The sequence below is a fragment of the Melospiza georgiana genome, chromosome 4 (assembly GCF_028018845.1).
Source record: "Melospiza georgiana isolate bMelGeo1 chromosome 4, bMelGeo1.pri, whole genome shotgun sequence".
In the NCBI taxonomy this organism is placed as follows: domain Eukaryota; kingdom Metazoa; phylum Chordata; class Aves; order Passeriformes; family Passerellidae; genus Melospiza; species Melospiza georgiana.
Genome location: NC_080433.1, coordinates 27,678,941 through 27,801,269, shown reverse-complemented (window position 1 = coordinate 27,801,269; position 122,329 = coordinate 27,678,941). Strand labels below are relative to the sequence as shown.

At 38.8% G+C, this 122,329-nt stretch overlaps 4 protein-coding genes across 5 annotated transcripts; 2 read left to right on the top strand and 2 right to left on the bottom strand.

Annotated features, from left to right (window-relative positions):
• The first annotated feature begins 5,655 nt into the window (after positions 1–5,655).
• Positions 5,656–39,171, top strand: APPL2 (adaptor protein, phosphotyrosine interacting with PH domain and leucine zipper 2). The gene is made up of 21 exons (XM_058021895.1): positions 5,656–5,799; positions 10,450–10,548; positions 20,819–20,878; positions 21,381–21,452; positions 23,280–23,367; positions 25,415–25,456; positions 25,575–25,633; positions 26,600–26,746; positions 28,765–28,847; positions 31,431–31,589; positions 32,598–32,786; positions 33,102–33,144; positions 33,221–33,277; positions 33,389–33,477; positions 33,918–34,070; positions 34,190–34,242; positions 35,024–35,198; positions 35,907–35,943; positions 36,053–36,193; positions 36,855–36,902; positions 37,698–39,171. The coding sequence occupies exons 1-21, from the start codon at positions 5,746–5,748 to the stop codon at positions 37,824–37,826; spliced, it is 1,977 nt and encodes a 658-aa protein (XP_057877878.1). The 5' UTR covers positions 5,656–5,745; the 3' UTR covers positions 37,827–39,171.
• WASHC4 (WASH complex subunit 4) lies at positions 39,172–78,656 on the bottom strand. Of its 2 annotated transcripts, XM_058021894.1 has the most exons (34): positions 78,531–78,656; positions 74,518–74,657; positions 73,407–73,460; positions 73,230–73,295; positions 73,013–73,058; positions 70,711–70,778; positions 68,377–68,459; positions 67,359–67,401; positions 66,746–66,849; positions 65,889–66,009; positions 64,292–64,415; positions 64,063–64,190; positions 63,299–63,459; positions 61,018–61,144; positions 59,573–59,698; positions 58,170–58,277; positions 56,763–56,909; positions 56,578–56,657; positions 55,061–55,166; positions 54,228–54,344; positions 53,029–53,197; positions 52,740–52,894; positions 51,135–51,209; positions 50,223–50,327; positions 48,741–48,875; positions 47,922–48,030; positions 47,158–47,224; positions 46,356–46,442; positions 45,709–45,856; positions 45,453–45,549; positions 44,785–44,981; positions 43,699–43,798; positions 42,133–42,208; positions 39,172–40,368 (listed from the first exon to the last, which is right to left on the bottom strand). In XM_058021894.1, exons 1-33 carry the CDS (start codon positions 78,589–78,591, stop codon positions 42,141–42,143), a joined length of 3,522 nt encoding a protein of 1,173 aa, XP_057877877.1. In that variant the 5' UTR covers positions 78,592–78,656; the 3' UTR covers positions 39,172–40,368; positions 42,133–42,140. The 2 variants fall into 2 exon arrangements, with proteins under 2 accessions (XP_057877877.1, XP_057877876.1); XM_058021893.1 differs by lacking the exon at positions 39,172–40,368 and having other exon boundaries at positions 41,592–42,208.
• Positions 78,657–87,189: 8,533 nt separating this feature from the next.
• Positions 87,190–117,039, top strand: ALDH1L2 (aldehyde dehydrogenase 1 family member L2). The gene is made up of 23 exons (XM_058022057.1): positions 87,190–87,355; positions 92,821–92,962; positions 94,785–95,019; positions 98,606–98,771; positions 99,583–99,684; positions 100,244–100,333; positions 101,065–101,199; positions 101,600–101,725; positions 103,110–103,201; positions 104,016–104,163; positions 104,447–104,566; positions 106,166–106,293; positions 108,747–108,897; positions 109,622–109,692; positions 109,797–109,902; positions 110,260–110,347; positions 110,787–110,880; positions 111,130–111,226; positions 111,713–111,811; positions 112,539–112,704; positions 113,267–113,372; positions 114,343–114,542; positions 115,453–117,039. The coding sequence occupies exons 1-23, from the start codon at positions 87,305–87,307 to the stop codon at positions 115,506–115,508; spliced, it is 2,769 nt and encodes a 922-aa protein (XP_057878040.1). The 5' UTR covers positions 87,190–87,304; the 3' UTR covers positions 115,509–117,039.
• NOPCHAP1 (NOP protein chaperone 1) lies at positions 116,689–121,402 on the bottom strand. Its single transcript, XM_058022058.1, has 4 exons — positions 121,331–121,402; positions 120,597–120,683; positions 119,035–119,171; positions 116,689–117,963 (listed from the first exon to the last, which is right to left on the bottom strand). Exons 1-4 carry the CDS (start codon positions 121,398–121,400, stop codon positions 117,778–117,780), a joined length of 480 nt encoding a protein of 159 aa, XP_057878041.1. The 5' UTR covers positions 121,401–121,402; the 3' UTR covers positions 116,689–117,777.
• Positions 121,403–122,329: the final 927 nt, after the last annotated feature.

Genomic DNA, 122,329 nt, shown 5'->3' with positions numbered 1-122,329 from the left:
GCCTCAGTTATGTACCCAGACCCTGTTGTGCTACATGGTGTATGGAGAACAAAAAGAGTCCAAACAGAAAACAGGAAGACCAAAAAGGATATAATTACACTGGCAAACTTATGTAGACTTCTAATAGGCCTTAAGGTATGTTCTGCTACATATAAATGTTAAGACATTATCAGTCAGCTTTTTTTAGCCTAACCAGCCATAGAAAAATTAACAAAAGTGAATCAAAGGGAGTAATCAGAATTAAGACCACGTGAATTTTTCAGTTGTGTTCAGAAAGAAACACAAAACTACAGGGCGTGATTGTTTCATGTGATCTCATGATAAAAAAATTAGACCAAGAGCTGGCTTTAGACACAGTAAGGGCATTTGCTTCTGATAATTGTATTGATGTTGCAAAGACTAAAAAACCAGGTTCCCTCTGACACTGAACTGACAGTCTTTTCTGCAGATCCAGCCTGCACTTGAATGTGGTTTTCTGACTTTTGGTAACCTTTATGTCTAACATGTTATTTATTGGCACTTTATAATCATATGTCAGGCATTAGAGGTCTCATATTAATGTACAGAATCATATCGGACATGCATTTCTTTGATGAAGTACCTTTATTATTCTTTCTGTCACTTCTTGTATTTCATCCAAAGATTTTTCACCACTTCTCACACAGCCCTGAACTCTATTGGACCATCACCTGAAGCAGGTTAGGGAGCAACATATACCACAAAAAGCACAGCTAGGAGGAGGAAGGAGCCTGTGCATTGAATTTGCGCTGCAAAACCATAAAACTTTTAGCTTAAAATATTCCACTAATTCTCCAACGAACTACCCGCTATCTCATGCTCCTATTTCTTGCAATGCAAATGCAAACTATTAAATCAGATGCCCTCCATCAGACAGGCCCCCAAACAAAAAGTCACGGCAACACTATCCGAGCCCACACAGCTCAGGGCAGGGCAGGCATGGAGGAAGTCGTGGCAACACCTCTGACTGGTATTGCCATCGGTGACTTCAGCATTTGAAACCATATTTTTATTCTGGATCTAGGTGGAGACTGCTGCTGTGCTTGGTTACAGGAGGGCACTTAATTGTCCTTAAATTACATGAAATTAAAGATGGTAGTTATACCCTTCACCTTCAATGAGGTTTTAATTAGATTCATCCCACCAGCCAGTCCATCTCTGCATGTCCATTTTGGCATATTACTAACATGTTTAATGGAAATAAACAAAGCCATGTGTTTTATGTTAAAACAAAGAACACAACCTCTTGGTCACAAAGCAATTCATAATTTCAGTGGAATTTTATTTCAGTTCAGTATTATGGGTCATACACAAAATCACAAGATACTCGTTTCCTGTGTGTCCAAGAGATGTCCAGTACATCAGATGTCCTAGTATTAATGTAACCAGTTATTTATTCAGATACTATTAAAAAATTGTTTTGGGATGCTTCTGACAGTGAAAGTACTAAGAGTCCTTTTCACATCTTTCACTTGTATTCATTTGAAGCAATTTATTGCTACTATCATATAACATATCCTCTGTATTTATATATACATTTATATAAAGTTGCACAACTTATGGTAAATTATTACATGTCTAAAAGTCATCTGTAGTTCAAAGATTTGTTACTGAGCACAAAGAAGAATATGAGACATTTTGTTAAAAGCATAAATATACTCAGCTGACTTAGCAAATATGTGACTACCACACCACTGCTCAGAAATTTCTTGTAAAGTATAAGGTATGAAGCCAAAAAGGAAGCATAATGCAATAAGTTCTTTAAAGATATAATGGAACATATGAGAAAGAGAGCACAATGCACTATGACTTACTCTGCAACCAGTCTAACCAGAAAAAAATAATTACAGTCAGCTCTCCATTAATACTGGGTGGACTATCAAATTTGGAAATAAATTAGGCTAAGGATGCACAACAGCTGCCTTTCTTCCAAACAGTCCAATTAAAGCTGGCAGGGCTTATTAACTCAGGGACAGCACCATCCAGGCTTGGCACTGCTGCTTCCAGCCCTGAGCTGGTGCTGGGCAGTTAGGGGGAAAGCACTTGGGCAGACTGGAAGCATGGCACTGACACCTTCCGTCCTGCAGAAGGCACAGTCCCAGCTGCCACCTCACACTGTGGTCCCTCCTGTCCTGGAACATGGCCAGACTTGACTGGCTGGTTACCAAGGGATTTTCCTGACCATCCTCAAACAGGAACAAGACTGTCCTGTGTAAAACCCCAATTTCAGGTTTGAAGATTCACCAGTTTCTGTGGGCCTACAGTAATACTGGAAGATTTTATATCATTTTGCGAAGAGATTTGTTAAGAAGACAAATCTTGAAATTCCAGATGGATTCAAACTTTCTTCTTTCCTTTAAAATTGATCATTCTCCCAACTATGAGATTTTTTGGCTACTGTCAGGCTTTTGCTGGAAGGAAGCATCATCTTTTCTTAGAAGTAGGATAATTAGTTTATGTAATAAATTACTTCATACTCAACTCTCAATTATTTATTGATTTTACTTGATACTATGATCTCTTGCTAGTTTTGTAAGCAGTATGGATCACTTTAATTGTAGTTTTTCTGAGGTTTTTCCCTAAAGTTTTCCCACTCTAGGAGCCATTTTCCTTAACATGATTGAGTCATCTGTAGGTTATGGAATACACACATACAAATTAATTGAGCTGCTTCCTGAAGTGATCTCAAGCTCACTTCACACTTCCGCGGCAGGTCTTTTGAGCAGTCAGGTGACTGATTCTGTACTGTGCCTACTGTTTGCCTGTTCTCTTTCCTTATGTTCAATGTTCCCAGAATGGCTGTAAGAGTGCTTTTCAGTCAGCGTGACTTTTTGTAGTAGTTGAGTATACTGCATTCAGTACCTGGATATAGAACATGGAAACTCAGGAAACCCAGAAACTGTGTTTTCTTGTGTCAAAGAATCACCTCTACCCAAAGGACTGCCCGTGGACAAGGCACTTAAATTCTTTTTATAATACTGCTAATGCTGCATAAATAAATTGTTGAAATGTTTGGTGGTGGTACTGTGGGTTATTTTAATTCTTTTAGAAACATTATTTGGAGTTACCAAAACTGAAGAATAATTCTTAAGACCCAATAAAACCAAGTGACTGGGAAATTAAAATTAATTTCAATTCCTAATAGGCAACTTTTGAAATTCAAAACCAGCTGGACTGAATTGGTAAAGTTCAATAAAAACATTTTTTCACCATAAATAAGCAATCTGCCAAGTTTACAGCTGTGTAGGAAATGATACAACAAAGAATGACAACTAGTAAAAAACATCACCCTTCAGTAAGTTAATGAAGGGTTTTTTGTTTTATTTAAATAAAACCAGTAGAACCTGTTCTGGAAATAACTATTCTGAACTTTGGAATGACAACAGGTTTCCACTCGTGAACCTCAGACTAAACAAAGACATCAAAAAGAAGAACACAAAACCTTCCAGGTTATTGCAGTGATGTGAAATAAAACCACAAACCACCTCAATGCTTTCATGGTGAAGGAAATACTTCAACTCAATGGGAAAGAGCTGTTGCTGAACTATTTCAAGACAAGAGGGGGAAAGGAAGAGGCAAGAGTTATAACTAAAACTAAGTATTTGGGAAATATTAAAAAAATGCCCTGAAGGTACTTTAACAGATACAGAAAATCTGATGCAGCATGGTTTTCTTGTTCTCCATTAATGTCAAGTAATGCTTTCAAAATCTCTAGTGAAAGAAAAATAAGGCTTAACACAGACTGACAAAATTGGCTCAAATGTGATCGCAGATTCTTTAGCCTAATGCCTAACTGGTGTCCTATTTCATATTCTGTAGAAAAAAAAATCTCTGGCCTCTTTTCACCACTCTAAAGTTCTCTGAAACATTATTATGATAAATATGTATCTATTTTTATTTTCTCTTTGTGTAAATACATACTGTCATCCATGGTATTTTTGGTATTAGCTAGAGATTTTTATTATGGTTCAGTGTCTTTATTCAGTCAGGAAAAAGAACTGAATGTGAGACCTCTCTTCTTACTCAAAGGCCTGGAACAGGGAGTCCAGCTTCAGGACTGGTGGAGCAGTCCCACTGTTATGGCTTGGCACATTGGGTTAAAGGTCCCGTCACAAGCTTCAGAAGCAATACCAATCAATGTCAGACACACAGAAATACTGTAGCCGAAATTGCAGGGTTCACTGGTCTTTCTCATACATAATTAAGCAAATGATCATCTAGCCAATCTGCAAAAAGTCTTTTAATTAGGGAAAAACACCCTCAATCTTTATTAGCAATCACCTTTTCATATAAAATGTTTCCTATTGCTTAAGAACAACAGAAGTGGAAAAATCCACTGGGATTTAGATGCAAAAAGCTGGTCAATATTAATGTCTGGAGTTCTTTTACCACACAAGCTGCATTTTTTACAATTTTCTTCTTTTAATAGAGGCCAGCAATATGAGTTATCTGAAGATTGTGAAATTTCTTCAAAGATGGTATTATCTTACAGCCAGTATGGTTGTTTGCATATTGTTTAATTGGCAGGATTCTTCCTGAAGTCTTCAGAAGTGGGTTTTTGTTGTTTGGGTTTTGTTTTGTTTGTTGGTTTTGATGTTGTTGTTGTTATTTTGGGGGTTTTGTATGTTGTTGGTTTGTTGGTTTTTGGGTTTTGTTGTTTTTTTTTTTTTCCTTAAATGAGATTCTGGATTTAAGTATCTCCATTTTTATCTAAAGCCACACTGGAGCAACAAAAGCTACAGCTGACAAGAACGGAGCAACTTCCCTGCAAGATCCGTAACCCTGGACTTTTGGAGAATCTAAGGCACCTAAAAGCTATGGACACCCTTCAAAGGCATGTACATAATCAAATAAATATCAAGCTGTGGTTACTTTGCAAATATTAATTTTGTTTAACTAAGCATCCAAATTAATGTCTAAATGCTGAAGTTATCCAACACAATTAAGACAGCATCAAGACTCATAAAAACATAGCTCAGTACGTGAAGGACTAGTAACTCAAAATGCATCCCTTCCAACCCCCCCAAGTGTTATGGGGTTATGGTGATATGGGCTATGGCTGTGCTGGGATTTGCCTGTCTCGAGCACAAGGTCCCACAGTTTCACTTGCAGAATTGTCCATGGACAAGAACAAACGCAGATGCCACAAAGGAGGGTCACTGATAAGCAAGCGGCTGTGTGATGCCAGAAGTGTCCCTGCCGCGCACCTGAGGAGAGCACAGCCAAGGGCTCACCAACAACTGGGAGTCCCTAAGCCCCACGAGCTCAGCCTGGAGGAGCTGATCTTCCCCTGGTTTTTATCAGACCCACGCGCCCTCACAGCCTCTCTCAGCTGAGGGGGCATCCGGGGCCGCTGCTGCGTCCCTCCTCTCGCCACGGATCTGCGGGAGGCCGCTCCGAGCCGCCCTCCACCGGCGCCCTCCGTGCCGCGGCCCGCAGAGCTGAGGGCGGCAGGACGCCTCCCCCCACCGGCCCTCCCCGTGACTCGCTTCCTTCGCCGGACGGGAACTGGGCGGAGTGAGCGGCCCTGGCCCCGCCAGCGGAGTCGTCCGGGCGTGCTCAGTGCCTGCAGAGTGCCGCGGCTGCCTCCGCGGGGACGGGACGGAGGGGGAGAGGGAGGGACGGACGGACAGACGGACGGACGCACGCAGCCGAGCCCCGCCGCCGGGGCGTGCCTGCGCTGCGCACCCCGCTCCTGCCAGGGCTCCGCCGCGCTGCAGCGCCAACATGCCCGCCGTCGACAAGCTCCTCCTGGAAGAGGCTCTGCAGGACAGCCCGCAGGTAGCGGCCGCTGCCGGGACAGCCCGTCCGTCCGTCGGTGTGACGCACCTGAGTGCTCGGTGCCGGCGGGTCTGGCTGGACCGGGGTGGGCTGAGAGCAGGCGAGAGCCGGGGAGAGGGGTGCCGAGGGCGGTGCGGGGGGGTGGCGCGGCCGGCCAGGAATTGGTCGGGGCGAGCTCGGCGGTCGGAGCCGTCGGGGAGCGGGGATGCGCTGAGAGGCGCGGGCGGCAGCCGTGCGGCCGCGGGGAAAGTCTGGTGTCCTGCGGGGCGTTCGTCGGGGGAAAAGCAGGCAGAATCTGCTCCTCGGCGTCCCCCAGCGCGAGGGACACTGCGCCCGTTCTCCTCACCGCCCTTAGTGAAACTGCTGTGGCTTTTTCCTCGTACCGTCCTGTCTGGGTGGTGCGCTTGATGGCTCTAAAGGTTGCCTGGAACAGCCGAGATGTGTCGGGGAAGGACAGGTGGGCTCGGTGCGCTGGCTTCCCCCGAAGGGAAAACGACACCTGTGCGCAGTGAGTCACCTTGCCCCGGTGGCAAAATAGGCTGGAGGAGTGTCACCACCAGCGTGCCTGATCCTCAAGGGCCGCAGTTCCCATATAGGAGCTTCCTTGAGGATAAGTGAGGCGGATACCACCGAAGATGACCTCCTTTGAAGGGGTGTGAGGAACGAAGAGAGGCGGTCGCTGCCCTTCCCTTTCCTTCCCGAGTGCGGGCAGGGGAGGATATTCCTCCTTTGGCCCCAGCGTCCCGTGCCCCGCCGCCGGGAGCCGCGATGTGCCGCAGCTGCACAGGGCACCCCTGGCACTGTGGAAGCCCCCCCGAGAGAACATGCCGTGTCTTGATGTGTTCAGGGGCTGGTTGAGTGGAAGAGAGAAGTAACAGGAAGGGGAAAGAATGGAAATTTCGCTGGGGGATGTGGAATGTGTTTTGGGGACAAAGCATGGTGTGGAACGAGATACAAAAGTAGTTGGTGAAGCAGGGAATAAACAAATGAGGGCAGGGTGGATCAGTATGGGTGCAGCTCCCAGGTAACACTGTGTTGTAATCCTAAGTCGTGTGCTGATGGATCAGGAGGAGGAATGATAAGGTAAGCTGTAGAGCAGATTGCTGCAAGGTGTTATAGAGTCTGTCATGAGACATTTTGGAGTAAAGATTGGAAATGCACTTGTCAGGACTTAGTGAGCTTTGGGTCTTAATTGACTCATTTTATCCTGGTTTTTTGGTAATTTCATGAAATCTCATTCTGGTAGGAAGAATTTCATCATCTGTTTGATGTGGCGTATTTGTAATCATCCTTAGGAATTTTAAACTCTGGGCTGGAAGAAGTGTTGAGTAATGTGATGTTACACCAAAGTCAGCCCTGCTTGGAGCAGAGGTTTGGACAAGGTGACCTACAGAGTTCCTTACCAGCCTGAGCTTTTCCATGTTCCACAGTTTACCAGAATGTACCAGATTCATTATGGGTAGTTAGTAACATTTTTAGGGTTAAACTACCCACTGTGTCCTAAAGCTGAAGAAATTGACATGCAGGAGAAATGAACTAATTTACCTCTTCAGTCAACACTTCCCTCAATGATAAAAAATATAACGCTGACTGAAAGCAACTGAACAATGCAATGAACGGAATTTGGAGGTCATCATTTTTCCTGTGTCCTGAAATGAAGGCTGTCAACGTCTCCTTTGCAATCACTGGAATACCAGGCAATGCATAAACCTGGGTATTGCCAGGATGTTTTATCCTGATTTGGTCATTGGTTTTTCTTCAAGATCTACAGCTTTTAGAGGGCGTGATGTTTAATTTTTATAATGTCCCAGTGTTGCTAAAATATATTATTGTCCTGCAAGGAAGAAGAAGCGGGTTTTTTCAATCTTTTATATTTTTATTACTTTTTTTCACTGGGGAGAGCTTTAGATTCACAAAATCAAGGCAAAAAGTTAATCTCTGTTCCACAGAAATAAGCAGCATAGCATTTTATAGGATCAGTTACTTCCGCAAGAAGGAGCCCGATTCTCTCCTCCTCTCTGCAGTTACAGTAGTGCAAAGGGATGGCGAAATGAGGATATAACCTCACTTCGCATAATCTGTGCGAAGTATGTGATTTACATGCAAGACCGAGGAGAATTAGGCAAAGTTATTTCTTCATCAGATTTCTGGAACTTGATTTATCTCTCCCCATCAGTACAGTACTTTTGTCTTGATTTGTCTCCAGACACTGGCTGAAACAAGCCATAAGAAGTGTCTTAATTTTGACATGTTTGGCTACAAAATACAGAAAAATTTATGTCAGCAGTCATGCTGAAATCAAGGGAAGTACTTACATGAAACTAGAAATTTTTTTTCCTGTCCTTGCAGAAGTTGAGACAATGTTGTGAATAATGGAGCCTCCTAAATGTTAACTTAATATTTGGATTACTGGTTTATTTCAGCAGAATTAGCTTCTATTCCAATATTTGTCAATACAGCAAGAAAGAAAATACGTACATGCTGGTATTTTGTTACAGTGATTTCATGTGATATTCTTAAATGTAAAAGTTTCCAAGAATAACTTCCAGACTGTCTGAATAATTTGTCATTTTATTATTTTTGAACAATGTGGTAATAACAGAGGCCAAGACTTTCAGAAGTTGGTTCCTGGAGCTGTTTTACCTCAAACCGTATTTAGACAAATGAAAAATCTGAATCTGCAAAAATTCAGTAAAATTCCTGGTTTTGGGAACCTTTTCCAGCAGGCAGAAGTGCGTGATTTGTAGCCTACTTCAGGCAATTTCTTTACAACCTTTGAATTTTGGCTTCAGATTTGGCTTGATAAACATTGTGTCAAGTTTTATAATTTTTGCTTTTCCCAGTTTTATTTTTTAACCATCTTTGTACCCTGTACTTTTTATGTGACATTGTAACACAAACCAGGTACCATTGTAACACAAATTGAGTACTGCATAGATACAAAATAGTTTGTTGACATTATTTTGCTTTACATCATTGAAGATAAAACATTTGAAACCAGATATTTTTAAAAATCAATATGTTTGCAGTTACTGAAATAATATGTTAATGTGGAAGACACTCAAAATCATGCCTCTGTCCTTACAGGGAAGTTCTGTACAAAGGTGCTTTAAACATTTGGGTTCGTGGTATAAATTTCATTGACTTGGACTTCTCTCCATTCTTTGGTTTTTATGTTCATTTAATTTGAGAACAATACTTTGTAATGCATATTCCCTTACATGCTAGGATCTCAAACTAGCTTCCCAAACTGCCAGCATCTCTCAGGTAGGGGTTGTTGTAGCAGCTCAGCACATCAGCCAAGTGAACTGTTGAGAGCTTTTAAAGCTGCTCATAGGAAGAAGGTTCTGAAAAGAACCCAAAGACTGACTCCCAGGTCATGTATTTTAACCACTGATCAGCACTAGTTTCTGACTTGGATACTTCTCAGCAGAGATGAAATCATAGTTAATCATAGGCCAGAATTCTTGAAGGATGCTGGTGTTGAGTTTTCCAGGATGAAGAAAGTCTGGGTAGAGAGTTTTGCAGAGAAGAAAAAATGCCTTGAAAAATGCACGTGCCTTCTGTCAAAGCAGTGGATTATCTTAAAACTTTGAAAACAAATTTCCCAAATTTGAATCAGGTACATTAGAGATTCCTGTAAGAGGGGGATAAATAAAGGCCTTGCTCTTTTACAGGACTGACATGTTTATGAAAGTATTGGAGTTTATGTGTGCCCCTCATGTAAGCAGATGAAGCTCATTAATATCATAGGGCTTAGCTGTACAGATGGAGAGACATTTCCAGTTAGCCTCTAGTAGATTTGATTTATCAAAGCTAAGACTGAGTATGGATCATGAGTTTGTTAAAGAGACAATCTTTCCTCTTTAATTACTGTAAAGATCTAGCAAATTTTAGAGCCCAGCATTATTCTGAAATATCTTTTTTATCCTATCTTGGGAGCTGTGTCAGCAACATAATTATTTATTCCTGACAATTCTGCCTGAACAAACCAAGGGAATTTCTGTCTTTTAAGATAACAAGTTCTTCCTTCCCCTTCCTGCTTGCTGGCTAGGATGAATTAGTAGAGTGAAGAAAGTACAGGGTATCTCTGAGTGGGTGTATCCTTGTGTGCCTCTTGGAGATGAACACTCAGTTGTTTGGTTCAGTGACATCAGCTTGCTTTGGCCAGGGCCCCTTAAGAGTTGCTCAGGACAGTGGGGAGTGAATAACAGAGTGTAAATTATCTCAGTGGAAAGGGGTGCTTTCAATGCAGTCTGACACTGGAGAAGTAAAATGAGCAAGCAGTGGTGTTTGACCCCCAGTCCTTAACAGGGTTTGAATTACTGTCATCAGGAAGATATCCAGGATTTTTTACATCCCTGATTATGGACTATTGGAAGGACTGTTAGTAGGAGCAAGAGCCTGGGAGTTGTGATGTGGCTCTAGCATTTTATTAGTTTGCATCCTTGTGCCTCAGTTTAACATCCCTAATAAAAGAACCTATTTCCACATGTTTAGAGATTCTGAATAAACAGAATCATGCAAGTCAAGGGCATATTATTTCTGATTGTTTTTTACTTTTTACTACCATCTCTTTGTAGTTGTTTGATTCTTTTTAATATTTCTGCTTAGGACTGAAAGCTTTGCTTTTTTTTTTTTTTATTGAAGACTCGTTCTTTGCTCAGTGTCTTTGAAGAAGATGCAGGAACCCTTACAGAATACACAAACCAGTTGCTTCAGGCAATGCAACGAGTCTATGGTGCCCAGGTAATTTTTCATTTGTATTTCTTTTGTTCTATCTGGAGTAGAAGATAAATTGCTACTATGATGCTGTTATTTACATTAGAGTTGCTAAGTGCATGTTTCTTATGTGGTTTAAGAGGAGTTGTGGGTGTTTATCATCTGATAGCTCAACCTCTTCCTGCCTTGATGCTCAGAAAAGTAGTATTCATTAAAAAAAAAAAAACGTTCTTTATTTTGTCTGCAAACAATTAATCAGAGTGAAACTGTGCTGTGTCCTTACCTTATGGTACATTGGGAGGCCAGCCTTGGCAAAATTGCTTGCCAAAATGCAGACACAATTCCCAGGTCTGCACACTGACTTTAGGCACCTAACTTTGATGCTGTGACTCACCTCATGGAGGGAACTGCCCATGTCCATTGATTATAGAGCAGATGTGCACTTTGGGTCATACTAAAGCCAAGTGCCTAGAGTAGTTGTGAAAGAAATGAGCAGGAGCAGAAAAAATAACATTTTCTAGAGTGTTTACATGATCTAGATGACTAAGTCCCTTTGAAAGTAAAACCTGTAAGAGAAATTGCATGCAGTGCTTTGGAAAATGTAAATCTGAGTGATTTTCAGTGAAGCTGATTCCCATGTGCATAAAATTAGGTGTTTCAAAATTCCATATCTGGGTCTTTAAAGACATACACAGTGTCTCATGGAAGTTTTGCAAGTATTTACGTAGGTTAAATTCCTGAGTTCACTAGAAACAACTTTTTTGTTCTTAAACCAGTAAATCAGAGCCCACTGAGAGATTAAGAGCTATGGGGTATTTTGAATTTACCTGAGGAGTGCCTGATCTCTACATTATTAGAAATCAGCTCAGCTGTAAGTCTTGCTATAAGCAAGATTTATGTCCATTTGATGGGATTGCTCTTTGGATGATGGATAGTTTGACCTGGAAGAACAATTTGCCCAGGATCTGGCTGCCTGCACCTGGAGGATCAAGCTTTGGAGAGCTTCACAGTCTCCACATCCTGGATGTTGTGCAAATGCAGAGCAGCCATAGATTTGTAGCACAGCTTAGGAAATTATGCAGGGCATGGCCAAGGGCTTGTGAGGTGGCATGAAATCAGCACTAAAAGTCAGGGATAGGCATTTTGGTGGAGTCACTGTGCTTTAAGAGTAACAAAGAGTGTGGGCATGTTGTGTGGTAGGAATCTGACAGCAAAGACTGGGTAGGATTGAAATGGATGAAGAAGGGAATCAGGAGATAAATCTGATTCCTAATGTCCCCCCTGAGGGCTTCATGTCCCTTTCCACCGCTGATGACATTTTAGGCTGGCATTTTAGGAAGTGGTTGCTCTATGTGATTCAAGAAAAAAAAGCGCTTTTTCTGCTTTTCTTTGCCTCTTCCTTTTCATCTTGGTTTTTAGCCTTCTCCATTTCTGTTTCACCACAATTACATTTCCTTTTTCTTCTCATTGTCTCAGTACATTTATCCATCACTATTTTGCAGTACTACTGAGTCTACTTCATTTTTCCAGCACTTTTTCACCACTTCTTTCCTGAACAGATGTAAGATGTACTTTAGTATGATGTAACTATTCAGTCACTTGTGACTATTTGATATAAAATCTGATTCTTTAAAATAGGTCTTTGGAGTTTGATGCAGTTTTGAGATGTAGAAATAGAAGGGTAATGCTGAATTGCCTACTAAACATAAAGTTAGTTATTGACAGTTAAGAAAAATGTATGTGGTATTTCTTGTCTGCCTAATCACGACTTGAGAGAAAAAGCACTTTTGTTGATATGTTATCTGGGCCTCAATAGCAATATTAAGAGATGTTACCAACCCTGTAAAAGCTGAGTATTGAGAAGCCACTTTCTGAATTTGCCTTTTTATTTTCATGACTTAAATTTTGACTCTGCAAAGTCAAATTTTCTCTTTGCAAAGTCATTGTCATCTCCTGCTCTGATTTCCATGTCTGTAAGGTAGGAATTACAGTTACTGATCTACTTTAAAGCAATGGCCATAAAATGACTGGAATCACAGTCAAGGCAGTCAGACAAAGCATCAGTGGATTGTACTAGTATCCAGTACTGAAAATTCTGGGTTTATGCCCCCTCAAAACACTTATGACAGTTTAAAAAAAATGTTAATTTTGTTTTCTTCCATAGTTTTTTTCTGAACTTTAACATTTCCCAGATGTTTTAACCATGTTTTCAACATTTTTTGGACTAGCTTACTAGAAATTTGGCGTTTCTTCTGATGAAAACTCTGATTTTCATGTTATTCAAGCCACTGTAGCTTGTGATCAAATAACAATAATTAATGGCTCTCAGGAGATTCAGTGCAGAGTCTCAGGGGAGTAGCAATTAGTACCAACTGCATGCTGTCTCTAGTTGTGTCAAAACACTGCTCTGTGTGGAGAGCCACACTAAATTTGTAAAGTGACAGCTCAAACTGCTTCAAGCACTTTGATCAGTGCATTTGAAAGGAGTGTGAAAAAGAAATTGTAAAAAAAAAACATTTAGGGAAATAGGAATCCTTTTAAACATCTTTTCAGACTTACGTGTGTTCAAGCAGGACTTTAAAAAGAGTGTGAGGAGGGATGTGCAACATCCTGTGTAGCAGTGGCTCTGCTGCCTGGGCCGCAGCTGGGTGATGCATGGATAGCAGATTGCCTTGGCTGCAAGGCCCTCAGTGCTTTACAAGCCTCTGGTTGCCCTGCAGGATGAGGACAGTGCTCTCACCTCCTGGGCACCCACACCACATGGGATCAGGTGCAAAAGAAGCTGTGATGCTACAAGGTAGATGCAGTGTGCGATGCCCTGATTAAGAAGTCACAGGACCCAAAAGTGGCACTAAGGGAGTGAGGTTGCCCTGATGCCCTGATTAAGGAGAAGTCACAGAACCCAAAATTAGCACTGGAGCAGTAGGGCTTGTTGATCTGGCAAACCAATGTGATTAAATACAGTGAAGCATTTTTATATTCGTCAAATAAACCACACCTGTGTGAGTACATACTTCCTTCTGTACATCTCCCAGCTGTGCTGTAGTACTCTGGAATAGTTACCACAGTAGTTGTCTTATACAGGAGATCTTCCTTACAGAGTTTATTCTTGTAGTGCTTCCTTCTTTTGTGCAAGCCCTGATGTTGCATCTGGCATTCTGCTGATTTCTGTGAATATTGTGTTTGTCAGTCTGGATATTTTATTACCTGAGCAATATTATAATGCAGCAGCAAGCAAGGACTGTTAGAAAATTTAATTTGCTGAATTTACAATGCTGAGGTTCTTGTAATAGTGTATGAGCAAAGTGTGCCCAGTTTACCTTCCTGACCACTGTCATAGTAAATTGTTTTCAGAGCTTTGCTGTCATTTCCAGTTCTCCATCATGCTCTAGAAATGGCTGAGCAGGGAATCTTCACTTGAAGCAAAATGCCTTTAGGAAACTTAGGAGACTCTCGCATGTCTGCTGACTATTAGAAGAGATAAATAGTTGGGCAGGCGAGAGGAGAGTAAGATGCATTCTTTTGTCATTGTTAAGATATTTCATCTCACGAGTCCTGACTAGACCTGTCTAGATACAGGGGCAATGATGTCAGGAGTACAAAGAAACAAATGTATTTATCAATATATCTGGAGAGGGAACAGCATGGGAATTGTGAAGCATGATCTTGTTCAGCATCTCTGTGAGCAGTTGTCTTGTGATTCCAGAGGCACACAGGCAAAGCAGCAACAACTGCTGTAGCTCACTGCCTTTTTACATCCAGACTCTTACAGAAACTTTTGACAATTATGGAACAGTCTTGTTTTATAGGTACTATGTTATGGGTGTCAGGACAGCTTGAATCTGTCAAGCTATTTTTAAAGTAGTGCTTTATAAATGTTACTTCTCTCTGTAAATTCATGATTCTTCATGTCTGCATTTTTCAACAGTGCTGCTTGTTTGCTTTTCCTGTGTATTGCCTTCAGGAGGCTGTAACTCAGTAGTTGGGTGTCAGGCTCTTTAGACTTTGCGTGGACTTCCGTATTGATTATGTTGCATAGCTAACCCCAAGTGCTGAGAGTTCTTGCTTATTTAGCAAGTAAGCACTGATACAGCTTTTCTTTTAATGGTTTTCTTTTCATGTCTAAGGGAACATTTGTGTTGGCTTTTCAAATTATAAGACCTTTTTTTTTCCTAAAACGTTTTGATGGAATAAAAATTAAGTTAGCATTTTATAAACTTCTATTTTGACATAGAGAGGCTTCAACAGAGTGTTAGAATGGGACAAACATTTGCAATAAACGACAGTGGTCATCACTGACTTCTGTGAAATACTGTGTGTGTTATTATTCCATACTTGCAAGTTTGCATCATACCTCTTTACCTTCCTGAGGCTTATTCACCATATATTGCTGACAGAGATAAGCAGAAGATTACTACATGAGAACTAACGTATTTAATAATATTACAATTATTTGTAATGCCATTACAAAGGCATGGGAGTTGGGTTTAGTGCTGCCTATAAAGTCAGAGTTGTCACCATGCCTGGAAGCAGGTTAACATTGTGCCAAGGAGGATCTGGGGATCTGAGGCAGCATGAATGTATAGATATTCTGCTGATAGTAATTGTTTTGACAGAAGAAGTTCTTTTTGTACTGAACTAACCATCCTGTAGCTGCTTTTGGTGTTTTTCAGCAGAGCTTTGACTGGTTGCTTCTGTTCCTTGGAGCTACTGGATGATTCTTTGCTGAACTGTTCCCATTTGTTAGGATAGGATGCCATGCTGTGAATCACCACAAGGGCAAGCCATATGTTAGCCTGATCTTGTAAAATGCTGCACAGCCTGAGCCCCCTGGTGATGCTTAGCTTCTGCAGCCCTGGGTTCATGTTTCCAAGCCATTTAATATGCAAACCTAAGCCTGTGGGTCTGTGCCATTTGCTAGATTGCTGGCTAATTCTGTTTTTTAGGAAGGTAAGCATATGTAAAGGGAGCTGTGTAAAACTGTTGTATCAAGACCCAGTTCTTTCTGTGCGGTGCCTGATTTTGAAGGTAAATGTGTTGCCTGGTTCTGAAGGGGTGGACAGGCTGGAACTACCTCCTGGGTCTTCCACTTAAATCACATACCTGGATCTTCTTTCTCTTTGATGAGGCATTAAGTTTTTCCACATGTAAGCCAAAATTTATTATGTGTTATTCTGGACATACAGAGTCCATGGATAAATATGCTTGTTTATATGAAGCAGCCTTTGGCAGTTCTGTGTTACATTACTTGTAGTTTTAAAAATGCCAACTGTAGCTGTAATAGGAAAGTTGCTTTGCAGAAAGCTTCTTGGAACTGGATGTGCTGGAATAGTTCTGTGTCTTTGGAAGTTAATTTATAGGTTGACTTTATCTTTTACATGCCCTCAGATCTGTTGTCTGTTAGACAACTGTCTAGAGAAATATCTTTGGATTTCAGCAGATTAGTCCTCAGAGTTTATTTTGGAAAAATACAGAGATCCTAAAAATGGATGGACTGCCTCACTGGAAAATTGTAAATGGCATGGATATTTTATTACAGAAGTTAGAGAAAAATCAGTGTCTTCTGATGATACGAACAGCTTAGTGAATACAAGTGATAATGAAGAAGGTGGAATCAACCTGATGTCTTTACTCTGGGCACTAGCTTAGAAAGTAAGACAGACTTTGTTTTTTCCCACTGACTTATTTGAAGGCTGGGTCAGGTATTGAAGTAACTTGAAAATTAAACAATATTTTTTATACTAGCTGTTTTTCGTTTCTGGTAGATTAATGCTAGAATCAAGACCTGCTTTTGTTACCTTATCCATTTGAACTGGACTTAGAGAAATTTATTCGTAGGGCTATCATGCAAGCCAGGTTTAGAGAAAAGTGGAAAAAAAAGTCAGCACATCTGTAATCACTACTGATTTAATTATACTTATTTATGTATGTTTTTTTATTCCTTCTGCTATGTTTTTTTTACATTAATGCTGCAGAGATGTCTTACCTGTTAAGCAAAACGATCTAGTGCAAATGGATTTATTTGCAAGGCCCAGTACTAGTTATGTTTCCCTTCCTTTTAGAAGGCTTCAATTTCTGTTCAGGACTTTTTTTTTTTTTGAGTTTTTGCATGATATATCATCTCATTGATAGCTGTCCTACTCCATAAATGTGGGGTGAATTCTGAAATGTCAAGATAATATGGAGGAGACGTGGAATCAGGAAGGTATTGTAGTTTTTCTTTTGCAGTGATGTATTGCATTGCAGCCACTTCAGGACAAAGGAAATCAATGTTGCTGTATCCATGGGAAAATGCCTTTGAAATAGATTAAAACCTGTTAAAATAATTTGCCTGGATTTAGTGGATCTATCAACTGAAGCAATGCAAATAACTTCTAAGTCTTGAAACTGAATGGCAGCAGGGTAAGGGGAGGGGAAAAGGCTGATTAGGAAGAAATGGGAGGAGGATTAAACTAAACTTTCCCAGATTAGTGTGCTTAGCAATGCAGTATTACCACTAGGTCAGCAGAGCATTTTGCTTGCTTCTTGTTCCTTGTGCAGTGGAGTGTGTTTCAGCTTGCTAGCTTAATTTGATTTGTTTACAGTTTTTGGGCATGTGCCTGTTTTGTTTTGGTTTTTGTTTGGGATTTTTCCCCAAAATGATACAATGAATGATTTTATACCTCTAATGGGAACTAAGTCTGGCAGGTGTTAGGAGGGAGGATGAAGGACCCAGGATTAATTTTTCCACATGGGTAGGGATTGAGTAACAAGTCTGTGGTGCTCTGACACAAAGAACTGAGCCAATAAATGAAAAATGTGACCAGCTGGCAGCAGTGGGTTGTGAGCAGTGGATTGTGAACTGTTGTTCCCAGATCAGCCTAAAATCCCAGAGTAAGTTTTGTGTCAGGCACACCTCTCAGTTTGTTCTGTATCTGGAATAGTAGGCTACGAATGTCTGCTTGGGGTCTGTAATTAACTGTTGTCACCTGGTTGTGTACTTGGTAAGGTGTTGTTCATTTACACCCCTTTGAGATCCTCAGAGTTGCTGTGTTCTCCCATTATCCTGTCACATACTGGAGATCACTCCTGGGGAGTGGTGATCCCTGGAAGATGCTTATTCCACACACCTCTTTGCACTGCCCATCTTCAAACTGCCCCACACAGATGAGTAGTGATGCCCTTTGAATATTAAGTGAGGTAATTGAGGATTGAGTCTAAAAACCAAACTGGTAGGCTTTGTGGATGGTGAACACAAAAGAACAGGATGTCTTTGGCCAGGGTTTTTTGGGGTTGGGGATTTTGTTTGTTTGTATTAGCCCATTATTCTGAAGCTTCTTTTAGTGTTAGCAAATTTAGGCCAGAAGCATGTCTTTTCCAGATTCAGAGCAGATCACAAAACTGCAGACTTCGCAGGAATAAGTAAATTGAAACAAATGGCAAAAAGAGGCATGTTTCTGATACTTGGTTTATTTCAAAAGATTTCTCTCACCCTGATCCAGCTGTACAACTTACAGGTGGCATCACAGTTGCTGTATGAGGACTTAGAGCTGGGTAGGAACTGCAAGAAGACTGTCTTTGAGATTGTGTTTATGAAAAAGATGCCAGGTCTGCGAACTTCTGATTTTTTTTTTGTAATGTCAATTTCCTCCCACATGCACACAAACAAACCCTTTTAATGTCTTCTGTATACTTGCAGGGAGTCCTGTCCTCCCTGACATAAGTTCATTGCTTGCTAGCTCCCACTTGGAAGGTGGCAAAGTCTCTCTGGTATTCTTACTGCTTGGGGACAGATAATTAAGGCTCATTCCTATCCATGTCTGAGCCCTTAACAGGGTTTATTTTTTATTATAAGGCAGAACATCCTTTTCTGTCCTGTAGCTTGGGAAATACTTGAATGCCAAGTGTTTGTGTAAAGCTTTTTCATTGTCAAAACTACGTAATCTATAAAAACTCCTGCAAATCTTAAAGGAACCATTGGCATTATTGTTGTCTGAAAGTGTGCTTATTACTAATTGGGCTGAAACAAGAAATAAGACTAATCTGTCACTGTGAAGTGAGAATAGTCATGGGATGTGCATGACCTGAGCATGGGCCCACATTATCTCAGCTTTGAACTCCTGTTGATGTAGGGGTATAGAATATAAAGATAGTGAAGAAAGTAATCTTACCGCTAAGGAGTTGCAGCTGGGCCAATTATCAAAGATTAGGAACAGGCCTGACTTTAACAGGCCACAGCTGTAACCAGTGAGAAGAAGATGCTATAAAAGAGCGAGATGGGCCCTTGAGAGGGGAGCTGGAGTCAGTTGGCTGCTTTGTGAAGAAGAGTCAGTGCTCTGAGGAGCTGTCCATGAGAACTACCAAGAAGGCACGAAACTTTTGCGATATGGAGACAGCAGTATGGAACCCCTACAATAAGATGACAACATGTTAATACCTTTTAAGTCTCTGCTGTGCCATCTCCTCCTGCCTGGGAGTGTTATCATCATGCTGTTTTAAGATGGTCAAAATTAACTCATTCAGCTTTTCCTGTCCTGTGTTCATATGCAGCTGCTGGTACATAGGCTGTGGCTGGTTTGGTTTTGCTTTTTTTATTTTTCCCCTGAGCACTTGAGCACACTTTAAGGCTGACTCAATGTTGGGCCCTGCTGCCCTATAGACCCCTGTTCCTGGTGTGTCGAGGGGGAGCAGAAGTACTAGGCTGTAATGCAATATGTGATAGGTGGCAGCAGGCCAAAGCAAAGGGTGTTTCTGGGTCTCTGGCCCAGATAATTCACTGTGCTGGGCTCTGCTTGCTCAGGATGATAAGGGACAATAAGAGAGCATGCAAGTTCTGTCCCAGTTTTAATGGTTTGCTGTATCAGCCCTAGTAAAAAGGGTTCTATTAAAGCAGTTCAGAGATCTGTTCCTAGTTTTACAAACTCTCTATGGCCTTATATATTTGGAGACAGGAATAGTTTGTTAAGGTTTAAAATTAAGTTTAAAGTTACTAGTTCTCTGCCTTTCTGAGGATGAGAAGGATCTGATAGGGATTAAGATGGGTGTCAGTTACCCCCTTCTCTTTTTTCTTTTATTCTTGTTGTAAGTCCTTGTTAACAAATCAGGGACAGAGCACTTGATACGCTAGTGTTAGGAATACATTGATTAAAGATTGACATATCCAAGTGCTTGTCTGGTTTTTCCAGCTGTCAAGTAAAATTATACAACTTCCCTACAAATCTTACCTGACATAAGCACATCTTAAGTGTGTGTGTATTTTCAGGAAAAGACAGATGTGCTGGTTTGTGCTCTTGTAGCCACTTAAAGTGCTGTAATTACATTGGTACATTCCCTGAGTGTGAATGCAGTGTGAGGCACACCTTCTGTTTCTCTTTATTGATGTAGGTTTTGGGGAGAGATGATTAACCAGTATGAAACATTCATTTGCTGGTATGGCAGCCTATGTCTTTGATGTTGTTCTAGTTTTGTTATATTCTTGTGATGGGGGAAACCCAAGCCTGAAACCAAATCCCCAAACATTAGCTCTATTCAAAGTAGTTAAACTGTAGATCTGAAGCATGTCCCTCTTACTGCGGCTTCTCTGTCGTCATGGTTTAAGCCCAGCTGGAAATTCTACCAGCCCCATTTGTGGGGCTTGCCCAACCCCATTTCTGTTTGCCTCACTCCAGTGGAATGTGGAGGACAATCAAAGTAAAACTTGTATTTTGAGATAAAGGAAGTTTAATAATGGAAAATAAAGTAAAATACAATAATAATGGTAACTTATGATAACAATAATAAAAAGGGGAAAAATTGTGATGTGCATTGCAGCTGTTCACCTCCCACTAACTGATGCCAGAGCTCTCTTCCTGAACCCCGACTGGCCTCCCTTTAGGGTACTTGCCCCAGTTTATTTACTGGGCCTGATGTTCTGTGGTGTGGAGTATCCCTTTGGTCCTTTTGGGTTGTCTGGCCCAGCTGTACTTCCTCCCAGTTTCTTTGCATGCCTTCTCACTGACCAAGTGTGGGACAAGGAAAAAAAATCCTTTACTTAGGATGAACACAACTTCACAAAAATCCAAAACATAAGTGTGTTTTCTGCACTATTATTAATCTGAATCCAAAACACAGCACTGTAACAGCTGCTGAGAAGAAATTAACTCTGTCTTAACTGAAAGCAGGACATCTGTGCAGGTATTTTGGGACTAGCTGTTTGCACCTAGCTGAATGATGGTGTAAGTAGTTTCAGATTCAGTCAAGAAGTTCCTAACAAAGTAGTGGTAACAGCGGCACTGAGCACCTTTCATTATTTCTATTAACATGTCATTTTTGTTTGTAGAATGAAATGTGTCTTGCCACACAACAGCTTTCAAAGCAGCTCCTTGCCTATGAAAAGCAGGTATGTTCAGCACATGACTTTGATTTTTTTTTTCTGCCTCAGCACTTGTGAAGAAATCTGTAAACTGTAAACCAGCACTTTTCTGGAAGTGCTCAGGGCATTTGCTTTACTTGGTATCATGTGAAGGCAGTTGTGAATTTCCCCAGGATGTTCAAGGAGTTGGGTCATTTCTGAGAATCTTAAGAAAAGAACCGGATTAGAAAAAACCCAAAAGGGTACAAAATCCAAGTTAATAAATTTATGAAGATACAAGTCATTTTGTTCCAGTTCTATGAGTTTAAAATGAGTATAATAAGAATTAAGTGTTGTCCAAAATTAATTCATTTAACACAAGAAGAGCAGAGTAAAATTATGTATATTAATGAGCTTCTGTTTTTACATTTATTTTTAGTATTTGTTGCATTTTGTAGAAATATTCATTAGATTTGCAGTAAAACAAGCATTGTATTTTATATTCGTCTTTAAATAAAGTTATCAACCAAATGTGTTTTTCTATTTCCAGCATTTTGCCTTAGGTAAAGGAGATGAAGAAGTGATATCCACCCTCCATTATTTTTCAAAAGTTGTGGATGAGGTAATTTGAATTGCTAATATTCTCTTTTTACAATACAGAATATTAGTGGTTTTTCTTTGGGTCTCTCCTTTTGATTCAGAGCCTTCCCACTGAAGGCTAGATTTAGAGAGTTTAATTTTGGGTAAAGATATTTGAAACCACCCTTCCATAATGGTTAGAGCTGTTTCTGTGGCTTCCTCCCATATTCTGTCCTCAGAACAAGGCTGAATTTCCGAGGGGAACCTAGAGAATAAAACAGGATGTTCCATCTAGGCTAGGGCTATCTTTTCTATAATTCCATATTAAAATGACACATTTCTAAGTTTTAAACACTGCAGTTTGAACCAAAACTTGCTAGATGTGGATGCAGGGCAGCTGTGAATTGGTAAAGTTGCAATTTAGTTGCTATGAGATCATGCAGAATCCAGAGAAGTTTAGGGAAGGCTGCAGTACTGTGAGATGAAGACAGTGAATCTGTGTGCACTGAATACTCCCATGCCCTGGAGGTTTTTGCTAAGTACTGGAAGTGTTTGTAAATGCTTTTGTTAGACCTGCCCATGTAACATTTCAGTATGGCCTTGGTATCTAGGTCCTTCTTGCTTAGGTTTTGTCAAATCACTCTCTCTGCTTTGAGCAGTGCTGTGCCATCAGAAATGTCTGTTCTTGTTGGTCTACTTCCAACTTTGATTAAGAAGGCAAAAGGCTGTACTGAGGTCTGCTGTTTGGGAGAGGAGAGAAGGTTGTGGGAAAAAAGTAAGTTAAAAATTTTAGAGCCCATGAATAACTCTGAGGATGTATTGAGAGAAATGCCAAAGGTTTACTTTTTTCTTAGGCTTTTCTTTTTGCATGTGTGTTCTCAGGATGCTTAAAAGTAGCATTTGTTATCACAAGTCTTGCAATTGCTTATGTGCCTCCAAATAGATCAAAACAAGAAGTTTATCCTTCCCAGGTTCAAGAGAACGGTGCCATTTGAGGGCAGAAAGCTGAAAGTTGCTGCTCAGTTCTGTCAGTCACATTTTCCCTCATGAGAACATGCTCCATTCCTTGGCCTCCTTTTCTGTGTGTTAGCTTCCCCTTGTGCCTGTTTTAGTTGTCTGTTCTATCAGCATTGAATTGTATTGCCTCATGGGAGATCCTCAGTTCACCCTTACCTGCAAGAGGCTGCCTGGAGGTATCCAGGACACTGAGCAAACAGGCAGGATATCACCGCAAGGTGTTGCACCCTCCTGGTGCTCCAGCAGTGTGACTGATAGCTGTCCTACCTGCTCCCATCTCATATTCCTACCAGGCCAGTGTTGACATGAGAACCTTGCCTGCCTTCATCCTAAATGGTGCCACGTGGGTGCTTTAAAACAGCTGTTTGCTGAAGTTTAGAAACACAAAACCAACAATGGGCAACTGCTGTCAAGGTAAAATACTTGAATGGGATCTTGCGTTGCAGTTGCCACCTGTTGTGATTGCGTCCTGGTTAGTCCTTGTTCATGGAAAGACGCTGTAGTTGTGGTGGTGGGACTGTAACTCCATGGCATTGAGACTTAACTAAAACAGGTCAATAAAGGATAATTACAGTTTAAATCATGTTGTGGTTAAGCATTAGAATTAATGGTCAAGTGAATTGCCCTAATCCTTCATGCGGGAACTGAGAAGTTCTTGGATCCTTGAGAAATACCAGGCAGGAATGAAACATTTAGGGAGAGCATCCCCATCTGACTTAGATACCATGAGAAGTGTATTTCAAGTATTGAAGTACATTATATCCACTGGACACAAATGGCAGGTGTGTTTTGATGTTCTCTGTGGTTTGGGTTTTTTATGTACATTGTGTCTCAGAACAATTCTCTGTTTCAGCTCAATATTCTTCATTCTGAACTGGCAAAACAGCTTGCAGATACAATGGTTCTCCCAATAATACAATTTCGAGAAAAAGATCTCACAGGTAAATTTTATTCTAAGTTTCAATTTTCCTTATATGCTCCTTCTTGTTTATTTCATCACAAACTGAGACATAATGTTTTACTCAGACAAAAGCAGTTCAAGTTCAAGTTTTATGCGCCATATGGTGCAAGTTTAAAAATACACAGCTTTATTCTTTGTTGGGTCACTGTGTTTTTATACTAATGTAATTTCACTGAAGTCACTGATGTTGTAATTGCCATAAGGGAAATTTAGCAGTAAATTGGGCTTGCAAACAGTATTTATTCCACTTCAGAAGTTTGGGGCTGTTTGACAAGCACAAGCAAGAATGTTGTTTTAACTTCAGAGAATAGTATATTCCCTCCTTTTTAAGGAATCAGTCCTCTTTAAATTTTTGCCATGCAAGGGTAATTCCATGCAAGTTACCTGATTTCACAAATTTGGGATTTCATTACTTAAACAGCAAGGCAGTAACACAAACATTTTATGTAATTACAGAAGAAAAAAAACTCATATGCAAGGTCAAGGGCAGTCTTACTTATGCAACAGAAATCTGACTTTTTGCAGCAGCATTTCTTTTCTTCTCTTTTTTTCTTTCTTCTCTTCTTTTCTTTCTTCCCCCCTCTTCTTCCTTCCCACTACTTATTTCACTTTTTGCAGTCCCACTTATGTCCTTCTTGTAGACATCATTTTGTTGTGAGACAAAATGACTACAGCAAAACATTGGCTGGTTTAAGTTCGTTATAGGCTCTGATTGGAAATTGTGAGGACATCTAGGTGTCTATGTTAACAATATGTTGTTTATCATATACTGTCAAATATAAAGAAGAATTTGGATGGTAAGATGTTGATGGGATAAACATTTCCTCACCTCTTTCATGTGGCCTCAGAGATAGTAATTCTTTTTCCATATTTATTGTTTCTTCCCTCTTGTTCATTAAAAAAAATATGAAAACACATATGAAGCCTGCAACCACAGCTTCAGCTGCTGCATGACAAAAACAAAAAGTTTCTTCAGCTTCCTTGGATGTCTATTTTTTTTTTTAAATTCTATCCACTTTTTCTGATGCAGTTTGTAGAACAGCATTTTTGTTAGAGACCTGGCTGCATTGGAATTTCATAGAGGGATTAAACAAGGAAGCCAGAAAGAATAACTGTGTTATTGTTTTTACTTTTCATCTTGTTAAATCTATATTGAATATTGTAGAAACCTCTAAATACAAGTTAGTTACAAATGGAAAAATCTTCTGTCTTTTCTTCATCTGAGTCATAATGAAGCATTCTGGGAAAAAAAAAAAGGTGGAGTGAAACGGATTAATGAGTAGGATGTTAAAAATAATCAGAGACCATGATGACATCCTACAGTTTCCCCTTGGTATTTTCACAGTTGCATAATGTCTGTTCTTGTAAATGTGCTTTCTTTGTAGCTTTTTGAGAGAGTTTTTGCCAGTTGCAGAATATGTTGGTGAGGATAGTAAGAGTAGCTTGTGCCTGACACTTGTGAAGTTACATTGTCTGTTCAGTCTGTCTTCTCTCTACCTGTATCAGAATCTCATGGTCAGTATTTGTAATGCAAGCATCATTACACCAGCAGTCAGGTGTGTTGTATACAGATTTATTTTCACAGAGCAGCTTAGCAAAAATGTTCCACACTGAGGGAGATTCATGTACAGGAAAAAGGCTTTACTTCATACATCCGTGTGTCTTAAATTTCCAGTATCACATAAGCACTGTCAGGTTGTTCAGAACTGCTGATCTTGCATGATAGTGGTGGGCCTTTAGTCAGAATAAACATACTGAAATGGTGCTTTTTTGGACAAATGACACTGGCAGATAAGGCATCTTTCTTGGAGTGACAACTTGCTCAATAAAATAAACTCACTCCACCCTTAATTATTCATTCCTCTAGCAGCTGATCTGGTTTAGCATTTTCAAGACAGGCACAATGTATACGTCTCTGCTGTGGAAGGGCTGGAGTGACTTGGACAGTAAATATGGCATAAATGGTCTAAGTTGTACAAAGCGTTCACAGCTGGTTTTACTTTGAATATTTGATTTCTCTTTTCCAGAAGTAAGCACACTGAAGGATCTCTTTGGCCTTGCTAGCAATGGTATGTGTCGCTGTTTTGTTTCTATTCATGTGCAGCTGCTAGAGCAAAGAAGACATGTTGAATCCGTGCACATACACATATCACATTTCTAAAAAAAAATTATATTCCTTGTCTACAGAACATGACGTGTCCATGGCAAAATATAGCAGGTTACCGAAAAGGAAAGAAAATGAAAAGGTAACAAATGTGAAAGGGAAAATAGAATGTTTTCATCAGCCATTCTGTCTGCATCCTTGTTCATTGTGAACTTCGGATAGTTCATTGCTTAAATTCACAGTAGCTCAAGAATACTTGTGATTTTGTTTCCAAGCAGACACAAAGCTTTTAAACATCAACTCAGCACTCATACCTGTTTTCGCCAAGTTAGGCAAGTGGTGAAATATTGTGCTCAACTAGAGCCTTTCAGATCCATGGGAGCTTTTCAGATAGAAGCAATCCAAGTGACTATAAATAGCTTTGTATAGGCCTAGAGTTGTACAGCTGAGGTGGTGATGCAGTACCACTGAGCACAATTCATTGTGAACTGCCATGAAGCCTTGTGTCTGCTGTTCCTAAAGCATTGCATTTCTTTGCATGTACCTTCCTGTTTAATTACTCTGTATGGCCTGTCATTCCACTCAACAGTGCACATAACTCTCTTGGTAGGACTGTTCTACATTCCTCCTTCTTTGCCCCCTGGACTGCTATTCTAAAGTACATCCCTTCGTCAAAAAGTGTATGGCTGGCCCTGTCCTGAGAGTGAATCTGTTCTACAGGATGGTTCTTGAAAGAAAATGCCTTACAGAGCACAGTGTGATATAGCATACTGTTAATTACTCACCTCTGAATTCTGCACTTGCAGACTTATGTTGTGATCTCAGCTGCAAATAAATTTCTTGCACAGAGATCAGATCCAGATTTTTAGTGGCAGTAGTTACATAGTTTGTAGTCACTGGGGCTCCCCAAATGCTTTAGTTTCATGACAGATAAAGGTTTGAAGTACTTGCTTTGAGTTCTTGATTTGCTTTCTTTGTTTCTCATACTTCATTTTAACCTGGTGAAGTTCTGTAAAGACAGTGATTTAAAAATAACTTGAAGATGATCAGTAAATGCATCCATATACACAGTAACACTTTGTCAACCTCTTTATAATTTTTTGTTCAGCTTAAGGCAGAAGTTGCAAAAGAAGTGGCAAATGCAAGAAGAAAGCAGCACCTTTCATCCTTGCAATATTACTGTGCCCTGAATGCTCTGCAGTACAGGAAGAGGGTGGCTATGATGGAACCTATGCTAGGATATACACGAGGACAGGTATTGACAGCAAAGTGTCTGTATCACTTAGACATGTTCCTGGGAAAGGTGAAGCATTGTTGTTCTGGATTTATTTTGAGACCTGACAAATTATAGCAAGGGTGGTGGAGAAACAATTTGCATTCAGCTTGCCTAGATTCTATCAGCAGATTTTGTTTGTGGCAGATAGTTGAATGTTTAGATATTCAGGAAAGACACTAATGAAAAGAAAATCCAATACACTTCTATGCAAAATCAGCCTAGGGTTAGTCTTTTCACAGCTGAGCTAAATGCAGTAGCATTTACTTCCACTGTTTACCCAGTCTGCACAAACTCTCCTATGTAGCAGTTCCCTTCCTGGCACATAATGTTCAGCATACTAATGAGGAGTGTGCATGGTGAGGAACAGAGCATGCTCTCGAGAGCTGGAAGGACAGAATAGTAGAGAGGATTGAGCATAAGGCTGGCAAATCCTTTTTCTAGTTTTTATTCTAACAGCAATTTGATAGAGCATTTCTCAACTCTGACAGTCTGACCCTCCAGAATATCAGGGGGATCAACAAACCAGTATTATCACAGCACTTGATTCTCACTATCACCCATTTTAAGGGTCTTTGATTTTGATGAAAGAAAGTGTTTGGAAAATGAGAACTGGGCTATGAAAAGAGGAAAAATGGATGTGGTGCTCTGTTTGAGATTGTAGTGTGGATCATCATCATCTACATCATCCTGTCTTTTGCAGCCCATGTGCCTCATTTAAAATAGGTAGTGAATGAGGATTCAGTCACATTCCCCACCACAGGAGATCAGACTGCTTCTCTGCTGTAGCTATCCTAAGTGAAAGAACTGCATTGATTTCCTTTACTGGAAACCAAACAGAACTTTCCCCATACTTCATCTGGCAAAACTGCTTTATCTCAGTGCTTTATATGGGGAAGTCTCAGGTTGTCATGGGAATGACTGAATAACCAGCAGCCAGTTGATGCTTAAATTTTGTGAACTGCCTTTCAGTACAAATATGTATTTTCTTAATTAATTTTTCAAACATGTGTCTCCAGTTTCACATTTCCAACAAATGAGTAGGTCAAATGGAAATTTTGGAAGAAGCAGTGGCTAATAGAGGGTTCATTTTGACTGAAAACTGGCCATCCAGCATTTATCATCAGTGGATTTTAGAGCTCTTTCCTCTTGAAGCAGGCTTCAGAAATAGAATAGGTAAATCATTCTTTAGGAGGCCATTCTTCCTCTCCTTTGTAAAGGGAGGCTGTGGTCTATAACATTTGCTTTTACATCTCTTCCCAGAGTAGATCACTGATTTTTATGTGTTTATCCTGATTAATTGCACACGCATGCTATCTGTATCCATGTTTCCTGCAGTTGCCAGTAGGCTCTAATGATGACTGATAGTACAAGGTCAAGTCTACACCAAGTGCTTTGCTTTATTGTGTGCCTGCTGATCAAAACCAGCTAAGAGAATTAATCTTCTGTCACATCATGTGCACTTTGGCCCTAGTAGCTTATTTTTTTAGCTCTTTCAGTAGAAGAAAACCAATAGTAAAACTGTAGTTGATACAACCAATTGCTCTGGAGGCTTCTGCAAGCGCAGCTACACTTTCCTGACTGACTTTATTACAGCACTTTGAATACTTTCATCGTGAAGTTGGTAGTTCAAGTTGGACTGCAAAATCTAATGGATGATTTCCCTTCGATAGGGTGGCATTGCACACAGCAGTTCCTAACAGTTCCTAGCCCTGCCCAGTGCTAGTGTGGGAGAAGCTACCTGTTCCCTTATTTGAGTCATTTAGCAAGTTCTTTGGAAACGTACTTGTCAGCAGTCAGCAGCTTATCTGTGTGTGAAAGGTTGTAGAGTTGCAAAAGTGGGAAGTAGCAAGAAAGGCAATGCAGCTGTTTTGCCCATGTGTTTGATCACCCGCCAGAAGTTCAGTCATAATGGGAGCACTGTTAACACTCCCACAATCTGCTCCTTGTCTGCCAAAGCCAAGAGAACCTTCAGTGCCCTTTTTCTTGGTATTTTTCAGATCAACTTCTTTAAGAAAGGAGCAGAGATGTTTTCCAAAAGGATGGACAGCTTTTTGTCATCTGTTTCAGACATGGTTCAGAGGTAACCTAGTGCTTTTGTTTGCTTTGGTCATTCCTTGGAGTCCGAGCTGTAGCGCTCTAACCTTCGGCACATACGAGAGAGTGCCTCTTTTTCTTTCTAATGAGATTCCTTGTATGCTTACGTGGCATTGTTGGGCATATTTTGTTGAAGTAACAGGTAGAAAGGAAATGTTTGTACATGGAAAAGAAAATGCTGTCTGTACACTGAAGAGAGTATTTTTACAGTATAGTCAGAAACTATATACTGTAAAGTGTTCACATGCTTCCTTACATCCCTGTGTCTTGTCATGAACAGAAAAGCATGGAATTTGGGCTAGAAATGGGTTAACAGTATTAATAAAATAACTTAAGGTGTTCTCTGAATTATAGGTATTTATATTTACTGGGTATTCTGTAATAATACAGCAACAATAACTCATTAACCTGTCAAATTTAGGACCTAAAGTGTTTGATGGTGTAGCTACACAAGGCAAACAAAACTCCTCACCGTAGGGAACATATTCATTGCATCCAGTGTAGGCTGTATTAGTCCAGTGAGTTCAACCTACTTTGACTAAGATGTAAATTTCAGTAAACTGCTTTTGTACTCCTGATTTTGTGATCGTTTTTCTTACACCTCCCTCCACATCTTCTACTTGTAGTGAAGCGTTTAATTATAATTAAGTCCCTGTAAATGCAGGGACTTTACACTTGAACTGTAAAAAAAAACTTTACACTTGAACTGTAATTGTAATAGCGAGAATATTCTTCATGGAATGATAAAATGTTAAGGGGTTGGAATGGACCATAAAGATAATATAGTCCCAACTGAGTCCTTGACTTAATCCTTCATTCCTTTCATACCGAGCCGTAGCCAAATCATTATTTATTCTCACTCTGGTGGCACTTTAAATAATGCATATTTGTTAATTTGAGAACCATGCTACAAACAAATGCTCTGTACAGTGGATTATTTCACTAAATGATTCTTTACTTTTTGTACTTATATAATTATATAATCTTGGCACACTCACTTGTGAAATAAATCCCTCTACACAACATTTGTACTGACTGGAGGACAGATTTTAAATGCCATTGAAATTGTGAGTTTTGTTTAAAAAGTGTAGGGCATCTTACTTCTGTCTTACGGGCACAGGGAGGATCTTGCTCTTGGATACTCACCGTAGAATAAGCCCTTGTTTTCCACAGTCAGATGAGTTTGAGTTCTGGACAATGTACAGTAGTAAATGGAAACAAAAATAGGCTGCTCAGTTATTTTCCTGAGTCTGGTTTTTGTGTTTAGAGTCTGTCACACAGTAAAGCTTGAAAGTACAGCTCAAATTTAACTAGTAAAAGAGTGTGATGTCTGTGGAAAAACCAAAAGAGAAGCTTGTAAAATTCTGAATGGCACTGTGCTGCACAGAATTACTGACAGAGGATGGAGTTTCATGACTTCAGTTTGCACAGCCACAGAAAACTGTGCTGCCCACTGCTCTCCTTCCTTAGTGCTGGGGATCACAAGGCCTCAGTGAGTCAGATCTGCTTGCTAGTTAAGCTAAAAGCTTTTCACTTGTCATATTTGTTCTTTTGGAACAACAAGCTGATGTGACCCATTGTACAGCTACAGAACTTCAGTGGTATTTAAAAAGCATTTTCATTTATACAGTGAATATTGTTAATGGTGTAAAAACACAGGAGAAATCTATGCTAAGACATTCTCAGTGACCACTTGGCCTAATTGCCACAAATGCATATAACTTCAGAATTGTCAGCACTTTTCTTCCTGCCTTGGAGATGGGAGAAGCACATCTTAGAAAGAGGAATATAGCCTCAGAAACCAGGAAGGTGTCAGGGACATTTTGTCAAAAGCATTTTGTGGTGCAACAAAAATGACAGATCAAAAGATTGATTGAAATAACACTGAGGTAAAAACTGACAGCATAGTTCCATTGTATTTAAAAATGGAATTTAAATAATTCTTATTCTGACATTCAGTGATGGAGTGAAAAGGCATTAGTTTGCAAAATATGGTCTAACTTAATTCAGATCTGATGTTTTCTGCATCACACCAAAGCAGAACGCAGTATTATAAACAAAGAATTAAAACTAAAGGGAGACTTGAGCTCTAGGTCTTTTTACTGTATTGTTCTGAATTAATGAAAATCCATTACCAGTTAATAGGTGGTGTCAAGGCAGGAATTCCTGTTTGTTACAGCCTTGGAGGCATTAGACAGTTCTAAGAAAGCCAAGAGATCCTCTAGTACAGCCTGCTTTGAACTATGCTGTTATAGTAGGGCAATGTCTGTATGTGTTCAGCAGTGTAAATTCATAGAAGCATTACTTTTAGAAGCTGTCTCTCAAAAAATAAACTTTACTCTTTTTTCTCAACATGTCTCAACAGTTCTCACATGCTTATTTCAGTATCACAGAACAGTATTTCCTATAAAGTCTATTTGAAAAATAAATTTCATCTTTGCACTACCCTCCAAGGTAATCTCAGATGGTATTTTTGTTCATTTTGGCTTACAGATGTTACCTTTATCCTGGTATAAATGGCTAATGATGGTTTGCGTTTCTTTTTGTGTTGTTGTTGGTTTTTTCCCAGCATACAAGGAGAGCTGGATGCCGAAGCTGAAAAAATGAGAACATCCCAGCAGGACTTAATTGCAGTTAATGAATCTGTTTACACCCCAGATTCTGATGTAATTTCACCTGCTATCAATAGAAATCTCATCCAGAAGGCTGGCTACCTTAATCTTAGAACGTAAGAAGATTGTTGTTATCTGTTGATTTGTTTAGTGGCTACATTTTTTGGGGGAGGGTCATAAGGACTTGTCAGGTATTGATGTTTGAGGGTCCTAAATCAGTTTGGTAGCTCTACTTTTTATCCTCTGAGTACACCTGTCATCTTTGGAAATGTATTTTTGAAGCTTTAACCTAATTAGAGACATTTGAGACTGTTTTTCTGAAAACAGAAACATTGATTCTGATTGAATATACGTACAGGAAAAATTTCCTGCATTCAAGTGGCTAAAAATTAGAAGCTAATGAGACTGGGTTCACATTGTTTCCAGATCTTAAAGGAGACGTGGTGTTTACAAAAGCAGCTATATTTTGTAGTTAACATGTGTTTTCATGAATGACCTTTTTTACATAAATAAAAGCTTTATGGACAGTGCAAGTTTGTAACTTTGAATGTGTATCATATGTAGAATTACCTCTGCAGATTTTACATATAAAATTTTCCATAAACTTCCACAGAAGTTAGGTATACCGGTGGCATGTAATAACCCTATTTCTGTGATTGATTAAATATCAGTTTATTATTTTGTTTATCTAGTAATTTTTTTTCTTTGTGAGTATACATCTGATAATTTCTCTTAGTAGTCCAAAAGCTGGATTACACTATAATAGGACTCTACAGCTAAGCAAGAGATGGACTCTGAGATAGTACTGCAGCAGATACTTTTTTATATTATGATTTTGTGCTGAAACTGCTCATAGTATTTCATGTCAGTTACTCAATACTCTTTTATTCCTTAGCTAGAAGATAAGAATTTTAACTTGGATGTTTGGAATTAACTTAGTTTTTCAGCTTTCATTACAGATTAGTTTCTGCTAGAAACAGGTGCTGTTTTTTCTTCTTAAAAGAGACCATTAAAAAAATGCCCGGGTGAACAAGAAGTTCTGATTAGTATCAGGATGTGTTTGCCGTTTCATACCTGTTACTCACAAACAGTAATGAGTCTTTATCACTGTATCTTCTCATCAGTAAAACAGGTCTGGTGACTACAACTTGGGAAAGACTCTATTTCTTCACTCAAGGTGGCAACTTGATGTGTCAGCCAAGGGGAGCAGTAGCTGGAGGATTGATTCAGGACCTGGATAACTGCTCTGTTATGGCTGTGGACTGTGAAGACAGAAGATACTGCTTTCAGATCACTACTCCTACAGGCAAAGTGTATGAGAAAGGTTTTGTTTGAGGACAGCTAGTCACACCTACCCCTTCAGATGCTCTTTCCTGTAAAACTTGCTTGGTGTAGTAGTAAGCTTTTCTGGGTTTCCAGAAGGATGTTTCCAAATTAAAATTATTCCTTCCAATCCTCCCCCACAAATGCCTGAATGGAACATGTGGTGTCTTTTAGCTGCAGCTTTTTCATGATTCTTGTTCCTTTGGCAGTTAATAGATATAAAGCTTGGTATATTACTGTAAGCACTGCAGTCAGACAGTCCTGGTGTCCACTGTTAGCACTTATACACTGTGTTTGTATTTTAGGGGTATAACCCTTCAAGCAGAAAGCAAGAAAGAATATGAGGAGGTAAAAATATTTTCTTAATGTTATTATTCTTGCATATAAGTGAGCTTGAAGACTTCAATTTCATTTTCCCTTCCAGTGGATATGTGCCATCAACAATATCTCCAGACAGATCTATCTCACTGACAATCCAGAGGTGGGAGCTTCTTTTGATCTTTCAATCCATTCCTTCAACTTGTTCTCCCATTACTCAACATGGTAAGGTAAGCTGCATGTCTAAAAAAACTGTTCTGTCCTGTTTTCATAGGCAGCTGCAATAAAATTAAATCAGACAGCCCTGCAAGCAGTGACTCCCATTACCAGCTTGGGAAAAAAACATGAAGTTCAGCACCTCAGGTAATGTTCTCCCTTGTGTGGAGCAGGGGCCATGTGCAGTTGTATTGATCCTGGGGCTGAGGGATCTTAAGATGTTGGGATTGTCACTGAGAAGTGTAGACACAAGTCCAGGTCTCTGCTGGTAATACAGCTGTGAATATGGACAGGGCAGGGAGACACATGGTCACCTATTACTGAAAGTCAGCCCACGCTCAGAGTTGATCTGTATTCAGGTTTAATATACCAATGTTTATTTTTGTCCTAAATAATGCTAGATTAAAAAAAGGATTTTATTGGAGTCCTCAGTAATAGGTAAATAGGAAAATACCTTAGATATCTGCAGAGCGGTTCAGTCCCTCTTTGGACTGTTGAATATTCTTATCTCTCTTCCAGAGCAAAGGTAGGATGTCACTGATGGATAGAAACATAATTTTTTTTTTTTTTTTACATTTGCACTTCAGCCAGACTGTAAAGAATATGGAAAATTATGAAGTAATTCCCAGTGGATCAGCTGGCATTCAAGATTCCACACAACTCATTGCTCCTGGAACACCAATTCAATTTGATATCGTACTGCCTGCTGTGGAATTTCTGGACCAGAACAGAGGTGGCAGGTATGGCCAGAGACAGTGATCCATCACTGTAACAGTATGATTTCAGGCGAGATGAAGTATTGCAGCATCTGTTAGTAGTGATGACCTGAATCTGTAATTCAAGTTTTCTTATTTCACAGGCAGGCAAACCCATTTGGGGAATCTGAAGACAGCAGCAAAGATGAGGAGGAAGGTCAGTGCTTCTTCATCCAGATAAAGTCAAGTCATGATTTTAGCTACCCAGTGTCTCTTAAGAAAAGCACCTGACATCATGGAGCAGAAGTAACAGATCCATAGTAAAGTGACCTTCCTGTACTAGCTTGTGTAGGGCTTGGCCCTGGCTGTTCTCCTCTGTGCCTGGAACCCATGGCCCTGTCAGAAAAGTGCTCTCAGAACCAAAGCAGTACCTACTGCTCTGAACATTCACCCTGCTTTCCCTTGCTCACCATCGGCCATAAAGGGAGCCTGATCAAGTGTGATGGCTTTGCTGCATAATGGCTGCTTAGCTGTCATTAAATCTTCTAGTGACAGTCAAGGAGCAAGGAAGGATTTGGTGAAAACCTTACTGTGCCCAACTGCATGGAAGGTCAGAAGGACATAGAAGAAAGGGAAGAATGTATGAGGCTTAATGGAAGCCAAGGCTTATGCCCAATCATAAATATATCATAGTTTATGTGCACCCAATAGCAAAATAGGCAAGGGAATTTTACTAGCATATGGTCAAATGAATCATAAAGGACCAGTCACACTTTTAAAAACTTCCTTCCCCACCTCCACACTGCTGCCTGTTCACACAGTTTGAAACTGGGTCAGGGCACTGTGTGACTCATGGCAGAAAGCCACTGCTCATGATGGCCACCAACCACAGGCTAACTGTTGAATTTCTAAAGTGAATAAAATAATTCCATCGATACTTTGAGCTACTGGGAAATTGAAATAGCATAGTGAAGGAAGTCGTGGCTTTTCTCTTGCAGATTCCCTGCTGCAGCAGATGTTCGTGGTTCGGTTTTTAGGGTCCATGGCTGTTCAGTCCGATGAGACGTGCGAGGTGATTTATGAAGCCATGAGACAAGTGCTGGCTGCTCGGGCCATTCACAACATCTTCCGCATGACTGAATCCCACCTCATGGTCACCAGCAAGAACCTGAGGTATTGTAAAAGCTTTAACTTGTCAATGTTCTGTTCTCTTCATACAATTTGTAATTTATTATGTATTGTTGGTTTTGTTTTTCTAAGACACACAACCTTTGAGGAAGCAAGATCCCAAGAGTCACTTTACCTAGAAAGAAATGCCTCTTTTCTTATTCTGTGGTACCTAGAAATGATCCTCCAGACCAAGTTGTAAGAATGTCCTATCAAAATCTAAGGGACAGTCTTAATAGTGGGGGGCTGTAAGACCCTGCAAAGATACAAAAAAGAGATGCAAAACTATGATTGTTTTAATTCAAAAATCTTTACTAATAATGTCCTTTGACAGTAGTGTCACTGTAGAATATGCTGATGTCAGACATTCCCTTTCAGTGAGGTAAGTTTATGTCCCTCTGCATTTGTGTTAGTTCAGGCACTCAGGATCCTTTCCAAGTGACTAAGAAAGGTGCTATCTATAATAACAACATCACATCTATCTATATAGATGTGATGTTATTATTTGCTGTATATTTTTGCTGTACCTGTCATGCAGCTGAGAGTCAAAGCCTAGTTTCGAATCTTGCCAATCAAAGCTAAAGCACCTGATTCTACGCATGTTTCCTCATCTGTAAAACTGCTGGAGTTACTGCTTTTGTATTATAAAGGCCCTTGAAATTACCAGGAATCGCTCTAAAATAGTTTTCTTTTTTTCCCTACATGTAATTGCAGGTTAATAGACCCTCAAACCCAAGTTACACGAGCAAGCGTAAGTAACTTTTTCTATCACAGCAGTGACTACTCAGTTACATGAACCTGAGCTAACCTGCCAACTTGAGCTGAATAAAACAAATAAATGATTTATTTGACTTTTCCAGTTTGAACTCACCACTGTGACACAGTTTGCTGCCCATCAGGAGAACAGGAGACTGATTGGCTTTGTGATCCACTTCAGTGATACTCTGGGAGAAGAATCCATGAGTGCATATGTTTTTGAGAGCAACACAGAAGGGGAAAAGGTTTGTGTAACATTTAATAAAATTCTTTATTTAGAAATAGGTCTGTGGCTTCTTGACTTACACATCTGGGAAACAGTGCTGTAGAAACAAGCAGCTCAGTTTCTGGTCAAGAAAACATGCGTTAACGTGCAAGCCTTTACTGGCTTATGTCTAAAAGGGACCAAATGGACAGATAATGAAGAAGCATGTATAAGGAGGAAAGGATGGGATTGCTAATCCCAGCATTAAGAGAGATGGGAAAATGCTGTCCATCAGCAGCACTAACAAAAGGAATGTCAGCTATGCTGAGACATGTACAGCTGTGAAGCTTTCACAGACAATGGTGTATGTGCTTACACCATTGACTTTGCTGCCTGCTGCAACAGAAATAAGGAGTGGGATGGAGAACTTTTGTCCCTACAAACACTTACATGCACAGTGTGGAAATAAAGTGTGGTGACTAAAACTGACAAAGATTTACCAGCCCCCGTGAGCTTTGAAGCTGAACCCAAGATAGTTCTCTTCACCAGTAATTAGCATAGCAAATTGGTATTCCACCTCTGCTTTTAGGCCTGGTTTTAAGACTAAGTCTGCACTAACAGTTGTGTGGTGTATTTTTAATCAAGGAACAAAAAGCCAAAACAGAACTGAATGGAACTTTACACGTATTTCTTCTTTGTAGATATGCTATGCCATTAGCTTGGGAAAAGAAATTATTGAGGCACAGAGGGTAAGTTTGTTTCATTCCCCACATGTGTATGATACATCTTGTTCTGGTTTTCACCTGCACTGTCCAGGTACCTCTGGTGTGCATAAGAAAAATGAACTGCTACTTCTCCTAAGGACAGTTTTGCAGGCATTATTTAACACAGCAAAAATAAACTGTTTGATTTCTCAGTAATGTGATTTCAGAGAAAATGTGCCACCCCAATCCAAGTTCAAAATGACACAAATCCAAATGTTCACGTCTGAAAGAAAGGTGTGAGCAAAGTTTTCAAAAAACCAAACACACTTTTGGGATGATGTGTAAATCACACACACTGCTGTTTCACTTTTAGAAACTTACATTCTTTCCTCACCTAGGCATGAAAATCAGTGTTTCTCCAATTAAAATGAATGGCAGAATTAACCTGTCCCTTGTAGATATATTTTATCTATATAGGTGTGATGTTATTATTTGCTGTATATTTTTGCTGCTAAGGTTTCAGAACCAGTTGGGGAATGAGCTTTTAGTTACAACCACTAAGCACATGTATAATAAATTCTTGAGACAGTTACTTTTTTCCTTGCTTTTCAGTAACTAAAGCAAAATAAAGGCTCAAAATTAATTACTTTTTTTTCTTCTTAAATGCGCAAGCTGTACTTGAGTCTTTACGTACCCAAAAAGGTATTACTTGGGTTTCAAATCTTTATTCTAAAGCTTGTTAAAAATAGACAAAGTTGCAAAAGCTTAGCAAGAAGTACTGGGAAATGTGTGTTCCTCAAAGGCTGCTGCAGCTTGCTGACCTCTCTTCTTTTTCTTCAGGATCCAGAAGCATTAGCTCAGCTAATGAAGTCTGTGCCATTAACAAATGATGGGAAGTTCATGCTTCTGCATGACTTGTCAGAAGAGGATGGAACCATGCATGAAGGAGGGGAGGAATCAGAAGCATAAGCAGCTCCTGTCACTTCCTGCAGCCTTTGTGGGAGCAGAAAAGCAGGGAGTCTTTTTGCAAGAATCTCTGGTTTTCAGTCACCTGCACACACCTGAGGCCAGCTGCCCTTTCCTGCTGGAGAGCAGTGGTGTGTCTGCAGTGGAGTCCCTCTGGATTTACAGTGGAAGCACAGCAGGACTCGCATTTAGCATTTGTGAATGCATAGGGTGGAACTGTGTCTGGGGAGCTGACAGTCCTGAGCAGGAGGCTAGTGCTGCTGGTGGGCAGGAGAGCACAGCTGTCAGCAACTAAGGGTTAATGGCATTTCTTACATTTACAGGGCCAGCAGCCTCTCATTCCACTGAAATTTGTGTGAGCTGCCAGCTCCTCTGACAAATATCAGGCCTCAGATTTCCTACCACAGTCAATGTTCATAGTTTGCATGATCATGTGCATCTGATTGAAGGTTAAAAATGCACTACACCTACTTTATTTCAGATGAAGTTATTTTTAGTCTAGTTTATGTGTAACAAGATTTACCTTTTGTGTTAGCCTATTTACGAAACTATTTGTTAAACACTACATTTTTCCTATTAATATAATCTATTTTTATATTGCATCTAGAAAAAGCTTACAAAACAAATTTAAGTGCCTACTCTTACCTTCCAGGGGACTGTACTCTCACATTCTGTAATTACTAGACAAATTGTACTTCCTTGATTTATTATTCTAAGTACCACTGACATGCAAACCTCAGAAGCAGGCAGCTGTGTGCAGTTTTTCTGTGGTTAGGTTTCTTGTCACTTCTTACTATATGAAGAAGTAAGAATTCTTATGTAACATGCAACAGCTGAGTCTGACAGCAACCTTTGATTTTAAGAAACTGAGCAATAAAATGTTAGATTACAAGTCTACAAGGTACTGAAAAGTCTCACAGTACATTCCTGAGATTAGACGTTAGAGAGATTTGGCTAATAAGTTTACATTTTTCCATCCTGAAAACATCAGCAACATCACTTTGCAAGAACAAACAAAATAGACAAAATAAAGAGCTGTTAGTGGGGGAGGGGGTGTAAGCTGTAGTATAGTTTATATTAATCAAGATAAGGTACCTAGAAAATATGCCTGAAATTCCTCAAACTTAATTTAACTCAGTCACCAAGAAATTAGATTTTCCATAAGCAGAATCTGTGCAACAGTATCTGAAAGATCCCAGATTGGAAGTGTTTGATGTAGAATAAGTCTAACCGGTTATTGAATGTTTAAAAGTACCGTGGAAAAAAACTTAATCGTAAATAAAAGCTGAAGCTATCTTATTAAAAAAATTAACACCTACTGAACTGGTGTTATTGAAAACACTGGGAATGAGGTTCTCAAAATTGCATTTATTAACACAGTTTTATATACATAATGTTCTCTACTCCCAAACCAAAGAGACTGGAGTAACAAAATACCCTTTTGTACAATGAGTTAGGAAACATTAAGTATTACATTTGGTCCTTTGTACCTGAGAAGCTGAAAAGAGCTGTTGATGGATGTCTGATGCAACTCAAATGTTTTTCTGGTTCAAGGCTGCATTAGGACCTGCAGAGTGTGCCCTTCAGCACCAGGCGTTTGCAGCTGCTGGGGCCATGCAAACCCTTGGTGGCAGGGCTGACAGAGAGCTGGGTGTCCACAACCCCTCAGAGAGCAGCTGCTGCACTTCCAGCAGCCTTGGCACAAGGCTGAAGACCTGAGGGCAGTGCTGACAGCTGCCTGCTGGGGGTGAGAGCCTGGCCTTTAGCCAGTTCCAACCCTGCCCTGAAGGAAAAAAAAACCCTAGACATGTTTTATATCCCTGCAGAAAATTCATCATCACTTCTGTCACCCCTAGGAATTTCTGAGTGAGCATGTGTGGTTTAGTTTAGGGGATTTTTTTGTTTTAGCTCCATTCTCCTCTCCAGACAACAATTAGGGTCCATTTGGTTCCTGTAATTGTGACAGGAGGTCAAAAGCAACAGAAAGAGTTGTAGCACCACAGCATGAATTTTGCCCCCCTTCCATATCCTTGTGGGGAGAAAAAAGACTTAATGCAACTCAGTCACGTGACATCCAAACCCAGGACCCACTTTGGATTTCAGATGAGAAAAATCTTTCTGCATATCTATGCTGCTACATGACAAAGAGAAAGAAGGAAATACAAACTACAGTCCTGTATTAGCAAGAATAGCTCTATTATCACTGTACATGTTTGCGTATGTATATATTTTTCCCACATAGAGTATACATTCAGTTCTCCCAGATTAAACAGGCATCTATAAAAATAGGCTATGTCTTTCCTCTAGAATTTCCATCACCAGAACCACATGAATTTGTTAACTATTGTACACAAAGGCAATGCTCAGTTCACGTTATGTTCAACTGCAAAGTCTTACCTTAGCAAGATAATGTCTCCAAAAGAAAAAATGGAGAAGGGAAAATACAAGTGCAGACTAGAGTGTGAGCTGTGTATTGACTGCACACAGCTCCCTAGCAAGGCCATCCTGGGGAAAGGAACATCATGTGTGGGTGATTCTGCTGTTGCTGTGGAAGAAGGAAATGCAGCACTTAGCCATTCCACTCCACGAACTTGGGTGACTTCAGCAGAGATGGGATTGTGGAAGGATGTGCACAGCAACTGCAGGAGGATGGGAAGCAGCAGCAAGAATGGTGATCTCAGCAATGCTACTGAGCATTCAGTGTGGGCACAGTTTGGTCAAAAAAGTGTACACAAATTAAAAAAAAAAAAAACCTGTATCAAAGTAAAAAAGCAAAAATATAAATCAAGTAATGCAGCATTTTTTAGGGCAGTTATAATGAACTAAAAATAAAAACTTTAATGAGCCCAACTGATTTTAACAGTCCACGAAGCTTGTGTCATGTTCTCAGAACCAATAAATGGAACGTTCGTATCAGTCTGGTCTTTCCAGTTGCGAGAAAACATTAATCCTTGCTGTCTGAATGTTGAAGTGACAGGCAGGAAAGGGCGAATCAAAGTACGTCAGGAATTGTTTAAACCAATGACCCAAGAGTGGGTGGAACAATATGAACCATTAAAACAAACATTAAAGAAAGTTTGGTCTAAAAATACAGTTTAAGAGTGCCAGAAAACCCCCCAGCAAGGGACTGACTGGAGTAGTGTATTCTGGTTGGTAAGAACTAGAAGGGTGTTAATGTTCTGGGAGATTAAAACACACCCGTATATTTTAATAAAGGTGGTGTTTTCTTTTAACTCTAGCTAGTTAAGTTAGGAATCTGAGTAATTCTTGCACAATCTAGAACCTCTACTTGCAGGGATGGACAGATGTTAAATAAGAGTTCTCACAGTGTTCAGCAGCTTCTGAGCCTGCAGTGCAATTATTGTTAATAATCAGGCATGTAAGACTATATAACCAACACACAGTACAACAGACCTACAGAGGCTAGGAAATACAGAATTGAGGCTGAAACTTGCAATTAGGCGCAACATGTTCATGAACTGTGAGATCACTTAATAGTTACAGACACTCATCACAGTGCCTGGTCATGAAAGAAAGAGCTGATTGTGGTTCTGTCTTGGCTCTCGATTTCCTTACTTCTGTGGATGCAAATCAAACCTTCGGTGTGAAATGAGAATTTGTTAACATTCACTTTTCTTGTTTCCCCATTCTTTGATAAGGGGGGCAAAAACAGGGGGAAATAAATGTTTGATGGGATCCTAAGTTCCCACAGTAAAAATACTGTCTATAGTAATAACAAGGGAGTTTGGAATAAAACAGTAATAAGCATTTCCATTTTGTGTAACAGATTTAACATATATTCACAACATACAGTTACACCCACAGTGTAATCTGTGACTGCATTAAATGCAACAGGATTGCACAATGACATGTCTCAATTATTTTTTGGACAATAGATATAGCCAATATCTGGATTCAGGGTTTCTTTTGGGTTGAAGAGATGCCAGTTCAAACCTTGGACCAACAGCCTATGAGTTTGGGTTTTTTTAAAATGCTATGATAGAGATGCGAGAATGCATCTAGAAATTAATAAGGATTTTTTTTTATCTGCACATCTGTACTTTAAAATACAACATTTTATTAAATTATTTTCAATCTAAAGAAAGTGCTGTAAATAATGCAAACTCCTGAAAAATAGGAGTTTCTACAGAAAATACAGACAAACACAGACCTAGCCTCAGTGGATGCTAGTATGCTTCTCTTGGATTTAACAGAGCAAGTAAGTCAAATCTAGAGCTTTAGCCCCTACAGAGTGTTACTGATGAAGACAAGGACATGAGTTATTTGAGTAAGTAATCTTCACCCATACCAGCCACATCATTTCACAACAGGCTCTGCAGGTGTAGAGTTGGAAAGATCTCCATTGCTTGCTTTACCAGATTCTTCTACAAAGACAAAAAAAAAAAGAAAAAAAAGCATGGATGATGTTTAACACTGTATTTGAAACAAAACCCCTCAAATTCTAGCGTATACATATATATATATATATATATATACACATATACACATACACACACATATATATATTTTTTATATATATATATATACACACACACACACACATATATATATATACATATATGATGCTGATGTCCACAGGAACACCTTATGCAGTATTTCACAGTCAGCATGTGCAACCTGATCTCGCAGCACAAGACCTTTGAAGAAATTCCTATCTGGGGTGAAAGGTTCTTCAATCAGCAGTACTTGTCTAAAAACTACATATACAATGCTCACACATTTCAGAGTCCAAGTCCAAAGATCATGGTAGAGGGCATAGATATTATTACCATGTTGAAAACTCTCCACCCTGGTATGCATTTCCAGTTTTTCTCCCTGCAAAATACATTGCCTGGGGAACTGAACCAGTATCATAACAGAGAATATTTAACCTCAAATATAATTAGCTGATGTTCTCCAGTATGGTCTCCTACAAACTCCAGAGGAGCATGTCTATTCTTCCCACAATTCTTGGAGTTCTTTGAATTTGTTGATTTTTTTTTTCATGCACTGAATATTTATCTGAGCGACTTCACTGAATATGATCAAATATAAATTAATGCTAAAAGAATTTTTCTTTACAAACTGTTTTTCTAGTGCAGAAGAAAACTAATCTTTTTCTCCAGTGACTATAATCTCACAGGTCACTCGTGCCTTTGTCAGAAGTACAGTGGAGAATTATTTACCAATTCAGTTTTTAAGATACTACTGTTCCTTGAGTTTCTAAGTAACTTGTGACCAAACTGCATTTCTGTATCTTAATCCTTAGGAGCATTCTCATTTCTTTGGAAAGAATTTTCCCAAGAGAATCAGAATTCATGAGGGAGAATATACAACCAGGAACAGAAATGCAAAATACCAGTGTTACCTAGTCAAGAGACCACATCACAAATTAAGATCTTATCCTTTGAATATAGAATTCAATGGGAGAACAAGCATATCAAACATCTAAATATCTATAGTAACTGCATCATCTGCTATGTAAGTTGAAAGTCAGCCAGTACAAAAGGTGAAAACCACCACCTAAGGCTGTCATTGTCAACATTGGTAACTGAAGAGGTAAGGATGCTGAAGTTACTGAATTTAATATTACTGCAAGTATGCAATTCTCCCTGTACCAGGCTTTACAGCCCATTTTTTGTCAGCTGGGTCTTCTGTGGTGGTATATTTTTTTTCCCACACTCCAGAAGCCCAGCTTGGAATTCACATATTCCAAAGAAGGACTTCTTGAGCTGTTCTTGCTGAGTCTAAATCACCCATGACCACATAAACCTCTCTCATTAACCTATGAGCAAGAAAGCAGATATTAAAAAAAAACACTATTAAGGCACACAATCTCATTAGCCAAAATGATCTACTTATAGGATTCACTCACCTTCTTTTTCTTTCTTTTCCTGGCTTTCTTCTGCTGCAGTTTTATCTGCTCTGAAAAAAATTCTTGCACTACTTAGCGAGAAATAGAGGAGTTCAAATTCCTAAGGGAAAAGATAAAGAGGAGCATCAGTGTATCACAAATATGAAGACAAATATCAATGGGATTTTTCATTAGTATCTTAGGCTCCTAAGATTTCAGTATCTAAATCACTTAAATGCTCTTGAAAATCTTCCTCCTTTCATTCCTTATTCACACAAATTTTACAAAGCAAACATCAAATTACATTAAAGGGCAACCTAAGCAAAGCAGCATCACTGCAATAAATCTGTCAATGATCTACTGAGGCTGAAAATGAGGTTTGTAACAGCAGTGAGAACAGAGCAACTCGCCCATGGAAACTCATGCAGCCAATAGTTTAAACAACCACAAGCCTGTATGAACAAGGCTCAGCAATGTGTTTTTTTAACAGAGGACCAAACAGTGCACACTCCTGGGAACCATGACGGCATACAGAGCCTTATCTAGTCCAACAAGACATTACAGCATGTAATCATGGGTTGTAAAAGTAGCCATTGACAGATTTGTCCCATAGGCTTCTCCAATCAAGAGAGAGAAAGCACCACACCATAGATGAAACCTGAGCTGCTGTGCTCAAAAATTCAAATACACCTTTCCTCTATTTGATAGGTAATGCATCATTCATTATGCATCATGCAGCTCAGAATTAACACACAGGCAGCTCTGAGGGTTCACAGCATTATGTGCAATCCTTGTTATAAGAAGTTTAACCAAAAGATATTTTCTCCTATTTAAGCATTTATGGTTTAGTTGCATTAGCCTTCAAATTCCATGGGACAAAGAATTCCAATGAAACAGGTCTTCAAATATCACAAAAACTAATGGTATTCCCTCCAGGTCATACACCAAGTCTTTATGCTCTTTCTGCACTGTTGCTGTAGTCAGTGTTCAGGATTTTGCTCTCAATGTGTTCCATTAGAACAGTTACATGATTTGTAATGAGTAAGTGTTGAACTCAATACAGAACAGAAATTGTTACCAGAACACGTAACCAGGCTCGTGCTGTACCTGTAAACAAACTTCCAGTCGCTTGTGGGTAAGGTTCATAGTCTGTAGTAGTTTTTCATCTTGGTTAGTGGACTGTATGTTCTGTTGCTTAGCTACTGCTCTTATTTCCTTCACATACTTCTCTCTAACAGACTGGAACCAGTGCAGAGAATCAAACTCCTGGTACTGATCCAAAAGCTTCAGAATGTAAGCCACACCTAGTCATTAACAAACCATGTATTGAAATCAACATGCAATTAGCAAAACATTTTGTGAATGTCTTCAGTGGATGAACCTAAGTTAATATTTCCATGCAAATATAATTTAAATTGCTATAAACTTACAATTAATCTATCAGGAAAAATCACAATAAAGAACAAGCTTAAATTTTTTTAAAACATCACTTCTCCAAATACTTGCATTGCTTCTCATCTGGATGAGAACCACAAGCTTGGAAAGAAATTTGGAAACACCAATGTGTTAAAACTGTCTGCTCCCATACACACCTATTCCATGGTTAGGAAATTCTGACCACAACCATAACCCTCAAATCCCTTGTGCTGATGCAAAGAGAAATCCAAATAAATTATGGAATTTTTAATTATGGGAACAAAGTATAAACAAAACTTTTCTTGCAAATGTCCATTATGTTGGCTTACCCAAAGGTTAGTGAGAATGCTGAAACTTACCCATGGCAAACCCATCATCAGTGAAAGCTGCTCCACTTTTGTTCTTCTTATTCAACTTCTCCTTGCAACTGATTGAATGCTCCACAAAATTGAGGGTCTGAAAGAATGAAAGGCTGACTTGGAATCACAAAGAAACTCACAAATGTCACAAAGCATTGTCATACATGCTACTACAGTCTAATACAAAACATTTAAACACAGCCCTGATCTGACAAGACCTTTTTGAAGCAAGCCCTGGTGCAATGCAGACACTCACCAGGGGGGGAACAATGATGTAGAAGTTCCGCAAGTGCATGTTCTTCGTGCTGCGGAACTCAGGGGCAAACACATCCACCAGCATTTTGAAGTACTCTGTTCCCTCTGCAAAGTTCCGGGTCAGGTCACTCAGCACAGAGTCCAGCTGCCTGCAAGGGATGAGCAATGAGTTACCTAGTTCTGCTGAAAACCCCTTTGCTTACCCACCTCTTGGAAAACAACCCTCTCTTTGCCCTTTGCCAGTGTCAAGGATTTGGGAGAGTACCCTCCCTCTACAGCCCATTTGAATAGTGGTTTTTGATTTCATTGTCTCAAAAAAAGGCCTGTGAATAGAACACTTGCATCTTTTTTACCTAAGACCCTGAAAATCTTAACAATAGAGCTCGGGCACACAGTGAGGAAAGCTTGTTAGCTTTTGAACAACGATTTCTTCACGAAATCAGGTTCTAGGTCTATTACTATCAATGCTACTTCACATTTTCAAAACAACTGCTTCTATTTGCTTTGCTTAAAACAAATATTTTTGCATAAAGGCAGCAGAACTTTTAACACATACACACACAAACAACTAATAGCTGCATTTAGTAACATATAATGCCAATTTTCTCATCCCACCCCTGCCCCAGATCTCAAATGATGTTAGTGTACCTTGCTGCTTTTTGTGTTTCTTCTGAGAGACTTTCTTCTTTCACCAGCTCTTCAAAGTTAACAATATCTTCCAGATCAGGAACAAACCTGAAAATTTACTGTTTGCTAGGATTATGCTCATTGAAGTATCTACCCTAATTTATAATTTACTTAATTTAACCTTCTGGGCTTGAACTACTTAGTTCAAGTAATGTCATATCTGTCACACATTCTCATCCAAGCATTATTAATCTCATTTCCAAACACAAACACATCATCAGCTGTACTTCTGTTTTTACTGGGCTATCATCTCCTCCCTCTAGCACTGGATACTCTTGGTAACTCTATGTTTCCTACTATTCGCAAGAAAACTAACTATTCCTTATTGCGTAAAAGTTACTATGTTTTAATGACTTTTCATAAACACAGACAAAATCTGTACAGAAAAAGGTATGAAAGGAATGTGTTTTCCAAGTTCCTCAATGTTTGTATTATTTTTCCTTAACACATCCTTGAAATTATTTATTATCACAAATTGCTGGCTTATGGACTAATATCTTACTAATGTGTACATTCTATTAACTCTATTGCCATGTTTTTGCATGCTTTGATAGAAATTGTTTTATTTTTAGTGATTTATGTCCATGACTGTACAGTGTTGAATCCCAGCACTGTCTTCAAGAATTACACTTAAATGAAAGCATATAAATGGAGCTTTTCAAAATTGATGGGGAATAGGTAAGGGTTTAGGGAATATCAGCAAGAATAGAGAGCTAGGGGAAGAGAAGGAGCTAAGAGAAAAATGAACTATTTGTAGAAATACCTAATGGCACTACTGCAGCAGTGAAGTCCACCAGATCTTATCATTCGTACATAACCCAAAGCGTTGCCTTTAAAAACAAGAAAAAACAAAGAAGCAATTTATAATTACTTAAACACACACACACTCTGCATAGCTCCTATAGGCTCTGAAATGTAAATTAAAGTTGCCATGTAGTTCTGTCACAGAACTTGGCTCTGAAAGCTAAGTTAAGAGAAGTTAAATTGAACCCTGCTAACAAAAGTCTATGTAAAAAAATAAAAGAAAAATGCATCATCAAGCAAGGTTTTGTCCACTTCGGTACAAACTCTTTCCAGTGGGCACATTAAACAGTTGTAAGTTCAGATCAGTTCTGCACATTTACAGCATCAGTGGCTGAAAATATCATTGTCACATCATGCATCCCTCAAGGAGGATACTTCAGCTGGATATATGGCTCATTTTTGAAATACATGAAACTAAGCACTAATAGGTTTTTATTAGGAAATACACTCAACATGGGTAAAAGTCAGTTCCAAAACAAAGAAAAGAACTAAAAAGGGAACAGGAATCTATGCAAGCTATAACTGTATTTTAGATTAAGACATGTAAAGGCCATTTCTGCGTAAATAGGTGAGAGCATGTTCTTAGCATGGGACACAAGTGAACTATTTTCCATCTGAGTGGAAATAAATCTAGCTTTAGCCTCAGCTAAAAGGTCAGTTACTAGGTGATGAAGATCTCTTAGATTTAATAACATTTATAACACGTTAGATAGCATTTCATACCAATTTGACTTATGAGTTGTCTGAACTGGTCAAGATAGCTCTGGCCATCTGGAGTTATTCCAAGTTTTCTGATGCCACGGTTGAATTTATCTGCTCTTTCAAAGGGATACTAGAAAAAAAAATTTTAATTATTTGTAATAATTACCTACCCTTAGCAAAAAAGCTTTTCATCACATCAATAAAGTTCTATTTGAAATGTAGTTCTACGTCACATTTACAGCTTTTTTTTTTTATAAATTATAGACCTGCTTGTCTGTATTAGTTCCCAAGAGTCATTTTACTAAGTCACTTCTGCAAGTTGACAAGTTAAATAGTTTTACTTTGAAAAAGAAAGTATTCTTAAACAAATAAGCACTGGACACGTAAAGAAGCTAGCAGTCTATTTTATGAAATACATTGTCTCTCTCATTTTAAGACAATCTTCTAGGATGGAAAATCTCATTCCCAAATCCTGACATACTAGAATGAGTGCTACATGAATCATCATTTTGGATTCCATTCAAGTAAGCTCATTATTCAAAACTGAAAACTATTATGCATGAGTTGAACAAGAAGCAACCTTCAACAGACTACAACTCCATCAAATCATCCTTAAGCCACTGAGGAGAATGATTTTAGCCAACTCCAGATTTACACAGCACACAGAATGAAACAAAGCCCTCCTGAATACAGACATTGGTAACACTGCATTTTGCCAGGAGAAAAGCTGTCTCTTTGTCTGGGTATACACATTTGAATAATAGCAGGGTTATGGTTTGGTCACATGACAGTAGCACTTCTTTTAGAAAAATACTCTTGAGCCTTCAAAAACTACTATACCTTGTGATCACTTTGATCTTTGACTTCCCTGAAGAATCTGATGTCTTTGATAAGTCTGGATTTGATATGTTCATCATACATGAACTGGCTAAAAATGTAAAACTTTTTCCTCAAGAACTGGTAAGTGAAATTTACCTTGAAGGCAAGAAGAAAAAAATGTCAAATCAAAAAAGTTAACAAAGTAAAACAAAGACATCTAACACCCTGTTTTCACCACATGCCTGAGTAACTTCTAATGCAAGTTCTCAATTTACTTTAATTTCACTGTTTTAAAAGAATAAGGAAAAATGAATAAACATTCTCCTGGAAGGCCTATTCTCTTCCAGGAAAGGACCAAGGAACAAGGTCAGTATTTCAGTTGATCCCCTGCCCTACACAGCCATTAGTTTATCTGGAATACCCTGTAACTGCCCTTTTGAAACAATACAAAGATCAAGTGGAAACAGGCAGACACGATCAACTTCCTCAGTCTGTAGAATCTTCATAACCTCCTGACACAAATTTTTTACTTCCTCAAAAAGTTTTCTAAAGTACTTTCTTATCTCAATACTTCTCATGTCTGCCAAAACAACTTAACTCACCATCACAAGTGAGTAAATCTACATCACCAAAAAATAATGTTTGTAGCAGCATTTTTTGAGACAGTCCCCACTGTCCCAGTCTCAGAAGAAAAGTGAAAGAAATCATCAAAACTTTTAGTAATTTCCACTTCTGAAATAGTGACTTGAGAATGGGTTCAATATTTCAACCAATTCATTTTCTTTTTTTTTCCTTATTTGATAGAGCCAGAAGAATAGAAAAAAGGAAACAGCAACAAGGTAGAACTGAAGCAGCAGACTGAAAAGCACTGACCTGAAAACACCTTTGTCACTGTATCCAAATTTGAGAATCCCAATGACAAATTCCTGCTGTAGCAGACACAATGCACCTCTTTGCATTTACCTTGCAAAGAGGCAAATACCTTTGGCTAGTTAAAATGGCCACCTACACCTCAGACATCATTTAAAGCTTTGTAATAGGAACCCATTTTTCCAACAAGTGATCAGAGGTCTGTAGCTTTATTTTGCAAATTGAAAAGCTGGTATTTCTTAAGCATAACAATTACAAGAAGAACTTCAAAAATCCACATTGCATTTTTTCAAGATTTGCTTTAATAGAGAGATACTTTTGCTGCAGTTAAGTGTCAATAAGGAGAAAATCAGGCCATACTGTCCAGAACAGTCCAACCAGCACATCTATTTCTCCTTTGATGTGGTTTTAGATTGCTTCCTTAACATATAGGTAACTGGAAGTGATAACACTCAAAACATTGTGATTTGTGCCATATCCAAGAACTCATTTGTTTTATTAATTCATGCAGAACATTATTACTGCATTATTAAAACTGCATAACCAAATAAACTATTAGGAGATGCAAGGAGGAGGTTTTTGTGCACAATCACAAACAAATAACCCAACAGCAGCAGTGCAAAAGATACTCACGGTTGTGTTCATGATTCCTGTTCCGTGAGTTCGAATTGAGTTAGCGATGTGTCGGATATTGATGGTGTTCAAGTGTTTGTTATTACTTGTTCTTTCAATGAAGATCTGGGAGGCAGGGAGGGAAAATAAAGTTAAGTACTCAAAACTGGTTCTGTGATAAATTATTGATCAAAATAGCCCATATCCTGAGAGCAGCTGATAACTGGTGATTAGGGAAAGAACCAAGAAAATCCAGCATGGACACAATGAACTTTATTTAGTCAATTCTTCCAACTTCAACACAGCATTGATTCAACAATTCTGAGGCAGATGTTGCACTAAAGACTCCCATATCTGAGATTATATCCTACATTAAGAGGTCTAAATTCTTTTGGCACCTGTTTGCACTTTTGACCCCACATATACCACAGCAATGAGTTCCACTACTGAATTTTAAGCTATGAAAAAAGGTACTTATTTTCTTTCAGGAAGCTGCTCATTTTTGCAATGGGCACCTCATTCTCACACTGTGAGAAACCCCAAAGGTTTGTTCCCTGTCCATGTTCTCCATGTCATTCACCGCTTCATCTCTCCAATAAGCCATTTTCAGATACACATTTTTCAAGCTCAAAAATCATAACATACTTAGTATGTTCTTATAGAGCAGCCAATTATCCTTGCTGTCATCTGGCTTCCCTGGAAAACTGACATGCAGTGATCCTACTGGCAACACATTTCTAAAATATGCTACACAACATTCTCCAAAACCAAGCCATAGCATCCCCCAAGATGTTTTTCTAGAGCACCAATACCATTTTATAGCCTCTCACTATGCATGTTCTGCCTGGGTTTTTTTAAGCGTACTACACTCTGCATTTCGCAATCCCTTCAAATTGGAGCCAAATGCCAGGAAAAGTATGGGATATACCTTACCTGATTATTCAGATTGTAGAGGTAGCGGGATACAAAAACATGAATATTTCTCATGATTTCCAAAACATCCAGACCCTGAAACAATATTATTTATTGAGAATTACTATGATAAGACTTCTCAAGACCTCCTGACACACCTAACCACTAAGGTGCAGAAATACTATTTATGCAGTTATTTGAAGGTATTTTAGAAAGCAGTGTCTTACTTTGCAAAATGAAGAACCTCTTAACAATTTTTGTTTGGTGTCTGAAAGATAACACTTAGAGAAGAAAAAAGCAGCTCAGCCCATGTTTTAATATTTGCACTCCTGCCTGGCTTTTTCCAGCTTCCCCTGAAAGTAAGGAATTCTCCAGCCTATTCCACAAGATGGAATTAAACAATAAAAATTTAAAAATTGAGATGTATCTGTTTTCACATTCTAAAATATAGAATCTTGCCTTAGAGATTCCTACAGACATACAGATGTCTACAGAGAAATAAGCAACTAGCTAATTATCAGTACTGTTGACCCAACCTGTAAAAAATACTGAAGTTTGCTATTTAACAGTATAAATTTTACAACTGTTTATGCTATTTCCCCTAAGGAGTCCTTTAATTATCATTGTGCCTAGAGATGATGCTATTTAATTTATATACCCTATTTCCAGTTGTGCCAGGGATTTCATCACGCTTTTGAGGCTGGGGGTTTTTGAAGTGTGAGGTGTCTTTGTTGTGAAGTAAAGTTCATACCAGAATCAATGTTATGAAACCAATTTGTTAAATTGTTTAGTTCTTTGTAACAATGTGCTGATCAAATATGGCCAAGAGAAAATCAAAGCTGGAAACAGAAACTGATCTACAGCACTTCTGCGCCAAAAAAACAGCTCAAGTTTTTAGTTCTATGCAGTCTTTCAACTTAGGACGACACAGCCATTATGAACATTAGAAAAAAAGGGGCTGTGTTTCTAAGAGCCTTCACCAATGTGCTAACCTAAATGAGGGAAAGAAGCAAACTGTCAAAAATGTCCAAGATATTATAACTCCAGAAGGAAAGTCTCCAGAACTATGCAATATGTAGACCCTGTAACAGTGAATATCTTCACCACTAACTTGATGACTCCACAACTTTATTCTGAATGTCACCATGTTTAGCAGCTTTTAGGAGGTTCTAAATCACTCTCCTAGAATCTAATTCACAGGTGTCCCAAAGTCTTCCATCTCCAGCCTGTGAAATAATTTCTCTCGATGATCACTAAGCAAAAGCTAGCAATAAACCAGGGAGAAAGACCCATCACTCAAAGGTCATTCCAGACTTGTAACATTGAAAATTCAGTTTGCCAAACTGCTGACACTGAATTTTCAAGAACACTGTCTCTGGCTTTGCATACCCACTTCATTTCATTACATTACATTAAAAAAATGAAAAATTCAAGTCCAATATAACATTAATGAATATCAGGTGATCTCCAAAGGCAGATACAGATGCTGTCTCACAATTCAACCAGAAATTAAAGGTCACTTTTTCCAAACAGTTCTCTGCTCTTGGATACTTTCATTTCAGTGATTCAGTCCTATGACAGTGGAATGGTGGTTTAAATTCTATTCCTGCCCTGTGGGCACTGTACCTGCTCCAGAGTCTGGCTGGGAAGGTGAGCCTCAGTCATACTTAAACCATAGCGCTGGGTTGCCAAATTTCTCATCTCGCTGTAGGTGGCCCAGTCGTGAAGTGCTACAGTTGTTAAGTTGTAGAAGGTCTTGTCCAAATAATGAGTTACATAAGCTGTGAACACGAAGGATGAACTAAAATAATGCTATCTATTTAGTTAGGAAAGTGTGTAAAGAAGTGAAAAGATATACAAAGCCAAAGTATAAGAGATGAAAATAATAGAACCAAGCAAATGCATAACTCCTTACCTTTTATGTCAATGAACCGATTGAAAAAGCGTATTGGGTTCAGAAAGAAGAAGTGAGCCAGGTCCTTCATGCCAGCTCTGAAGGGGTTTCTGTCATCTAGCTTCAGGTGAGTGTGAACTGATAAGCGCAGGTCCTTTTCTATCTCTTTACACAATTTGTCCAGCAAGTGCTATTCAAAAAAGTTAAAAAAACAAAAACAAAAGGAAAACCCACCAAAACACCAAACAAACACACAAACAAATAACACACACAAAAAAAAAAGTCACGTTCAGTGTCCACTTACAATGCTCTGTTAGAAGAATCAACATTTCTCTCCACAGATATGTGTAAGACTGATTAAACTCATGAAGAAAGCTTTGCTTTGGTAAGGCCACACCAGTCAAAGAGAATAAATACTTGGGAACCAGAAAGATACTGATTTCCTGTGTTCTTGTTCTAGTACAAATAGCAAGAAAAAACTACCCAGCTCAGAAAACATAAAGGTTTACCTACCTAATGTCATTTTTTACATGCTTAAAACTTCCACATGCAAGTTTAACACAACTCAAGTATTCTCACTTCTCATTTTAAGGGGAACTAAGCTTAGGGCTATCTATCTAAATAGTAAGAACAAATTCAGTGAGGAAGAGTCTTGCAATAAGAAATTTGGTCTGATTTTCTGAATAATATGTAATGTTTTGTCTTGAACTAGTCAAATAAAAAGCATATTTCAAAGGTTAAAAACTAAGACTTGGGAAATCCAAATTTGCATTTTCTTTGTCAAATCTCCTTCATAATTCTAGATAATAATTCACTCAAGAGGGCATCTGTATTTACAGACCCTTCACTACTAAAAGCCATGCATGGAAACTAAGAACAGTAGCATTGATTTTAGGCATTCATCCAAACAGAAGCTAATCTGAAAAAAAGCACTCCTCTGTCTGCACATTCAAATCTATAACTGAGGTATTGTAAATTTACATAATTTAGAGTGCAGTATTTTCATATTCCCAGCCAACACAGATACCATTAAACATGAGTCTTAAATAACCAAAATTGTCAGTCAAACCAAACACTTTCCTATTTATTAAAACACTTCACACCAAAGTTCTCTGTGCTATTTTTACAGATCATATCAGATTTGCTACAATAGATGCTAATCTGAGCTAAAGATATTTCAAGCACAGTGGTGTGTTTAATTCCCAACCACAAAAAATTACCTCATTGAGCACTTCCATGATTTCTTTGTCATAGCATTCCAGAAGCACCTCATAAGATTCCAAGTGTCTTGCATACATCATAGCAGGTACACAGTCCCGTAGTGCACTAAACATATACTTATTAAAAAACACATATTATTAACAGACAGATATGTCACCAGCACCTCAAACAGAGTTCAAAGCTATCAAAAATCAGAACCACTAGTCTTCCCATTTTCATTAAAAACTGACTTCATAAACCCTACTGAAGTGTCCTGTACTTAATCTGAGGTATTATTTGCTACTGACTGGAAGATCCTAATTATCAGCTATTTCATCAGAAATTATTTGCACTTTATTTATTTCAGTACTATAGAACCTTGGAACAGACATTTGATTTTTATCAGGATTATCATGCCAAAGCCTGATTCACATCTGCAGAAAGCACACATTACTTCAACATGAGGAGAAGAGATGAGGGGTGGAAAAAACTACAGAACAACTATCTAACACAGAACCCCCTGAACACAGTGATAAATGCTTTAGAAATATGTAACCACAAAGAGGAACAAAGACTTTTAATGTTCAAGTCTAGCTGGTGTTCATTTCAAATTAAAATGAAGAGAGAAACAAAGAGACAGACACAGAGTCAACAATAGCAACCCAAGATTTTTTAAAGAAATCTAATAGATTTAGAACAAATATTGCTTTTATATCCTCCAGGATGAGAAGAAATGTCTGACTCAGTAGTAGTCAGGGATTTGCTTTTTGAGCTCTTCATTTAAGAGCTTCAGTCTGAGGTCTATCATTTATTCATCTGAATCTGTCACAACAATTTTAACATTATTACTTACATGTAGTCTAGCAGAATCCACTGCATTTTCATAGACATCATCTAAATAGATTGGAAAGACAGCTCGATGCCAGTATAAGAAACAACAGTCACATTGTGCTTGAACTCTGGAATAAAAGTTTAATTGTTAGACACAGATTTGGAAGAAACCATTCTTCTAACACAGTGAGTGTATTTAAACTAAAGACAAGTGCATTTCAAGCCTAAGTTTTACACCATTACTTTAATGTTCCAGATGCACTGACCATCAGAAGAAAGTTCTTTATTAAAGAACTTTTTTTTTCCACTAGCCTATTTATAAATCAAAGGTACTTGCTTTTGAGAAAAAGTTAACTCAGTCTCTGAAAGACTTAAATCTTACATTACAGCAAATTCCTAAATAACTGTTGTCTTACTACATGCAATTAATAGCCTAGAGATCAAACATATTTTTAAATTTCTCCTGTAAGTCAAAGTCCTCTCCTGATAAATTCCTGGGATAAATGCAGACAGGTTGTATCTCATACGTCAACCACCAAGAGAGCCCGTATTGGCCTTATCCCAGGCAGAGCATGAGCCCGGGATCTCTGTCCCCAGGGGCACAGAGTGCCAGAAATTAGCTCGCTTAGACCAAGACGCCGCGGGTCAAACTGCCAGCAAGCAGGGTGAGATTCAGCTCTTGTAGTGATTAGCCAGCTCATAAGATTTCAGCTTGCTGCTGGGTAAGTTTGCCTTTGGCTCGAGGCTCCAGCAGATGGAGAGAGATGAGAAGGAAGAAGACGCAGGCTATTACACGAAGATGGCTTTATTTGGGGAGTCCATGAAGGGTCTCAGCTCTTCTTCTTCTAAGTTAGTAGGGGTACAGTATGCTACTTTTATAGCCTTGGCCAGAACGCAAGCTTCACCAATGGCAAAGGGTTAGAGGGACCATAAAGTGACCAATACAAGCTTTTTCCTTAAAAGGGTATAAAGATAGGCTCTGAGTCAGGGGGTCAGAAACTTCTCTGCTGCTGTGTCAGCATTCCTATTGTTAAATCCTCCATGGTGCCTTTGCTAAACCTGTGGGGTTTACTACAAACCACTAAAGATGTTTGTCTCTCCCCTAAAAACTGCACGGAACCCAGATATCCACCTGGCTTACAAATGGCCAGCATGATGTAGCTTGAGTGTGCACAGAAACTACAGCAGCAGTAAAACATGGTTCACATGTAAACTAGCAGCCCAATCTCCCAAACAGACTGATACTAACTCAGAAATTTTGGAGTTGGGTTAACGGGAACACTTCAGATTGTCATAAAACCAAGTCATCCAAGAAAGTCGCAGAATTTCTAAACAATCAACAACCAGGTGAAATATAACTTGCACAAAGACAAGTGAGCTTCGGGCTTAACTCTGTAATTCTTTCTGTTCATTCCTGGTCTAAAAAACATGCAAAAATCACTACCAGCATGCAGAGACCAGATTTTATCATTCACACAGTGAGGATCCACCACCCCCAAGACACTATGCTACCTTCTATATACTGCTGTCATTGCTTACCTCTCTGTAAGTTCACTGATCAAGTCCAGTTTTTTCAGAACTAACTGAAGGGGAATAAGTTCTTCATCTTTAAATGTTTTCTGTAGAAATGAAGAAAAAAAAAAACCCAAGAGATCACAAGCTGATACTTTTTCATAAGACACTCCACCAAACAAATGAAGGGCTGGCACAATGATGGCACTTACCATCTGTGTTCCCACACTCAGTGCAAGGGAAACAATCAGTCGCCTCTGTTTTGTGCTTGGCCCATTGAGGGTGTTCTCAGCCAACACCAAAGCAGAGAGGACATCCAGGCGCTGCTCACTGTACTTTCTATCAGAAATCACCCTTTTCTTGATGACAAAAAGACATAGAAATTCAAAGAAAAGTTACCTAAGCCTAAAGGCAATAGCTTACTACTTCTTCCCAAAGCTTGCGGACTAGTCATAAATTGACTATTTCTGCAAATATATTTTGTGAACAGAGTTAACTGAATCCAAATTCACTTGCTCTGCCAATTCAGTGATATTACCTGTCTATACTCTTGGAATATGTGCAGCCAACATGAACATAGTTTAAGTCATACTAATGGATCCTTCTATTTACCAACATTTGCCTTTTAACATATTTTCTGATAAGCAGTCAAAATATCAAGACCTGTTCACACAAGTGTTTAATATCCTTCAGTGCAAAAGTTTTAACATATTTTTCTTAATTTAAAAATAATTGCAATGTAATTACAGCTATAATTTGAAATGTTTATGAAAGATATATATATATACATATATATATATATATATATATACATACATGAAGCGTTTGAAGATATACAATTTTTCTTAGTGACTTTGAAGTTTGGAAACTCCTCAGTTCAATTTATATATCTGTATATAAATTTTTATAGATACAACTATTTTTTTGCTTACCCTAGAAAATATAGAGATGCCAGATACATAAATTGAGATTACAGTCAAATAAAAAGGAAATTTCATAGCTGCACCAGTAACAATAGCACATATCCTTTGTAACTCTGTGACTGAATGTGATGAAGAATAAAACCAATGAGTAATACATCAGAACAGGCATACTAAAGTCTCATTTTTCCCTTTGACCTGAATTCTGAAATTCAAGGTTTGACAAGCAAAAGAAATTATTTTATTTCCCAGTGAAACAGAATTTATTCCCACAGTAGGCTGCTGTAAGCCATCACGTACTGCTATTTTGCCAAAAAGACAAAGATTTAAGTAACAGCCTGCTTGCTTAGCCCAGCAACAGATTGCTTTATCAATGTGCATCAGAAAAGACGTAAGCAAAGGTCAGCTTGTGAAAACTCACAAGAAATAAAATCTAAAAACAACAAAAGAAGAAGATAACAAGAGATGCAGCAGCTTAGAGGAAGAGGGGAACCATTTTTTAGTCAAAAAACAGGTAATCATCTATGCTGTACAGTTTCCTAGGAAAAAGCTTAGAATGACTGGAAAGCTTATATATCTCTGGATTATGATAGAGCATTACACTACACATGTAGAAAAAATACAAAAACCACTTTAAATTAAACTTAATAGTTTTTAAAATACTTAGGGAGATTAATTATTATAACTTTGATTACATACCTTGGCCACAGAGATAGAGAGAAGAGCCTGATACTGCAGATGCTGAGTGATGTGCGTCACAGAGTCTGCCACAACCATGCTTCTTCGGTAAAACATATATTCTATTGCCTGAAGTCAATCCCAAAACACATTAGCTCATGTAGCTACCAAAATTGCTGCCTTAGGAATCTGGCTTTATGCTGTGTGACTCATCCACACTGCAAATACAGACTCTTTCAATTTTGTAACGTGCTGTTACTAGCAGTTACAATTAACCCTTAGAAACCAAGAAAATAAAACTATTTATGAGCATTAAAAAGTTTCAGGACTGATTTAAGTTTTGTTTTTTGGTTTTGGATTTTTTTTCTGTTTTGTTCACCACTGCTTTCTGAAGTTATCATGAAAAAGAGTATCTTCTTTTTGGAAAAACTACCAGGAGAAACATGAAGTGCCACATCTGGGGAGGAACAATCTCCCATACACGAGTATATACCAGGAATCACCCAACTGGAAAGCAGCTTGGAAGGAAAGAACCTGGGGGGGTCCTGGTGAACAGCAGGTAGAGTGCAAGGCAGCAATGTGCCCTTGTCCCAAAGAAGGCCAACGGTAGTTTTGGCTCCACTGGACAACACTTTGCTGGCAGCTCGAAGGAGGTGACCCTTCCCCCTGTTCAGCACTCATGAGGCCACATCTGGAGTCCTGGGTCCAGTTCTTGGCTCCTCAGTACAAGAGAGACATGGACACACTGCAGAGTCGAGCCAAGGGCCATGAAGGTAATTCACAGACTGGAGCACCTCAAATGTGAGGAAAGGCTGGGAGAGCTGGGACTGTTCAGCCAGAGAAGAAAAGACTTGGAGGGGGATCTTGCCATTGTACATAAATACCTGGAGGGAGGGTGCAAAGAAGATGGAGCCAGGCTCTTGTCAGATGTGCCCAGTGACAGAACAAGGGGCAATGAGCACAAACTGAAACACAGGAGTTTCCCTCTGAACATCAGAAAACACTTTCTTACTATGAGGATAACCAAGCACTGTCACAGTCTGATTGGCCAGAAAGGTTGTGGAGTCTCCACCTTTGCAGATATTCAAAAGTCATCTGGACACAGCTCTGGACAACTGGCTCTACACGTCTCTGCTTGAGAAGGGATAGCTGGACCAATGATCTCCAGAGATACCTTCCAACCTCAAACATTCTGTGACATCAGCTAAGGAAGTCAGTTAGAAGCTATGGAAAAAAACCAAACAAACGAACAAACCAACTCAGTCCTAGCCTCCCTAATCTATTCTCTAACCAAACCACTCTCAAACAAGAGGTCATGCATGCAAAAACACTTCTCATCACAGTTTTTTTTTTAATATGGGATGTTTGGTCAATGTTCTCTGTATTTCCTACATGAAAGAAGTAATTTTCATCCAGTGACCTACCTTCAGAAGCTCCACAAGTCTGCACAAGGCTTTTACTGAGGTTTTGGTCATAGGTTTTTGCATTGACATGTAAAGATTCATTGTTGTTTTAATGATGTTGCTAAGACTGTATGCATAAAGAAAACCCTAAAAATAAAATGAATACAAGGGGAAAAAAATTAAAAATCTGTTTTTCCACATGTCAATAAAGTAAGTGTCCTCTGTTCCATTCCATACATGACAGCTAATCTTTGCCTTTGCACAACAGAGAGCCTACCAGTCCACTAATCAAGCCTGGGATACCAAAGCTGAATGAGACCCTTTTATTAGCAGACACCATGAAACTGCCTATGACTCATTAGATCATATATTAACATCTTCTAAAGCCATTCCAATTAAACACAGTTTAGTGAATCAAATAATCACAGAGCCTCAAAGGTCTAATATCTTCAGTCTATCGTAAACCAACCCATCAAACAATTTCCATCTCCCTAAGAAATATCCCATCACAAAAAACAATCTAAACCTTCCAGATTCTGTGGAACAAATACACTGACAGTATTTAGACAGTTTTACACTTTCTAAATAGAGATGTCCATCCCATAATAAAGATACCAATCATTTCGACATCAATATATGCTAAGCTGTAAAATGTTGATTATATACAACATGACAAACAATTATTAAACTTACTTCAAAGAAGAAGCAGTAACAAAGAAGAAAAAACTAAAAAGGGACTAGGAAAATACAGTAAGTGGTGTGGCAAACTCAATTCAGTATGGAGCAAAATTTTAAGTCCACTGCAACTAATTCAAATGTAAAAAACACAGATCCTGGTACATGCCTATCTTTAGCTAAAGGAGACTCAAGATCATGCCACTTTCACACACCTATTCTCATCAAATTTCTGTCAGAGAGATAGATACTTATAAAAAATAGCAAAAAATAAATTAAGAAATAATAAAGATTACTGTATAATAATTAAGATGCTGTTTGTAGGCAAAAATACCCCAGCTGTCTTGGAAGGTAGTAAGATTCTTACCATGTATCATCACTAGGCAAAGCACAATGAAACAACACAAAACCTTTACTGGGAGTATGTACTGTCTTAGATAAAACTAAATAGACACTGGTTCAGTCCACTGTAAGTACCTCATGACTCAAAAGGAAAGAAACCCAAAACCTTTACTACAGAGAAGGTTAAGCTTTCTTGATTTCCTGTGTCGAGAAAAATCCAAAATTCTAGCCACTGAATATTTAGTCAGATTCCCTCTCCCCACATTCTTTATCAAAAGATCTTTTACAGATTTTCTTGGAAGAGTACTGGACATTAAAAACTTTATAAGAATTCCAAAACTGTGACATTACACATCAGTGATCACAGAGCTCCTGTGATTTCTTTTTATGTTCAACAACTTGCACCAAAACATCAGTTTGCTGCATCACCACATTAAAAGATTGCACACCTGGATGAAGACATTGCAGCGGTTAGAAAGATCTTCAGAAAACTTTGTTGTGCGCTGCTCCTTGGACAAGATAGATTCCATTTTTGTCATCCACGAGCTCACAAAAACATAATATGACTGCATATCTCTGGGGAAGGAAACAGAGAAAGTTGCTCACTTCAAGTAAGAAGATTATGAAGATTTTCTTTTTCTTTCCAAACCTTTCCCTTGCAGGGGAAATATTCTAAACCTTCAGTCCCCAAAACAACTCACCTTCCCTAAAGTATCAGAACCCTATACTCATTTACATTTAAATTCTCTACAGGTAAGGATTAGTTAGTCTGCCAATTATGTCTATACAATGAGTCAAAAATAATCTACTTTTCAAGAGAACACATGGCCCTGTTATGCATATACCACACTTCCTTAAATTAAAAGACTACATAAAACTGTTAGAAAATGCTTTAAACACTAGACAGAAAAGTCCAACACTGGTGCTACTTTTTTTCACCCCAGTTCAAATTTTTGCTGCTTACACAAACACACACACACACAAACAAATACAATTTGTGATTACATCAATGCCAGACTGGACTGTTTTTAAGTAACATAATTCCACAGAAGTTCATCTGTGTGAATTACACTAGTTTTAATAAATGGTTAAGTAGAGTTAGAGAATTGCGACACTGTAATATAACTTCTTCCAGCAGTTGTAGTAGAAAAGTATTTAGGTCATTGATGCTGGGAACAGTCCAATTATCAAAGGCAGTGCAAGGATTTGTAAACAAGCAAGAAAAAGTTATTTGCACAATTCAAATCAGCAGATGCAAAACCTGGATTTTATTAAAATATTCTCAAAATTGTGTGTAAAAAGTAAGGCAACAAAACTGGGGAAGGAGCATAAGGCCTGCAAGGGAGCTGAGGGTGTTCTCCCTGGAGAGCCAGGGAGACCTCACTGCTCTCCACAACTCCCTGAAAGCAGATTTTTGTGAGGTGGGGTCTGGTCTCTTCTCCCAAGTAACAAATGACAGCCCAAGAGAAAACTGCACAAGAGGAGGTTTAGATTAAAGATTAGGAAAATTTCTTCACCAAATGGGCTATTAAACATTGGAACAGGCTGTCCAGGGAAGGGGTTGGATCACCACTGCTGGAGGCATCTAAAAGATGTGCAGATCTGGGCCCTGGGGACATGGTTTGGTGGTGAACTTAGCACTGCTGAGTTATAACTGGTGATCCTTCAGGCCTTCTCCAAGTTAAATGATTCTATGTTTCTGTGAAATGTATATGAATACCAAGATGTTTTTCTGAACTTCTTCTTAATCTTAAGAGTTGTACCACTGCCCAAGACCAGAAGCAAAGCAGCAGTGCAATTATGCCCTACCTAGGAATTAAAGCCCAGGAAAGAATCAGGGCTGGGAAAAAGTGGGTTGAAAAAGAAAGCAGGGCAGAATTGAAAATAATCTGTCAGAGAATCAGGCACAGAGCTGCCTTTTCCCCCCTTCCCTCCTCTGCCTCCAACTCAGTTCTTCCAGCTTGCTTATTGGAAGACAAAGTGCAAAACCTAAGTTTTTATTGCCATTCCACAGACCCCAGTTTGCACTTTCTTGTTTTGTTCTCAAACATACCAACCTTAGCCCTGTTATCTTCCTATGCAGGACACTTGTTCTTAAGACTAACAGCTAAAAATATTCCATCTCATCTTTAAGCATATTTTAGAAGACAATGAAGTGAGCTACACACTACATGCAGAACACAAAACAAGAGAGGCTTTCTTCAAAAACAGATAATTTCAAAAACCATTAAACAAGCAATAAAAAAGTCACAAAGAAAGAAAACCTTGCAAAGAAAGTATCATCACCAAGCAGAGGAAAGCTCCACTGTAAGTCTACTAGCAACTTACCTCCATAAACACATAGAAAGCAGAGAGCCCTAATAGAAAACAAAACAGCCCGCCCAGGTCACTAGACACTAGTTTAAAAAACAAAAGGGAATTTGAAAATATAGAAACAGAACTAACTGAAACAAATATTTAGAACTGCTAGGAACATTGCTATTTTGGTGTAATAATACATATTTTTCTGAAAGCATGACATGAAATGCAGCTTAGTTTTGACCAAAATTTTTGCACCAACCCTAACACACACACACACACACATACACTGCTGCAGTGAAGTGGAACAAGTGACTAACACCACTGAGAGACACCACAGAACATGCTACTACACCGAATGAAAAAGCCCAAGCCCACGTGCTCAAAAATTATTTGCCAAATAGCATCATGAGGCAGTATTAAGATTCATACTTGGTAAGTGACTGTGCCCTCTGCTGTAGAAAGTTCTCCCTTTGTGTTTTAACTGTATGAATACTTTTCTTGTCCAGTAGTTTGGCAGCAGATGGAATCTTCTGAATCAGAAAATTGTCAGCAAACCAGATAATGTTAGCTGTTAATGTAATGGCTGGTACCTGGGAAGAAAAAAAACAAAGGAGGGGGAAATACTACCAAGTAGCAATAAACACAATTAAGACAGTTCAGTTTATTTCTGTGTAACTGTTTTCTACAGAGTATTGCATTGATATTAAAAAAGTTCCCCTGGATATTCACTAAGGACACCATGGGCAAAATTATAACCACTCTCAGTGATTCTAAACAATATTAGACAATTTAATAATTTCTTCATACCATCCAATATGAAAACATCCCACTCAACTTTGCATTTAGAGGTCTTCCAAAACAAATGTTTCTAGTCACAGTCAAAACCCAAAGCATTTATTCAGCACCAGAGTATTCATAACTCAAAGAGATTCTTGTCTTCAGTGCCATATTAATCTTGAGAAGAAAGATTGCAATAGAAATGGTAAGTTTATTTTACCTTGCTGCTATGTGAGTGCACCAATTTTAGACCATCTTTAAAAGAAAATAGCAGGGGAGTATTATAAAAGGTGGAAAATTTTTAACTCCGTTTTCAGATGTTTTTGTGTTCTTTCTTTTCCCAACACTGTGCTACACTATGTAACTCAGGAAATTATCTACTTCATTACTGAAAGACAAAAGAATAAAGCACTTACCTTCTTACAGACATCCAACAATGACTTATAAAATTTCTTGTCTACAGTCCGAAAAATCTGAAAATGCAATACAAACAGGCCACAGATGCCCACATATTTATCTCTCTGGTCAATTTCTGAAGGTTCACCTGAAAAATACACCCTTGTGAATTTTACTCCCACACAAACAATATAAACAATTTGAGAAACAGTGAAGCTGTCTGTCTGGAAAAGCATGAGCTTGCCTTACCAAGTTTGGCTTCGACATTTGAGAAAGATGTACGAAGAATATGAGCAAATTCTTCAGCAAATGTGCTGTTCTTTGACACAGACACTCCACCATTTAAAGAATCAAACTGTTGCTCTATACAGGCCTGAATAAAAAGGTGGGGGGAAATATCAATATATCAAGATAATGCCATGAGTTTTGGACCTTGAAAGAGTACTGGTTTTCAAGAGAATACTGGAAGAGCACACCGATTTAACACTAACCTAAAGTAAGCCTTAACTTTTTATGACATACATATTCTGAACTATGACATACATACTCTTAACTATGCTTACATTTTTAAATATAAAACCAGAAAATATTAAAACACTCTTACAACTTGACATTCCAAACCCCATTTTATTTATTTTCCCATTTCCTTTAAGGAGCATTTTTAAAGAAGCCATTTGATGAGCTAGGGCTAAGAAACTAGTTGCATATTTTTATTATCACATTATAACCTGTTACTAACTGTCCTTTAATCAATATTATCACACAAGTCACTTACAGGATGTGGCTCATGGCTCATGGCCTTGCAGCATAAAATCACACTCTACTGCTGGCAGTTTAAAAAAGCTCCCAAAACCTCATGACAGTCAAAAAATAGAGACACATTCCATAATTTACAAAGAGACTAGAAAAGTCTTTATTAGAACTGCATCTAATATTTTTAATGAATTTTTGTTTGTAAGAGGCATTTGCAGGACAGGAGAGGAAACTTCCTGAATAAATTCCAGTCAAATCGTATTGATGTCTCAAACCTATAATTAAGTCTTTGTACTTAAACAGCATTAAGGAAATACAACATGAAAAATGGATAGCTGGTAGCATTGTCCTTTGAAAGAATAAGCCAAACTGTGCTTAATTATTTACCTACAATTTCCTTTTGAAGATCGAAACAATTTTTTCCTAATGCCATTTAAGATGTAATGGCACCACTCAAGCAACTGACTCTGCTTTGAACAGGTTCAACAACATTATCATCTGGCCACTATGCCACAACATCCCATTTCAATGTCTGTAATATACACCACTTTTCTAAAGAAATGGGTTCTTGTATGAATTTAATAAAGTTTAATTTAACTACACAGAAAATGTAATGAAATCCTTCTCATCCACCTGTATTGCTGAATGATCCAGGGGTATGTACCACCACAGTGGTCTCTAATGACAGGTCATACTCAACATATTTTAAATTTTAAAGATTATTGTGGAAACTAATTAATTTGCAGCTAAAATAAAGACCTATGCTATGTAAACCTGCTCACTATTATGCGGACAAAGCAGAATTCTGATAATACACAGTCCTAATGCCAAGCTGTCCGTGTTTCTCTAGTTCAGCAAAACAGTCAGCATTTACTGCTATCATTCAAAGCTTGGCACAGTTCAAGCACACGAGAAGTGCAAGAAAGGCTCTGTTGTATGATCCTTTTTTCTCCCAGGCACAGATCCAAGAGCCAAATTCACACATCACTGTGACTGGAACAAAACCAAAATACAAACAAACTAACCATTCTGAAAAGAGTCTTGCTTTCACGTAAGCTTCCTTTATCATGCTGCGGAATATGAAGTTCATTACCTGAAATATCATTCCATCAAGTAACTGGCATTCCAGTTTTAACAGCAATTTTTCAAATGGCTTTAGCTTATCTTCTTGAATCCCAAACTTAGAAGGGTTATGATGGACAGATTTTAGCAGCCTGTAAGGGGTAGATGTGGAACACACACATGCAGCACACTTAAAACATCGTCACAGTTTTATCATATCCTGCACTATTTTGATAAGACGTTTTAATTCCCCCCTCCTGCCCCTAGCAGCAACCCCAAAATAAAAGAAAAACCACAAAAACAAACAAAAACCAAACAAAACAAACAAAAACCCCCCACACAAAAATCAAACCAACAAATAAAAAAACCAACCAATCAACCAAAAAGAAAGCCAAAAAACCCCCCAAAATACACTCAGACTGTATAAACAATTTGCATTTGAGTAACTACTTGGGTTTTCAAGGACAGAGTTAATATTCCACTAATTCAGCCACCTTTATAATTGCTGACTCTTCAGCTTTTACTTAAGGTACCATCCCTTTTTAAAGCTCTATGCCCATTCCCATGATCAATATGGACAGGGATAGTCTTAGCTCAGTTCTTTACACAACTAAATTTCTTACTGAATATTCTTGAAATCCCACCAACTATTACGTTATTTGCCAAGATGCCTACCCTGAACTGAAAATGCAACACTCATACTCAAACAGACAAAATATTTACTGGTGCCTTTAGAAGGACACTGTGGGAGCTTAGCCCTGCTCTTCCACAAATTTCTGGAGAGACTACCAAAATCCATGTTCCCACGCTGACTTTCTTGGAACACAGACAGATGCATATGCTTTTATGGCTTAATTTGTGGGAGTATTTTTCACATCGGAGACACACCTCTTATACATGGTCCAGTGATCTTTCAGTGTGGCATGATTGTCAATTATTTCATCCAGAGTTATCAAGATTGTGAGCAACTCTCCTAGATGCTCATACATTGCCTGTTCGTGAAGGAAAAAAAAAAGAAAGAAAAGGACTGTAATTATTAGAAAGTTTACTGCAGTCATACGAGGCACATAAAATTTCAGTTCCTTTCAATGCATTTTCAGCCAACAAGATATCAGCTAGACAGTTAAACAGGAGAAATTGTGGCTTAGCAGCTTAAAGATTTGACTTGTAGTGACACAAGAAATATTAAAGGGATGTCTGCACACAAATTAAATTCCTTGATCTATCTTGACACTGAAGATGCAATTTTTTAAATAGTCTATATGCCAAGGCACACATTGCAATAAAGGTGCATGCAAACACTTTGTTGTTAAGATATCTAGAATATGACAGACATGGAGACACCAGGCCTTCCCATACAAAGGTCAGAAAAAGCTGATTAATAAAATAAAACCTTTAAATTGAAAGCTGTTCTCTAAAGTCACTTTCATGCTGTCTTTCTCAGGATTAATCAAGACCTATATATATTCACATAAGCAAAAGGGTTCCAAATCATTCCCACCTGAAAATGAACTCCAGATGTCTCTATAATTTTAGGTGCATTCCTGTAAATAAAATCAGTATTTTAATGCCTTTTTAATCCTTAGAACAGATCACATTTATCAGTTCTGTATCATGGTGTGTTCTCTGTGTTCTGGGTACATTTTTCTTCATTAACATAGTAACTTCAGGAAACAAAAGAACATCAAAACCTGATGAAAAGTATATACTGTTTGAAATCTGTATGCTCTGATCAAATTTAAAACTTTATTTTTAAAGAGACAGCATGTGACTGGTTGAAACCACCAAGTGTATTCAATGCACAGGTGTGTCAGCAATTCCCACTTTAGTTATGTGAATAGCCTTTACACACCCAGAGAATAAAACCACTTTGTATCTACTCAAGCCATGTCCAAGCGACACATCCAACACCACACAGGAAGTCTGCCTTGTGCTGTGGTATAAGTCAAAAATAAAAGCAACAAATAAAACTGAGAAGAATGATGCTATCCTGTTGGGGGATGGGGAAACAATTGAGAGTCCTGCAGAGGTATTCAAAGCTAACTCCAACAATCCTGTTCAGAACTAAACCTTCCTCACAGTTTTCAAAGGAGCTAAACCAAACATCCCTTACCAAGCTAAACTTCAGATGTTAAAACCATGGCTGTTCTGTGAAAAATATATGCCAAGATTTACATTTTCAAATTAGACTGTAGAAGTGATTTGATTTTTAAGCTATGTATCAAGAAACAGGAGGAGCCTCTCAAACAGAGCAAGGATAAAAAAATCAGTAATATTTCTCAAATATAAAGACTAAAAATGACAAACACTAACATCCTTGCATCTCACTATATACAAGCACTTATCTTTTCTGAAAGCAAAACAAAACCATTTCCATAACTGTTTATGAAACTTACACAGCAAAGAACTCTATCTCTAGACAACAATATTCCAAAAATGACTATGCCTTAAACAAAACATTAATGTTTTATACATTTAACTCTACATAGTAACAATACAGCATTTTAGAAAATAATTACTTGTTGCTGGTATACAGAACAGCCAGCTGATGCACTACATTCACCACCACTTCATAACATCGGGTAACAAAGCAAGACAGCTCCTGAAATACAAGAAAACAAAATGCATATAAATGTATAGATCCTCCTCATAGACAAGTTGTCATTACACAAAAAAAAACCCTGAACATACACTACAGAATACGCAGCCAAAGCTCCAACTACATCCCTAACCCAAGTCAGTGGACAGATTTACAGCAGGATGGAAAATATCCTACTAACAGCTCTGAAAAAGGATCTGGGACTAAGCTAAGAAACTACCAAACACAAGCTTCCAGTACAACTCTGACCCTTTATAGTATTGGTTCAATTTATCAAAGACAGCAAGAAGTGACTTGACAACAGATCCCAAGTACTTTCAGGGACAAAATCCAGCAGAGGTTGTGCTTTTTCCCCACTAGATTCAAGAGTCACACTCTGGATGCTGGTAATAGCCAAATTCAAATTAGAAATTACCATAGGAGCTCTTACTGTAAGAGTGATAAGCCAGAGAATATTGCTTTAAAACAAAGAAAGTCAATGTCTTTGAAAGGTTTGCCTCATGAAGGCAGAACTTAGGCTTGGTTATGTAACACAAAATGAGTAAGAACATGTCAACTCTGACTATGTAAAGAAGCATCTTAATTTATATAATGGATTTTAACATGGCATTCCTTGAACAACAGGATAAGTTAATATGAGCTTCCCTTAACTGCAGTAATATCTGCTCATTAATTTACCTTACAAATCCCATCAGGGAAATGTCAGTGTGTGATGAGTCTAGTCAGTCTGCATGTAGATGGCTTTATAGCAGACAGCTCACACTGGATGAACAGTCAGCCAGCCAGGAGACTGGCTAACAGCTGAATTCTGTCTTCCTCTCCATCAAAAATAGATCCTATTTGGGCTTCTGCCTTCTATTAGTCACCAGTTTTCACAAAACATTACTTCTTAAAATTGTACTGCTCTAACAAATGCAGCTGAAATAAGCCAACGGAAGAATGGATTAATAGACAGATGAGATCATGTTTCCTGGGGAGGCAGCATTAGCTGCCATTTTAAAATTTCTGGAAAGAAGTCCAATTCAACAGTACACACATATTAGCAGCTACATAATACAAAAAAGACTGTAATAAACTAATATTTCAGAGCATTATTTTGATAATGCTTTAAAAAAACTTTCTGACCTAGCAAATTTGAGGCTACTGCATCTAGCTAATCCAGAAAGCCCAGAAGAGCCAAGAAACCAATACATGGTGATTAGCTCTATGAAAGCAACTTTCCACCTTTTTGTTAACTTCATATTTTCACACCACCCCTGGGGATATGCTTATAACACTGACCAGAACAGCATTTCCTAATCTAGGGAGGTAGAACACTGAACGGATTTAGGACAACCCAACTGCTGAAAAAGAACAAACTTCCTAAGCAAAACAGAGAATGAAGGATGAAACCTACAAAGCTGGTAAGACAAAGAGGTTGGAAAATGAGAAAGAAAACATGAGTGATCCTAACAATTCACTGCACTTCAGTGTAGTAAAGGAAGTTGAGAAATAGTAAAGGAAGTTGAGAAATTACTTCCTACACAGCATTTGTCTTGTCACGACAATGATTAGTATCATGCTGCAGAATCAGAACATAAATTTTAACCCTTGGTCAACCAGAATTTATTTAAATATTCTGGAAGCTTCCTCTATATTCTCTACTTCACCACATCTACTCCTTACAAGCAATATTGCATAAAAATAGAAACATTTTTGGGAATGAGACAGTTGCTTAAGTTATACTAAGGACAAAAAACTCCACAATAGACTGAATCCCAAGAGCACAGGTATTCCTCAGAATAAAAACAGATCCTGTTTTCATTGAAAGGAGTGATCTTCCAAAAATGTTTGAAGGTAACATAAGCAATTTTTTTCAGGTACATACTTTGATTTTGTTTTTTTCTACCAGCTAAAAAAACCCAAATATATAAAACAATCAACCCATTTCCAATGTTCAATAAACACCAGAACTTGCTAACTAAACTCAGTTATCTTTAACTACGGATGAAAGCAACCTCAATTTATCTTCTCCTACTGAAATATTTTAAAGTAATTTCTAATTCCTTCTCTCATTAGACTTCCAGAGAGAAGTATAAAAAAATCCCCAAACAATATGTGATACATCAGCTGGTCTGCAGGCAAACCATAGCAACATATCAGATGACTGCTATGCCTTTCAGCAAAATGCAAACGGGATATGGCAGACTGTTAAATCCATTTTGCAAGTAAAATTAAGATTATATTGCTGTCAAACAATCAAAACATACTCTACCTGCAAGAAAGAAACAAATCTTCCCATCTGTATTTGGCAATCTCCCTCCACCATGCTGGAATCTGTGGCTTAAAAGAGAAACATTTGTCAACAGTTTCTAAAGCCTGTGTTGTACCTGTTAAACTAACACTGAATCTTGCCCTCCAAGCCATTTATTTCTCATACTATTAGAGTGCACTATTATAAGTGTATTGATAGAGCCTCAAAACCTCCTAATTTTGCTTTGCTAAGGTGGACTTATTTTTGGAGTTTCTTTTTCATTAAAAACTACATGGTTTATAAATTAGATACAAAGCTGGGAAAAGTCTTCTTCATCTGAAAGAAAAAAAAATAAATCCCATAATTCTTTAAGGACATATGTATTATGTAACTTCATGTAAATGTTTCTATTTTTAAGAAATTTGCATGAAAATACTAGTTATTTATCTTGCAAGAAACATCCAGATGTTTTTTATGGAGAGAATATACTACATGATTAACTAGAAAGATTATTTTTTTTTCCTACATATCCTTCTGCACAAAAGATATGTGGCTTACCACCATAGCTTCACAGCATTATCTGTATGACACAGAACACAGAACTACAATAATTACATCAGCCATGCCAAAGCGTTTCAGTCATTTGGAGCGGTTTGAACATCACCTGACAAAATACTGTCTTTTTAATGGGACAACAGATAGATGCTCTAGACTTGAGATTTTTCTTCTGAGTCACTCTGAGCAAGAAGAGCTCACTTAAAATTACAAGTTTACCTAAGAAATGCAGGTCTTCTTGCTACATAAAATATATTCTTTTACAGCTGTCAGAGATTAAAGGAGTCTCCATTTTTCTCCAACATGGAGCTCTGGGACAGAATACTAAACATTGCTTTGCTTCCCATTTCCACATTTTATGCAACTTTTAATCTCTTCAGTGTATGTTCCAAAAAATCCTACCCCACTACCTGAAGTTCCTAGACTAGTCCTAGCCACTGCAATGACAAGATGGGGCAAAAAGTTCTCTTTACATAGATAGAAAAAGCCAGCATAGTATTGGTTTAAATTTCAACCATCCTTGAGCAAGTAACTTTGCCAGTTGTTTAAAGTAAGCAAGCTTGCTGTTATCAAAGAAAATGCTACAAGTAGGGATATGGAAATAAAGAACATAATTACTGCATTCCTACTTAATCCTCAGAAGGCTGACCTCTCAGTTCCCGATATTTCCAAGCATTCTCTGCACAATACCCATCAGGAACAAATTGCTGCTGTAATATAATGATCTGCTATACTCTGGTTTTTTCACACTAGAGACATGGAAAATTCTGAAGGATCTCCTAGTACCATTTTGGCAGTATATGACTTTAAAATATTTAAAACCATATCTGATAAGACACGTAAGTCTACTAAGAAAAAAGGGAAAACAACCAAACACACACACCCCCCAAAAAACCTCCCACATAACAAGCTAACAAATCCCCCACTTTTCTATGCTCCTTAAGCACAACAGTTATCTTATATAGCACTTAAAAGAATTATAAACAGTCCCGAGCTCAAAGATTTCACATTCCCTGATATTTCTGATGTCTTGTATGACAAAGATCTGTGCTTATTCCCACACTAGTACCCCAAGTCATTCAGGAGTTACCAGTTTTAACTCCAAGGCAAAAAACTGTCACCTACAGCAGTGTCTCACCATTTGTGAACTGACTTATGATGACTTGGGCCCCCTCTTATGACATGGTCTGAACATGTAGTATAAGTTACCTGCACTGAAAGGGGAGGTGATATCAACATACTCCAACTTGTCTTGGAATACCAATTGCATAAGTGAAGAGGCCAGGACTTGGGCCAAGTTATTTATTAATGCTTTCATTGTTTTACTTCAGTTAAATCACAGATTTACTGTTTAACTACAACCGATGTCAAATGTAGCTCCAAAAGGAAGTAAGTTGGTTTAGGATGTGTTTACATGTGAAAAACATGTTTTCAGTGCCATACCTTGCAAAATAGCTGCTACAGCAGACAAGCTGTATGTAGGGAGCTCACACTCCCTACTTCCCATGTAAACAAGGCTGCAACAAAATTTCCTGTTCGTGTAACAACACATACTGCAGGGCTTTACAGAGAAACCTTATCTTAAGCTAACTCAGGATAGCTACAAGACACTAACATATATCCCTATAGGCTCAAAGTTCTCTATTTGGTGTGCATCACAGAGAAAGCATATATCCGTATAATAAAAATTACAGTAATTGTAGCATTTAATATAACCTGAAGCCATAATATAAAACTACATACGTTTACAGAAAAAGAAGCTACTTACCTCCTTCTCCGTAAAACAGGAGGCCATTATAAAATTTAGTTTCTGCCTAACAACAAAAGCAGAAATTTGGTTTTTAATAAATAGGATATATGTAATCAAGCTACAAAATTTTTTAGACATGTCTTGTTTCTTTATTGATAAAAATAAATGCATATATCAGCATCATGCCAAGCTGCAAAACTTTTCATATACAATAATAAAAGTCAGTTGAATTTACCTCATATTTTAACTTCTTGATTTCACAGCAAAGAGCAGCATACACTGTAATAACTTTGTTTAGAACCTAGACTCAAAGTGAGGAAAAAAAATCACACAGATTACAAGCAAGTTCACATTTAGAGGGCTTGGACTGAGGTTGAATAACTTTTTTTCCCTTTAAGCATAAACTGCTTACCTTGTTTTCTGTCTTTATGAGCTCCAGTAGGGAGGACTGTTCATATGGCAAAAGCTAGAATTAAAAAAAAAAGCAAACAAAAAAACACAAAACAACCAAACAGAAACAAAAAATCAACAACTTTAAATAAACATTAGTCAAAAATACATTCATCCAACTAGGCAAGTATTCCCTCCAGTTTAATCTCAAATAGGGTCAGTAATAAGAGAGCCACAATTGCACATGACTGCCAGCCTGCACTGGAGGAGCCCTTCACTCTTCATGTTCATATGGAAATACCTTTCCTTTCACTTTAGGCAGACAGACAAATACCAAGGTATATTATATAGCATTTTCAACAATTTACTTACAAAACTTGTAAAGGAAAAGCACAATCATTATGGCATATGTAGGAGAAAAACAGCTCAGGAAAACTAAAACATTATTAAATTATTCCAAATGCTGGAAACAGGAAGCAGAAAGTACACCTGTATGCAGGCACTGCCAATTTGTACTTAAGTCAGCCTGATTTTGACTAGTCCATAAACATACAGTACTGTGCAGTACTACACATCATTTATTCAAATTATTCAGACAGATGACAGCTTGAGAGTGCGTCTTCAGCACAGACAAGTTTCATATGGCAACAAAAGTGCTTTTAAATTATGTCTGCAAATTCAGTGAAGAGGAAAAGCTAATGCTCCACAGAGGAGACCAAGAAAACAGCCAATACTGCACCAAGGCCATTAGGTCAATACACACACAGTTCACTGTGCAGTTTTACAACTATTAGTGAGCTCTCCTGGAACCCCAGCCCCCAGATAAAAACACTAACAGTCACAGGGAAGACATCTGCTACAACCAGCCTTCCCAACACATGAAGAATTAGAAATTCATTCAACTTCAGGTAGTAACCATAGGACTAGAAACTAATCATGTGAAAGCTTCTTCCCATATGATATGCACCAATTTATTAATTATTTGATAATTAAACTAGTACTGGATAGTTTTCTCAAAGACACAAGTCAAAATTTTAAGAGCACAAATGCATCAAGCTTTTACTTAGGAGGTTTTGAAGGAAAGGACAAACTAGGAAAGTAACAGATGCAATGTATATTAAATATATGAAGACCTTTAAAGCAATGGGATCAAGACTGAAGTCCCAAACATCTCCAACAGAGTCATCCAAAGCATCTTCAATTCTTTTCAGCTGAGATGTATATTCCTCAAGAAATTTTCCGTAGCTCTTCAACTGCACTTCAGCATGAATTTCTGAGAATTGATAACATCATACAGTTTTACAGACAATTCAATAAACTGCAATTTCAAAAAATGTTATTAAAAACATTCAATATCTTGCTATTTAACTTTAGTCCTGTATTCTTCTTTTTGCTGTGGCATTTTTCTTTAATAAAATGCAGATTTAATGCAAAGTTCTTATTTGTTTAAAAACAATCCTATAATTTAGTGTTGGTTTAAAAGAAATTCAAATACTACTTGAAGAGTTTCGAACATCTAAGCAGTATGCAGAAAATTATTTTTTTTCAAGGTACGTGTATTGTTAAACTAAGACCTTAATAATCACATAAGGTGCTGAGCAAAGAAACTACTGTGGAAATTGCAGCACAGCAGGTGACCCTACCCATCAGCTGAACCAGTACAAATGCAATTATATAAGAACTTTGAGGCAATGGGTCTAATCATTTCAGCCTGAGTGGCAGTTGACTTTCCAGCAATCCACTTTCCATTTCTCCCTGGTATCTCTCAGTGAGTTATTTGACCATTACACGGAAAGCTTATGGCTTTTAGTAATTTCCTCCCACTTTCAAATTCACTCTTCTCAGGCAGAATTTTTCTTCTGCTGGGCATTGAAATGCATAGCTATCCTGTTAGTGTCAGGGGCAAGTAGGTTCAAAGGGACAAACAGGTTCAAAGGCTAACATTCAGCTGGTCTAACAAAAGCAACAGCAGTCTTAAGTGGCAAAGTAAATCGAAAGGCAATTGGTGCAAAACAGTTTCATGCTCTCTATCCTGATCTTTTTTATTTCTCATATTAACACTCTTCCCCAAATTATACATAATTGCTGACTTAGCTGCACAATCTGAACGACAGAGTAAATGTTCAAGGCTCCTACACTCAGGAAGTACAATCTTTTTTCATGTGAAAACTTCCCATTATTAGATAACAAATCTAACAGCTTGTGATCATTTGCTATTCATTGAAAATAGGATTATCTAAAAAAAGTTAGAGAATGAAGGTCAACTGGACAACTGAACTTTTCTTACACAAGAATTCAGCTGTCACGTAGCTTTATAGGTGCCCTTTTTGCATTTCAGCAGTGGACTTGCCTAGAAGTTAAAAATAATATATTCTTTTATTCTGCATGTTCAACCTCTTAATCATTGTCTTTGCAAACAACTGAGCCAAATGGTAGCTGATTTCTACTTCAGTGGGAGAGCACTGCTGAATCAATCATCATTGAAACATTTTTTGCAGAAAGAAAATATCTGACTGAGAAACTGCACCAGCCAGAAAAGGAAGAATGAATAAAGACAATTTGATAAGGAAAAGATGAAAAGGACTACACGTAGGGAGGTTGAGACTAAGAAGGAGAAATGACTGCAGTGAAGACTGAATTAATTTTAAGACAGTACTTTGAAAGTAGCAGCAATGCCAACCATAAAGGCATGCAGACTGCAAAGCCTACCCAAGGAGCACAGAACACTCTCCCACAATAATGGCATTAGCGCCGTTCAGTCCTAACAGTACCTGCAGCCTAGACAGAGCACAGGCATTGACAGGATCAGGAGAATGAATTTCATGTAGGAGAAGTGAGTAAAACACTCTCCATCAGCAGCACTCCAAGTACTGATGTGTAGCCCTTAAGTTGTATCATTGTACAATTCTATTCCATCAAGTTCATCTCATCCTTCAGGTTCTTTCCAGTGCATATTCTGCAGGCTCTGCTGCAGCAAACCAGTAAAACACTGATAGATCCACAGCTCCGTTGAATGGATTTTAACCAGCCATCATGTCAGCTTCGGTGCTTTACTGCTACAAAATCCAGAGTAGGGGAGACATTAAAGAGGTATGCTCTGGTACTTTCCTCATCACATCTCCTCCCTTCACACAAAAGACAAACTGACAACAAAAAACCAGACAGGCACTGGGGCTTTAAAGGAAGAACAGAAAAAACTTCAAAGTCATACAAGAGTAGGAAATCAACATTGCTGTTTAAATCAGTTTCTATGAAACAAAAACATTGAGCATTTCTCAAACAAAATCTCACAACAGCACTCTGCTAGAAATTCACTGACTGTCACCCTTCCAGCAGACAAATGATGGATTTGAGCAACAGTACACTCATTAAATACTTCCAAATACTAAATTATTGACAGCCATCAATTTGCTACCTATAAAATAAGACACAGGAATAATTTCTCACTTTCTTAGTGAGACAAGAGAGTGGAAGCTCTTAGCTAGCCAGAGATAGGCAGTTCCACAGGTAAAAAATTACCTGGGAGATGAGAGAAGCTTTCTAAGATGCAGAACATTTTTCCTAAATAAACTGACTCACACAGAGGAAGAAAATGAAATCATAGAAAGCAAATATCATCCTTTTCTTCAGAGCAGCATACATGCTTGATAAGGTCTAATGTGTTTAGAAGAAAGTTTGATTTAGTTTCCCCTCAGGTGATAAAACTTAAGCATTATAGTTGGAACAGTGCAAGAGATCAACTCAGCAGCAGATGCCCCAATCTTAACTTCTTCCAAAATCAGCAACATCAATATTCAATGAAGTCACTGGCAGTAAGATTTGCAAGCGTCATAGCCATACACATCTAGGACAGAGATCTTACAAACTAGACTTATCTTATGTTCTCAGTTGAGAAAGTTGTAATTGCTAAATGTTAGCGATGCAAAGCAAAAGTAGACAACAAGAACAAAAAATGCCTTTCAAGTCACATGATTATTCTTTGGCTTTTCCCTAGAACACTGTGTGCTGTTCTGGATGGACGATCAGCCTGTTTCTTCACCCTTGAGATGGTGATAACAGGGCATATTAAGTCATGTAAATTTTTTGGAGTTTCATTTCAAGTCCTAGTCAAACTAGCGGAGAGCTGGCATTTTGAGTAAAAGCTACATTTTCCTTTCCACAGCTAGAGAATTGATAAAAAGCTCTGCTCAGGACAGCCTGTTTCCACTGAAACCGGACTATCCAAACATGGCATAAACAGTATCATCCCCTGGGATAACATTATATGTGAAACAGTTGGTCCACGAGTGACATATTTGAACAGCAACACCTGGTATAATTAACTTGGCACAGTTCAATTTACAGCGTGTATTACAGTGTGACAACCATATAAGTTCCCTGTTTAGAAACTAGGTCACCTCCACAGGCTGAGTAAAACGTGTATTTTGACGGGCATACGAATCCACCGTGAAAGACTTCGGCATCGCTGAAGATCTTATTCAATTCTATTTTAAAGGTGAAACTACAAATGACCGCCCACCTCCCGTGACAGAGAGCCTTTACCAATGAAAGCTGAATACAACTAACTGCTCACAACATATCTTGATGTGACTTCTCTGAATAACCAAGGAAGCCACTGCAAAAATTTGTGAGCCACAAGAAATGACCGGGAAGGAAAGAAACACCGTTCCCACGACAAGCCCCGTCAGTGCGAGAAAAGACAGGGCGGCACAAAGCAGCCTAACCCTCCCCGCCGCACGGGGGGCACCGCAGACGACTCCCCCGAGGGAGCAAATGATGAAGGGCTGTAAAAGCTACTCCCCCCACCCTAAAACAACCCCGACAGCTACGGAGAAGGTGGTGAGAGCAAAGAAGGTCACGGCGGCCGCACACTACTGCAGGCCGGGCCGCAGGCGGACCAGCACTGGGCTGGCGGCGGGGGCGCGGGGCAGAGTCCGCGGGGCGGGGACAGCGACCCCGCTCAGCTCCCGCGACTGCTTCCTCCTCCGAACCCCCCTCCCTTCCGTTCCCGGCGGAGATGCAGCGGGGCGGTTCAGGGGGAGCAGGCTCTGCTCAGCCCGCACCTCCCCCCGCTCCGAGGTGGCTCCGAGGCGGCTCCCGCCGCACTCCGCCGGCCCGGCCCGGCCCGCCCTCCGCGGGTGCTCACTCTGCGAGCCGTCGTCGAGGCGGTCGAACTCCCAGTCCGGGGACAGGGTCTCCAGCGCCATCGCCGCCGATCCAGGCAGCGGCCGCCCGGCCGCCCCTGACTCAGGCGCACGGCACTTCCTGCCCCGCGCCCGCGCCGCACGCCGGGAAATGGAGGCGGAGGGGACTCGGGGCTCCGCAGGAGGAGGCGGGACAGCGCTGGCGCCGCTCCGCCGCCCCTCCCTGCTTCCCTCCGTCCGCCCGCCGCGCCCTGGGGTCGGCACCGGGCGGCGGTGCCGCGGCTGAGAAAGCGCTGAGGGTGGGCCCCGCGGGGCGCGCCGCGATGGCCCGATGCCCGCGGCGGGCCGGGGAGTTCGGTCCCCCCTTTCCTCCGACCCCCGGCAGCTTGAACCGGTCGTGCTGGGTGAGGCAGGGCTGGCCTCGGAGGCACGGGGGCTTTGGGAGCTTTCCTGGTTTTCGGCTGGGGCTCGGCAGCCCAGCCCAGTCCCTGTGACACCGACTCCGCAGCTGTGCCAGGCTGCTGGCATGAGGGAAAGCTCTGCCGCCCTAAAGCGTGACAGACCCGCAGCCGCCCCAGCGCTTCCCCTTTCTGGTGCCGGAGGAAGGAAGCGGTATGAGGAATTGCCCCTGGTCTGGGACGGTCTGGAGCTCAGGGAGAGTTGCGAAGCTCCCGCTAATCATCCCCCTTGTCGTTTGTGTCACGGCCTCACAATGGCCGTGAGGTACTTACCGGCGTTCCACTTTTTCTCTTTTTTCCCAGGACCCTAGGGGGTGTAAAATCAGAATAAGAATATAAATACTTGGGAAAGGAAGAGAAGTAACCGTTCAGGACCATTAGCAGCGACCACACCAATTTCATTAGCTCAGCAGAATCAGTAGCATCAGCAGAAAAGGAAATGGCTTTCAAAAGAAGTATCATGAGGAGCATCAGCAATGTCAGTGGGGAAAATGCAAGAAAAATAGCAACCCGGATGAGAGATGTATCAGGACCATCCATAAAAGCTAATTTTGTAATGCAACAATTCTGAAATGAGTGCATGACCATCCATAAAAGCTAACTTTGTAGTGCAGCAATTCTGAAAATAGCACCTACCTTCTGGTTGCTTTCAAAGGAAGCCATCCTTTGGCATCTATTGATTTTAGAGTTTCTAGGGATAAAAGATATGATTGGTTGAATTATCACATTTATTGATGAATTTTTCTTACCTAAAGTGCATTTTAAGAGGCCACCCTGGGAAAGAAGAAATCAAATTCAGCTTTGTGTGAAATTAAATAAAGACTGTTTGGAATAAGTTGTTTGTTTTGTTGGGTTCTTTTTTACTGGAGAGAACTCTGATTTGTTGTCATGTTGTCAAATAATCATGATGTAATACGTCAATACATCTTCTCCACTCTTTGGCTCTTACGCAAACTGTTCACACTGGGTTTTAATGGAACCAGAAGTTTAATTATGCAGGATACTGACAGCTGGCAGTGAACACAAGTGCCTCTAAGGAGATGACGATTATCGCACAAAATGAAAATACAACTTCTGCTAGATTTTAAGGATCTTTTTCTGTCCATGCAGCTTTATTAGAAGTCAGTGTAGCTGCTGTACATTTATTCAAAATCAACATATGTCTTCCAATTCTGAAAAATGAAATAATAAAATAGAGTTTTCTTCACAAACCTTCTTTGAAACAAAGTTTCTTTCAGCTGTGTAAGACTGCACATGAACAGAGGCTTTCAGACTGCTTACAAGGTAGTTATCAGGCCTTTTGCTCTCTGTCCCAGAAAAAGGCGTCCTTCAATTCTGCAGGATGGTACAAGGGAGGAACCTGCAGAACTGGCACTTGGTAGGGCCCTTGCTTCCTACATCTAAACTGAATTTGTAAAGTAAATATTGCAGGGTTGCTTATTGCAAGGTTGTGAGATCATCAGAACTGGAGGCAAGGTAATCCAGGTGGGTGGCCTGTGCAGTGGCCACACCAAACCAAAGGGTGCACTGTGATCCCCACAGCATAAGTGATGTAGCCCTTATTTTAAATATGGAAAAAGAAAATTTCTTCAAAAGAAAATACATTGAAATAGAATGGGTTTTTAAAAAAAGGGAGCAGGAGGCTCCTTAACTGAAAAAAAATTTCACAATTATACTCAATTAAGTACACCAGTTAAATTTATGTTGCCATTCATGGTTGGTTTTATTTAAATGACTGATAATTGTCTTTTCCTTTGGCTCCCTAGGTGGCAGTATTTTGTTGCTCACACTGAAATCATTTAGGTCATTTGGAGATTCTGCTAGAATTTCTGTTTTCTCTGAAAATCTGATTTAGACTTTGTCTTGAAGCTCACTGGCAGTGAGACTGGCTTGGATTTGATTGATAAGTTTGCTGGGCTGTCTTATCAGTGAATGGCTTTATGCTGTTCACTCGTGTGAAATTATTGACATTTTATAAACAGAATTTCTGCAAGTTGGATGACACAGCTTCCATTGTACCAGGAAGCTTTTATGTGGTACAAACTCATAGGAATTGCTAAGATTGCTCAAATATCTGTTAGAATCTTCAGGAAATAGTATAGTAAGAAAATTCTTTAGACTTTGTTTGATAGACAGTGATTTCTAAGCTGACCATTACTGAACACAAACATAATCTATAAAACAATCGTTTCTTTTGGTCAAGCCTAATTGGTCATTAAATGAAATTTCATCATGAACTTTCACAGGAACTGAGTAAAATGTGAACACAAATATGTTCCAGCTGAAATTACTTGTTACACTTGAGTACTGGAAAAGTAGATGAGAGAATAAAGTCCAAAATATAGTAGAATTAATATTGTGCTATCACCATTTCATTTATGAAGTGGTTAGGTTTCTATGGATTCATAAATCAATAGGAGCCTGATTCCATGAGGTATTAACCCTTTTTCCTTGAAATAATCCCAATTGGAAATATCATACTACAATGGGCAATTCAGTTGCCTGGTATTTTAAACAGCATTTTTCTGATATTTGAAACCATCCATCAGATATTTTAACCATCCAAACAGAAACCATTTTCTGAAAAAAAATAAAGGGGGTGGGGGGGGCAGAAAAGCACCCAGATGAGATATTGCTTCTTGTGTATACAGGCAAAGCTTCACCAAGATTATTGACAGTCACTAATTACTAGAATTGTAATTACTTACAGGAGAAAGAATTTGACTTGCTGTATCTGCAAAAACCCAACTATTCTCTATGTTCTTTGTCTGTGGAATGTTTGATGCTTAGCTCTGAACATTTTAAATAAAATGAAGATCTTGCTTGAAGTTTTTGTGGCAGAATTCCCAGAAAAGATTTACTATCTGAGATCTGCTCTTTGCAGCTCCACTCCACTAAGACAGCAACAACTTTTGCAGATGTAGTTCCTAATCTGTCATATGCAATCTGAGAGAATTCCATCTATCCATATGAGTAAGGCATCTGCACATGATAGTTCTTGCTACTTGTTACATTGGTGGAATAATCTCCTTTTATCATGAAATATATACCTCCTTTTGGTTAGTCTGGAAAAATCAAATGTCAAGTGTAAGGTTTTAAATGGTTAATGTCTAATTAGGATCCTCTGGGGGAAAAAATAATAAAAGTTTTAAATATAAGTGTTTCAGAGATAACAGACAAAGTAACTTTCCCATAAAATTTTGCTTCAGCAAGTGGAAATGAACATGAAATGTTTTTATTGTGTAAAATTTTAGTTGAAACTTGTCATGCAATTAACATACTTAGCCATTAATTAACAATTAACAACCATACAAAGACTTATTTTATTTTTTTTGATTACTCAGTCTTTAAAACTGGGTAAACTCTAAAGTACTCCTGAGGAATTTGAGTCTGACCTATGACCAAATCTTTAATCGTGATGAAAAGCCCCATCAGGGCTGATTTCCAACAACAAAAAGCCTATGCAGAGCTAATTTAGTTGATTACTGAGTCCCAGGGCATGATTTTCAAAAGAAAGCAAATCCTGGAGGATTCCAAGCAGTTTCTCAAGCACTTCAGTTTGTGCACACTGTGCGGAACAGTCTTTCCTAATGATCTTGCCAAGTCTTGATGGTGTCTTCAAAGACACTGAGTAGCTTCTGCTTCACAGAAAGTATTTAAAATATTCAGCTACATTAGGTCTTATATTTGTTCTGTACATTTCTGCACATGCAAACACATTTTTGCTATTGTACAAGCACGTTTAACTCCTGAATAGCTTTGGTGAACATACCCCCCTATCAGTTTTTGCCATTTGCTGACATACATCTCCTTAAAATTTGGTGACACAAAGGAAAAATCCTATGCTGAAAAGCTTACTATAGGTATTTGCAGTTTTTTTCCCTATAAACTCTGGCTTTATGACAAGGGATCAGAACTGAAAGGGGAAAAAAAATCAGAAAATTAAGCTTAATGTATAAAATGTGCTCCAAACAAAGTAAGCACTGGTGCTAGGATATTTTTCCCCAAACGAACAAGAAATTAATAATTTGCAAGGTACTTCTCTGACTGGGGTACAAAAATTAATGGGTAATACTTTGTGTCACTTTTTCCAATAACATAAAGCCCAGAGGAATGCACTGTAAGTGTTACGATATTTAACACTTATGATGGATTTACTAGGTCATACTAGACCTATCTCAAAGAGGTCAGCCTAATAATTTTCTGGATACCAAAAATCTTGATTGTAAGTATTTGCACTTGAAATTCTACATAGGCAATTTGTTAAGTGGTTATTAAAACCCATTTGTATGAATTCATAACTCTGATGATAATGTGAAGCTGATGGTATGAAGACACATCTTTGTCTGTGCTTTAGCACACCTTCATGGCCATTCATGTCCCTGCCCCTCTTATTGTTAATAAATCTAAAATAAATCCCTCCTCTTCCTTCCCAGTTCTTATTTATATAGCTCTTATATGGTGACAACAGATACCTCCTCTTGTGATTTTTCCCTTTTGTTACCTAACATTTTAGTAGTCTGTGAAGTAAATGGATGTCTATTATTTTCTCACTAGGTTAAGAATTGTGTTTGGAGATGAAGGTGTACCAACTAAATAAACTTTGGTGCTTTACACTTGCACTGTTGAACTGTCTATGTTGTGTGTGTACAGGGAATAGAGCCACAATTTGCTTGCCCAGGAAAACCAGGCATTTTGCTGTAAGCTTGTGTGTCAGTGGTTAAATGCCAAGTGTACTGTTCAAGTTGGAGAGGATTTTGGATCATGAACCAAGATTTGAAGTTCCATGAACTTCAGCAATGCTTTAATCCAGTTCCAAAGTTTGCATTATAGGACCACATTGATGCCAGCTCTTATAGTAGGAGTTGATTGCATCCTATTTATTGTATGGAATTTGTGCAGCTTCCATCAAGTCATGGGAATACTACCCACACATTCATTTCTCCTACTGTCAGAGGTAGTGTTATAATTCCTTTAGTGAGGACTGTCAATACTTGTTTGTGGGTTCGTTGAGCTGCAAATTGAGCTGCACATGAGCTTGTAAAATCCTTGTATTGCTACATGACCTATCAGACTGGGCAGTTAATCTTTCTGAAAGAAACTGCCAATTCAAAAAGGAAAACAAGATATTAACAACAGGCATTTCAGAGCAACGGCTCCTGCGGTAGTTAAATGATGCATTTTAGTCCAACAAAATTATGAGGTTTAATTGTTTTATTGTACAATTTAAAGAAGGAATATTTTAAAGAAATGTAGTAATGAAATTTTGTACATTTTCTGTGAGATCATTGGAAGATATGAAGCTGCATACCCATGAAAGTAGGCAATAACAATATTTTAAGAATAAACCGAAAAGCAAAATCTTTTAGCTTTCTTAATGAAATATGGAATTATTGTACACCATTCTTTTTAAACCCACAGTGCCACAGATACTAGAGAAGGAACTTCTTCTATAAACATATTGTCCCACTTTGTTAATAGAACTTTTTGATGAATTTTACTTGCTTAGCTTTTAATACTTCAGAGCAAAGAAAGTTACTAACTCCCTTGGCTGATTATTCCATGATCTAACAAATCACCATACACTCCACATGATACCATCATAAGAAGAATTTTCACTGAAGCAGACAAGTACTCCTGTAGCTTTTTCACCCAATAGAAAAGAAATTATAGGAGCTGACTAGTGATTTTTCTTTGTGGAACTTTCTTTTCAAAACAGAAGTGCAGTGGTTTATAATAATTTAAAAGTTTTGGTTTTAATTTCTGTTTATTCCACTCAGTGCCACCTACACTTATGACTCTTGAATAAAGGACAGGATATAATTGTGCTACACAGGACTAAATCAGGGAATGAATAATGGTATGAGAGTCATAATGCAAGCCCTTGTGTAACTTTACTCTGTGGGGGGATTGTGTTGTGCCAACCCAACTTCCTTGGGGACTGACACAATCTACCTCTTGCAGCACCTCTTCTTCCTATGCCCCCTGAACAGGGATGGAACAGCCAGACTTCAGCAGTTCTTGTCCTTAAGGTACTTCTCAGCATTTGAAATACCCTAAGGAAGACATTGGGGGCCTGGGAGTAAAAGCCTGCTGATCACTGCTGCAGTTCTTTTGCAGGAAAGCATTAAAAAATGTGATATCTCACTGAGACATGGATATTTGCATATCTACTCTTTTTTAACTGTAGCAAGGTGACTGCAGGTCATAACTTTGGCTTAATCATTGCCTCTGACATAGTTCACAACTTGGCTATATGAAATATTTTTCCATTTTTGTCTTCCTTGTTCTCCTGACAGGAACGTCATGTATTTCAGTTTATTACACACTTGTGTTCTTTGTATTGCTGGGGTTTAAACCTGACCTAATTTGCAATGATGCAAATTATTACTGTCATGCTATCTACTCTTCCTTTTGCTATTCCTGTCCTTTTTGGGGTCATTTATGCTTCCTTTCTGGTCTTTTTAGCACCTTGAATTTGTGTTTTTAAGACCTTCTCCATACCTCTCACAAGAAGATTTTGTTGTAGCTTCCAAATAATATTAAAATTGAAACACTTTTAGTAGTAGAACTGAAGAGCAAGATTTTTAAGAAATAGCTAAGTAGAGTGAGCTGCTTTAATAATACTTGGCAAAGGAGGTGATATGGATTTCCAGTAAGTCATTGTCGTGGGTTGACAGCCTTTATCCCAATATCGTGTGTTGTGTCTGGCAGCTGTGCCTTTTCTCTCTCCCCCCCTCCCCCCCCGGCCGTCTTGCTGCGGCGGGGCAGGGAAGAGAGGGGGGGAGTGTTTGACCGGGCCTTTTTGCTTTTGGCTTTTTGCTGCTTGGCTTGGCTAGCCGCTTTGCTTGCTTGCTTTCTGCTTTTTTGCGCTGTTTTTTTCTTTTCTTTTGTTCCCTCTTTCTTACCCTCCCCTGAAGATACTGGACCGGCTCCGGACCTGACCTGAGACGTCCAGGACACCTGGAGCTTGCAAGAGAAGCTCAGCGCCCTCACCACACAGTGTGTTTCTTTCCTTTTCTTGTGTTGGGGAGTGTTCTTTTGTTACTTGTAAATAAATAGGTTTTGTTTTCCACTTTGCTCCTCCGAGAAATTCCTTCCCGAACCCGGTGTTGGGGGAGGGGTGGTTGGAGGTTTGTTTTGTTTGGGGGGGCTCCCTTTTGGAGATTTCCCCTAATTTGTCCTAAACCAGGACAGTCATTAATGTTTTTTAACCCCATTACTAGCATGAAATAAACTAAAAATTAATGGTAATAATCCACATGATCTTTTACTGCCATGGGAGAGTCAAGGGAATGTCTTGCCAACAGCCTCGGTAGAGACAGCAAAGGTGAATCCGAGGGGCTCTGTCCCCTCAAGCTGCAAATGGCTGGAGCACTGCTGGGGACACTGCATGCATCTCAGGCCGCAAAATGCCCCCCGGGTGGTGTTGGTAGTCGTGACTACGCAAAAGACAAGGAGTGGCTGGAGAGGGTGCAGTGGAGAGCCACAAAGATGATGAGGGGTCTGAGCAAGAGCTGTGGGAGCTGGGTCTGTTTCAGTCTAGAGAGGGCTGAGAGGAGATCTCATTAACGCCTACAAATACCTCAAAGACGGGTGCTTACAGGGTGGTGCCGGACTCTTTCCAGTGGTGCCCAGCAACGAGGAGCAATGGCCATAAACTAAAACACGAGAATTTTCACCTCAACATGAGGAAGAACTGTACATTGAGGGTGGCAGAGGACTCGAACAGGCTGTCTAGGGAGTCTCTCTCCATGGAGACATTCAAAACTCACCTGGACGCGTTCCTGTGTGACCTGCTCTAGGTGACCCTGCCTTGGCGGGGGGGGGGCTGGACTGGATGATCTCCAGAGAACCCTTCCAAACCTAACGAGTTTGTGATTCTGTGACTCCCGTGCTCTCGGGCCGGTAGCCCGCCACGCCACCCCGCTGGTTCCTGCCCTGGTGCCCGGCGGCATCAGCGGGAGAGCTCGACCGCCACGCTGGGATCGGGGAGAATCGGCGGTCCCCTCCCCTCCCCTCCCCTCCCTTCCCCTCCCCTCCCCTCCCCTCCCCTCCCCTCCCCTCCCCTCCCCTCCCCTCCCCTCCCCTCCCCTCCCCTCCCCTCCCCTCCCCTCCCCTCCCCTCCCCTCCCCTCCCCTCCCCTCCCGGCAGGTGCGGGGCGGCCCCGCTCCCTTCGGTGCCCGCGGGCCCGGGCGGGTGGCGCCGCCGCCGATGCAGGCGCTGGCCCGTCGCCAGCGGATCGGCGCGTGTTGCATCAGACGAGGCGCTCCGCCGCGGCCGCGGAGCCGGCTCGGTGTTGGCCGGGTGGCCGCAAGATGCTGCGGACATCACCCCGGCTGCTGCGGACCATCTGCACCACGGCTGCGGTGAGTGGCGCGGGGCGGGCGGCCGCGCACCTGTGTCCTCCCGTGCTGTGCTGTGCTGTGCCGAGCCCGCGATAGAACCGGTCGGGGGGCAACGGCAAGGAGGGGGATGGCGGAAGCGGGTATTTTCCAGGATGTGATGCCTATTGTCTCTGCCGAGGATTTAGCAAAGCGCTTGTGGCACGGCAGGGTCGGGAAAGGGCTCGGTGTGGGTGCAAAGGCTGCATCTTGCCCTTTTCGGCGAGCCCGGTCGCAGCCATCATCTGGGCGCTGCATCTTGCAGGGATGTGCCTGGAAGCTGCGGGGAACAGGTACCAGCGATGCTGTGATAGTGCCCGTAATCGTGTGTCAAGAACAATGTGATGCAGCCGTTCTCTGCCTCCCTCGGGCTGGATTTGCCCTGCATGAAGCTGAAGGCTGTCTTCTCAATTAGAAGGGACCGTGCTCGTTCCCAGCGCCTCAGTGAAGCCTGCGGCTCTGGCCTGTTTCGTTTGTGACCTTCCCATAGCGGTTCATTGCTCTGGCATGGGCTGCTCAGGGCTGAAGTTGATGGCCTAAATTCCTCTGCACCCCATGGTTTAGTCTTTTACAGCTCTGAGCATTTGTTTCAAGCCATTTTCTTTGTGTCTGGTTACATATATAAACTGCAGGATTCCTGCAAGGAACCTCTCCCTGAAAGCCATGTCCAGTCCAAATTGTCCAGATGTGTACGTCTGGCTAGTTGAATGAGGCTCGGGGGATTTTTTTCTTCTCTAGAGATTGTTCGTTGTTTCATGATTGGCTGCTCAGTTTTCTTTGAGGACAGCAATCCTCCAAAGGTATCTGCATGGAAGGCATTAGAATAAGGAGATTTAACACAAGCCTTTTGGAAATGCAACCAGCAGTGCCAAAAAAAAAGAGAATGAATGAACGATGGGAACACATTGCCCTGGATGTGTATGTAGATGGGGGCGGGGCTCTACTATAGGCTTCTATTTGCAGGCACTTGAATTCAGCGCCATGTATGGGGATCTCAGTGGAAATAAAGTTGCAGTACTGCTTTTCAAAAGAAGCATCTCTCTAATAATTTTAAAAAGATGTAATGTTCAAATTTTTTTAGCTTTACTAAATTCTTATGGGAATTATGTAAAATATTTTAATCTTTTTTAATAAAAGGTTTGTACCCCGAGTAGCAGTTACCAAATCTTAATTTTCAGGAAACTTATTTAGAAGCGATAACCAATTGAAGTTTAGATGCACATACAAAAAAGGCAGTTACATAAAATTATCTTTATTAAAAAAAAATTCTCCTCTGAAGAGATTTTGTAAGTTTAGACTCTTCTTAGAGAAGAAAATGTATATGTTGGATTCATCTCCCATTTCTAGAAAGTAGAACTTGACAAGATAGTTACCAGTATTTGTTAGGCTGTCATCTATGCAGTACTAAATTCTATTTGTTAGTTTTATTTCTATTTAAATGTTTTGGAAGAAAAAGAGAACCAGGATGGAATCAAACATTAAAATACTGTATAACTTTTAATGAGCTATTTTAAAATATATTCCAGTATGGTATCCAGAGATCACATGGACAGAATTTTTAAATACGCAAGTTAAACTAAAATCTGTGCTTTTGTATTGAGGTGGTCAAACACATGTGAACTTTGAGACATGTTGAGCATTTAAGATAAGACTGCTTGTACAAACACCTATTGGATTTTATGCTTCTACCTTTATCTTACTGTCTTCATTCAAATCATGAGTACTTGAGTCAAGAAAACATAATCACTGTTAATCTGTGTTATGCTATAAAAAAATATAAAGTTAAAGAAGAAATTAAAGGTTCAGACAGTGAAAACAACAGAATTACAACAGTGTGAAAACTGATTTCCTTAAATATTGTATTTGGCAGCTCTGTCACAATAACTGTATTATTCTATGATTAATCATAAAAGAAGGCCACATCTCCACAATTCACTTGAGCTGCATTGTTTACTATAAATAGGAATTGGATAATCTTACAAAAGTGCAGCAAAAGATCCACTCTGATGCTACATGACCATTAACCTTCACAGGCATGGTTCATGCACACTACACGTTCATGGTCAGCTGCAAAACGAGTTTAGTATATCTCTTAACATCATTGTCAAAAACAATAAAAAGTTTAATCTCTGTGTGTGTTAGTGAGAATGATGGAGTATCTGTCTAGCACATTATTCAAAACCAAGATTGTTTTGTTGTTCTTTAACAGAATTTCTAAAGTTTTGTGATGAATGCTAGCAGTGGCACTCTAGCCAAAATGTGCCATTTCTGTAAGACAGAAAACACCAAACTCTTTTTCTTCTCTGTGTCATATTATAGAACTTTCCATTTTAATTGAGCGCTATGTCCACATTAAATTCTTCTACAGAATTTTCCCACTTCCACAGGTCTGATCCATTTTAGGTAAAATGCTTAGGGAGAGTTTCCAAGAGAAGATATGAATGGCTATAACATTGCATGCACTTGTTCCACTGTAATTTTTCAAATAAAACAAAAAACAAAGAACTGAACTTGTGGTCTGAGCATGCAAGCCCTTCCACACAGATATTTTTTTTTCACACACTGTTATCCACACAGATAACTTTTTTTTTTTTAACTCAGTAGAAATCCTGTTCATGGCTGACTTGTGGGTACCATTCAGTGGAGAGAGAACTCAACAATCACTGCTCATGGTTACCAGAACCATCGTGCGATTGAAACCAGTCAATTTGAGCTATCTTCTGGAAGTGAGAGGCAGCAAAGCTGATTTACTGCCAGAGTGATGTTTTTGTGTACTACAGAATTTTCCACACTGCAATCTTCTCAGTCTTGCCAGTTTCAGTTTGGATTTGGTGGTTTGTTTTTTAATTTGTTATTCATTTGGGGACTACATTCTCTCTTTGCTTCTCACCATTTGTTGATTCAGTTCCACAACTAGCACAAATTAAATGTGTGGCTTTACTGAAATTATGTTGATTTACAGCAACTCATGATTTGGTACTGGAACTGCTATGCCATTCCATGTAATATGAGAATCAGATTTATTCACAGGGCAACATGAAGTGAAAGTGTAGGAATAGAAGGTGCATATGTTATTAACACTTCATGAATAAACTCTTTGTGAAAAAGTAACTCTTTAAGTCGTGATAAATTTGGACTTAAAATTACAAGAAGATTGTCCAAGTATCAGAAAAGCAGCAGATAGCACAGTACAGAAATCAGAGGATTTCATACCATGTTAAACATGGTCAATGATCCAGCAGGTTAATCTTTCTCCAATTTGCCTGGCTATAGTTAAAATACTTGGGAAAATCTAATAATTGTTTTTTGTAGTGCAGCAGCATTTCTGCTGTAATGACATCCATCATAAAACATTGATACTAAGCACCACCTGCATCAGTTTGGCCTTGCTGGATAAGGATTGCAAGGATAAGCTGTTATTCAGAACAAGGTCTTGTCTTTGTTAAGAACGAAATAGTGGACTATTTGAGGTATAGCTGCCAGCAATGCAGTGTTGGTTAGTAGTATTGTGATCAGCAGTGTCACAGACATTTTTTGCTGGCCAGTTTTAACAGTCTGATTTTGCAAGGGCCTGAGTTGTTCCATCTTTGCATCTTACTGCTTGTTTCTGCTGCAGTGACACTTTATTATGCAGCTTCATTCTCAGGGAAAATATTTTTTTCAGTACAAATAATTATTTCCTATTGTTTTATATTTAAAAAACCTCACACTTCAATATTCCTATAATGGAACCTACCAATTTATAACTCCCTTTTCTAAAGCCAGCTGCACAACAAAAATGTAACCTGAAACCAGTAAAATACACCCATGATATGTCAGCTGTGAAATGAATTTCAGTGAATTGTGGTTTTAAGTAACCTGTTTTTCAGGACATTTCTCTTTGTCATGTGATCTGATGGGCAGTGCAGACCATTTGTTATCCAATCAATAACCCACTCAGTCAAAGTATACTCATGTCCCAGCACCCTAAGAAAAGGAAGAGGAGGGAGAAGATAAACAGACAGGTGCCAACTTACAAGGAAAACAAACGTCAGTGGTTAAGACATTCATAGGACGTGTTGATTCCTCTAATGGGTCATAAGGAAAAAAAGAAGGCAAAGTCCAGTAGTGAAAAATGAAGTTCAGAACAAAGGTGGGGAGTGTGTGGATTTATTTCCTACCTTTCTATCAGGCCTCCCAAGAGGAGGGATCTGTATGGTTTGAGTCTAGGAACAGTTTGTGCCAGATTCAGCTTTGAGGAAGGTTAGTGTTCTCTTTATTCTGTGCGGACCTTTCCTTTTTCACCAGGTGTTATAGTCCATTTCTTTTTCAAAGGTTTCCAGTTTTTATTTTCCAAAAGCTGACTAAGAATGCAATGCATATAGAGACTGTTCCACCCTTCTGCCATGTTTCCATGCTCATTTCTGCTCCCCTGCTGGCCCTATGTTAGGACTTGTGGCTGCGCTATAAATTAGACCAGTGGAGAGATCCAGTTATAAATAAGCTGCATTTTTCATGTCGGTGCCTGCTCATTTCAGTACCCTAATGCAGTTCTTGCAGCTACAGCAGTACCAGTTCTGGGATAAAGGAGGTGTTAGAGGTGAGGGACTGGAGTTAGGGTGAGAGAGGAGCACAACTGCCACATAAATCTAAAAGGACTCAGAAGGAAAAAGTAGTTTTTTCAGGAAGCGATCACTTGAAAAACATAGCAATATCTGATATTGTGATATAATTGTAGTGTTGTGATTCTATCATAAATTTCATAAATTATCATAAATTTAACTATCATAAATTAAAAAAAAAAGTGGAGGTGGTTACTTGCTCTGTCTGAAGAAGCTCAAATCACTCTGTCTGAAGAAGCTTAAATCCCAATCCAGTGTGCTGGGATCCAAATGCAGCAGGCAGTAGAAGTCCAGCAAGGGAACCTCACCTTTAGCACCTTTTTTTGCTAGTAAGCAGGTATCAAATGGATGATCATCACCTTTAACTTGGCAGGAACAGTGCAAGTTTGTCTTCTTTAGCCTCTACATGTTAACCACAAATAATATACCTCAGTTTAATTACAGGGATTTAGATGGCATGTTCCAGCCACATAAATTATGTCTACAAAAAGTGTTTTATGTATGTTTAAAAAAATGTATTTTCATTTTTGACTATGGATAAGATCATGGAGCCTCTCATAAGAAGCAGTGGCTCGTCTGTCTAATGAAAATTCTAAAAAAGCCATACAGACACCACTGACAGTATCAGATGATAAGTTTCATGTGAAGTATGCTCTCTCTGAATTGCATGTTACCTGTCATTAATCTCAAAAATTTGATTATTGTTTCTTCAAAGATGATTATGTTAGAAAAACTATTCCATTTTAAATCAAACTGAAAATTGACAAAGAAAGAGCAAGAGAGAAATGTAAGCAACAACATATTTTCTTTGCATTCTACAATATGTTTTGTTATAATTCTTTTTACCAGGCTTATCAACATAAGCTAAAGCTAGCCCTTATAGGCCAAAGTATTTTTGGACAAGAAGTTTATAACAAGCTGAGAAAAGAAGGACATAAGGTTGTGGGTGTATTCACCGTGCCTGACAAGAATGGACAAGCTGATCCTTTGGGTAAGTGTAACCTGAATCCAAATGTAAAAATTACAGGTGTACATAGTTTTCCTTTTCATTAGAAGGTTACATCTATATGGGAATGACTTGCATATATTGCCTTTGATCCCCTAAATCCAGTACAAGACCTATCCTTTAACAAACACCGGTCCCAGAACCAGTTTAATCTTGTCCATTGTCAGTACTTTAGAAAAGCAACTTTTAAAGTAGTTTCTAAATATGCAGGGCTGTATATTAAGGTATTGGAAAACCAAAATTAATTTGAATATCTTATTTGAATGTACACCCTAGAAGTAATCATTCTGAACTAGAGCTGTGTCTTACAGCAAGTAGCTGCTGAGCCTACATTCAAGTGCAAATGTCTGTCACCTGCTTCTTTGTGCTGGCTGGGACACTCAAGGTACTAAGCCAAGATTGTTCATCCTGGGCTTTCTGCCCTTTTTGACAAGCTTGTGTGTGGCAGTGTACCTGCAGAGGCTATTTCTCTTTCATCTGGACTATGGAAAACACATTCAAAAGGTTGGAGGAGGCTTTGCTCTCCCTTTTTCCGTTCTCAAGGTGCATAAGGATTTTCTAGGCTTACTAAAGAAAGAAATTTTTCTTATTCAGTTTTGTACTCATTTTACTTAGAACCCAGCGTGGCAAAGAAGCTAATTTGGAACCATCTGAATTGTCACTTTTCTTTGTTTTTTTTCAGTGGCACAAGTTCAAAGACAGCGAGTTAATATGATTAGCAAAAAAAAGTGCCAGAATGGAATGTACCTTTATGGAGAATCTGAAATCAAAACTACATTCCATGAGCTGTTTCAATTCTCTCTTGGTTTGGTTGGGGGCTTTTTTGGTGGTTTTTGTTTTGGTTTGGTTTTTGTTTAGTGTTTTGGGTTTTTGTTTGTTTTTGTTTTTGTTTGTATGGTCCTGACACGTTTTTACAGAACTCTCATGAGGGAAGAATCAAACATAAGTTTTGCTTACTGGTGCTGTGGTGTTCACAGACTAGCATGTAATTCTCAACTCCACCTCATTAAAAGATTTAATCACACTTTGGAAAAATTAGAGAAGGCAACTATTAGCTTAGAAAATGAAAAATTGACCATCCAAGTCTTGTTGGATTACATTGTATAAAAAGTTTATGTACAATATAGCATAACTTGTTTACATTATATAAATTTTTCTTGTACAGTTGTTACACTAACAAATGCAACTGAGTAAATCTTCCAATCTTGCAACCATGTGTTTATTTTTAACTAAAACCACAGGATTAATTTAGTCAAGTCTTTCCTGATTGGGGGAAAAAAATGAAATTAAATTACTAAATAACTTCACTTCTTTTTACTTCCAGATGACTCAAAAGCTTAAGTCTCAAGTGTTTCCTGAAGTTTTCTGTGCCCTCAGTCAGCTACAGTCTTTGTTTTCTTAAAGTAACTTCACTACACACTAACTTGCATGGAGTAATATTTAAATAAGAATTTACCTAAGATTTAATCAACAGGCTAAAGATGCTTCAGGTCAAGCTCAAGATCCAGTTTCACAGACAAAAAAGGGAAAGTAAAGTTTGAGTACCTGTCTTTTCTGCTTCATTGGTACTTACTAGCAAAGTCATAAGAGTGAACTGAAAGTTGAGATTTACCTAAGATGTAGGAAAGATAATCAAAGACAGAATTAATAAAATATATCCAAGCACAAAGGTTTTTAAACAGCATACAGAAGAGCACTCTGTGGTCACATAATGGATGATTCGCTTCAGTTGTCATGTCATATGTCTCTGAGTTGAATTTTTAACACAAAATGAAAAAAAAAAAATAATACTGTTCTTGTCCCTCAGCACTGGCAGCAGAGAAGGACGGTACTCCTGTTTTTAAGTTCCCCAAATGGAGAGCTAAAGGCAAGCCTATCCAGGAAGTAGTTGCAGCCTACAAATCAGTTGGAGCAGAGTTAAATGTCCTTCCATTCTGTACACAGTTTATCCCCATGGATGTTATTGACTGCCCAAAACATGGCTCTATTATTTATCATCCATCCATCCTACCACGCCACCGAGGAGCTTCTGCAATCAACTGGTGAGTTCTGTGCACCAAAACCACGTGTTTGTCATGTTAGGGTGCTGGTCTGCACCTGTTACTCTTGTAAATGCTGCAGTTCTCTTGACTTGCAAGTGCTCTGAAGGAACTTCTCTGGAGCAGCTGACTATTTGGTACATGAACTGCACTTCATATCTGGGATTCGTTATTATTTCCAATGTGAGCTCAGCTGTTACTCTGGGAGGATCAGTGGTATGAGCTGTACATTCATATATTTTACTCACATGCATGAATCGACAATCTGAAGTTTCCATAAGCAGAACACTGATGTAGTGATTCATGCCCACAAACACTCAATAACTATCACAGGAATGTCTGATACAGACCCTAAGATTTCACAGAGTGGAAAGGAGAAGAGAGAGCCCACAAGAAAAAAACTTTATCTCACAAGATAGGCTCAAATCATCACCCTAAAAGAACTACACTGCAAAAATGGCCTCAACAGACTCAAATCAGGCACTCTTGTGATTACAGAAATGACATTATCACAGTGTCTAAATTCAGTATGAAATAATCTAAATATGGAGAAACAATTTTAAAAGAATCTTACAGGCAGCATGATGATTATCTGAATCCACAGTGTTGTGGATTCAAAGCAACAGCACACTTAGTTTTGTTTAAATTTAATCCTTCCTGGAAAAAGTACCAAACTGAAATACTTAAACAGAGGTGTTGAGGAGACTATTAGAGGGGTAAAGTTTTCAAAAAGTGTCAGTTGTGTCCAAGTGTGTAAAGTAAAATAGCATCAACTCAGCAAGAAATGAGAATGAGACAGTCCAGAAAATAAATAAAAGACCAACTTTTTAAGGCACAAAATGTAATACCAACAGTTCCTCCAAATATGTTAAAGGTTGGAGGTATGTAAGTGGTAGAGATGTGGGATTTAACAAAGGTATTTTATCAAAGAGAATACCACAGTAGGAAATCTGTATTGGTATTCAGGATAAAGGAGCTTAAGATGTTACTATCCTACAGTCCTTCTTTGTGTGGAATAAATCAAAACAATTCTTTTGAGCTGAATTGTGAGCAGAAGATATTTTTGTGAACTGATGAAGAAATAAGAAACACTTTGTCAGGACCACAGGACTTCAGCAAATTGGAAGTTGCAGATTTGAGATGACGTGCAACATTTCATTTTCTTAAGGTTATATTGATGCAGGTGACTGGGAAATAGCAAAAGTAATACCAGTTTTAAAAAGGCTGAAAGAGAAAGCCAGGAAACTTTAGATCAATGACTCTGATTTAAATATTTAAATTCCTTAAATAATAAGGAATACACTTTCTATGCAAATGAGTAAATGTGATAATGTAAGAGTAAGAAAATGAGAGATCAAATTCAAAATTAAGAAACATTACACAATGCACACAAGGGGGAAACCCCCATGACTATATATAAGCAGTGTTAAAGTTAATTGTTGTTACTCAGAAAAGGATTATTGTTACTCACCATGTAAGGATCCATTCATTCAAGAGTTTTACTTGATGGTCCTTGTGGGTCTCTTCCAATTCAAAATATTCTGTGATTCTGTGGTCTTAAATACTGTCTGCATCTCAGTTGGAACATGAACTAGCTGAGTTCAGAAAAGGCTAAGAAAGATGGTCAAGGGTATAGGACAGTTTTGACATGACTGGAGACAAATAATGGAGTGTTCAGACTGGAAAAGAGGCCATTGGGAAGGGCACACACTAGCTGAGCCATGGGAGACATGGAAAGATGAAAAAGGAATGTTTGCTCATTCTAATCAAAAGTCAGGGAGCAGCTAGCAAAGACATCAAGTAGTAGAATTTTTCCAAATAAATGAGATCCTTTTACTCCATGCTGTTTGTTGTTAAATTGTGCAACCTCATATATAGAGAGCTCTAAAAGGATGCTTTTATGGAGGAGAAGTTCATCAAGATGTATTTCACAGGAAGCTGTAGACACAAACTCTCTTTCAGGAAGTGCTTTCAGCAAGTGCAAAGATTTGCAGAAATGGAATGTATTACAGTGTTGTATCACTGTGTCTTGCTCCATTTTGCATATTCCTTCTACAAAAGGAATCTATCTTCTCCTGCCCTTCTCAAGTAAAGGCCATTGTCCCAAGGCCTTTAAACTAAACTAGGATTTGGCCTTGACTGATTGTTCTTGTGTTTCACCCTCTCACCCCTCACTCTAATCACTACTTTCACATATTGTGGCTACAGCCCTGGTGCTGATCAGATCCTTTATCCCCACAGTACAACCAAGAAAACCTTTGAGAATTAGGCATGGCTAAACATAACTAGGTGCAAACAAGGGCCCTGGGGTGCACAGGGTTCCTCACTCACTTCCTTTACAGTCTCTTCCAGCTGCTGCCACTCTGTTATCAGCAGCCCTTTGTGGAGGGAGCTGGTGGACAGAGGAGGGGACACACAGTAGTTCTTACCTTGTCACCTATTCAGCATCAGAGGCATTTGCTTATAAAACCTTCTTTTCCATGCTGAGGACATCCATTTCTCACTAGAGAACTCTTTTGGAATTTTTACGTAATAAAAGCCAGAAGAAATGCAGCTAAATATGTGAAAGATCTGATAAGGGCTAGCCAAACTTCTGTAAGCTTTCACTTCTGTTATACCTGCCAACTTCCCCAGTTGTCTTTGGAGTTTGTCCCTTGTTCATCCTATATGTACTTTTGTGTACTTCACTCATTTTAGTAATGCAGCTTTCACTACTTATAATTAATAATGAATTTTCCTGTATATAAGCCAGATCTCAGACAATCCTGTTACAACATGGGCTGCTGAGGGAATACTTACATGAGATATGTATTACTTAAAATAGCATTGAAGTTTGCATGCATACAAATGGCTGAAAACATGCAGGAAATATTTTTCTCATAATTTCTGGCTGCTCCCTTAAGCACACTTCAGTCTGATTTTCCATTATTCTGAGACACGTGCCAAAGGAGAGCTGTAAAATTTTAGGTGGCTGAAGCTCCCTTTGGATGCAGAAGCAGATTCTGAGCTGAGGTAAATCAGCACAGGTCTAATATAAGCATTGCTATGTTCATGCACAGCAGCTCAGAATCTGGCTGGAAAGCCTTAATTCCATTAATAACTTTCCCTTAAACAGTTGCATATTTATCATTTTCCACTCGGAGTTTAACTCCTTTTCAGCTGTGTGTCAAATGTACTTTTCTTTTTGACCTACAGATGAGCCATGAGGCTTAGCTAATCATGAATTATTAAGATAATATTCTGTTAGATGCTTCCATCTTTAAAATTCTGTCATAACTGTTGCACAGCTTTTGCTCTGTGTCTTACCATTAATAATACTTTAAAAGTAATTATCACAGTGAACTATGTGAGACAGCCTGGCTTCACTTGCAGCATTTCCTATGTCACTTTGTGGGAACCATACATCAACAGTTTCAAAACTGTGGGTTCCTGGATGTGAAGTGAGCAGTGAAAATATAGCAAAGATTGTTAGGATTTTCTTTTCTATCTTCCTGAAGAAAATGAATGCAAACATGAATGTAACATGCAAGTTGATATTCCTAACTACTTTAATTTTTCTGTATTTACTGTAAGTATTTTTTATGCCTAGGACTTTAATTCAAGGAGATAAGAAAGCAGGATTTACTATTTTTTGGGCTGATGATGGTTTAGACACTGGACCGATACTTCTACAGCGAGAATGTGATGTTGGCCAAAATGATACCGTGGATGACCTGTATAACCGGTTTCTCTTCCCAGAAGGAATAAAGGCTATGGTATGTTTAACTGTACTAAATATTATCTTTTTAAGAGGAAAAGGGCTTGAAAGTAAAGGAAAAACAGACAAGATATATGCATTTGGGAAGGCAGAGGTTGTGATACTCAGCCAAATCCTAGATTTCACTGGAGCTGTGTGGCTGCCCAACAGCTGAGGATATGACCTCAGAATATTTGTTGCTGACAGCAGGCAGAGCATATTCTGTTTCCACAGATGGCATGAAGTTGAATTTGTTTGAAATGTGCCTCTTTCCATACAAGACCAAATCTTTTAAAGGCTTAGCAACAGCAAAAAAATTAGGTGTGAGATTTTTAAAAAAAAACAGCAGTATGGTGTTTGAGGCTCAGAGTTCTGGTTAATTAGCTTTGGGTCTATGCTTGTCATTTTTTGTATTTTTTAAAGTGAATAAAAAAAAAGGCACAAAAATTACTCAGCATTGCTCCTTAGAGATTTTTTCCTCTCCTTTCATTTAAATGCAGAAAAATAACTTTTTGGAGAGAGAAAAAGGAAAAAGTTGAATGTAATCATACTGAGGCACATTTTTGTTCTGGAGAATTCAGACAGCTGCTCTGAGTTTGGTGACTAGGTACTCCCATGAAATTCTGGAGGCTATTTCTTTTGTCAAAGAGATTCAAGGAAACACATATGTTTGTTCAGGGCAGCACTGGTCCCTTGGAGTTTGGAAATACCAGGTTTGAAAAATTTGAAACCAATTCATCCTTGGGGCAGAAAGTCTTATGCTGTTATTCTGAAGTATGACTGAAGAAAAAGGTGAACCAAGCTAACATTAAATCTACTTTTTAATGTAGGTGGAAGCTGTACATCTAATTGCTAATGGTAAGGCCCCTCGTATACCTCAGCCTGAAGAAGGAGCAACATATGAAAGGATCCAGAAAAAGGAAAATGCAGAGGTAATATGAAGTAACACCAATTTTTTGTGCATAGTACTAAAAAAGTTATTAATTCAGATTACAGTAGCAGCAATATGAAGTTAACGTGAATTTTAACTGAGTTGTTTCCTTACCTCTTTTTCCTGGAATACCTCTTAGGATGCATGTAATGGAGCCCTAGGTTAACTTCCATTTTCCTTTCAGTAGTTGCATGTATTTAGAAACTTGGTGTCCTATTCGGGATCATGTACAGGCAGCTAAGAGGCAGCTGCAATTTCAGTGGATTCTTACTAAGCCACCATACTTGTGAATACAAAATTGAATCAAGGTCACTCTCTTTGTTTGCCAACAGGCCATATGAAATTCTCTACAGAAATACATTTGATTTTAGGAAAAAAAAGTTTTGGCGCCTTTCCTTCTAGTGCCAAAAAATAACACTGGCCATATAAAGAACAGATAAAAATATTAATTGAATTCCCATATTAGAATTATTTTATCTAAGCATCCCTACTGCATTATATGATCTTATTTGTGTTTGGGAAGGTGTGGTGGTGCATCCTAGCATGACTTGATTTCCTAGATCTCCTGGGACCAACCTGCAGCAGCTTTGCACAATTGGATTCGAGGGCATGATAAAGTGCCTGGAGCATGGACAACAATAAATGGACAGGTATGCTCTGAAAACCAGAAAAATATTTTTATCTATACTCCCTTTTTGACTCTTTTTTATTATAAAATTAAAGATATCTGCATACAGGTGAATATAAATGGCTATTACACTGGAGTAGCTCTAGTCTGATGACTTTATGTTTTGTGTGTATCTAGAACAGGCAGAACACAGTAGTTAAGAGGTCTTAATAGCAGAATTAATTTAATTTGAAGAAATATAAGTACAATATATGAAAAAAAGAGACATGGTACAAAGGTATGAAGAGTAGAACAAACTGTGCCAGTCATTTTGGGAGCAGGTATGCATTACAATATAATACAGCCCACATATAATGGCCAACATCACAGTATGGACAGCAAAATGAAACACTGTGGGCTGCTGAAATAACAGGGTTTCATTTTAAGGAGATGTGGGCCTAGATAGTTTGCAAAAATAAATCTATGAAATTTTATAGAGTGAAGTGGTCCCTCACTCTGGGCATGCACTGTCAAAAGCTGCTCCCTTTCCTGCACTGGTTGCAGTATGCATATTGTTACAGCTCAGCTGCTTTGCAGGTTTAGGCAATTTGCGAAGTCTTACTTGTTCAGTGTTGTAAAGATCTAGAAATGTTGTAACATGTTTTCCATGTATAGGTAATTATATTTTATTTCCATTTTAAAACAGTATAATAAAGTTGTTAAAACTTTACAATGCACCTAGAACCTGTGCACTTTTAATTGCATTTCTTTTAGGTGGTTACGTTTTATGGCTCATCATTACTTGATGCTTCAGTGCCTGCTGGACAAGAGCTGACAATAAAAGGTGCTTCAAGACCAGGACTTGTGACAAAGAATGGTCTAGTTGTTTTTGGAAATGATGGGAAGATGGTAAGTGCTCAGTCTGGCAAACATAAGCATGGATGGAATAGTTTGAGCAAGAAGGGCAGGTAGTGCGGAACTGTCAAGCTAGATAAATCCAGGTGCTACCGACTGACAGCTGATTCACTTGGAGTTTTATCAATCCTCTACCATCCTATAGAGAAGACATTCACGTTGTGCTTTTCACTCAATCCATAGTAATTTCCTATATGGAGTAAAATCTGTTCTTACTAGGAGAGAATTTAAAAGACAGGTACGAGTGGCCTGTGCTAAATTGCCTGCGTCATATCAGATTTCCTGTAAGCAATTTATTTCACTATTTCAATCACTCTATTAATGCCTAAAAACTCTTTACCCAAGGATGTGCTACCTCCCAAACAATTTAAAATCATATCCTCTCATTTTTCAGGTACTAGTGAGAAATCTGCAGTTTGAGGATGGAAAAATGATCCCTGCATCTAAATACTTCTCTGCTGATGACACAACTGCCCTGGAACTTACAGAAGAGGAGAAAAAGATTGCAGAAGATATCAGAGTAATTCCCTAAACTGCTTCAGTGGGATATTATTCAGACAAAAGCTTTACAAACTTATTTTTGGCAAGGCATATCTTTTGTTTAGTCATGCAAGTAAATTTTTGATAAAATGTACTCAAAGTATATTGGGGGTGAAGGTTTAGTTATTGATAATAATTCAGGTGGGGATACACTGGTGTATTTGTCTCACTTTACAAAGTTTTCTTTCAGATACAGGTGATACAAAAACAGTCAGTGCAGGTAGTGGTAAATATCTACAAGTGATGAAGGTGGGGTGAGGAAAAACAGACTGAGCTTCACCTCATAGAAGTGAAGTTTTCAACACTGGCAGACTCGGACAGTTCTTGGAATCTTTTTTTCGCTGTGGTGTTCATCACTGGGATGTGCTCAGAATGGGCCTGTTGGACAGGCTCCAGGGAGTCTCAAAACAACCTTCTAAATTTTGAGAAAACAGCAGTTTTCTCACTGTACCTGTGTGCACTTCTTCTACCACAACAACACACAAGGGGCTGGCTGCCAGAGGGATGGGAACAGCTGGGGCAGAAAACTCTCATAGCCAGAGAGGAACTTTCCTACCCTCTCCTGAAATCCATCCCTCTGTAGTGTCAGGGCCTTAGCTGAAAGCTGCATTTATCATTAAAGAGCCGGAGCAAATGAATCATAGATGTCTTCCCTTGTGCTGACTCTGCTGCAGGGTAATAACTTTTGGCACAGGTCAGGCAGCTTCATGTACTAATATTTTAAGCTGCTGATTCAAGATTACCTTGAACCTGCTGCCAGCAACATAAATGCTGCCTGAAGCTATTGAATGACTGAGAAAATTATGAAAAGAATTATAAACTGATCAATTGATGACACTGCCTGCTAACTGCGAAACTCAGTTATAATTAATTGAAATATTACATTACCAGTTATTGAACTGTTTATTTCTCCATCTCATGCATGCAGCTTAAACTACTTCTCAGTCTTGGCCAGGTGCCTGAAATACCATCAATCCATTCATAAAGTGCCCTAGGCTGTCCTTGCCTATACTGATGACACATTCTGTAATGCAATAGGAACTTATTATTTGGGGGATAAAACATCTTTCAAAGATGGGCCTGAAAAGTTTTAGCACTACACCATTCAGGTTTCTTGCCTGATTGGGTAAAATTACCATGGACAAAACACTATATTTTGATCATCTAATTGTACTGAAAAATTTCTTGTCTGACATCATGCCTCTAGACTGTTTTAGACCCTCTTAAAATAACTTCATATTTTAGAAACCTTTGAAATAATGTATGTTGTAGGTAGTAATACTATAGAAAATACAGTTGGATAAATACTTTTTGCTATTAGATGATTATTCATTATTGCCTCTGTTATTGTTCTCTATTATTAGGCTATTTGGAAGAGAATTTTAAGCAATGTTGCTGTGATTGAGGATTCCACAGACTTCTTCAAATCTGGAGCATCCTCTATGCATGTTGTCAGGTAGGAATATTCAAAATAAGGAAATTGCAAAGCCAAAGTTAATGAAAAAAGTTGTCATGGTGCATTTAAATCAGTGGTGTTAAAAAACCTTATCCCTCTATGTTTTCCAATAACCTTAATATTCCCTTTCTTACCTTGGAAGCAGTTCTTCTCCCTGAGTTATGAGATATTGCTGTAATCCTGCTCTTTCTACTGAAGGAAAATTCCCCTAAACTTCAGGAACATCACACCCAGAGGAGCATGGTGATGCTCAAACCTGTCTGTGCGCAGCCACAGGTATCTCCAGACCAGGGGACTGACTGGAAACCTGAGCAAAGACCTCCCCAGATGGAAAGAGAAACCTTTGACAGAAAGAATTGAGCCCATGCTTAAAGATGCACTGAGTTTGTCATGGCTTGGGTCACCTCGTTTGCCTTCTTTTTGCAGCACAGACCATAATATAAAACCAGCATTTTTAAACAAACTGATTATTGTGCTGGATACCTACCAAGCTCAAAGTCCTCCATATTTTGGTTGGAGTAGTCCCAAATATTATTTTCCAATGGCATATCAATATCTTCTAGTAATTGATTTTCAAAAGTTTTATTGAGAGTATTCCAGAAATGATGTTTTCTTTTTCATAGCATCCACAATTAAACCAACAAATTTCAGGAAAGTGCATCATTTCTGTGCCCTTTTCAGAGAAACACACACACATATTCACATGCATGCAAACTGAGGCCCAGTTTTGATCCCTTTTACCCTTCTAATGATTCAATTATCTGGAGAATTCTTTAATTTTTAATTAAACTTACTCCTTCTTCAAAATCTTTAGAATGCTAGAAGAGATCAAACAGAAACATTGTGGACTGCAGCTACAGAATGAAGATGTGTATATGGCCACTAAGTTTGCAGACTTTATTCAGATGGCTGTCAGAAGACTCAGAGGAGAAGACAAAGAAGAAGAGTTAGTCATTGATTATGTAAGGCCTTTAATTTTGCATTGTTGCTTAGTCTTTCCTGGGTTTTAGGGGAGGGCAGACAATGCATTTTATTAGACTGCTTGATGCAGTAGGAAAGCAAACTACTTGGTTATACAAATTTCTATATATTTGTATCTGCTTTCCATTACATTTTACTTCTAACAGCCGCATATATAGGCTGAAATGTGTCTGGATATTGGCTGCAGATATCAAAAGCTTGTTAAGCTACATTAAAATTTTAGTTATTATAATTTTAAAATAATTTAGATTTTATTTCATCCAGGTTTCAAAAAATATGAACAACATGACTGTGAATATGCCATACCAATGTTTCATAAATGGGAAATTTATAGATGCTGATGATGGAAAAACATATGACACTATAAATCCAGCAGATGGATCAGTAAGTAATTTCTAAATATGATTAATGCCAGATTATTGAATTGGTATTGCCTATTAAAAATTTGACACATCACCTGAATATTGGTAATTCTAAAACTTAAATTTTAAAACTTGTATTTTAAAGTATAATAAATTAAACCTATTTAAATAATTTCAAATTTCAGTTTACTTTACATTTGGGGTATTCTACAATTTCTTCCATTTGAGTCAAGCTGCAAAGCAAAAATAACCTACTTCTACTTCAATTATTACATCACTTTTCACACCCAGCTGAACATTTTGCCTTGATTTCATTCTTGTTTAGCTTTGCAAACATAAATTGATGGAGTTCATTTGCTAAAGAAGTGTTTCTTTTAGGATATTTGGTATATTTCTGTCAGTAATCAACTTCTTTCTTTTTTACTTTTAAAGTAAATCTGATACATTAGGGTAATTTTGACACTAAAATGTCTCTTTAAATTCTCAGTAAGAAAAATAACTTTTCAATAGGAAAATACATACTGTTTGCACTTTAATACATGCTGTTGAACTACCCAATATTGGTTGAGCAAATCATAACTATGAATTATATATAAGAGAAGTGATTCTGATGTCCATGTAGATGCCATTTAATTCTGAAGTAAATGAAGTCTCCTGAAATCAATGACAAAAATTTCACTATCATTAGAAGTCAGACTCTGATACTTTTCCTGAAACTCATTATAGAATGGAATGAAAGTCAAAACCATTCTGTGTTAGGATTTACAATGCATGTATTTAGAACACAATCATCATAAAATACTGTGTGTTTATGGTGGTTTATGATAACAGAAGCTGCATTCCGTAGAAATGGAACATGTGGGAGTTGTTTTAGCATGTTGAGATATTAGATTGAGATACCACACAAAAAGACTTCCAGCTTTTGTTGGAAGTGTGAAACCAATACCACATTGGTTTTATATATGGAAAGAGAGGGTGAGATCCAGTGGGACAATATAGTATAAGCAGGGCAACCCTGATGAAGGGAAGAAATGACAAGGAGGACTCCATTGATATCAGAAGGCTAATTAATTACTTTATTATACTATATTACATATAAACTGAATCTGCACCAGCACTCAACTCAACTGAACAGAATCTTGTCCCTGTCTGCTGGCTGACAGTCTGGACATGCACTTGGCCCTGATAGGCCAATGAAACAAAACCCCATCACTTTGGGTAAACAATCTCCATATTACATTCTACTTTTGCACAAACAGAGGCACAGCAAATGAGATAAGAATTGTTTCCTCTTTCTCTGAGGTTCCTCACTACCATTCCCAGAAAATATCCTTGGGAAGGTGTGCCTTGCTTTTCTCTGTGAGGAGAAACGCACCCCCAGGACAGTGCACCTTACTTTGAAGAAAAAGAAAGATTAAGGAATCTGTCTGCCTGCAGTGTCCTCCAAATTCTGCCACCTCAATTGTGTCTTTTTGCAGCCCACGTGGCTTGCCCACAACAACTGCCACAGATGAGGATATTAAGTATTTGCTTATACCCAGTCTAGAAGTTTGGGAGGAAGGAGTAACATTCTGTATCCCAATATTTCTTTTTGAGCTAACACAATGCTACCTTTGCACAGGTAATAGCCAGTGTATCTTCTGCCTCAGTGGCTGATGTTGACAAGGCAGTGGCAGCAGCAAAGGAGGCTTTTGAAAATGGTGAATGGGGGAGGATGAATGCGAGGGAAAGGGGGCAACTCATGTACAGGTATGTACAAGACAGCTTGCATTTGTTTCATTTCCTCAAATCTTGTTTTGTTTCTCTGAAGAATTGTTGTATACATTTTCTGAAGGTGATGGATGTTCATAATTCCACTGTCAGAGGATCCAGACTAGCCATCTTTTCATCCCCTGATTGATTTCAGTGTAGCAGCCTCAGCTCTTAGCCTGCCAACCTTTCTTGTGTCAGAGAACTTGTGGTCTCTCACTGCTGCCAACCTTTCATTATTATTTATGAATGGAAGCAAAGAATTTGAGCAAAATATATTTTAAATACTTGATGTCTTCATTTAATCTATATGAGTTTCATTGCAAAGATTGAGAATTCTCTTGTAAACACCCATCCTTCCATGTAAGTGAGGCTAAGCTTTAAAAACTGTCTACGTGAGTTAGGTAGGCAGAGGTTTGACCTTGCTAAGCCTGCCTGCATGTGCACTCCATACAGTAAATGTACACCTTCATTGCCACTAATTTTGAAGTAGACTGTAACTGATGCTAGATTTTTCCAGGATCATATGCCAGCAGCTGGCTAAAGACCCACTGTAGCAGATGTGTTATGGTCTGCAGAGAAAGAATTGTCCTGTGCAGGAATTTTCTAAGCTAATTTAAACATTTACCTGAGATACTTTTATCTCTTTTTTGTATCTGTCTCACCGTGTCTGGTTAATGCCTGGTTCTTATTTTTGGCCATGTTGCTGTTGGTTCAGAAGATAAGCAGAAGTTTTGTTGAATTAATGCTATTTTAATGGTGAGCTTTGGTTCTTGAAGGGGCAGAGGTGATCTTAGAAAGATGGCAATGCTGACTAGATAGTGTGAGCGTGACACAGGAGGCAGCTAATAAAACCCCAAGTATTATAGGTTCTCCATATGCAGTATGATGCTTCTCCCAAAGCACAGGGAGAACACTGTCCTACAAACTTCAGGTGACTAGAAGCATCAGAGCTTCCCTATAAAGAAAACCTCTTTTGTGGGCTATATGAAAAGCTTTCAATGCTTTTTCAGGTCTAAACATGCAAATGAATGAGCAGACATGAGTAAAGAAGCTACTTTTTCAGGTTGCTTCTCCTGAAAAAATGCCACATGTTTTATAAAACATTGCAGGAATCTTAGCAAAAAAGAATGAAAGCAAAGCGGAACATTCTTATCTTATTAAGTATGTGACCAGGCCATGGAAAAAGGCCTGCAGGGCTCTTGCAAAGTTAGTAGTCATCACAAGAGAAAATGGGCAAGTCAGAGCTGAACGTTAAATACTTATGTTTTTCATGAGTGTGCACATATTCAAGGCATGCATAAACTTGTGTTTAATTTGTATCAGGAATGTAGAGTACTTGAGAAACGAAGTTAACTCTGACCTAAAGAGAAAATTTTAAGGTGTGAAAACTCCTGCTCTCTTTTAGACTTGGAAGATTTGCAAGAATAGCAATATCAGGTAGAGAAAAATACAGTTCCCTTCCCATGGGCTGGTTATCCCTGGATTAAAAGCTTTGCTTAGGGAACTTTAGGATAAAACACCAGAGTGTTTATGTTGCAAACCATTTCCAGTGGATAAAAGTTCTCTCTGAACCACCTTAATTGAAATAAGACCCCTTGTTCTCAGGCCTCTGTTCAAACTGGAGATTTTGAGTGCTGAACCAAAGGGAATGTGTGTGCCATTAAAGCTCCTTGCTCTGCTGCTTTGTCTTAAGGAATCATTAATAGAAAATATTAAGCACACTTTAAATGGAACCTTCTTCTTTGTCCCTCACATGCCCAAATCCATTCTCTTACACAACACTGCCAACGCTGTGACCTGTAGCTGCACCTCCAAGGTACACTTAAAACAGGTACTAAAAGAGCATTTTCCCACATCTATGCAAATGGTTTAAATGGCCAGAATTTATATAATGGAAAAATTTCACAAGTTTCACACCCAGTTTTGAATACTCTTTACAGGATCCAAAATGCACTTCTCTTAAGCTCTCAAAATCATGTGGGAGCACTGATTATATATCTGAGTACCAAATCACAGAGGGAAGTTGAAGAAAAACATTAATGCATGTGAGACAATGCGGAGGACTGAATGTGAAAATTCTTTGATGGAAATAGACCTCAACAGGGGACACTAAACTAACAGTAGTGCCTCATAAGTACAGATATCAATCTGTGCAGATGTATTTTTGAGACATTGATAGTTATTATCAATTTAATAATACTTACTATGGTCTTACTTACACCTTAAGTGAGTTTGCACAGTTCATGTCTTCATTCAGTCTCTACTACAGCCAATGTGAAGGCATTTGCAGAGTAATGGGCAATTGTTCAATCCTTCGCTGATATTAAGGAGTAGTGCCTCCACCTCCAAATTTAGTGACAATGCTATTTTTATTATGCTTCTTTGCCACACCCAATATAATTTTAGATGCCATTTCCTTTAATGCAGATTTTTAACTTTTTTCTAAAAAGACTTGCAGATCTGATGGAAGAACATCAAGAGGAGTTAGCGACAATAGAGTCTATTGACTCAGGAGCTGTCTACACTTTAGCTCTGAAGACTCATATTGGAATGTCTGTGCAAACATTCAGATACTTTGCTGGATGGTGTGACAAAATTCAGGCAAGTGAATATGTAAAGGAAATGATCAATGGCAGTGCTTCTCTACGCTTCTTTCTTGTTGTTATTCTTCTGAAACAGTGCCAAAAAGTAGTAAAAGGAAAAATTTACTGAGGAATCAAAAACTAAAGCAAAATTAGAATTTTACCTAGAATGGGTTTCCCTGTCAATACAAAAGGAAAGTCCACATCCATCTGGAGAATATGGATTTAGAATGTGGATCTAAATAGTGAAGAAATCAGCTGAGGTGTCACAGTGAATATACTTGCTTGGTCAGCTCTTGGTTATTCATGAAGCAGAATGTCACTGTGCTTATTAAGCAGGTAAGTGCAGAGACTTGTGCTTTGCTGCAGTCTGACCAAGGCTGGTGAGTTTGCTTGATGGCAGAACGTGTGGCACACATTCAAGAACATTTCTTCCAGTATCTTTAAGACCAAGCAAGAATATCATCCAGCTTTATTTTTGTTCATCAGACCCTTGATTTATGTTCTCCCATACTTTTTTTTTAATCTGTGCTGTTATTTCACCCAGATGACAATCAGGACCCTTACAATATTCACAATAGGAAATCATACAGTAGAAGCATCTGTGCCCCTTTCCCTCATGCAAAAATGCTTGTGATTTTTAAGCCTACTCTGTAGCTTTCCGAAACATACTTACATGGCAAATATATTTGTGATAAAAGTTATAAATCAGTATGAAGATTTGTCCCTCCTTTGTCTTTTAGGGTGCTACAATTCCAATTAACCAGGCCCGGCCAAACCATAATCTAACATTCACCAAGAAAGAGCCAATTGGGTGAGTGTCACTTTTTCTTCTTAGTGACAGATTTGACATGCAGAAAAGCCAGTGAAAAGCTGCCATCAAATATGTAATCTTTCCCCATTTTTCCCCACCTGAAGTGTCTGTGCAATTATTATCCCCTGGAATTACCCACTGATGATGCTTGCATGGAAGAGCGCAGCATGCTTGGCTGCAGGCAATACCCTTGTACTCAAACCAGCTCAGGTAAGAGCAAAAAGAAATATACAGATGGCCCAGATGCCCCTGTTAAGGCAGAATAATTTAGGCAATATAGCAGATTTCACTCATAGATTGATCTGTCATATGTTGACTGTGTCATATATTTGAAAGTGCATTTGTAATAATACAAACTGCCATGGTGATAAAAAGTATTGATTGACTCCAATTCTGCTCCGGTGCTAATCTCATTTTCAAGAATTAATTATTTTCCATAAGAAGCCATCACTTCTAATATGCCAATACTGTAAGGTGAATATTGTATCAAAACTAAGATGTATTGAATGTAAAAGGTATCATGCATTTGATTAAAACAGGAGACCAAATATAAATATTTCTACTTAGGTCACACCTCTGACTTCCTTGAAGTTTGCAGAACTCTCAGCTAAAGCTGGATTTCCTAAGGGCGTTATAAATATTCTGCCTGGTTCAGGTAAAACTTGAACTCATTATTTTTCTGGGAGAAATCATGCTAAAACTGGTGAAGTTCTTCACCTTTTTGAAGCTCTATTACATAGGTCTGTTCACAGGTACTAGGCTTGCATCTTTTCATGCAGTGATTTCATATGTTTCCAGAAGAGAATTGGAAAAATCTGGCTTTAGTTAGTGGTAGGAGCTGTCAGCCTACACTCTTTACAAGTTCACACAATTGACACAAACACTCTGGAAAACAACGTATTACAGAGAAACATGTTCACTTAATTATGAAGCTTATTCATAGACATAGGAATAAAGCTGCAAATATAAATAGAAATGTGATACTGTATTTGATTTGTAGGGTAAGCTCCTTCTCAGCAGCTCCAGTGCTGCTGCTGGAATAGTAACAATTGTCCATGTACCATCCAGTTACACTGCTTTCATCACTCTGATAGGTGGCTTAGTGGGACAGCACCTCTCTGAACATCCAGATGTTCGCAAAGTTGGATTCACTGGTTCAACGCCAACTGGTAAACAGATCATGAAGAGGTACTCTTAGCAAAAGGATCATAAATAAACACTGCTTAGTCTGGTTCTGAAGTACCTTACTAGATATGTTGTGCATGTAGCAGTAACGAAAAAACATAACTTTATATGGTTGTTTACCCCCATGTAGAATTCTATTAAATCACTACTGGACAGTAGAGTTTATACATTTTCACTAGTTATGATTCAAAGGAAACAATGGAAAAATATATTAAAAATTTGGTTTATATTACTATTTTTATTTTTTTACAGTGCAGCTGCTAACCTGAAGAAAGTTTCTCTGGAACTTGGTGGCAAATCACCATTGATCATATTCAGTGACTGTGAACTTGACAGAGCTGTAAAAATGGTAATGTTACTTTGAAGTAAAATTTATTCAAAGCCTTTATCCAAATCCTCACAGTACTGCAGTATTCTTGACTTGACAAAAAATTACCAGGGATCCTTTACACAAAAAACCTTGAGATCTGTTAGAAAACAGACTCATATTTCTTTATGCTAGCACAATTTAACTGTTCATGCTGCTCCAAAAAGGCAATACTACAAGAAATATACATTAGCAATTACAACAAAACAAAGAATTGAGCTCCCTATTGCCATATAGTTTTTAGTTCATCAATCGATCAATCAATCAATCATGCATCAATTATCAATCATAATAATTCACCTCCCTACCAGCCATATTGTGTTCAAAGTTCATAAGATATTGCATTGGTAATATCCTTTAACATAAAGCATTAAACATCTGGGGTCACAAACACTGCATACAACCTAAGGGAGCAGAATGGCGACTGAACAACATGCATATAAATATTTATGTCTTTTTCCTGATCAGGGTATGGGAGCAGTGTATTTCAACAAAGGAGAAAACTGCATTGCAGCTGGCAGGCTGTTTGTGGAAGAATCAATTCATGATGAGTTTGTTAGAAAAGTGGTAAGATATTCAAGGACTAAAGTTTAAGCATATGTTTTACTGTGGCAGAAGGATCCACTAGTTTTATACACACTTGTGTTTCTTATTTTCAATTGCCTATTTTCTCATTATTGCTTATGATAGACAGTGATGCTTCTCAGGGCCCTCTTACATGGTTAAAAGGAAGCATTGAAGGGAGATATTTGTACCAGTAATACACAGCTAAGTGGCAGTTAAATAGATATTGTACCTTCAGTGAAAATTCATATTTGACTAGGAAAATAAGATTACAAATAATTACTGAACTCAGGTCAATATGTTTGAAGAAGGCTTCTGTAAACTCAAAAAAAGGAATATAGGAAGCGCAGCTAGAATAATACAAAGGTTGCTATTAAAAAATGTAGTAGTCGCCATGCTGTGGCACTGGAGAATTCATTTATTTTGCTTAAGAACAGGAAATGTCTGTCCTAAGTCGTTTACCACTGGTAAAATTTAACATTTTACATGCCTATCTTAATAGCAGAAGATAATACACGCATGAACAAAGCATCAAAAACTTTTGGAAGTAATTAGAGATTATGAAACAAAAGACAAAGCCTAATTACAAAAAGAGAAAAGCATTATATCTAAGAATCCAGTATTTTCTTAGATTCCATCTTCCTAGCACCAAAGACAGCATTCTTAATTTCTGGTCACTTTAACAATATTGCTGTGTTATGTGACTTCATTTTAATTGGGTAACCCATAGGTTGAAGAAATAAAAAAGATGAAAATTGGTGACCCACTTGACAGATCTACAGATCATGGTCCACAAAATCACAAGGCACATTTGGAAAAGCTGCTTCAATACTGTGAAACTGGAGTAAAAGAAGGAGCCACTCTAGTATATGGAGGAAGACAAGTACGTAGACCAGGTAAAAGGCTTTCCAGAGATATTTAGAACTTTTACACTTTATGCAAGAGCAGTCACGATTATCTCAGCTGTATTTTGTGGAGTTGCAATATCGTGGGAACAGTACCAGGTAAGCCCATGATACCACAGAGCTTTCAAATCTCATATTATGAGAAGCTGTGCAAATAAAGTATGAGATCTTTATTTAGATCTTACAATCCATCTTCTTGTTGGGTAGCAAGAAGAACAGTGGCCTCTGTGGCTTGCTGTAACCTTGTCTTCCTGCTGTCAGATAACAGGGGTCAGATAACAGGGGTCTTCCCCCAAGAAGTCACCTGGGCTGTGGCATGCAGACCTCCCAGCCTGGCAGGGAGCAGCACACGTCACCGATGTACAGGCTGTTCTTTTACCCTTTTGTCCGCTATTTCTCTTGAAGTGCATGCATTTCCATTCATACTTCATTCCTAATTATTTTCTGTTTCAAGTTGCAAGTTATTTATGACCTCAAAGCATGGGACAGAAATGGCCTGGACAACAGCAAACCCTTTCACCATGCTCAAAACCATGCTCTATCCTCTCTTTAGGTTTCTTCATGGAACCCACTGTATTCACAGATGTTGAAGACCACATGTATATTGCCCAGGAAGAATCCTTTGGTCCTGTGATGGTCATCTCTAAATTTAAAAATGGGTATGTTCTCGTCTGGTTACTGTATTTTCACCCAAAGTGAAGAAGTAACAGCATACACAGTAGTTTGTAAAATCTTGTTAGACCAATCTGAATACCTAGTATTTAGTGAAACGTTTTAGTGAAGTTTGTGTGGTAATTGCAACAGCTTGCTCAAATTACAAAATGTGTATTTTTCCCAGTGGAATTACTTATTTTTCCTGTTATAGAAGACTGCAGTGTTGTGTATTGTGTAACACTGGCACATTACTGTTGCAAATGAAAATTGCTCTATTTATTTTGTAAACTGTATTTTCTAATCTCTTTCATTCTGGATCATAAGAATTATTTAGCATACAGATGAGATTAAAACATTCCATAGAAACTTCACATAAATATTTCCATCAGGTTTCATCTTCTGCAGTTTGATAATAAAGTTAAGAACCAGCCATGTAGATAACCTTTCACATCCATAAATTCTGTAGTCTTAATGAACTGCATTGAATTTTTTAAAGTTTTAAACTACTATTGATTTTTGAAGCTGTATGGAGATAAGTTGCAGATAGAAAATAGCACTCTGGAAATAGTCTGAAAAGTTATGTCTTGACAGCAGTTTAAATTCCAGCTTTAATTCTGCATTAACTTGTAAAGCTGGACACAATTTGAGCAAACTGATTCATCATCTGCTTTACAGGCATTTTTGTATTGTTCTAATTCCCAAGTTGTACAGTAGCAACATTTCCTGTCGCATTTCTCAGTGTAGCTATTAACCTTTGAAAAGTGAAGTTACGAGCTTCATGAGCTTGAAGCAAGGGTGTGAACTGCCATGGATCTGTCAGATTGACACACAGATTTGTCCTTAATAAGTCAACTTTTAAAAAGCTCGCTGAAGAAAGGCCATGGGAAAAGTTGTTTCAATGACACTGAAGGTAGAAGGTTGCTAACACTTGTTTATTTTACATAGTTGCAATTAAATAATTTATTTACCCCACAGGGATGTCGATGGAGTATTGCAACGGGCAAATGCCACAGAATATGGCTTAGCTTCAGGAGTTTTTACAAAAGACATAAACAAAGCTCTCTACATCAGTGAAAAGCTAGAAGCTGGAACAGTTTTTATTAACACTTACAACAAAACTGATGTGGCAGCGCCATTTGGTGGATTTAAACTGTCTGGCTTTGGGAAAGATTTAGGTAAGTTCTCCCCTTCCTTCATTTATTGTCTCAGAGTCCTAATCAATCAAAGAATTACAATCCTTAACCCAATTCCTCTCCCTCCCTAAATATTCCCACTTCAATACCTCCCATTCAGCATTTCCTGTACATTTGCTAAATAACACAAAATATTCCTCTCCAACTGCTCTGAGAGCAGACAAATAAATTACAGCTTTTAGAGTTCTGTATAGGCTACAAAAGGCTGTCAAGTAACAATGGTATTGGCCAAAATATTATTTCCCTCAGAGAGAATGCTAATTTAGGTTTCTCCTCTAGGTAAGAGCATGGGAAACTTTTTATAGCTTAAAATGTCACCAAAATTTGTCAACAGACTCAGAAAAAGATGCATTAAAAAACACTGTCTTTTCAAAACAACTTTCTAGAAAAGTGAAATCCACTCTGTCAAAGAAGCTTTGCAAGTCGGGACAGATCAAGCTTCAGGGCAGAGAAAAAAGGAAAATCAAATTTCATTCACACAACAGATTTTTGCTTTCGGAATCTTCAAAGATGTTTCCTGAAACCAAAATGAGTGATGATGTCAGGGAAAAAAAATAATAACTGATTTTCACACAGCTTCTCCATCTCTGACCTTTAATAGAGGAGAAGCAAAGTTCATAAATACAGCTATGAGACGCCAGTGGCCATCTAAAGACTGCTACTGCTTGGGGAACTGCTTGTTAAATCCAGTTCCTTTTTCTTCCACATGTGTTGGGTCTGGCTCCTTGTCAAACCAGGTTTGTAAATGACAGTGGGAAGGTAATTAGTTTTCATTGTTCCTTAAGGACTCAAATATTGGCTACAGTGTTTCAAATTTTTTCTTAATAAAAAGTACAGTCTCACACAATTCATTTAGCTGCTGTTCTAACAGGTGAATATTGTGCTTGAACAGGTGAAGAAGCTCTTCATGAATATCTCAGAACCAAAGCCATCACTGTAGAATATTAAAGTAACAGCTTCACTTGGGAAGCAGACTTCCAGCAGAGTTTGAATCTTGATTACCACATGAAGCGCTTGATACCACACCTAGGATATGCTGTCTGCAGTGCTACAACCAAAAAAACAAGTACTCATTCCACGGATAAGTTTCTACAAGTTAGGTCCAGATTTTAGTTTGACAGACAATGGCTTTTGGAAATCACCCTGAAGTTATTTGAATTATGTAGCAGCAACAGTTGGTAGCCCAATTTCCCCCCATCCTCCCCCCACCAAACCCCCTCCCCCAATAATATGGTTCAGTTTCTGTTTTTTAAATAGACTTGAAGAATAAGTTCTCACACACCTACTTCATATTTCTGTGACATGTTTACATGATCATTTTAAATCCTCAGTCATTAGGCTTCCAAAGTTGAACTAGAATATACTGATTATGCCATTTTTGCTATAAGCCAGTTCAGGTTTTATGGTAGCAATGAAACGCTCTGCTCTGGTGACTTTTCAGCAGTACAGAAAATCTTTGTGCCATAAGAAGTAAATCAACGCAAGGAAGTGCACTTACTATGATCTTTGTATAGTACATACAGAGTTCAATATTGGTGTTAAACTATGCATATCAAGCTAAAGTTACTGAAAATATTTTCTACCTTTTTGTTGATACAGAATGTGTGATCTGCCTGCAGTTTGAAAGGTGGTTACATTAATGGATTAAAATCACATTTTGTGTCTGTGCACATGGACTGTAATCACTGTTTCATACTGTATGATTATTACTTTGTATTTCACACTTTTGGGTTCTTTTTAATCTCTGGGAAAATGCCTTGTTAAATGACCAAGATCAGATGTTGGTTTTCAAACTTTTTTCAGTTTGGAAGAAATTTTCTATAGATTGAGAACTTATTTAACTAAGCCTTTTAAGACTCCTTGCTCTTAGAATGCAAAAACACCAAAGCATCATTTATCTGTGGGCTGCTATTAAAGACAGCAGTCTGATTCTTTGATCCCCATCCTTCCCCTTCACTAAAATATTCCATGGTTTAATCAGTAAATAATCTTATATTTAAGCCACATTGTAAAATAAAGACTAGAATTCCTGTTATTTCTTAGCACAAATACTACAGAAACAGGTATTAAAACTAGAACTTTTAAGTACAGGATTCAAAATAAATTCTATAGACAACTGCAGATTTAAAGTCATGACATTAAGTTTAATATTTGAGCAAATACAGTATAGAAAATTTTACTTTAATGGTGTAGAAAATACAATGTTCCTTTAAGAAACAATGACATCCAGGAGCATGACAGATTCTTCTGAAATGCAGACTGATCTATGAAGTAAATGTAATAACCCAAACCATTGTACTTGATCAATCTGAGGTAAATAAAATGGGACACATTTTCACTGATTCTGGTTTCACAATTGTGTCAAGCCAACTTAAGTACAGGCTTGACACGATTAAGAAAATTCACCTTTTTGTCCTTCTGTCAGTAACAAAATGGAGATTGGAAACATGGCAGGGAAATCAGGGGATGAGATGTGTAGCTTAAAGCCATCTTAACACCCCAGAGGCAGCCTTGATCTTTTGAGTATGGAGGGTGTTTGCACCACAGCTACAAAGGTTTCCCAGAGGAGCCTCTAAGCCTCCTGTGCTGGTGTGGAGCCCAGTGCAGGCACACAGGTTAAGTACTAAGTAACTCTTTGCTGAACTCTCTGCTCATGGCTGTCCTTACCCAGGCTGGCTCATCTGGAAATGAGCTCAGCCATGGCTCCAGTGTTGAGCAGTGACTGCCATTAATGCAATGCAGACATACCTCTAGGGTACTTAAAGATCATGTTTAATAGTGAAGAGAGTGTACATAACACTTCACAGTACATGGAATATGAAAACAAAGCTTTTTTCCTAGTTAACTCTTTTTTGCCCCTGAAGCAAAAACTTCTATCTTCCTATAAAAAAAATCTTTATTCAACAAAGAACAAAGCAACAGAACAGGAATTTTCAATTTTCAAGTGCCCCTTTACTCTAGCTGTTTTCTGGGTGTAATCTACTATGAAGTGCATTTTCCTGTTATTTGATGAATAAAATTGCACTTCATTCTTCAGAAACCCAGCCTTCCCCAGCCATAAGCGGATCCTGAATTCTCCACCATGTAAACTATAGCATTTCACAGGATCCTGAGAGATCCTACACTGGGAAACAAAGTGGTTTTAAAGGACAACTCTTCGAAGTGAAAAAACATTATTTGGTTGGTTTGTGGTTTTTAAAAGTAAAATAAAATGGATTTACTCATTTGCTTTGCTGTCCAAAATTTCTATTTTGCCCTTTTCTCCCTTTTGTTTAGGAAACTTAATGTTGTCTGCTGTCACTTCATCAGTTACAGAGTCATCTTCATCAGATTCTGAGTCATCTTCTGAAGTCAGCAACTCTTCATCTGTATCAGAATCACTCAGTTCAACTACAGCCACATTCTGAAAAAAAACCATCTTGGTTTACATGTTATGTATACTACATACATACACATATATATACACACACACTACAGCACTTCTATCACTGGAGTAAAACAAGGTAAACACACTAAACAGCCTGCTACCATAAGAAAATCACAACCACCATAAAAAAGACTTTTGAGTTTTCCTAGGGTTTTACAAATATCATTAAGAGATTCATCAGTATTACTGGCCTAGGAAATCTAACGCCATATTTATATCACTATCAAAGACAGAACTTAGTCAATAGCTGAACTCAGATTGTCTAAATCAGGTATTTAAACTAACAAGCAGCAGGCAACAAAACTACTTTTCAGTAAAAAATTCAAAACATTTAGTGTATAAGGGGTCTTTACAAAAATACAAACACATGTAGATATAAATATTAATATACTTTATATCTTAAAACGTAGTAGTATTCAGGGCACTACAACTACGCTAAAATAACTAGCAGTTTAAGCCACCAGAATTTCTTTTGAAGAGATCTCCTATATGCATATACAGACCCATAATTTTTGAGGTCTGCTTAGCCAGAAGGCATTTGGCTGGGTCATGCACATATATCACCTTCAAAATAAAGTTTTCTTATATAAGCATGTGGCTGCAGCACTTCAGTTAAAACAGAAATAAAATATTTATGTGACTGTAAAGAAACAGACAATTAGCAGCAACAAAGGATCACAACAACACTAGCAACTTTTCTAAACCCAAGATCTAGTCATTCCTAAAAATACCAACAGAGCAGAGCTGAAAGCCAGTTATTACTCTTATACTAAAGCCTTCTGTTATGCCTTACTAGGCTTTATATTGTCCTGTTTCTAAACATAACCACCTAGATGACATTTAAAATACAATTTGTGACTTTTGATTCAGAGTTGTAGATTCAAAAGCATGTCTTATTCCAGTCTTAAACTACTTAATCCCCTGTGATTAAATTCTGCAAGTATGATGGTAAAGACTTCGCTTTATCTATCATATTACTCATTCTAAGATCAGAGAGTTATTTTAATCCCATCTAGATTGATGTTAAAATAAAAAAAAATTATTTACCATTTCTATAACTTCTTCTGTTTCACTGTCTAGATGTTCAATATCAAACTGATGAGTGGGTGCTGTTACCATTTTTCTTTTGAGCTCATCATTTGCCTGGGCCATCTGTGGTAAAAAGCTCTGTACTCGGTCCAAAACTGAAAAGATACATACATATGTAAAGTCAAAGAGATGCTCGTTAGTGCTCACATTTATACCTCAGATATAAGCCTTTATAACAGATTCCATTTCAACTGTAATTTCCAGCTGTCTACAATAACTAAGTATAGACTGAAGGTCTCAAAGAAGATGGAAAAATTAGCTGCAGCAGATGCCATGATAGACTAATGAAAGGTCAACATAATTAACAAAAGAAAGTCGGAAATTAAGATGGTGGAAGAGAGATGGAAGCTCCAGGTTGAAGTATAAAGCACTTATCCTCTACAGCTCCAGTGGGAGTTCACAAGAATTTTAATGTAATCAATGGAAATTAGGAGAATCACACTCATAACCCTTCCTTGGAGGAAGACAATATTTTCACCTCCAGAATTTCTTCAAATAAACTCAAACTTCAAATAAATTTCAAACATCAGTCTCAGTACATTGTTAGGACAACGGAGACAACAGATGTGAACAGCTCGCTGATTCAAATGGAATGCCCAGGAAATGTAACGCTACAGCATAGCATAAAGCCATCTCAGTCCAAGTTTCAGCCAATCACACATAGAGCAACAACATATTGACAATAATTCTATCCAATCATATGAAGCACACGTAACTGTAGTTAACACAATAGAGACTTATTCTTTAACACAATGGCTTGTTTATGAGAGACAAAGCACAGAAATTCATTCATATTAACCTTCTACAGATATACATTAAATAAACTTGTTGCAACCTCAAAGGGCAAATCACAGAGGCTTATTGTTCTATTTCTTACGTCTGCTCTACAGCCTAGAAAACCTTTCCTGCTGCATTAGCACTGTTCACCAATCTGCTGCCTGAGGCCTGTCTTTTTTACCATTTTCTCAAAACCTTCTAATTTTATGGATCTCAACAATGCAGATGAGCCAAACACTAGTTTTCTTTCTTTAAGAAGAGGTACTATTTCAGGTGAGCTCCACAAAGATCTAACAGTTATAATCTATCTTTGAAACACTGTCATTTTTGAAGAGACTTTTATCCAATAAAGAATTTGATGTAACAATCTTTTCAAATTTCAGATCAATCACAAAACATAAAGTAATTTGACAGGAGTCCTTTTTAAATTAAATGCTTTAATACAACAAATATATCATACTGAGAAATTACTTCTAAAAAAGAGCCCCCCCCAAAAAAATCTTCTAAAAAAGATATTGGGAAAGAACAATCTTTAGAGCTGTAACGCCAGCACTGCAAAATCTAATTTTGCAGCAGCAGTTAGGTGACTCACCAGTGGGACATGGAACTGTAATGGGAGGAGGATCAACCACCTCTAGAAACTGAACACAAAGGCTTCCCCCTTTTCAAGGAAAGCACCAAAGCAAACGTTGTGTCACAAATGTTATGTACTACTTGACACAGTACAAGGGACAAGCACTTACCATTGCTCCTTGGCACCTTAACCGTCTGTAAAGTTGTGGCCTTCTTGCTGCTACATTTTGAATTAATCAGCAAAATGTCTTCCAGCCCTGCAAACAAACAAATGAGTATTGAAATGCTTAAGCTGACAAGTTCTCCATAATTGCCATCAGCTTTTCCTGCTCTTGGAAGAAATACAGGCCTACACAGGCCAGGGTTCTCAGCCTGCAATTCACCTTTCATACACTCCTTGAGTTTAAGCTAAAGTTCCTTAAGCTGTTTTTGAGACAAATTTTGATAAAGCTACAGTTACAGCAATTAGAAAAACAACCTCTAATTCCCCTCTGCAGGGCAGGGTGAGGTGGGAGCTGAGGCGTGCCAGTCGCACTGATTTAAATCCCGGTGCCAATGACCTCTGCTAACCGTGGGCAGCAGCAGCGCCGGAAAACCCAAACGCGTGCCAGGGAATTGGGCATTAATTATTCTTATTATCCTTATGACCATCAACGAAGCCATCCGCCCGGTATCATTAATTAAAGCGCAGCGTTCTGTCTTTTTAACTTTTTTCTTTGTCCTCAGAAAAACGTCGTTACGACTTCCCATAGCTTAACGTGGATTTCCCCGCATTACCCCTCCCCGGGAGAGCAGCTCTTCAACACACGCGGGACGCAATCCAGTGGGTCACCGGCGGCCCGATGAGCCCCTCCCTCGGGCTACCTGGGAGCCCCCGCTGGCTGCAGGCCGGTGCCGGACTCACCTGGTCGGGGCCTCACGTCCAGCAGCTCCCGGACCGCCGCCGGCCCCGCCGCGCCGCCAGGCCCCGCCATGCGCCCGCCCACACGGAAGTGGAGCGACCCACGCGCTCGGCGACGGCTCGCCCCCTGCTGGGCGGGAGGAGCAGCGGCGCTGCCGCCCGCGCGCGACAGCGGGGACAGCGCTCCGTGGGGAGATCGTCGTGACACGGACTGAACCTCCTGAAACACAACAAGAGCAAAGGCTCTAGGGGCACCGCTGTCCTGGCGTGCATTTGGAAGGGCATTGCCAGCAGGTCAAGGTTGGTGGTCCTGCTCCTCTGCTTAGCCCTGGTGAGGCACATTTGGAGGGCTGTGTCCAGTTCTGCGCGCCTCAGGACAAGAGGGATATGGAGCTCCCGGAGCGGGTCCAGCGAAGGCAACAACGGTGATTAAGGAACTGAAGCATCTCTTTAAGAGGAAGGGCTGAGGCAGCTGGAGGCCTGTTTAGCTTTGAGAAGAGATGACTGAGAGGAGATTTCATCAGTGGCAAGAGTGACAAGAGGATGGAGCCAGGCTCTTCTTGGTGCTACCAAGCAACAGGACGAGAGGCAAGAGGCAGAAACTGATGCCCAGGAAGTTCCACCTGAACATGAGGAGGACCTTCTTTACTGTGCAGGTGACCACACACTAGAACAGTTGCCCAGACACATTGTAGAGTATCCCATACTGGAGATATTCAAGAACTATTTGGACATAAAATTTTGTGCAAACCCTGCCTAAGCAGGTAGGTTGGACCAGATGATTCACTATGGTCCTTTCCAAATTGATTGATTCTGTGATTTGGGACAAAAAGTCCATCCCAACACCATGAAGAGCCTGTTGAACCAATCTACCAGCAGGTAACATCACCTGAACACCTGCCAGTAGCTGCTTGTCTCTCAAAACTCTCCCATTTTCATTTTCAGAATTTGATAAATGAACCTAAAATTAAATATCAGAGCCTGATGGAGTTTTAATCATCC

Coding starts and splice junctions, on each gene's coding strand:
- APPL2 (XM_058021895.1), top strand. CDS start 5,746: ATGCCCGCCGTCGACAAGCTCCTCCTGGAAGAGGCTCTGCAGGACAGC. Junction 32,787..33,101: donor ACTACTCCTACAGGCAAAGT/GTATGAGAAAGG, acceptor TTTGTATTTTAG/GGGTATAACCCTTCAAGCAG. Junction 36,194..36,854: donor GCAACACAGAAGGGGAAAAG/GTTTGTGTAACA, acceptor TCTTCTTTGTAG/ATATGCTATGCCATTAGCTT.
- WASHC4 (XM_058021894.1), bottom strand. CDS start 78,591: ATGGCGCTGGAGACCCTGTCCCCGGACTGGGAGTTCGACCGCCTCGAC. Junction 67,402..68,376: donor GTTCTGTATACCAGCAACAA/GTAATTATTTTC, acceptor TTTTATTTACAG/GAATGCACCTAAAATTATAG. Junction 58,278..59,572: donor GACTTGTGGAGCTTCTGAAG/GTAGGTCACTGG, acceptor GATTGACTTCAG/GCAATAGAATATATGTTTTA.
- ALDH1L2 (XM_058022057.1), top strand. CDS start 87,305: ATGCTGCGGACATCACCCCGGCTGCTGCGGACCATCTGCACCACGGCT. Junction 104,164..104,446: donor AAGAGTTAGTCATTGATTAT/GTAAGGCCTTTA, acceptor TATTTCATCCAG/GTTTCAAAAAATATGAACAA. Junction 104,567..106,165: donor TAAATCCAGCAGATGGATCA/GTAAGTAATTTC, acceptor ACCTTTGCACAG/GTAATAGCCAGTGTATCTTC.
- NOPCHAP1 (XM_058022058.1), bottom strand. CDS start 121,400: ATGGCGGGGCCTGGCGGCGCGGCGGGGCCGGCGGCGGTCCGGGAGCTG. Junction 120,684..121,330: donor GGACGTGAGGCCCCGACCAG/GTGAGTCCGGCA, acceptor GTTTGTTTGCAG/GGCTGGAAGACATTTTGCTG. Junction 119,172..120,596: donor TAAGGTGCCAAGGAGCAATG/GTAAGTGCTTGT, acceptor GTATCTTTTCAG/TTTTGGACCGAGTACAGAGC.